Source organism: Nomascus leucogenys, chromosome 3 (genome assembly GCF_006542625.1).
Source record: "Nomascus leucogenys isolate Asia chromosome 3, Asia_NLE_v1, whole genome shotgun sequence".
Taxonomy (NCBI): Eukaryota; Metazoa; Chordata; class Mammalia; order Primates; family Hylobatidae; genus Nomascus; species Nomascus leucogenys.
The window spans coordinates 73,815,462-73,937,357 of NC_044383.1; the positions used below are offsets into that span (position 1 = coordinate 73,815,462).

Genomic DNA, 121,896 nt, shown 5'->3' on the forward strand with positions numbered 1-121,896 from the left:
GCTGGGATTACAGGCGTGAGTCACTGTGCCCGGCCGTAAATTAGCATTCTTACACAGTAGGTGCAAGATGATAGCACATAGGTTAGACATAGGTTAGAATCTGTGGAACCTTAGGCAAGTTACTTCACTTCTCTGTGTTTAGCGTTCACATCTATAAGATATATATAATAGTACTTCTCTGAAAAGGCTTATTGTAAGAATTAAATAATATATAAAAATGCTTAGCACAGTGCCAGCCTTATAATACATGGTTAACACAAGTTCCCTATTATTGCTGCAGTATCTTGCCAAACTTGTTTTTTATCAGCCTGATTAATGGGGGGAAAACTGCCTTCTTCCTTGGGTCTTCTGATTTCCTGGAAAATTAGTAAACTGTAGTAAAACTACGAACATCAGTCCCTAAGATCAGAGCACTAGGCTAGGCAATGTAGGAACTTCAAAAGAATTTTAGAACATAGTTCTTGTCCACCAAGTGCTTGCAAATAAGCTGGAAATGCAGATAGGTGGGTTTAAATCTTGACACTACTGCTTAATAACCTTAAGGACCTTGGGCAAGTTTTTTTAAACCTCTCTAGGCCTCAGTTTCTTCTTTTAAAAAGGGGATTATAACAGTAATCATCTCATCGAGTTAATATGGGAATTAAATGAGTTAATAGAAGGAAAGTGGTCCAACAGTGCTGACATATGGTAAACGCTAGCTATTGCTATCTATCACCACGAAGCAGTGTGTGTATGAGGAAGTACCCACAGGAGTGTGCCTCTGGGATGAAGCAGAGCAACAGAGATCCAAGCAGGAGAGACTGCAACAGGCTGGAGATATGCAGAGTCTTCATGGGGGATGTAAGACTTAGCTGAGTTTGCAGGCCAGGTAAGCTAGAGACAGGCAAAGACATGTTCAGGAAGAAATAGCATTATCAAAAATACTAAGAAGGAAATTGGCAGGGGCATTTGTTACTACAAACTGCCTTACTAATTCCAGCATACCAGGATTCTCTTTGAGACTTGCAGTGCGTAACAGGTAAGTGCTGAATGAGTATTTTCCAACTTGTAAAGGACACAGGGCAGTGTGGATTCTTCCTTCCCACCCCCAAAATTATTTTATGTCAGTTTCTTGAATTCTGCAAAATTCTCATCTAAATTATTGCAGCTAAGTTTATGCAGTTGTATAGTTGGGGGGTGGGGCAATGGGAGAATTTGTAGCTGTAAGATCCTATTTTGACAGTAGGTGGCTCCCTTACATATACGTAAGAAAAGTGGCACTGTGGTCTGTATAGGAAATCATTTAAGTCACTTGAGTAATTGTCACATACTGTGTGTCACTGAGGCTGAACATGGAGGCAATTCTTCGTATTGATTTTTGTATGAAAGATGACATTAATGCAGCAGAAGGAACTTTCTTCCTTCTTAGGAACTATGCTTACCTCTTGAGGATGACAATCTGATTATTATTCTGGGAGTGAAGGTCAGATCCTTGGCAGTACACGTTCCCTCAACTTCTCTCATAAAGATTGGCATTCAGCTTTAACAGTACCTCGTTCATACATTCTATGGACATCACAATCTGGACTTCTAACTACTACAAAATTATGCTACAACTTTAGTAATGGCATGGATAACCCACCAGGAACCTTTTCATTTTACCATTCCTTGATATTTAGACTCCACAGACGTCAGCTTCATTTCACTCAGTATCAGAAATAAGTAGTAGTACCAGTTAGTCTCTCTCTTTCCGTCAAGTGGACCTGGTGAAATTCTACAGCTGGTAATCTCAGCTCCATTCTGGCCAGTTCGACCCATTGTCCCATCCTGTTACTCCTTATCGATCTGAGGTTTGCTAGAATCCTCCATTCTGGGGTACTGTTAGAGAAAGTCTACAAATGGAGCAAATCTGGGCCACTGCAGATTTCAATCACATGTGACTAAATTACAATCAGATCATAAAAATTAGTCTGCAACACTGATATTGATTACAAATTTTATAAGTATCAATAAACTATGCTCTCATTTTTGCTACTTCAAGTCATTTTTATTACTAAGTTGCTGACAGGGATAACCTATTTTTTTAAATGCCTAATGCACACATGTATCATTGTCAATGAGAATCAAAGACAGAATTTGTATATAATATTGAAAAATGGAAAAGTGCTTGCTGCACATGATATTTTAGATTAGCTACTTTTGCAAAGAGTGTACCCCTGGGCCACCTGAACTAGAATAACCTGGAATGCCTGTTAAAATGAAAATTTTTGGCTGGGCGTGGTACCTCATGCCTGTAATCCCAGCACTTTGGGAGGCTGAGGTGGGCGGATCACGAGGTCAGGAGATGAGACCATCCTGGCTAACACGATGAAACCCCATCTCTACTAAAAATACAAAAAATTAGTCAGGTGTGGTGGCACACGCCTTTAGTCCCAGCTACTTGGGAGGCTGAGGCAGGAGAATCGCTTGAACCCAGGAGGCAGAGGTTGCAGTGAGCCGAGATTGTGCCACTGCACTCCAGCCTGGTGACAAAGTGAGATTCTGTCTCAAAAAAAAAAAAAAAAAGAAAGAAAGAAAGAAAAAAAAAGAAAGAAAGAAAGAGCAAGGGATGTCCTTAACCAGAAAAATGATATTTATTTTTTCATTTTCAGCAAATATCATACTTAAAGGGGTAATGCAAGCATTTATTTTAAGCTAGTGGAACTAAGTATTACTACTGCTACTATTCAAAATTGAACTGGAAGTTTTAATTAGAACAGTAAGAGAGGGAAAAGACATGAAAAGTAAATGTACCTACTGATACTACCTGACTTCAAGGCTTACTAAAAAGCTACCAGACAGTGTGGTATAAGCCAAAGAATAAATAAATAGATCAGTAGAACAGAATAAGGATTCCAGAAATAGACCCACACAGACATAGGCAATTATTTTGAAAAAGGTGCAAAGGCACTCCAAAGGAGAAACGATAATATTTTCAACAAAAGGGGATGGCACAACAGGACATCCAGAAGCAAAAAAGAAAAAAAGAAAAAAAATGTAGACACAAACTCTATACCCTTCACAAAAATTAACTCAAAATGATAACAGACCTAAATGTAAAACACAAAATTATAAAACCTATAGGATACAACAGAAAAAAACTACATGATCTTGAATTTGATGATGACTTTTTAATAGAATACCAAAAGCATCATCCATAAAAGAAAAAATGGATAGATTGGGCTTCATGAAAATTGAAAACTTCTGCACTGCAAAATACCTTGTTAAGAGAATGAAAATACAAGCCACAGACTTGGATAACATTTTTGCAAAACACAAGGGGATAAAGGACTGTTAACCAAATCATACAAAGAACCTTTAAAACTAAACAATATGAAACAAACAACCCAACTTTTGAAATGAGCAAAAAATTTCAACAGATATCTCACTAAAGGAGATATATAGATGGCAATTAAGCATATGAAAAGGTGTTCAACATCATATGTCATTAGGGAATTGCAAATTAAAATAACAATAACATACCACTACACACCTATTAGGATGGACAAAACAATACATTTACAACAACAAATGCTGCCAAGGATGTGAAGAAACTGGAATTCTTTTTCTCTGCTGACATATGGGAATGCAGAATGGTATAGCCACTTTGGAAAGCAGTTTGGCAGTTTCTTACAAAACTAAACATAGTCTTACCATGTGGTTCAACAATTGTACTCCAGTAAAAAGATAGTGATTGCCAGGGATTGGGGGAAGGGAGGGATGATAGAGCACAGAGGATTTTTATAATAGTAAAACTATTCTGTATGATACTGTAATGGTGGATACCTGTCATTATACATTTGTCCCAACCCATAGATTCCACAGCACCAAGAGTGAATCCTAAACTATAGACTTCAGGTGATAATGATAGGTTCATCAATTATAACATATGTGCCACCGTGGTGCAGGATGTCAGTAGCCGGGGAGGTTAGGTGTGTGGGGATAGGGATAGATGGGAACTTTGTACTTTCTACTCAATACTGCTGTGAACCTAAAATTGCTCTAAAAAATAAAATTTATTAATTTTTTTAAAAGTAAGGACAAAGTCTTCCCTGGAACCTGTCACAAGACATGCCTATGACATGCTTTTGGTGTCTACATATCAAGCCAGCTTTTTTCCAGTTAATTAACATCTCATATTCATTCAACAATTATTAACAAAATACCTACCATGGGATAGGCATTGGTCTAGGTACTAGGAATAAAGTAGCAAATGAAGTAGATATTTAAAAACTCAGATATTTCACATCTGGGAATCTCTGAATAAATTACATGCAATACAAAAAATTCTTATACTCAAATAACTCCAGTGTTATTTATAATGGTGAAAACTTGAAAATATACTACATAATAGTGGGAATACTTCAGTAAATTATGACACATCCACTCAATTGCATATTATACAGCTATTAAAAATACAGCCCATAATAAGATATAAAAATGCCTGTGTTGTAATGTTGACTGTAAAGGAGTAACATAAGATATGGTAAGAATGTAGATAAGGTGAGTCATTACATGAACATGTTAACAATATTAATCCTTTGTTAATGAACCTATGGGTGGCAGATTTGTACTCCCAAATTTTCATAAAGAGCATGTGTTATTTTAATAATGGAAAATGTCCCAGTAAACTATTTTTAAGCCTAGACACTTAATATTTGAATTGACTAGCCAAATCTTCATGCTTTTAATGTCGTAGGTGTGTATCTAATAATTGCTGAAGCCAGAATTTCCTTCGTGTGCAGTCAGCCACACCTCGCTATACCTGTCAAACCATCTCAATTTTCCACTCCAATTGTCATGCCTCTCGTGGGTTAGTTGTAAATGGAACACAACTCTAGCATGAGATTGCGACTTAAAAGAGCATATCCAGTATTTTGATGATAATTCTGAAAATATATTTCCTCTTCAAAGTTTTTACCTGTCAGTGAGGCATTTAAATTGGGGCATTCTCTTGTTTCTGAAGTCTGATAAAATCTTGACCTTAGAATATTTATTGGTAATATTTATTCATTCACAAAATTAGTTCTTAGCATATCCTGTATGTCAGGCGTTAGTCTAGAGCTGGGGCTAGAAAAATGAATAAGATTGGGTTCCTGCCCCCAGCCCAGGCTCACACTGTAGTAAAGGGAAACAGACATGAACACTACGTGACATGGAGTGTTAGGGGCGTTATGGTAGAAGTCTGCAGAGAGTGCAATGGGCATCCAAATGAGGAAGTGATCACTTGCACAAGAGTGGGAGGCTTGGTTGGAAAGGCTTCTCTGAATAGGATGACATTTGATCTGTGTTTTGAAGGGCATAGTCGGCAAGGTAAGTAATCCAATTAAAGTAGGTTGTCTCAGCTAAAGCACAGTATGCTCAAAGGTGTGGATCATTTGAAAATTTGAGTTCAGGTGCAGTAAGGGTAAGGTAAGTATCCAACAGAATTTTCTACAATGATGGAAATATTCTATATTGTCACTGTCCAATACAGTAGCCTCTAGCCACATTTGGCTAGTACAACTGAAGAATTGAATATTAACTTTCATTTAATTCTAGCTAATTTAAATTTAAATAGCTTCATCAGTTAGTGGCTACCATATTGAACAGTGCAGGTTTACAGATAAATAGAGCCCAGTTGCAGGAGGGTCTTGCATCCCATTGAGGAGGACTGAATTTTCTTCTGCAGGGCCTTCTGTGGTCTGCAGAAAGGGCTGTACACAGGCAATAATATTATCAGCTTTGCCTGTGGAAGTGCCCCAGCCTGGAAGCAGATAATACAGTTAGGAGATTCCCATAACCTGCCTGAGTGACAGCATTAGTAATTAGGGAAGGAAATGGATGTGAGACTTGCTGAGAAGGGCTGGACAGGCTTAGTGACAGGTCTGAGTGTGAGGGGAGAGGGAGTGGGGGAAATGGGATCAGCTTTGAGCCAGCTATTAAATCAATGCCAATTCATCCCATAAAGAATGCAGAGAGTGGGACAGGTTTGGAAGGTGTAAGGAACATGGCTGTGCTGTAGCCAAGCAGGCATAGGGCAGCAGGAATAGGCCGAGGTAAACAGCCTAGATGACTCAGCGGGATTGGGGTGCAAGCGCACAGTCCCGTGTCTTATATAATCACAGCCATGTAGACACAACATAGAGAAGCTCCCTACCTGGCTCTCAGCCACTAGTGTTTGTGTAGTGTATAAATGTAACACTGACTCTGCGAAGGGGCTGCTGAATAAAGCCATGTCTCATTTACCTGCTGTCGCTCCAGTGTTCTTCCAGCTCCGCGCCCCACATCCACCCACTGTCCTCAGACCTCAGCTGGGGCTGCACCCCAACCGTGAGTGTGACAGAGAGAAGATGAGTGTTAGAGATCATGATCCTGAAGTGCTGATGAGAAATTCAGGTGAGTTATTACTGTCTTTCTTTCTTTTTCTTTTCTTTTTTTTTTTTGAGATGGAGTCTCGTGCTCTGTCTCCCAGGCTGGAGTGCAGTGGTGTGATCTCGGCTCACCCCAACCTCCGCCTCCCAGGTTCAAGTGATTCTCCTGCCTCAGCCTCCCGAGTAGCTGGGATTACAGGCATGTGCCACCACGCCTGGCTAGTTTTTGTATTTTTAGTAGAGATGGGGTTTCTGTATGTTGGCTGGGTTGGTCTCGAACTCCTGACCTCAGGTGATCCACCCACCTAGGCCTCCCAAAGTGCTGGGATTACAGGCATGAGCCACTGCACCTGGTCACTTTTTACTATCTTTCTACTTGCATTGTGCCAAGAGGAAACTGACAGTTCAGCCCTTCTCGACTGAGAGACAACTGAATTAAAATAATCTGATGGCGTCTCTGGCATTTATTCAGCCATAAGAAAACAGCTGCTAAAAGTGGAATGCAGCTTTTTTAGAATTTCAGCAAAGGTGGAAGGAGATCCAAAAACTTCCTTCTTAGCTGTGCACGGTGGCTCATGCCTGTAATCTCAGCACTTTGGGAGGGCGAGGCAGGGGATCACTTGAGGCCAGGAGTTTGAGACCAGCCTGGGCAATATGGTGAAACCCTGTCTGTACTGAAAATACGAAAATTAGCCGGGCATGGTGGCATGTGCCTGTAATCCCAGCTACTTGGGAGGCTGAGACACGAGAATCACTGGAACCTGGGAGATGGAGGTTGCAGTGAGATTGTACCACTGCACTCCAGCCTGGGCAACAGAGTGAGACTCTGTCTCAAAAAAAAAAAAAAATTCCTCCTCACAAAATTGAGGACTTATGGACTATAGAAAAAGACAGTTTTCTTGATGATTGAGAAAATAGTATGACTTTAATAAGGATTTAGGCTGTCCCAAATTAAAATTTGTCCTTGAGATTCATGCTGTAATGCTTCCCATAGTGGGAGGGAATCATAAAGATGAAATTCAAACTGGAGCCCAGTCACCACTCCCCATACCCACCTCCATTTTCTGCTCTGCCAGAAAGCCTGCAAGCCTAGAGGTCAGCTCAGTGACCATCTTCTGAAGCCCAAGGCACCATTGGAAGCTGCCTAGTTTGAGGCACAGAGGGAAGAGGAAAAGACTGAGAACAACATCCCTCTTCCTGAGGAATGCATACAAGGGTGCTTGGGGGTAGGTTGGGGATCCTAAGGCAGGAAAGCCAAAGCTGGAGTCAGAGGAAGCTCTTCTTCTGAAACCTGTAATTTCAATGTCTTTTCCTTTCCCTTCAAAATCGTAATTTCCCTCTGAAATCATTCTAACCCTTTAGTAAAGACATTAATTTAAAGATGTTTAAAAATCTCCCCCCGCCCCCTTTTTTAACCCACTCACTTCTATACTCACCTCTTTAACCCAAATGGTCAACTGTGTCTATTACATCCCAGGCTCTCTTCTTAGGTGTCGGGAACTCAACAGGGTATGTTCCCTATCTTCAAAGAGCTATGGTCTAGTGGGAGAGACAGACAGGAAAATAGACTTCCATAGAGTATTGAGAGCTTTGTCAGGTGTAAGCAGTGGGGGAATGGAGAAATGGGGAGTTACTGCTTAATAAGTATGAAGTTTCTTTTTGGGGTGGTGAAAATGTTTTGGAACTAGTTAGAGGTGAAAGTTTAGGACCCTAAACCCAATATCGCAGGTCAGAGAAAGTTTCATAGGACAGATGGCTTATGAAGACATGGAGGAATTAATCAGATGAGGAGGAAAGGGGACATTCAGAGATAGAGGGAGTAACCTCTAGGCAAAGGTCTGGAGGCCAGAAAAAACTGGAAGTTAATGCAACATGGCCAGAGAATGGCAACAGTGCATTCTGTCGGGAGAGGAGAGGCAGTTGTGAGAGCTGAGATTGACATTAAGGGCTTCGTATACCATGCCAGGAAGTCCAGAGTTACCCAAAGACCATTGAGAAACCTTTACAAGGTGTCGAGCAGGGAATGACACGATCAGATTTCTATTTTTGCAAGATGAGTATAGGCAAATAATTGGGGAGTACAACACTGGAGGCAGGGAGCTCAGTTAGTTGTTTATTGCAGTCATCTAAGCAAGAAAAGACAGTTGCTTTAATGAAGGCGGGCAAAGTGGGAATGGAGAAAGCAAGTTGGCTCAAGAGAAGTTAATAAAGACTTGGTAATCAGTTAAGGATTGGGTAGATGGGTGCGAGGGTGGGTGAGCAAAAGACAGGGAGATATTCACCTTTAAAAAAGCTACACAGTGACATTTTCCACACATACAAAATAGATCAGTAGTATATATCAGAGTTGCTCATGGTGGGCTGCCAATGCATTGCTGATATGCTGTCTTTCACTCTCCAGAGTTGAGAATCATTGCCACACATGCTACAGTAGCAAAGATTTTGATGCTTTCAATCCTGCTTTCCTAATTAGGACCATGTGGTATGCGTCTGAAGTTGCACCTGGTTTATAATTCTAAGAAAGAAGAACCACTATTGCCACCACTTTTTATAGAAGCTTAATGATTATAATAGAATTCACTGAATTTTTTTCATTTTTGTGCTCTTATAATTTTGATTTCTTTTGTAATATATAAAAAAGTCCTATGCTTTTTTATCTTCCTTAAGTGCTTCAATTACCCTCCCTGATTTAGATTGTGAAAATGTGATGTTAGGGTCCCTTATTTCTCCAGCGACTGATTCATGCGATGGAGAAAGAGATGGAAAATGAAGAATTAAGGCACTCTTTCATCATTCATCTTACCTTTAAAGATTCTTGGCCAGGTGCTGTGGCTCATGCCTATAATCCCCAGCACTTTGGGAGGCCAAGGTGGGAGGACCATTTGAGCCGAGGAGTTGGAGATCAGCCTGAGCAATGTAGCAAGACTTTGTCTCTACAAAAAATTTAAAAATTCACCAGGTGTGGTGGTGCATACATGTAGTCTCAGCTACTCAGGAGGCTGAGGCAGGGGGATCCCTTGAGCCCAGGAGTGCAAGGCTGCAGTGAGCTATGATCACACCACTGCACTCCAGCCTGGGCAACAGAGAAAGAATCTGTCTCTTAAAAAAGAGAAGAAAAAAAGAAAAAGATTCTTGATAATACAAAGAAAAGTAGATTTTTAAGGGTTAGACAGGACCCTTGAACTCAGGAAGTTATGCTATGTTTGTATCGGGAAACGAAACTATCTGCTTTTTTTTTCTGCCTTTTTGTATCTATGCCCATGTAAGTAACATCTGAAAAAGAATCTCTATGAAGAAGATGGTTAAGGAATAATCTTGTGATCCTCCTGACTAAAAGGATATGGGAAAGTACATGAAAATAGCTCATGCTTATCCTAAGAGAAACAGAAATAAGGGTGACTTGCATTGTCTTGCTTGTTCCATAATTTCTCTGTCATTATTGACCTGAAAACTCAACTTCCCTCTCCATTATCAAGCCTTTTTGTGGAGATGGAAAGATAAACTGGAAAAGGAGATTGTCAGCTAATTCCAGGACTCTGACTTTCAGAGTTTCAAAATCGATGCGCTACATGTAATATACAGATTGTGTTTTTTTAAAAAAGGAGAGCTGTTGTGAAGCATATGGATAGTAATGGAGAAAGACAATGAAAACGAAGTGAATAACGCAATTTTTTTTAACTTTTGAGGATTTTTTTAGAAATACAGCTCTGTTTTAATGCTTAACATCGACAAAGCACAACTAAAAGTAGAGGAGTTTTATATTATTGAGCCTTTATATTTTATTATAAAACATATACAGAAAAGTCAATGTAACATCTATTTATATATACATATATACATATGTGTATATATGTACATATATGTATGTGTATATGTGTATATATGTACATATACCTATGTGTATATGTGTATATATGTACATATACGTATATGTGTATATATGTATATATGTATGTGTATGTGTATATATGTATATATATGTATGTGTATATGTGTATATATGTGTATATCTATACAGTTGAAAAAAATTATAAAGTGAATACCCATATAACTACCATCTAGTTGCAAGTTAAAAACTAGAAATTTTTTCTTTTTTTTCCCACCCTGTCTTACAGTGCTGAAAAAATTAGAAATTTTAAACCAAGAGTACACTGCCACTTGCATGAACTTCAGGGAATCTGTGAATTATCTGAAATTATATATAAAATTAGGGGCTCTATGAATTTTTTGGGAAAAAGAGTCTAGAACTTTTCAGAAGTTTAAAAGAGTTCCCCTCATTTTAAGTACTTAAAAGAGCAATAAGACTTAAGATGGCTCCGTAACTTAGTAGCTTTGCAGTCTTGGGCAAGTCTCTTGCTCTCTGAATATTGATTTCTATATCTGTAAAATGAAATAATAATGTTCATTCTCATGAGGCTGTTTTAAGGAACAGATGAGTTATCTATCTGTGAAATAGCTTTGTAAGCTCCAAAGTACTCTTTCAAATGTTAATTATCTATCTTTGTTAGCAATTGAAAAATTTAGCTCAGGTCTTCACAATATCTAAAGAACTGCTGGCTGGGCCGGTGGCTCATGCCTGTAATCCCAGCACTTTGGGAGGCCAAGGCGGGCAGATCACTTGATGTTAGGAGTTCAAGACCAGCCTGGCCAACATGGTGAAACCCTGTCTCTACTAAAAATACAAAAATTAGCTGGGCGTGGTGGCACATGCCTGTAGTCCCAGCTACTCGGGAGGCTGAGGCAAGAGAATCACTTGAACCTAGGAGGCGGAGGTTGCAGTGAGCTGAGATTGTGCCACTGCACGCTAGCCTGGGTGACAGAGTGAGACTGTCTCACAACAAACAAAGAAACAAAAAAACTGGTAAATTGCTTTTGTTGCACTCCACTGGTTTAAATTCATGGTCTCGCATGATAATGCTAGTCTGGCAATACACTAGTTCCTGGTCAAGCCAATCATTTATTCTTCAAGATCATGCTTGCTCCTGAGCTGCTGAATAATTTCCAGAGAAAAGCACTTAACATGGCAAATGCTTTCACTTTAAATTCATGATCCTGACACTCAGATGCACATTCATTACTTCCCAGTAATTACTGAAAGTTACTGAAATTTTCTAGTAAGCCCACTCTTCTACCCTCCCAGATGATTATTTCCTATTAGCCTCTCTCCAAGGTTACCCAAGGTTCCACTTCTGACCATGGGAATAACAAGGACTGGACTTAACTTCCTGCCACAACTAGAAAACTGGGCAAAATATATAAAACAACTGTTTGCTATTATTGCCCCCAAATTTCTGCCTAGAGGCAGTTTCCAGATCCTGGGCATAGAAAGGTAAACCCACTGTCTAGGGACTTTATTGAATTGAGGAGACAGAGATCAGAGTTCACAGATGTGGAAATTGAAGGGCGGAGTTTTGGAAAGAATGAAGCCATATGAATAAATAAATAAATAAATAGAATTTAAAAACTCATAAATCTGAGACTTTGCTAAGTACTTGGCTGTTCATGTATGAATTGATAATCCACGCAGTCAAGTATAGAATGACCAGGGAGTATAAGCTAAATAATTCTTAGAGCTCACAGAGGATGAGACGACATTTGAGCTCTGACTAGCCAGAGTGGAGAGTCCTCAGTGAAAACCAAGGAATTCATTGAAGACCTCTGAGCAGTTATTAATTAGTAGTAGGGCCAAATTATTCCTGGAATGAAGACTACTCTAGACCTACCCTAATGAAGCTTAAAAACAGTCCTCAAATGAATCAAACTCATTCACAAATAACTGGCTGAAAAAAAAAGCACAACCCTTCCCAAAGGGGGACAATTCAGACACTCAACAAGGATGCAATTTCAACGTCCAGTAGTCAATAAAAAATAATTATTTTTTGTTGTTGTTTTTGAGATGGAGTTTCGCTCTTGTTGTCCAAGCTGGTGTGCAATGGTGCGATCTCTCGGCTCACTGCAACCTCCACCTCCCGGGTTCAAGCAATTCTCCTGCCTCAGCCTCCCAAGCAGCTGGGATAACAGGTGCCTGCCACCACGCCCAGCTAATTTTTTGAATTTTTAGTGGAGATGGTGTTTCACTATGTTGGCCAGGCTAGTCTCAAACTCCTGACCTCAGGCGATCCACTCACCTCGGCCTCCCAAAGTGCTGGGATTACAGGCGTGAGCCACCATGCCCGGCTCAATAAAAAATTATTAAACATGCTAAGAACTCAACCCATTTGAGCTTAAAACTTCTTAAAGCCTTAGGAAAAGGAAAAATATTTAACTCTCTCTTTAAAAGTTGAACAGTTTGTGACATATTAAAGCCACTTAATCAGAAGAAATTAATTCTACAATATTCTTAAAGGCAATCTTTTAGCTTTTAGATAAAAAACATTTGATAAAACGAGGTTCACTTCTTCTAGGATGACTTCCATCACAATTCTATTTTAAGACTGTTTTATGTAGATTTGTAATCTCGTGTTCTGAAACAACATAAAGCTTGGTTTCTCTTTTAACAAAACTGAGAAGAGTTCTCATACCTTCTTTTTCTTAAGGTAAATATATCCAATTCTCTCTATCTTATTCTGACAAAATTTTTCTTATCATTCTCTGGATGCACTCTGTCTGGTTCCTCCATGTTCTTTAATTAAATGCCATTGCTGCCATGCTAAAACTAGGAACAATTAGTTCTACAAAGACTAGAAGTCCAATAAACCATGGGAGTATAAAATATATTGTCATAGTTGATGTTGTTAATAATAACCATGATAAAGGTCATAAAATACTAGTATCTAAAATTTATGAATCCTTTTATCTATGTCAGATGCTGTGCTAAGTGCTTCATGAGGGCTATCTCATTTTACTCTCACAACTCCATGAGATAGATACCATTGTTTTCTCTGTTTTATAAATGAGAAATTTAGATCACTGAAAGGTTTATAAATGAACTCTTTCCACACTTACACTGTATAATAAGCCACTCCAAAACTCAGGGGTTTAAAACAATACTCATTCATTATCACACGTCTACAGGTTGACTGGAGTTTGGCTGATCTAGGCTGGGCCCCAGGTGGGCATCTCTGCATCTTACTAAAAGATCGGTTCAGGCAATTCTGTGCCATATGCGTGTCATTCTGGGACCAAAGAGCTTGCTAGGGTATGTACTTCTCATGGCAATGATACAGGCACAAGAAAGAAAGCAGAAATATGGGGTCTCTTAAGACCTTGGATCTGATTTGGCACACTGTTCCTTCACCACAACACTTTGGCCAAAGCAAGTCACATAGCTAAATTCAAAATCAAGGATTGGGGAAGTATACTCCACCAAAGTCCATGACAAAGGTATGGATGCTAAGAGGCATGAAGGATTAGGGAGAATAATTCAATGTAGCACAAAACGCTAAATAATACTCCCAAAGTCATACCCATTGTTGCAGTCAGGGATTCAGTTTGGTTGAATGTAGCGGAAAACCCAAATAACAGTAGCTTAATAAAATAGGGGTTTATCTTCTCTCATGCAAAGTCTGGAGATAGCCAGTCAAGAAGCTGATGGGGCTGTTCCACGATATTACCGGGAACTCAGGTTCCTTTTTCATTTTTCTTCCACCGTCCTTAAGATGTGACCCTCATGTTTATGTTCACAACAAGGCTGCTGGAGCTTCAGCCAGCGTATTCTCCTTTCAAATAGAAAAAAGGACAGGCAATAGACATAAAATGGAAGTGCTTTCCCTGACACCTCATCCAGTGATTATACTTACATCTCATTGGCCAGACCATGTCACAGGCCACTCTCACTGAGGAAGAGGTTGAGAGATTTTTTTTTTAAAGAGAACACTGTCATTCCCAACACAGGGTTAAATTAGTAATAAAAAGAGAAGAAAACATTGACATTAAGTAGGAATTATCAAACATACTCAGGGAGTATTTGTGCCAGGATTTGCCCATTAGTTTAAAACTATACTTAATATGATGGTATTATTCTTACCATCTTAAAAAATATTTAATATTCTAATATATAATATATGCTCATGGAAGACGTTTTGGTAGCTATCTTAAAGTATAAAGAAGACAAATCAGCCATAAGCCATTACAAAGTTACAACCACTGTTAAAATTTTGCTATCTCACCTTCCTTTGGTTGCTTTACCTTGTATACTTACAGTATATTTGTATATCTAAATTGGGCTCATTCTCTACAAATAGCCAGTCTCATCTCCCTGGTATTTTTAAATTTTGTTTTATAGATCATAAGAATATATATTCATTATGGAAAAATCTAGAAAAAACAGAAAAGTATAAAGAAATAAAAGTAATTTACCTATAATTCCATCCTTAGATCTAATTGCTTGCTGTGATTTTGAAAAATTGACATACACTTTTTGTGCATTATATGTATGTCAATATAGTTTAAGTCATATTAGATAAAAATTTTGCATTTGACTTTTAAAAAATATAAGACAAACATAAGGTTTTTGTTAACATAATTTTAAATACCTGCCTGAGATTTTACTTAAATATCGTGTTTAGATTTCTAAGGTTGTGCTATTATAAATCTTGTTACTCTGAATATCTATTTTTACACAAGCTTCATCCACATTCCGGGAACATTTTCTAGAAGGCGGAAATAAAACTGTGTTATCTTATGATGTGTATTCTTGAGTTTTTGTGTTGATTCATTTCCTAGTAATCAGGGAATGTCCTTAAGCAAAGCATATTCTGCATATTTGTTTGCAGTTTGAGAAAAATTACTGTTTAAAAATAAAACCTTGTTGTTTGATGTTCTCCTTCTAATGAATATTTAATCCTTTCTCACACTTTCACGTCTGAAGGTGGGCCTAACGATATTATCGTTAAGGGATAAAACCTCATTATTTTGACTCGGACACTAATGTGTTCTTACCATGTGCTTCTTGAATGAGCAGTTTTCTCTTTGGGCATCTTGGAGCGTTCTGTTACAGACTTCCTTTGAACAACGGGACATGAAATAAAACCTCGATACTTTTTACTTTTGTTTTTTAAAACTAGATACTTTTACAAGAACTCTATTTGCCCAGGATACAGCCCTTCCGTTTTCCCAGAATCTCCAACTGGCTCCTCCCTCTCCCCCACCCCGTTTTCAAAGCCGCCTCATCGTTCCCACGCTAGCAAATTAATATCCTTATTTACGAGAACTTATGTTTCACAGTCCTAACCACGGAGGTTGAGATGTCTCTGCCTGAAATTCCTTTGTTTTTAAAGTTTTTCCAGCCCATCTTTTGGGGGAAAGACCCTCAAAGTGGGACCCCGCCCCACCCCCACTTGGCCCCGCCCCCTCTGGTTCGGAGCCTTCCGTCTCCATGGTTACGCAGCGGTTGCTACGAGCGCCCAACTGCCCGACTGTCGCGGTGAGGGCGCCAAGACAGAAGCAGACAGACACGGCTCTTGCTGTCGATTCCGATCCAGGTCAGCCTACTCGGGGCTCCGCGCCCTTGACCCGGAGGCGTACCCCGCCAGGCGGCGGGCGTGGGGCGCCTCGCGGAGCCCGGGCAGCTGAAGGACCGCGTCCTGCCTCGTCGAGACTTAGCTCTCAGTCTCGATCCTTTAGGCTGCGCCGCCGCAGAGCTGGAACAGCGGTCCGTTCCTGCCGGAGGCGCCACCCCAGGGCTGCAGGGCTGCCCTCTAGCCATTGCGCGGGTGCCTGAGGCCTCCCGCTTCTGTTCCGCTCCACTGGCTACCCCAGAAGCCGGACCCCGGGAGACTTAGTAATTGGAGGGTGGGTGCGGGGAAGGTGCTGAGCCGCGTCCCTAGCGACCCAGCAGCGGCGCGCATGCGCACACAGATCCGGAGCGGGACGGACTCTCCCACTGACTGGCACTTGTGTATGCGCTGCCTGCGATCTTGGAGTACTGATTCTAACCTGTTTTAAGCGATTCCCTTAAGCCGCGCACTATTGTAACCACTAAATACATAGGACTAATTTAGTCCTCACACCTCTGGAAAGAAGTGAAGCAAGTGCCCAAGGTCTCACAGCTAGACAGTGGTCGGGTCACGATGGAATCCAGTCAATCTGGTTTCACTGGACAAAATGCCTAGTGCTTCGTACCCATCCATCGGAAAGCTAATAATGCTGAGGAGTTGGCTTTATCTACCTGATATTGCCTTTGTTGTACTCTACATGCCAACTTCCATTGTGCTTAGTTACCAATATTCAGGAAAATCAGAAAACTCGATCAAAACCTACCACTTTTTCCTTATAGTAAATGGAATTAATAACCAGAAGTTCATTTTTTTCCACGATGCATAACTCTTATGTTTTGGTTTTTGCTTTTATCTCTTTTATCGAGAGTCTGAACTCTATTTTAGATGTGCGGAAAAGATCATTTTAATGATCTGAGCAAGAATTGTTTTCCAAGATTCTAGTACAGTTACGAAGGGTCATTTAATGAATGTGGTGGAATAAGCATTTCCTCTTTCAAGCTGTACTCTTGGGTTTCTCATTGATTTTACCTCCCTCCCCTACAAATACTGCTTAGCCTTTTTTTGTTTTTTTTTTTGAGACGCTATTTCGCTCTTGTTGCCCAGGCTGGAGTGCAGTGGCACCGCAACCTCCGCCTCCTGGGTTCAAACGATTCTCCTGCCTCAGCCTCCCAAGTAGTTGGGATTACAGGCGTGTGCCACCGCTCCCGGCTAATTTGGTATTTTTAGTAGAGACGAGGTTTCTCCAAGTTGGTCAGGCTGGTCTCGAACTCCCGATCTCAGGTGATCTGCCTGCCTTGGCCTCCCAAAGTGCTGGGATTACAGGCGTGAGCCATCGCGCCCAGCCTGCTTAGCCTTTTTTTTTTTAAATTAAGAATATCATGATAGGAATATATGTTTAGTGACCATAATTTAAATAATTGAAAATGTTATTTATCAAATGTTTCAATTATTTGAAATCCCAATCGCTGTCTGTCTTCAATAAAGTCCTTCATTTTTAAAAATAATGAAAAACAGGAGAGGCCTAGATATTAATAAAAATGCTAATAAGCTAATAGATGATATTATGACTCTTTACAAATAGAATATTGCAGAAATCAAAAGAGGAAAAAAAAAATTTGCATAAAACCAAGTTTTTAAAAAAAAAAATTGTTGTTTTATTTAGCCAGAATGCCTCCAACTCAGGCCGAAAGTGTTATAAGGAGTATTATACGAGAAATAGGACAAGAATGTGCAGCCCATGGAGAGATTGTTTCTGAAACTCTGATTGCTTTTATGGTAAGAAGAAATATTTTTGTGATTACTACTTTATTAAGAGGTTTTTTAAGATGTGGTGTCCATTTTCCCCTTTAAATTCTGTGAGGATTTCATAAATGTTTTTCAGTTGAAACGTAACGAGATAATTGGACAAGTTAGTGAAAACATTTTTAAAAAGTTTATAGAGCATGTGAGTTCTAGATTTATAGAGACATTTAGAAGACCTTGATGAGTTTTGGAAACATCAGTAATGTTCTCCTGTGTGGGAATTTTTTGACATGTATTTTTGTTTGCCGTTGTTAAAAATTACTCATTGCTGTGGTTTCTCTGTTCTTGCTTTTGGTTAACAATACACAATAAAAACACAATAAAATATACCGTAGTTTCCCAGTTGAAAACCTAGCCATTGCTTTCAACTTATTTCCCCATATAACTTTTCTAGCACCATATTCAAGTTTGATGTTTGTCGCTTCCTTTCTTCAACCTCTAACAAGGGTACTGGGCGACAGAGCGAGACTTCATCTCAAAAAAAAAAAAAAAGAAAAATAGTTGAAAAACCAACCCCAACGTAATCAAGAGGTAGTTGTTTAAAAAATGGAAATATATTAAACTAATAATGTGAAATAAAATTGCTTAATGGATTCTTTCCTACTTAATGGACTCGTTTCTACTTTTTTCCAGGTGAAAGCTGTTGTCCTGAATCCAAGTAATGGCTTTAACATGGATAGAACCCTCATGAAAAGTGATGTGCAGAATCTTGTTAAGGTGATTACCCAACAGTCCTCAAATTTGCAATTACTTATTCTCAGTTGTAAATACAATATTTGTATTAGTCATTATTGCCTTCAGCTGCATGAAACAAAAGCCCACAAAATAATAGTACACACGAGGTATTTTTCTCATAACACAAAGTCTGGAGAGACATAGACCATTCTTCCTGGCTTCCTGGGGCACATCATCCTTGCAATATGGTCATCTGGTGGTCAAAAGATAGCTACCCTACCTCTAGGCAGAAAGAAGGGGGAAAGACAAAGGGTAAAAAATGTGTGCCAATTGGGTCTATCACCTTCTATCCAGAAAATAATAATTTTCCCAGAATCCCTCCCATCTACTTACATTTATTGACCAGAATGATATTGTAAGTGACCCAGGGACATTCACTTCTTTTTTCTTTCTTAGATGAATAAATCCTTGCCCCAGTCCAAATTGAGGCTCTGTTAGTAAGGAAGGAAGGGCAGGGAAATTGGGCAGGTAGCAGCATCTGCTACAGTATTTTGGTGAAACCTTGTTATTAATCTCTTACATTGCAAACATTAACTGGTTTGTCATATACTGTGAAGTTAAATAGAACTAAATTAATTTGCATTTCTCTAATGCTGAGTGATGTTGAGCATTTTTTTCATGCTTTTTGGCGATTTGTATGTCTTCTTTTGAAAAATGTCTATTCATGGCCTTTGCCCACTTTATAATGGGGTTCTTTGTTGTTGTCGAATTGTTTGAGTTCCTCGTAGATCCTGAATATTAGTCCTTTGTCAGATGCATAGTTTGTACATATTTTCTCCCATTCTGCAGGTTGTCTTTTCACTCTGTTGATTATTCATTTTGATGTGTAGAATCTTTTTAGTTTATTTAAATCCAATTTGTCTATTTCTGTTGCATTTACTTTTAAGTCATGAATTCTTTGCGTAGGCCAATGTCCAGCCCTAGGTTTTTTTCTGTTATTTTTATAGTTTCAGTCTTACATTTAAGTCTTTAATCAATCTTGAGTTGTTAATTTTTGTATATGGTGAGACATTGGGATCGGTTTCATTCTTCGGCATGTAGTAATCCAATTTTCCCAGCACCATTTATTGAATAGGATGTCATTTCTCCAGTGTATGTTTCTATTGACTTTGTCAAAGATCACCTGACTGCAGGTATGTGGCTTTATGTCTGGATTTTCTATTCTGACAATGAGATACAATCTTACACCAGTTAGAATGTCTTTAAAAAGTAAAAACATAACAGATATTGGTGAGGATGCAGAGAAAAGATGGTATAAAGCTTGTTCTTAGCAATAGGGGAAGTGATTGTGACAGTCAGAAATTTTATTGGAAAGCCGTGGAAGAGAATCAAGGAGGGGCAGAAAATAAGTTGTTCTCCTTGTCATGACCCAAGAAGAGTTTTCCATTCCCCCCAATCCCCCAACTCAACTAAGTTGGAAAGAATCAAGTCAATATACTTTTAATATGACAGGTACATAAACTAACAACGTATGTTATATCCAAGTGACAATTTTTTTCTCAACTAAAAATCACGTGGATGAGCTATTTTTTTAAGTGTGCATTTTAGAACAGTACTTCTCTATGTGGAGGGATCCAGGTGCACAGGCTTCTGCAAAGACACAGTGTACAATCCTCAGTCTTGCATTCTCCCCTCCCTCCTCCCAGGAAAGCAGGGCTGGTGCTCAGGGAGATGGGTTGAGAGTGATGCTGCCAAGTGCCTGCCAGCTGCAGTATATTCAGCCTACAGGGTGAGCAGTGAAGGAAGTGGGGGAGGGAGGTGACGAGTAGAGATGAGAGAAGGAAAGAAAAACTGAGGTTGATAATTCAGTCTAAAGAGGCAAGGCAGAGAAGGGAATGAGCCATCTATGTGGGGGCTCATAGGAGAAAACAGACCAGGAAAAGAAATATCAAGGGTAGAACCAGAGAAATTTTGTGAAGAGAGGGGGGTAGTTGCAGCAGCTTTTTAATTTTAATTTAATTTAATTTAATTCTATTTTATTTTTTGAGACAGAGTCTTGCTCTGTCCCTCAAGCTGGAGTGCGGCGGCATGATCTTGGCTCATTGCCATGTCCACCTCCCAGGTTCTCAAGCGATTCTCCTGTCTCAGCCTCCCGAGTAGCTGGGACTACAGGTGTGTGCCACCACGCCTGGCTAATTGTTGTATTTTTAGTAGAGGCGGGTTTCACCATGTTGACCAGGCTAGTCTCGAACTCCTGATTTCGGGTGATCTGCCCACCTCCGCCTCCCAAAGTTCTGGGATTACGGGTGTGAGCCACCGCACCAGCTGCAGCAGCTTTTTATAAAATAAAATGAGGAGTGTTGTTCAAGGCACAAATAAATAGTAATGAGGAACTCTAGAAGAGTTTTAGACTGGAATATAAGCTTTGTGGAACATTTACCCACATTAAGACTAGAAACTAACCAAAACATCAGGTTTCTTGCCTTCAACTAGACTACTAGGCACCTGGGCATGATGATTATTGGTTAACTCAAGGGAAATAACTTATTACTTAACAAATGTTATTGGTAGTAAAGATATGGAATCAACATAAGTGTCCATCAACAGATGATTGGATAAAGAAAATGTATTCACACATACACACAATGGAGTTCTATTGAGCCATAAAAAATAATGAAATCATGTCTTGTGGCAACATGGATGGAACTGGAGGCTACTATCTTAAGTGAAATAACTCAGAAAGTAAAATACCACATGGTCTCACTTATAAGTGGGAGCTCAATAATATGTACCCAGGGATGTAGAGGGTGGAACAGTAGATACTGGAGACTTGGGAGGGTGAGAGGGGAGTGAGGGATGAGAAATCACTTAATGGGTACAATGTCCACTATTCAGGTGTTAGCTGCCCTAAAAGCCCAGGCTTCACCACTACACGCAATATATCCATGTAACAAAATGACACTTGTACCCCCTAAATCTATAAAAATAAAAAAAAGTTATTGGTTAAATAAACTATAAAGCCTGAAGTCCTCAAGGAGAAAAAAAAATAATAAAAGGGTTTACTGGTGAATCAATATCAGGAACCACTGCTTTTCCCTTTATTTTTGAAAATAACTTTAGGAAATACTTGACTGTCTCAAAAACTATAACTAGAAGTATTCATGGGACATTCTTTTCTAGCTTTGTATGACTCGGCTCTTGGATACTAAAAATCCATCCCTGGACACTATTAAGATGCAAGTCTACTTTGATATGAATTATACAAATCGAGGTAATGTATACTACCTATTTTTATACTTAAAAAATTTCATACTGTATTTCAGCTAAGAAGGGCTTCATTTGGTTGACAATGAATTTAATAGTTTAATCAATTTAACAACTTAATTTTTGGCAATCAACTTTGAGAAATATAACAATGTTAGAAATGCTAAATGAAAAAAAAAACCATTGGCCTTTGTGAGTGTTAAAAGTGAATTCCAATTATTATGCTCATAATTATTGTTTCCAAGTCTATTGTCTTTTAACCTTTATGGCACTAATACATAATAATTAGGAATTCAAACAACCAGCCCATTGAAGTTAAAAGTTTTTAATTTGTAGATTTTCTTGTTCCTGGTTTATGTTATTATCTCATTATAATTACCTACATTATGTAACTATTCAAAAATGAATGATGGGGAGTGTAAGTTTAGAAAGCTTTTCAATACGTAAATTTTTTTTTCTTTTGAGACAGAGTCTTGCTCTGTCACCCAGGCGGGAGTGCAGTGGCACGATCCACACATCACTGCAATCTCTGACTCCCAGGCTGAAGCAATTCTCCCACCTCAGCCTCCCGAGTAGCTGGGACTATAGGTGTGTGCCACTATGCCCAGCTAATTTTTGTATTCTTAGTAGAGACAGGATTTCGCCATGTTGCCCAGGCTGGTGTTGAAATCCAGGCCTCAAGTGATCTGTCTGCGCCTTGGACTCCCAAAGTGCTGGGATTATCAGTGTGAGCCACCACGCCTGGCTCATTATGTAAATAATTTAATGCATACATCAAAGACAAGTTGGAAACAAAAGAAAAAGGAAAATGTAATTCTCTATGGACTGCCCCTGCCCCTGCTATATAAAACAAGTCTATTTCTCTGTGGACTACCTCTACCTCTACTATATAGTGCAATCATTATTAACAATTTGGTGATTTTTCTCTTTATTAGTTTCAGTTATGCTACCTATGTAAAAGTATGTATCTTGCGTTTTTGCTTAATAGTGAAATTTTAAAGCAAAAAAAGTCATATAATAAAATTTAACCTATAGATTTTTAAATTTGTTATTTAAATATATTTTTAATTTGCAAAAAGTTCTCAGTTGGTTTTGTGGCAAGAATATAGGTATAAACTGTGCGTGGTGGATATGTTAATTATTGCCCTTGTAATAGTAAAATGGGTTGTCTTATAGAGTCATTGCAGAATTGTACTTGCAACAACTCAGTGAACATAGTGTCCTGCCAAAGTGAAGCCTATCCCTCAGCATATCACAGGAGGAATGAGGAGGGATACAGTTCTCCATGCAACATCATATTATCAATAATGCTTTTCAGAGGAAATTTATCTAGAACTGAAATAAAAATACACATAACTGAAAGGAACATATATACTACGTATATATTTCTGCTACTATATATGCATATGTATAGTATACTACATGTGCTTACATATAGCATAAATATATAATATGTATATATTTATTTTTCATATAGTATTAAAATTAAAATATATAATACATATGTTGTAGAAATGGTCTTTTTTATTTTCTGCTTAATTGGGAGGTTTTAGCCTTTTCTGATATCTCCTGTTTAGTTTGGCTGTTTAAAGTCTTAGGTGTTTTGACAAAGTATTCCATTTAAGTCACTGTAATAAATCTTCCCTACTGGATTTTTGTCTTGAGGCTACATGCTGGCCACTGTTTTTTATTTCATTATTACAGCTTAAGAAATTACTTGTTTTCCTGAAGTAGAATTGCCATATCCAATCTGGTTTTTCTCTAGTTCTTATGTGAGAAGAATTCTAAAAATTAAATATATAGAACATTGTTATTTGGCAATTTTAGTGGAATTTCTCGAAGAACATCACCGGGTCCTAGAGTCTAGATTAGGCTCTGTTACCAGAGAAATTACAGATAACAGAGCATGTGCTAAAGAAGAATTGGAAAGCCTCTACCGGAAGATTATTAGTTATGTGTTACTCCGCTCTGGCCTTGGATCCCCTACAGACATCAAGACTGTCAGAGAGGTAACAGGTAAAAAGTATAACCAATTTCCATTTCATAAGTGAAAATATATGATTATTGTATTTTATAAAATATGTTAAATTGGAAGTGACAAAGATTGAAGTTCCCTTTTTATCTGAAAAAAAAAAAAAATCAGCACAAATGAGTTAAAATGTACCCAGTCTCTTTTTACACTGTGTATCTGTTCTAAAACTCAAGTAGCACTCTAGAAGGTGAAATATTGCTAATTTTCCTAGAGCTGCACATATCTAGGCACCTATTACACCTCATTAGAGAAACATTGATAGTAGGATTGAGGGTACCAGGTTGATTGAGTAAATGGAAAAGCTGGAAAGGGATATTTCATATTGATGAAAGAAATTGACTCTGTCATTTAAAATGGATGGAAAGGGGCACCATTTTATCCTTAGGAAATCTTTGCCCTCTTTCATCCTTTAAAATGAGGAATAGGAAAAATGTCTAGCTCTCCTATGGCTTTCTTCCATAATTATTTTAAAGCATCCATTTTTTGGCTCAGATCCCTAATTAGAAAGTTTGTTTTCATGCCCATTGCCAAAAAGTTACTGCTGGATGCTTAATTATTAAAAATGGACATGAGGCAATGGCATAACTCTCAGTAATCCAGCTTTGATGTGTGATAAATTTTATTATGTATTCTATAATCAGGTATCAGTAATTTAAAGAATCATATAAGTAACTCAGACCCTTAATTTGCTGCTAAAGAAAAACCTTATTTAACTTCTGATATCTTTATTCTATCATTTTGTTTTCCTTTTTTTTTCTGGTTTATTTTAGCTGCTCTACAAAGTGTTTTCCCTCAGGCAGAGCTTGGGACATTTCTAACTCTTTCTAAGAAGGACAAAGAACGCCAGCTGAAAGAACTCACCATGATTGTTACTGGAATTCGTTTATTTAACAGAGACTGTGGAAAAGGAGGAGAAGGCATTGATGATTGTAGGTATCTCATTAGGTTAATTCTAAAGGTTATGTATGTTTAAAATTTAACTTGCACAGTGAGGAAAATAATAACACACCACTGGCATTCTTAAATTTACGATTTGCATTTTTTACTGTTTCCTTAAGAATAACTACTGTTTATAATGTGTAGTGATTTTTACTTTTGCTGGGGCAAGACTTTACATTTTATGTACCATGAAGCTAGTAGGAGAAAGTGAATCAGTGAAAGCAATGAAGGGTCCTGCTCAAAGCTAACCTCCCAGTTCAGCAGGGCTTTGTGTTCATTACTGCAAGTCAGTAATCAAAAGGGAGTACAATTTAGTTATTTAAAAAATAAAAATCTTCCTGAAAACAGTTCTTGGTGCAGTTAATGGAATGAAAAGAACCACAAGGAGATATTTCAGATCTCTAAATTCGGGGGCATCTACTTTGTGGTTATATACTTAATGCATTCTTTATAAGTTTGAAAGTACTTATGAAATATTTAATAAAGTACCTACCAGTAGAAGTAACTTCCTTATGAAATTTAGTACTCCCGTAGGCCCACTGATAAGGTGTTATTGTCTTTCACCAAATCACTAATCTAGTATAAAAGGGTAATTTTTTCTCTTTTAAAAACTTCTAAAAAGTCAAATTTCCATTTTCATAAATGGCCCTTCCTTGCTAGACTATTCTGTCATTTTTCACCATCCAGATGAGTTTCTTAACAAACATTCCTTTTTGTTGTTGTTGTTTAAATAACTAGAAAAGAAGATATACAAAAGGAAGGGTCAGTGGCTTTTCTGGAAGCACGTGGTTAACAACACATAATACCAAACTCTGCCGATTCTCTAAACTCTTCTATATTTAGTGGCAAAAGCTGACCTACTATAACTGGGTTATCATTCTGATAATATCTTTTGTTTGAACTTGTTTTAGATTCTTTTTTTTTTTTTTTTTTTGAGATGGAGTTTCGCTCTTGTCGCCCAGATTGGAGTGCAGTGGCGTGATCTCAGCTCACTGCAACCTCTGCCTCCCGGGTTCAAGTAATTCTCCTGTGCTGGGATTACAGGCGCGTGCCACCACGCTCAGCTAATTTTTATGTTTTTAGTAGAGACAGGGTTTCACCATGTTGGCCAGGATGGTCTCGATCTCTTGACCTCGTGATCTGCCCGCCTCGGCCTCCCAAAGTGCTAGGATTACAGGCGTGAGCCACCGCCCCCCGCCTAGATTCTTTTCTTTATGTTGTGGGACCCAAGTAACACATGCCTCTTTATTACTAATTTGATTGGGGAAAAAATCCCTAACTTAATGCTTAAAATGTAACTACTTTCTAGGCTTCTTCTCCTTAATTGTTTTCAGTCTCCTTTATGGCTGCCTTTTTATACGCTTACAAACAGTGCCAGCTGTTCTCCACGTAGCAATCCCAGCCACCATGCAGCATATTGATTCCCAGCTTGAGACTGCCCGGAGCCAGGTATACCGCTACACAGCCATCCTTGAGAAGGCAGCCAACGACCCACTCATGAGGGCCAAACTTCAGCCATATATGTTAAAAGAAGCGCTATATAATATACGACAATATGAGGTCTTCCTTCAAATCATTTTGGTGAGTTAAGTTCATAAGATCTGACCTTTTCCATATAACACAGTCTCTTTATATAAGGCCACATCAGGTAGAACCAGGTCACTAATTAAGAAGACAACCTTAATAACTGCTCGGTTTATATTGCTTTGGTAGGGTTAGGAATCAAAATAGAAACAGAAAAGTTGGGTTTTGATTTTAATGAAAATATTTTGGTAGAAATTGAATTTGTATTTTTTCTTTGGTACTTGATAATATGATTGTTAGCATGCTGTAGTTAAACAGTGGTGTGTATGTAAGTAATACTATGTTTATTTTAGTTCAGAGCAAGTATCTAACATTTTTTGGCAGGTAGTTGCCTTTCAAATAATTTTTGTGTAATTATTTGTTCTCACTGTAACAACTGGTAGAAAAGATTTTTTTAAAGGTTTTTTGTAGGCCAGGCAGAGTGGCTCATGTCTGTAATCCTAGCACTTTGGGAGGCAAAGGTGGGCAGATCGCTTGAGCCCAAGAATTCAAAACCCAAGGTTCAAGAGTTGAGCCTGGCCAACATGGCAAAACCCCGTCTCTACAAAAAGTACAAAACTTAGCAGGGCACAGTGACATGTGCCTGTATTCCCAGCTACTCAAGAGGCTGAGGTTGGGAGGATCACTTGAGCCTGGGAGGCAGAGGTTGCAGTGAGCCAAGATCACACCACTGCACTCTGACATGGGTGACAGAAAGAGACCCTGACCCTGACTCAAAAAAATGTTTTTCGTTTTTTTTTTTTAATATAGATTGGAGTCTTGCTATGTTGTCCAGGCTGGTCTTGCACATCTGGCCTCAAGCAATCCTCCTACCTCAGCTTCCCAAAGTGCTGGGGTAACAGGCATAAGCCACCACACCTAGCCAGATAACATTTTTATATCTGGTGTTTTTAGATCTAATGAACAAGCCAAACAGTATCCCTAGAGAGTTGGAAAATATGGTAAAGTGGTGGTTATAACCTTTTTAAAAAGTACCAGTGCCCTTTCTGTCAGATAAACTTACTCAGAATCTTACAAATATAAAACAGATATCTACATAAAGGGACTGGAGAACCATTTTCACTAAGGGATATCCCCGTGACACTCTAGGGTTGTAAGGAACACAGTCTGTTAATTACTGCATGATGGCAAGTTATGTTCCCACTCGTCACCATTTACTTTTACACAACCTCTGTTTTCCAGTAACTTTGAGACTCTCGGTTAGTGGAACTGTCTTTTGTATGAGTGAATGCTAATTTCCTGAGGGATAGAATAGGATGTATTCTGACCACCTCTTCTTTTTAACTTGTATTTTAATGACTTGGTACTACTATTGGATGCACTTGGTCTGTCCACTCTCCTTACCTAGCTGTCCTGATGACATGACTTCATTCAAACTAGGGGTTGTCCTCACAACCAGCCTATCTAATTGTCTTCAGAAGGAAGGGTCCTAGCCGGGAGGCTGAGATTAGAGAACTGCTTCAGTCCAGGAATTCAAGACCAGCCTGGGCAACATTATGAGACCCTGTCTCTACAAAAAATAAAATTAGCCAAGCATGGTGGTACTAACCTATAATCCCAGCTACTTGGGAGGCTGAGGTAGGAGAATTGCTTGAGCCCAGGAGCTTGAGGATACAGTAAGCTTTGGCTATGCCACTGCACTCCAGCTTGGGTAGCCAAGGAAGAACCCATCTCTAAAAAGAATAAATAAATAATAATAAAAACCAAGTCACTCACTTGGGGTAGATATTTCCCTTTACATTACCTTGTGGCCATCAGCCTTATGTTAACTAGTCAGCTACTACGGGGATTTTGTAATCAATTTATTTTGAAGTGCATGTGAGTGTGAGTCCACAGGAGTAGGACTTCACATTCACATTTGTCACCTGCATTCAGAGGCGATATTATAAGAAAGAACCTTGAGAAACTGTCACACAACTGTAAGGATGTTGCGGAAGATGTCATTCATTATATAGAATCTTCTCATAGCTTTCAATCATGAATCCACCAACTAAGTCTTAAATTCTCATTGGGGTTCTACTTCTCACAGCTGGAGAGGACAGTGAATAAAGTGTAGAAATGATGAGTGTGGCCTTTGCAACCAGACTACATGAATTCTAATTATGACTTTGCCACTTACTAAATCTGTGTGCCTAAAGAAGCTGCTTAACTTCCCTGTGCCTTGGTTTCCATATCTGTAAAATGGGGTTATTCATAGTCTTCACCATGTAGATAAGGCAGCATAGTGCCTGGTGCAACGGCTCAATAAAGTGATGCTGATGTTGTTTATGATTATCATCATCATCATTGTTAGGGCCTTAGCTGAACAGCTGTGATTTCATTTGTCTAGTGGAGCAAGCTGAAGAGCTTTTATTTTTCCATACAGTATCTCATTTCCAAGCTCCTTGCTGCTCGTGTTGTTGAGAAAGTTAATTTTCTTATCCAAGTGCTCTTTATGGCCATTTTGTACTGACTTTAGTCAGGATCAGGATGAGTTTTCTTAACTTTCTGATTCTCTGCTCAGAGTCTTTTCTTGTTTTGTTTTGTTTTATTTTTAAACTATTCAATCCTTCCACATCAGTCTTAGTGACAATTAAGGTTGGTTATTATGAAATGGATATTTGTTTAATCAGTATTATCTCTAGATTATAAACTGTATCAATTTAAAATTAGCCAAGATTTTTCCTATATTAAAATCTATGAATATTCTTTTTAAAGTCACATTATTTGAACAGATACTACTTAAAAATTTTAAAGTAGCAATTTTGATTTTTAAAAATTCTCTGGTCAAAGTTTCAGTTTATGTGAACATTTAAAAAATCCAATATAGGCTGAGCGCGGTGGCTCACGCCTGTCATCCCAGCACTCTGGGAGGCCGAGGCAGGCGGATCACCTGAGGTCAGAAGTTCAAGACCAGCCTGGCCAACATGGTGAAACCCCGTCTCTACTAAAAATACAAAAATTAGCCAGGCATGGTGGTGGGTGCCTGTAATCCCAGCTATTCAGGAGGCTGAGGCAGGAGAATCGCTTGAACCCAGGAGACAGAGGTTGCAGTGAGCCGAGATTGTGCCACTGCATTCCAGCCTGGGTGACAGAGTGAGACACTGTCTCAAAAAAAAAAAAAAAAAAAAAATCCAATATATAGCCTGGGTAAGATAGTGAATAATTTTTTTTTTTGAGATGGAGTCTTGCTCTGTCGCCCAGGCTGGAGTGCAGTGGCGCGTTATCTGCTCACTGCAAGCTCCGCCTCCCGGGTTCACGCCATTCTCCTGGCTCAGCCTCCCGAGTAGCTGGGACTACAGGCGCCTGCCACTACGCCCGGCTAATTTTTTTTTTGTATTTTTAGTAGAGACGGGGTTTCACTGCGTTAGCCAGGATGGTCTCAATCTCCTGACCTTGTGATCCGCCCGCCTCGGCCTCCCAAAGTGCTGGGATTACAGGCGTGAGCCACCGCGCCTGGCCAGTAGTGAATTATTTTATTTTAGTCAGGCCTTTATCTGCTGCAGTGAACACATTGAAATATTCTAGAAAAGAAAAGGGAGCGATGATCATAGTTTTGTTGACTCTTAACTGAGAGAATAAAATTCCATCCTCCATGGGCTTTTAAAGTGCAAGGCAGACACCAAAGAGAGAAAGCTGCATGTTATTGTGCAAGTAAGAGTTGCGTTTGACAGCACATTTGTTAAAACCTGTAAGTCAAGATTTTTGTAGAGTTACTTCCCCCCAAGCTATTTTTGCAGGGCCCACTCACAGACAGGCAACACAGGGCTTCTTGATTTTTCTTGATAAGGCAAGTAAAAAAATCAGTTAGGTGGAATTTGTGCTTGTTTTGTTATATTTTATTTCTGTTGTAATAAGAACATTAAATATCAGAGATTCCATTCTAATTTCTGCTTCTATAAGTTTGACTAGACTTGTTGAAAATTGTCCATGGAAGAAAGTATGAGGAACTTATAAAAAGTGTTTAAAAGGTAGGGGGAAGGGGAAGAAGACAAAGAAATATGCTGGGATCACATGCTTTTGCCAAACATTTGAATGTTATGATAAATTTTTTTTAAGTGATAGCATTTTTAGATAACTAATATTATAATAAAAAACTCTAGATGGGCCAGGCGTGGTGGCTCATGCCTGTAATCCCAGCACTTTGGGAGGCTGAGGCGGGCGGATCACCTGAGGTCAGGTGAAACCCCATTTCTACTAAAAATACAAAAAATTAGCCAGGCATGGTGGTGCAAGCCTGTAATCCCAGCTACTTGGGAGGCTGAGGCAGGAGAATTGCTTGAACCAGGGAGGCAGTGAGCTGAGATTGCACCATTGCACTCCAGCTTGGAAAACAAGAGCGAAATTCCATCTCAAAAAAAAAAAGACTGGGTGCAGTGGCTCACGCCTGTAATCCCAGCACTTTGGGAGGCTGAGGCGGGTTGATCATGAGGTCAGGAGTTCAAGACCAGCCTGACCAAGATGGTGAAACCCCGTCTCTACTAAAAATACAAAAAATTAGCCGGGTGCAGTGGCAGGCGCCTGTAATCCCAGCTACTCGGGAGGCTGAGGGAGGAGAATCGCTTGAACTCGGAGGGTAGAGGCTGCAGTGGGCCGAGATTGTGCCACTACACTCTAGCCTGGGCCACAGAATGAGACTCTGTCTCAAAAAAAAAAAACAAAAAAACAACTCTAGATGATTGTGAATAAATTCTTTTTAGTGAAATGTAAATAGAGTAATTTCTAGGACATTATTAGAAAAAAAGCAAGCAGCTCTGTGTGCCTACTCTGAATCGATCCTGCAAATACAGCTTGGGGGAGGGGTCTAGAGGATTTTTTTTTTTTTATTTTTCAGACAGGGTCTCGCTCTGTCACCCAGGCTGGAGTGCAGTGGTGCAATCTCGGTTTACCTCTGTCTCCGGGGTTCAAGCGATTCTTCTACCTCAGCCTTCTTAGTAGCTGGGACTACAGACACGCGCCACCACGCCTGGCTAATTTTTTTGTATTTTTAGTAGAGACGGGGTTTCACCATCTTGGCCAGGCTAGTCTGGAATTCCTGGCCTCAAGTGATCCGCCTGCCTCGGCCTCCCAAAGTGCTGGGATTACAGGCGTGAGCCACTGCGCCCAGCCTTAGAATATTTTTTTTTATTATTTTTTCTTTTTCTTTTTTTTTTTTTGAGACGGAGTCTCGCTCTGTCACCTAGGCTGGAGTGCAGTGGCATGATCTCCGCTCACTGCAAGCTCCGCCTCCCGGGTTCATGCCACCCTCCTGCCTCAGCCTCCCGAGTAGCTGGGACTACAGGTGCCCGCCACCACGCCCGGCTAATTTTTTGTATTTTTAGTAGAGACGGGGTTTCACCGTGTTAGCCAGGAAGGTCTCTTATCCCTTGACCTCGTGATCCATCCGCCTCGGCCTCCCAAAGTACTGGGATTACAGGCGTGAGCCACCGCGCCCAGCCCAGCCTTAGGATATTTTTAATTGTAGGTTTTAATAAGTATTGCATGTCAAATGCAACTTTTATTTTGGAGAACATATGCAAATGTATTCCTGTTTCTTGTTGCTGTTGTACAAATCTTAAAAGACTTTAAAGACTGCATTTTCATATTGATTCCTAAAACAAAACTTAACAAGCAAGGGGGAAAAAACTCTATGAGGGTAGACAAGAGACCTATTTGATATAATAGATAATAGTGTATGGAAGAATAAAGCAGGAGGAGGAGTAATGCTTAAACAGCAGTATGGGTAAAATTAAAACAGGATACATGTTACATTTATGAATAAAAATTTGTTAGTTGTAATACAATGATAGTAGTTGATAGTACTCGTGAAGTAATTATTTTTGTCATTTAAAAGAGTCTAGAAAGCATATAATTAGGCTACCTACAAATGTCTGAGAATTCAGATGCACCTTTTTCTCTTCAGATAGATGTCGTTCTTTTATGCTATACTGATAAACCCACACCACAACCATTTCTGGTGACATCTTGGGCAACACGGTATAATGGTTAAGAGCTGGGCTGTGGGCTCAGATGGTTTGGGATCCACCATGATGCTACCCCTTATTAGCTGCATATACTTAGACAATTTACTTACCTTACTATTCTTTGATTTTCTCATTTGTACTTATCCCTTTTTGTATTTGTAAGTATTTAATGTGGTGCTTAGCCCATAGTAAGAATAAATATAATTATTTCTTTTTTTTTTTTTTTGAGATGGAGTCTTGCTCTGTTGCCCAAGCTGGAGTGCAGTGGCTCGATCTTGGCCCACTGTAACCTCCGCTCCCGAGTTCAAGTGATTCTCCTGCCTCAGCCTCCCGAGTAGCTGGGACTACAGGCGTGTGCCACCACGCCTGGCTAATTTTTTGTATTTTTAGTAGAGATGGGGTTTCACCATGTTAGCCAGGATGGTGTTGATCTCCTGACGTCATGATCCACCTGCCTCAGCCTCCCAAAGTGCTGGGATTACAGGCGTGAGCCACCGTGCTTGGCCAAATATAATTATTTGAAATTCAGTGTTTAGAAACTTATTTTCAGACCATGATTGTTGTAGCAGATATATTGTTTTTCTTTCAATGCTGTGACTTTTAAGATTTTCTGCATTCTTCAATGTGTTTTTTTATTTTTTCATACTTTATTCCTTGTATCAATAGATTAAGAAAGTAAAAGTTTCCCAAGTGTTGATTTATAATGTTTGTGTCACACGAAAAGTTCAGTTTCACAAAGAATAACATTCAGTGATCTATTTAAATGTAATTTTAATCCTTATTTTAAGCTAAGGGCTTTACAATAAGCTAAATACACACAAACCTGCATATCCTGAGCTACAAAAGCAGTTTCCATAGCCATGTATGTTTTAATCAAGTACACATTTCCACAATGAACAAATACTTACAAATATGTTAATAGAATACTATCCCAAGTGCTTATCCTGTCATCAACTTTTAAAACTATTCTTGCTACCGAAAGCATTTATTCTGAGAAGATTTAATCTGATATGGGAAAATGAGTTCTCCTAAAACTTAACAGATAGTATTTTATAAGCCTCAGAAGGTTTTAAATCAAAAATGCCTTCCAACAAGCATTCACATGAAATTTTTAGTTTCTTGAAAAATAATCACTCTTGTTATATGAAGAAGAGAATATTAAGACAAATTATCTTTTAAGACAGATGAAAATTCTTACAAAGAACCGTATTTTTCTATATCATCTCCTTAGAAGGATCACAAACCAGTTCACTACCTTTAATAACCTTTCAGTTTACTGTTGTCTAAAAACTTTAGGATACATGAAGCATGTCTTAGTTATCATAAAGTCAAAGATGTCTTTTAGATCTTGCATAATAAATAGCTACAGTATAGCTTACAATGGCACAAATATAGCTAACATATAAATACTACTTCATCCTTTAGATAGTCAAAAGTCAGAAAGAAATAAATGGTCAGAAAGAAATAAAGTACAAGGTACCTTAACTTATTATGTGTGATCGTTGAAACCCAAGAAGTATTTCAAGTATGCTTATTATGTAAAGACAGGCGATTAAAGGCTCAAAGATCACCGTAAAATTGAAGGCATGAAAATAAAAGCTGAAAACTTTGTGTTTCTCCATCTTTCATTTACATGGCTTGATATCTATCAGGACTTTACTATAGAAAATATACAGTTAATATATGTACTTCCCCCAGACGATAATGAAGTTTCAGAAAGTAAAAAAGGTGTCAAGATCCATAGTTTACTTTGTCAAATGGTTTCCAGTTCATTTCAGTTCTGCATTCATAGTAATCAAGTCTTCAACCCTAGCAAACTTCCTTGGGTCCCTTCAAATCAAGAAAACAATATTGTAAACTTGTACTCAACCTTGTCTTCCAATTCACGTTGCCTTGTGAGTCATTTCAGTGATGAACTCTATGACAGGGTCTTCAAGAATATCCCCTAAACCATATGGCATACATCACAGGTGAGATCTCACTAGCTTGCCAACCTGCAGTGCCCTGCTGGCTCACTCCTAACAGGTTTTTCTCTATGTGATTTTATTAAATCTTGTTAACATAATTTTCAGAGGAACCCCTAATTAATTTTATCATTGAGGAATAGGAAAATAACAGCTATACAAAAACAGATTCTTGAGGATCCATTTCTAAAGAATGCAGTTATATTTAAATCTAAGAATACCTGTATACATTTAAGAAAAATTATATCTATTGTATTTCAAAATATTCATCCATTTCACAAATATCTTGGGAGCCCCATACATATGCTGGTACTGTTCTAGGTGTTGAGGATCTTGCGGAGAACAGACTGCTTGCTGTCATTGAGCCTACTTTCAGAGGATGTGGGGAGCAGGTATGGTCTGAAACACATATGATTTTTATAGTATAATTACAAAAATATTAATGCAAATTATGTTGTTTTCACAGTCAGATATAATTACTGGTGCTCAAGAAGTGGAAATGATGACAAAACAGTTAGGAGCCCATCTGGAACAACTAAAAATGACCATAAAATCAAAGATAGCGGTCCCAACATCACAAGTCTTTGTAAGTATTTGTCATAAACTTTGACCTTAAGGTGAATTCCCTTTTGAGCCCTGTAATATTGGATCATAAGTCGTTATAATTATATTTAATTTCTAAAAATATAATGTTTTGTATAAGTTGATCCTGTTCTTTATGGTTACTTTGCCGTAATAGTATGCTGTAAGTTGGATGAGAGAATTCCCCTACAGAAGCAACTGCTACTGAAGGAACTGCAACTGTGTAGTATGATAACCATATCAGTATTGGCTGTGACAACAGAAATAATCATTGTACTGTGGTTGAAAATGTGTTCATAGTAGCTGGTCAGAAATTGCCTCCAGTACAGAGATTATGTAACTTGTGACCTTTCTGAAAAGACAGATAATAATCACTTTGTTTACCAGGCCTTCACTTATATTGATTTTCAGATTATCTGCACCATTTTATGGACAAACCTGGCAAACCTTATCTGGATAAGGAGGTATAAAATATATATGCAGTATTTTATTTATTTATTTATTTATTTATTTATTTATTTATTTATGTTTTTGAGACGGAGTCTCGCTTTGTCGCCCAGGCTGGAGTGCAGTGGCGCAATCTCGGCTTACTGCAAGCTCCGCCTCCTGGGTTCATGCCGTTCTCCTAGCTCAGCCTCCCAAGTAGCTGGGACTACAGGCGCCCACCACCATGCCCAGCTAATTTTTTTTTGTATTTTTAGTAGGGACGGGATTTCACTGTGTTAGCCAGGATGGTCTTGATCTCCTGACCTGGTGATCTGCCCGCCTCGACCGCCCAAAGTGCTCGGATTACAGGCATGAGCCACTGCGCCCGGCCTATATGAAGTATTATTATAGAGGATATGAGGCTGTAATAACTTACTGAAGTCATCCCCAGTATTTGGTTTAAAAACCAAGAAACAAAAGGCTAAATTGTTTAACTTAGATGTGGGGCCTTATTGATTTTTTCATTTGTTCTGTAAGTCAGTGACCTTTAATATGAATAAGAAACATATCTCACTGGCCTAAAATCTTTAACTTGCAGCTCCCAAAACATGGCCCAAGATATATCTCTATACTTTCCAGGTTCTTTTGAGCAATGATTGGGCCAGAAAAAAATCTAATTATAGTGAGTCATATTTAGCTTTTTAATTTATTTTTTACTTTCTTAATATTGTTATATTTTATTAGATGATCAGTCAGGAAAACAAACAAAAAAATGGTCTTCAGTGACACTTTTGTGTTCATTCTCCTCTAAACACATCTTCAGCATCTGATTTTGGTGTCCTTGCAGGGTGCATGGGAGGAACTTTCTATTTTGCCATCTTGCTCCACCTTGCTATTTTTTTTTTTTTTTAGTTTTGCTCTTGTTTTTTTTAGTTTTACTCTTGTTGCCCAGGCTGGAGTGCAATGGCCTGATCTCAACTCACTGCAACCTCCGCCTCCCGGGTTCAAGCGATTCTCCTGCCTCAGCCTCCCGAGTAGCTGGGATTATAGGTGCCCACCACCACGCCCGGCTAATTTTTGTATTTTTAGTGGAGACGGGGTTTCACCATGTTGGCCAGGCTGGTCTTGAACTTCTGACCTCAGGTGATCTGCCCACCTTAGCCTCCCAAAATGCTGGGATTACAAGCATGAGCTTCTGTGCCTGGCCCTATTTTTTTTTTTCTTAAGACATTTTTCCCTTGGTTTTTTGAGATGAAGAGTCCATAAATCTTTCTTAGGTGATCACATGTGTTTGGTTTTTTAAAGTAAACTAACTTTATAATAATCATACTAAAATAAAATGCTTTGAAATAAAATGCAAGTTTATTTTCTCATAATTTATGAGTCAAATTTCTATCTAAAATCTACTGTCTAAGTTCATAGGACTTTTGCTTAGGGAGAATTAACTTCTTTACAAATGACAATTGTATTTATCTTAAAGAGTACAGTGATTTATAATTTTATTACACAGTTGCATTTTGAATATATTTTTTTCTCTTCCTCAGCCTATCTTCATTGCACTTTCTACTCTGTGGACCAGCTTGCAAGACGAAACTATTGTGATTGGTGTCCTCAGTAATTTATTCACTCACATTCAGCCATTCTTGGGTGCTCACGAACTATACTTCCCTGAGAGAGTGATGCAGTGTCATCTTAATGAAGTGACTGTGAAAACTGATGTGTGTAGAATGAAAGAACACATGGGTAATGAAAATCATCCATTATTTCCTCTTCTTTTTAAAATTACCTCTAGAATAAAGTCACTCTTTTGTTCTAAAAATTTCATATCTTTCTGATACAGCATTAAATATTTTTCTTGATTATAAAGTACTAATGAGGGCCGGGTATGGTGGCTCACGCCTGTAATCCCAGCACTTTGGGGGGCCGAGGTGGGTGGATCACCTGAGGCCAGGAGTTCGAAACCAACCTGGCCAACATGGCAAAACTCTGTCTCTACTAAAAATACAAAAATTAGCCGGGCATGGTGGCGGGCGCCTGTAATCCCAGCCACCGGGGAGGCTAAGGCAGGAGAATCACTTGAACCCAGAGGGGCAGAGGTTGCAGTGAGCCAAGATTGTGCCATTGCACTCTAGCTTGGGTGACAGAGTGAGACTCCATATCAAAAAAAAAAAAAAAAAAAAGCACTAATGTTCATGAGAGGAGATGTGGAAAACAGAAAAAATGTAAACTGAATAACTTACTATCCAGCAATAACCATTCCTAGCGTTACTGTTCATGTTTTGGTTAACAATCATTTTTTGTGCAGATGTGTTTCTATTGCAGTCCTAGTAATTTTATTACTATTTGTTGGAGAAAAGAATATTAATCCTTGCTATTTTGTTGCAAATAAAGCTCCATTTCGTTAGAATGTTATTTGTTATATATCTACCTCAGATTCAAGTTGGGAATTTACAAACCAATAAATGTTATCCCTGTAAAATTAATTGAGCTTATTTAAGTCCTTTAGAACATGCATTGATTCTTACAGAAAAACAATCTTTATCGATAAACTTTTAACCATTTTAGACCCTTCTATCTTCGCTAAAGACACTTTAACATTTATGAGGAATGCCAAAAAAAAGCCTGGGACTTGAGATGTTGATGTTGCATAAAAAGAGAGTTTTTTCAGAAAATGAAATTAATAATTTACTCTATGAATTTTCTTTTCAAATTCTATTTTTTAAGATGAAAAATAAAAATATAGCAGTGATTTCCTAAACTATTAGAATACATAAAAACTGAAAACTAAATCAGAAGCTAAAATATATCCTTTCAGTTCAAGTTTTTTATTACTCATTTCATTTCATTAAAGCAGCATATGTAAGCAAACATTAAATGAAATTGAAAAGTTAAAGTAGCTCCAGCAGTGTATATTAAGCTAACCATATTGGCAAGACTGTTTACCTGCAACTTCTTAGATTTAGGTGGGTCATTTTCTACCATACGTCAGAACTTTTTATTCACTAGAACACTATTAAATTACTGCTCCAGTGAATTGGTCAAGCCAGTGTTCTTCTAAAAGAATTTCATTTACACCTGCCACATATTGTCATTATTAGAGGCTTTCAGGCATATCAGGAAAAAAGAGAGATAATTTATTTTCTCTAAATTATGCATTTACTTTTAGTGGTAGCCACAAGATCATTTGTGATGCCTGCTTTTTGGGTTTAGAACCAGGCACAGAAGTGTACGTGGGATTGTGAAAGCTAAGAAACTTCAGGAACAATGTTTTAAAATACATGGCATTATTTGTGTAAAAATTTATTCAGTTTGCTTATCAAATGTAAATAGGTAAGCTAACCAACAGTAGGAAGAATTTTAAAAAATATAAAGAACAAAGATTACACACCTTGTTATCAAAATCAGGTAACATTTTCTTGACTGTCTGCTCAGAACCTTCTCTGTTGTTTCAAGAAGCAATAGTCCTAGTTTATAAGCATCATATTAATGCCACCTAGCATATTATTAAGAACAACACTATATTGAATGAGGTCAATCTATCTCTTTCTGGGTCACATAGCAGCCAGTCTATTCTGCTCACCTCCTTGGGTTATTTACTCTGCAGCAGGAAGCACCACACACTTTCGGAAGTGCCCCAGTCAGCTTTTCTCTCAGCAGCAGAGCATGCTTGTCAGAAATGGCCTCTCCTTTCTGTTCTTCATTCTGGAGCAAAGTCCTACCTCCAAGTTTGCCCCAAAAACTTATGTGACATTATATGTCACTGAAGTCATTTGTACTTCTTTGCTTGAATAGACTTCCTCATAAATCTGGTTTTGTGAATATCAAGTTTTTGCCCATCGGGAAAAGTACAAAGCAATAAAAAGGTAATGTTTAGAATGAGCTACTGCTGATTTATTTTGGAAATTTAACCTTCTCACTGAATTAAAGCTTTTCTTCTTCTCCTTCATTTTAGAAGATAGAGTAAATGTGGCAGATTTCAGAAAACTAGAATGGCTTTTCCCAGAAACAACAGCAAATTTTGATAAACTGTTAATTCAATATCGGGGATTTTGTGCTTACACGTTTGCTGCAACAGATGGTCTTCTCCTTCCAGGTATATCACTGGAAATGAGACTGCTCTCCTTTCCCCAATTTTTTCTTTATATGGAGTTCTGTCATTGTCACTTGAATATTCACTTTAAAAACTTTATGGAATCTAATGGTGAACTAACAAAGGATCTACAAAGATGATCCAGACAAAGTCTTTATTTTGGAGGTGCTCTGGTAGATTGATATAAGCAAGAAATTATAAGTGATTAGTAATGGAAAGTGTATATGTGTTATGAAATATGGATGCTGCAGTACCATTGAAAGGGGATGACTCATATGGCCAGTGAAGAATTCTAGAAATGTTACACGACATTGGCTGCATGCAGTGGCTCATGCCTGTAATCCCAGCACTTTGGGAGGCCAAGGCGGGTGGATCACTTGAGGTCAGGAGTTGGAGATCAGCCTGGCCAACATGGTGAAACCCTGTCTTTAGTAAAAATACAAAAATTAGCCAGGCATGGTGGCACATGCCTGTAGTCCCAGCTACTTGGGAGGCTGAGGCAGGAGAATCACTTGAACCCGGGAGGCAGAGATTGCAGTGAGCTTAGATCACTCCACTACACTTCAGCTGGGCAACAAAGTGAGATTTTGTCTCAAAACAAATGTTACACAACATTACTAAAAATATATCATCTTCCAAAGTAATTACTGAAAGAGCAACACTTATTGGACATGTTTGTTAAAAAATATTCTTTGTTACTTTGCAGTTATATTTCACTGGCATAGATAGGATTTCTCTGTTAGATGCCTATAAGGAAATGGCTAATATTAAGTAAAATTTCTCTATGATGTATATATTATTATAGCTTCTCCAAAATAAAGAATAAATCAGAGATAGAGATGAAAGAAATTATCATCCAAAAAGTGCTGTGTGAATTGTGAATAAGAAAAAGCCTGCCAGGGCTAGAATGAAAACAGTGTGACAAGATTGTGTTTTAATTTACTTTACACCATTAACCTTATTTTTCTTCTTTCTTCATTATTTTTTTCTTTATTTCTTTTGTTATGTTTCACAATTGGGTATTTTTTCATTAAAAATAACTATTGGGATTGTGTGTATACAGGCTAGAGAGAACACAAAATTGGCTCATTTAAAAAGTGTTATTACATTTTTGATAATGGGAATAACAAAATGTTTACTGTGGGAAATTGAGAGTAATATTCTGAGGCCCAGTGAGGGTCACTTATACTGGGGAGAAAACAATCAAGAGCCATGCAGAAGTAAAATGCAGTGGATTGTAGACAGTTTCCTTTTCTTTCTCCTCCCTCCCTCTCTCCCTCCGCTCCTGCCTCCCCCTCTCCATTCCTTCCTTCCTTCCCTGTTTCACACAAATAAGAAGGGAAAGGAAAAACACGGATGTGGGGTGATGGCAGAGGAAGCACGATGTGGTTGGAAAAGCTATGGGCTAGGGTTCAGAAGAGCCTGTCCTGTGTTCTTAGTGAACTAGGTAACCTTTATGAAATCTCACACCTTCTGTGGACCTCAGTTTCTCCTCAGGAAAATGAAAAGGATCAACCAGGAGGTCTGTATGGTCCCTTCCAGGGTCTCCCAACTCTGGGTCTAAGAAGAAAGAGGGCAAAGTAGAAAAGTAGAAGAGCTTGTGGGGCCATGAGTTTCATATTCCTCTCCGAATAAGTGAATTCTGACGATTTCTGCTTACTACATTATTTCTACTTCATTATTTTCTGGGCAGCAGCAACCTGCATTACCTCAGATGTATTCTGTAGAACTTCCCTTCTTCCATTGAGAAGTGGAGACCACATGCCTTAAATCCCAGGGTAACACTGGCACTTACCAGTCAGGATCCTTTTCCGATGACTTCACTGACTTCATTGCCTACCACGCTTTCCCTCGTTTGCTCCACTCCAGTGGCACTTGCTTTCTTGCTGTTGTTGAACAGTTGAAGCCCACTTTCACCTCAGAGCCTTTGCACTCTACTTGGAAAACTCTGCCTCCTAGGTTGCTAATCGCCTTGCTGCCTCATTTTATTCAGCCTTCCCTAATCACTCAATTTAAAATATCAATTGCACACTTCTTCCTTTTACTATGTATTTAACGTGCTTTATTATTTTTTTCATGTAGCACTTGTCACTCTGTGGCCTATGATATATTTGTGATTTTTTGAGAGCAGGGAATTTGTTATCTTCTATAGCCTTAGCACCAAGAACATGGTCAGTAACTATTTGTTGGATAAATGAAAGAATAAATGGATAAGATAGTGTTACTCTTTCTAATACAACTTCCACAAACTATGTGGATATTTAATTATCTATAGTCTATGTAGTATCTTTTTACAGTGAAAAATATTTGCTAATATGCAAATTTGCATTTTGGAAAAGATGTCCCATTTTTGTAGTTCTTACTGGGTTATTTTAAACATAGTCCTTGCAATAGTTAGTTGAAGTAGCTTTGAAAAATCTGCCAGATGAGTAAGTGGCTTTTCATAAAAGATTTTTTAAATTATTATATCTGAATAGTGGAAGGTATTTTTACATAAAATACAGTTTAAAATCATACTTTAACATAAAAATATAATTAGTATGGATTTCACATATCATTTAAAAAATGTATAAATTAAAATGCTAATTATAACATTTTAGCAAAATAAAAGCATAAGTGATATGTTAAAAATGGAGTGGAAGGGGCTGGGCATGGTGGCTCATGCCTGTAATCTCAGCACTTTGGGAAGCCAAGGTGGGTGGATCACCTGAGGTCAGGAGTTCAAGACCAGCCTGACCAATTTGGTGAAACCCCGTCTCTATTAAAAATACAAAAATTAGCCGGGTGTGGTGGTGCACATCTGTAATCCCAGCTACTCAGGAGGCTGAGACAGGAGAATTGCTTGAACCCGGGAGGCAGAGGTTGCAGTGAGCTGAGATCACGCCACTGGACTCCAGCCTGAGTGACAGAGCAAGACTTTGTCTCAAAAAAAAAAAAAAAAAAAAAAAAGGAAGTAGAAGGGCCAGGAACAGTGGCTCATGCCTGTAATCCCAGCACTTTGGGAGGCCAAGGTGAGCAGATCGCTTGAGTCCAGGAGTTCGAGACCAGCCTGGGTGACGTGGTGAAACCCCATCTCTACAAAAAAGGTTAGCTAGGTTGGGGGACACATGCCTGTAGTCCCAGCTACCTGGGAGGGTAAGGCAGGAGGATCCCTTGAGCCTGCGATGTTGATGCTGCAGTGAGCTGAGACTGCGCCACTGCATTCCAGCCAGGTTGATAAGAGTGGGACACAGTCTCAAAAAAAAAAAATGGAGTGGATGAGGAATGGCTCTATGGTATGTTACAAACACAGAGTAACAATTTTTCTTTTTCTTTTTGAGACAGTCTTGCTCTGTCACTCAGGCTAGAGTGCAATGGCACGATCTCAGCTCACTGCAACCTCTGCCTCCCAGGTTCAAGTTATTCTCCTACCTCAGCCCCCTGAGTAGCCGGGATTACAGGCGCACACCACCATGCCCATCTAATTTTAGTATTTTTAGTAGAGACGGGGTTTCACCTTGTTGGTCAGGCTGCTCTTGAACTCCTGACCTCAGGTGGTCTGCCTGCTTTGGCCTCCCAAAGTACTGGAATTACAGGCATGAGCCACCGTGCCTGGCCAGAATAGCAATATTTCATAAGTGATCAAGACATTTCATATCTAATTCTTTTTTTATTTTCAGGAAATCCAGCAATTGGAATTTTAAAATATAAAGAAAAATATTACACATTCAATAGTAAAGATGCTGCATATTCATTTGCAGAAAATACTGAACATTATATTGATACAGTTAGAGAAAAGGCCAAAAAAAATACAGAGTTAATTCAGCTATTGGAACTTCATCAACAGTTTGAAACACTTATTCCATATTCTCAGGTAAGCAGGGTCAATATTTTATGAATTTATGACATTTAAAAATATAGTTAATTTAAAAGTTATATTTTGTTGTAGAATGCTTCCCAAGTCCAGGCAGAGAGAGTCAGATGAGGGTCTTTACAGGATGTCTGAAAGGGATTCACATCTGAAGACGAAAACTAATTGAATCAATAAAGAATAATGAAAACAGGATATGGAGTGAAATTGATGAATTAGGAAATGGGGAAAATCTGAATCAGAAAGACTTCATTGACTTATAAATAATTGAAGCTGCAGTATATTTCTGTATCTAAAATTGGAGGATCTCAACACAGATAACACAGATAGTAACTTATAATCAGCTGCAAAACTATTTAACAGGTTTAAATTGTAGTAGTCTGAAGGGCCACAGAATGGATCTCAAGGTGGATTTCTTGTATGTCTGTGCCTATCAATTAATTCATTCATCTTATTTAGTAAGCCACTTATTGTGTGTCAGTAATTATTCTTGGCATAAGGGATTTCTTGAAACAAAACAGATAAAAATCTCTACCGGTTTGGAACTCACATTTGAATGCTGTATATTCACACGTTCTTCCTCTTTGTCTCTCATTTTCATTGTTCATCTCTTTTTTTGTTCTTTTTAGAGGCAAGGTCTCACACTGTCACCCAGGATGGAGAGCAGTGGCACAATCATAGCTCACTGTAGCTTCCAACTCCTGGGTTCAAGGGATCGTCTTGCCTCAGTCTCTCAAGTAGCTGGGACTACAGGCAAGTGCCACCATGCCTGGCTAATTTTTTTAAAAAACTTCTTTTTTATAGGGATGGGGTCTCGCCATGTTGCCCGGGCTGGTCTCAAACTTGTGGCTTCAAGTTATCCTCCTGCCTTGGCATCCGAAAGTTTTGGGATTATAGGCATGAGCCACCATGCCCAGCCTGTTGTTCATCTCTTAAGTGGTCTTTCTGTCTCTCCTGTCTCTTGTTGAATTCCTCTCTTTTAAACTCACTAAAATGAAAACATTTTGAAATACATGGTTTAAAATGTCTATTGTTTCCTTTTTTTTTTTTTTCCAAGTCTTGCTCTGTTGCCCAGGCTGGAGTGCAGTGGTGCGATCTCGGCTCACTGCAACTTCCACCTCCCAGGTTCAAGCAATTCTCCTGTCTCAACCTTCTGAGTAGCTGGAACTACAGGCACGCCTGGCTAATTTTTGTAGTTTTAGTAGAGATAGGGTTTCACCATGTTGGCAAGGCTGGTCTCAAACTCCTGACCTCAGGTGATCCACCCACCTTGGCCTCCCAAAGTGCTGGGATTACAGGCGTGAGCCATCACACCCGGACTTGTTTGCTATTTTTATCAACATTTTAACTATAAAACAGGTGGGCTTTGTGCCACTGAACTGGCTAGCAGAGATCCAAGCCATAATTAGTGAGAGGACTGTTGGGCTGGTGACAGTGGAGCACAGAGGATGGTCTGAACACATGGGCAGGAAGACCAGAAACAAGCTAAGGATTAAGTCATCTGAGGAGGGTGGGGGAAGTATGGCAGTCAGGACCATGGACAGCTCAGTTGGTGCTGTTATTCTGACGTCGTGACGTGCGTGCTGTGTTCTGACATTGTGTTATTCTGACATCGTGATGACATCGTTGATGTAGCACTCCAGCTCCCCTTTCCAATGAAGCTATTCTGCAGAGCCTTCTAGGTTCCTACTGTTGTGATGAGAGATTGGTCTCTTCTACAGTGCCTTTCTGTATGTGAGCCAAATAGTAGGTAGGCCTACAATTTTTGTTTCCACTAAAAAGTTACTCTGAAAATGTACCAATTTAACTTCATTATAAGGCTTGTCAGTTACCCATAATCCTGCGAGGACTTGTTAATACCTCAGTTTGTAATATTTGCCAATTTGATGAATTTAAAATGGTACTTATTATTGTTTTTTTTTTTTTTTTTTTTTTTTTCTGAGACAGAGTCTTGCTCTGTTGCCCAGGCTGGAGTGCAGTGGTGCGGTATCAGCTCACTGCAACCTCCACCTCCCGGGTTCAAGCAGTTCTCTGCCTCAGCCTCCTGAGTAGCTGGGATTACAGGCGTCCGCCAACACGCCTGGATAATTTTTGTATTTTTAGTAGAGATGGGGTTTCACCATCTTGGTCAGGCTGGTCTTGAACTCCTGACCTTGTGATCCACCTGCCTCGGCCTCCTAAAGTGCTGGGATTACAGGCGTGAGCCACCGCACTGGGCTGTTATTACTGTTTTATTGTGCATTTTTCTGATAGTGAAGTTTAACATTTCTTCTTATGTATCTGTTCAGGTTTCCCCTTCTGTACATTGCATATTTATAACTTTTGCCAGTTTTTTTTTCCATTTCTGTTTCTGTTTTTAAGTTGTTGATTGGCAGTTCCTTGTCTATTCTAAATATTAATCCTTTATAAGTTATAAAAGTTGCAAATGTCTTTTCCCAGCCTGACACCTCCGTTAACTTTATAAGTCGAATCCTTCATTGAAGACACATCTTTAATTTTAATGTAGTCATATCTATTAATTTTTTCCTTTAAAGATTGTGCTTTTTTGAAATCTTATTTTAGAAATTCTCCTCTGTCCTAAGATGATTCTTTTACATTTTATTTTTATTTTTTTGAGACAGAGGCTCACTCTGTAGCCCAGGCTGGAGTGCAATGACATGAACATGACTCACTACAGCATTGACCTCCTGGGTTCAAGCAATCCTCTTGCCTTGGGCTTTTGTGTAGCTGAGACCACAGGCATGCACCAACCATGCCTGGCTAATTTTTTTTTTTTTTTTTTAGTTTTTCTAGAGACGGTGCCTCACTTTGTTGCTCAGGCTGGTCTTGAACTCCTAGGCTCAAGCAATCCTCTTGCCTCAACCTCCCAAAGTGCCTGGATTAAACGTGTGAGCCACCACATCCAGCCCATTTTCTTCTTTTTAAATTGTCTATCTAAATAACAGATACTCTCTAAAAGGAAATGATATTGGTTCAGGACCAGGCACTGCAATGGGAATACACTTGTCATAGTAAACCATGTGTGTATTAAGAGAGGTAAAGAAAGACAAAGTCTGTTAAGGGAAAAAGTAGGAGGATTACATAATTGTTTAAGATAATTATCCTGGCTGGGTGTGGTGGCTCACGCCTGTAATCCCAGCACTTTGGGAGGCTGAGGCGAGTGGATCACAAGGTCAGGAGTTTGAGACCATCCTGGCCAACATGGTGAAAACCTGTCTCTGCTAAAAATACAAAAATTAGCTGGGTGTCATGGCGCGTGCCTGTATTCCCAGCTACTCAGGAGGCTGAGGCAGGAGAATTGCTTGAACCAGGGAGTCAGAGGTTGCAGTGAGCCGAGATCACACCACTCCAGCCTGGCCTGGCAACAGAGCGAGACTCTGTCTCAAAAAAAAAAAAAAAAAAAAGGATCATTATCCTTGGCTTCGTTGGACAGGCAGTTGCTGGGCAGATGTCATCACAGAAACATTTTTTCTGTGTAAGGTTGTGGTGGCCTTTGTGCAGGATTGTGTTTTTTGGAGAGTCTTTTGTGATTATTTTTATCAGGGATTTGCCACGAGAGCCCTTCCTTCATGGCCGATTTGCCACAAGAGCCCTTCTTTCATGGCCGTCCCTGGCTCTATTTGTCAGAGTTTTTAACACAAGTGACACCATTTTGATTCTGACAACTTTCACACAATTTATTTTTTAAATTGAGATCTTTAGTCTATTTGGAGATAATAAAGGATTCTAATTTTATTTTTCTTCCTGTAGTAAGCCAGTTTTCCTAACACGATTTACTAAATAATGTAAATGTATTTCCCACAAAATACAATGCACCTCTATTTTATTAACAACTTTCATATGAAATAGGTTTGTTTCTAGGCTTTCTATTATGTTGCATTGGTCTATTTATCATCTCTATCCTAATACCACGCTGCTTTAATTACTATTGCTTTGTAATATATTTTATCATCTGATAAGGAAGCTCTCTTCTTTGCCTTTTAGTTTTCAAAATTTTCCATGTAAGTTTCTTAATGAATTTGCTGTTTCCCCAAAAAATCTTACTGGAATTTTAACTGGAATTGCATTAAACTAATGAAATAATTTGTGGGGGAATTTATATATTTATTATATTGGATTGTCCCATCAATAAAAATACCATTTGCATAGTGTTTTTTCCTATAGTAGTTTCATTAATTATGCCTTCATAAAACTTGATGGATTTAGTTATATTTTATTCTCTACCTGTTTCTAAAATAGTAGTTGAGTTTTTGCCATTCATATATGTATTCCTAAATAATATATTTCTGTAAAATGACCTCATTTTGCCCAATTTTCTGTTCGTTGATTTCTCTTTATCTTAGTGATTTGCAGGAAGTGTTTTTTCAAAATTATATTTTGGATATGAATTCTTTGTTAAATATATGTTTTGAAGATATGTTTTCTCAGTTTGTAGCTTATGTTTTCATTCTTTTTGTGGTGTCTCTTGATGAACAAGTCTTTCATTTTAATGTGTAATTTGTCATTATTTTTTCTTCATGTCTTAAGAAGTTCTTATGTATTCTGAGATCACAAAAATATTCTTACATTTTTTTAAAAGAAATATATTTTGTCTATTATGTAGAGCCTTTAGTCCACTTGGATTTTATTTTTGTTTGTGGTGGGAGGTAAAGATCCAATTTTATTTTTTTCCCCATTTGTAGTGAAATTGTCGTAGACCATTTGTTTAATAGTCTCTCCTTTCCTCACTGATCTACAGTGTCTTATCAATAACCACAGGCTTATTTTTGCACTCTCTATTATGTTCAGTTATTCAATTTTTAAAAAATTCCTGTACTGATATCTTCAATAGCTTTATAAGTCTTGATATCTGGTAGAGTAAGTTTTCACATTCTTTCTTCTCTGAAAAGTCTGTAGACTCTTTACTTGTATAAATTTGAGAAGTACATAATGAAGTTCCATTAAAAACCCTTGAAGGAATTCTGATTGAAATTGCCTTGTATATGTAGGTTAGTGTGAGAAGGATGGACATTTTTACAACATTGAGTCTCCATATCCAAAGCATCAATGTAGTTTTATAATATTTCCTATCAAGGAATTGCACATTTTTTTGGTTGGATTTATTTGTAGGGACTTTATATTTTTTGTTGCTATTTTAAATGCTGTTGATGCTTAGGATTGAATTTTAGTTCATTATTGCTTCTATTATGGAAATGCAGTTTAATTTCTGCATATTGATTGTATATTCAGCAACCTTAATAAACTCCCTTACTAATTCTAATAATTGATATTTGAGAGTCTATTGATATTTAGAGTCTGTTAGGTTTTTTTTCTTAATGTGGGTCATCACAATATATGCAAATAATAATTCTTTCCCCTAGACTTTGTATTTTTTTTAACGCTATATTGCTTTATTACACGAAGTGAGTGTCGTTGTGGGGAGCAGGGGCATCATGGTGAAGAAATAAATCAGAGGACTGCAAATGCAGGGAGCAATAATGTTAAAATCGTAATATGCAAAATGAATAATTGCAATCATTTTCTTAAGACTCAACTAATAGATGGAAAATTTTAATTGCTATTGCAGAAAGCATCTGTATGAAGTAGAAACTGGTTTTGATAACATAAGTAGAGAATATCTAGAAAATGGAGGTTAATTGGATGTAAAATTCTGGCAGCAATGTAATGTGTCCAGTGGTAAGGCTGAGGCCAGCACCTAATGAGGATGAAAGTTCTGTAGGGAATTTTGGGTGGTACTTGGAGAAATATTACACTATGCCTAAACCAAGCTGAATTGCTTTCACAAGTGTTACAAAGTTTCATATAGTAAAAGGTTTGTTTGTTTTTTCTACAAGCACTCCATTTTCACAGCAAGAGTGGTACAGAATACTTAAACAAGGAAGAGAGTATTCATGGAAGATATAGTATGTAGCTCTTTGATATACTAATGCATAAAATTCAAAATGATTAAACTATAGTACATGTGGGGCTTTTTACAATGACGAGGTGGCGGTTACAGAAAGCATGGCCCTGGTGTATCGATCGCTAGAAAGCAACCACCACCCTTCTATGTGTGTTCTTATTTTTCATTTTTCTTCATTTTTCTTAATCAGCTCTGCTGTTGGCCGCTTCTTAGCAAAACTGGTAAAAACAAAATTTTAATCATTGAACATAGTACTCTGGCAATCAGGACATTTAAAACCTTCCATATTCTAGGGGCAAAGATAGTAGTGTGTGACATTTAAAACTGATTTACCAGCAAAGTGGTAAAAACTTTTCCTGCATGAAAGACGTCCACAACTTTCCCAATCAGGTCATCATAGAAGGTTTGACTTAAGGTGGTTTTGAAGCTAACGTAAAAAATTCTGTTTCTGGAGTGATGTGAATAGTGTGGTAAATTCCATCCGATTTCATTCCATTGATTAAATACCCACAAGGATTTAACAGTGTGGCAGAACCTAGTATTAGGTCACTATTTCCACTCTCATGAGTGACATCCTTTGTAGTGATGCCATCTTTCATGTAGGACTGATTCATAACTGCTTGGTCAAGCTCACTATCAGAATTTCCAGGGTTTAATCTGTTTGCTTGCCAGATTCTCTGGGAAATCCAAAGTATATACAAGTACCAACAGTCAGAATTCACACATTCCATACAATATGCTGTTCCACTTGGAAAATTACATTAAGAAACGGTTTCTTCCTGGAAATTCTGGTGTGGGCACACTTGGTGAGAAGTCTTCATGAAATTTCAGGCGAATAAGAGAAGCTTTTCATTGAGCCAAATCCGGTGTCATCCCCAGCAAGCTTCAACAGGGGAACCAGTGCTTTCAGCAAGAGTTGGTCCCATATGTCTTCCAAATAAAACGTCTCTTGGAGATAAACGTGCTACTGTCACTGAGTACATAAGCTTCCTGTTTGTCAGTTTTTGTCACACTTACGATGGAACATTGCAGATCCTTCCAAAATATGTCACCCTCAGATCTTGGAGTAGTGAAAAGATTTCCAGATTTTTGGTTTGCATTGGGTTGCTGCCAGGAGGACCTCCAGCAGCTTCTAGGTCCCATTGAAAAACCGTGCAACTTCCATCATTGTGAGACTAGAGAACAATCAACAACCACAGTAAATCAACTAAATGAAATACCTTTTTCTGCTGCTGCTGCTGCTGCTGCAACTTGTTCAGGATGTGTTACATTCCGGTTCCTTTTTTTGCTATAATTTTATATTGATATTTTTTAAGGATTAAAAACTCTTCCTGGCTTTTTCTTTCTTTCTTTTTTTGGTAAGTAAAAGTTGAACTTGAGACTGGAAATAGAGGCAGATACAGTTCAGTCTCCTGTAGTCTGTTGTTTCACCATTAGAGAGTAGAGTGAGCACTAGCTAATGTTGCAGTACATACTGTGGAGGACTGTTGATGTCATTATACTCTTTACTTTTGTCTTATCTTACTACATTGACAAGCAACTCTAGTATAGTATCAAATAGAGGTAGCGAAATTGGGCAACTTTGTCTTCTTATCCCCCCAAATAATATTTCTGATATTTCATAATTGCAGTGTTCATTATAGCTTTTTGTGGATTTTGTTTTATTAGGTTAAGGGTTTCCTCTCTAATCTCATTTGCTGAGAGTTTTTTATATGAATAGTTATTGAATCGTATCAAATACTGTTTCTGCATTTTTTGAGATGATCGTTTGGCCTTTATCCTTCAATCTGCTAATGTGGTGAATTGTATTATTTCTACAATTATGCCAACTTTGCATTCCTGGGATCAATCCAACCTGGTATGTTTTATTTTATTTATTTAAAAAACACATTCTTGAATTCATCTTTTTAATTTCTCTTTAGAAGTTTTACATTTATATTCCTCAATGCAATTAACCTATGCATTTCCTTTCTTTTGCTGTCCGTTGTTTTGATGTGAAAGTTATACATGTCTTATAAATGAGTATGAATGTTTTATATTTTCTTTTCTCTGAAAGAATTTATGCATAATTGGAATTATCTGGTAAGGTATGCTGATAAAGCTCTCTGGGTTTCTTTGGTTGGAAACATTGTAACTATGCTAAATTAAACTATAAGTTTAACTACTTTTGTGATTACAGGAATTTTTTCCAGGTAGTTTATTTCTTTTGTATCAGATTCAATAAGTTGTATTTTTCTAGGAATTTATTCAAATCATCTAAGTTTTTAAACTTATTCTCATGAAGATTTCACAATATCCTTTTACTATTTGTTTAATCTCTACTTTATCTTATGCTGTCTTAAACTCCGGATATTGTTTGAGTCTTCTCTCTTTTTATTTTGATTAATCTTGCCAGAGCACTAGTTTCTCAGTCTTTTTAAAGAATCAGCATTTGACTTTATTGACCCTATTTCATGAGTGCTTTCATTTTATATTTTCTTCTCTGATCTTTATTATTTTCCTTTGTCTAGTTCCTTCATTTTATTCTGTTTTCTAACTTTTAAAGATAGATGCTTAGCTCATTAGTTTTTAGCCTTTCTTTTTAACTTAATGCAATAAATTTCCTTTTTACTATACTATGAGAGTTGTACGTCACATAAGTTTTTAAAAAATAATTACAACCTTTATTTTAGATTCAGGTTACAAATGTGTAGGTTTGTTACATGGGTATATCGCATGAAGCCGAGGTTTGGGGTATGACTGATCTTGTCACCCAGATAGTGAGCATAGTACCCAACAGTTTTTCAGCCCTTGCCCTCCTCTCTCTCTCCCCACTCTAGTAGCCCCCAGTATCTGTTGTTGCCATCTTGATGTCCATGAGTACCCAGTGTTTAGCTCCTACTTATGAGTGAGAACATGTGGTATTTGGTTTTCTGTTCCTGCATTAATTTGCTCAGGATAATGGCCTCCAGCTGCATCCATGTTTCTGCAGCATACTTTTAAACATAGTTATTTTCATCATAGTTCGGTTCTGAATATTTTCTAATTCTCTTTAGCATTTCTTCTTTAGATTATAGGTTATTTATGTTTGTTAGTTTACTCACAAAGAGTTTTCATTTTGCAATGCAAAGCTATTATCGATATCTAATTTTTAAAAAGAATCAAGAGACTTTTAAAATTTGTTTTAAATATTTTTAAGGTTTAAAAACTGTTTAAAATTTGTAATTCCTAGTAGGAAAACATTATCTGAATGTATACCCTAATGGCAAACCACTATAAAATGCTTCAGCTGCATTTGGGGTGGAGGGGTAGGGATTATCCTCAAAGCACCCCAGTTCTCTTGATGACAAGGTCAGAGGTACACTGGTTTGTATTGTTGCGACATCCATTAGGTGGTCCAGGTTGCGTTTCCTTCACCAAGGGCTTTATTTATCAGAAGGGCATTACGCTTGACCTCCAAATTTGGCTGACAATTTACTAATGAGATTCGTAACCTTTCCATTGTACTGGTATTTTGACATACTTGCTGGGTTCTAGGCCACATCCTAGAAGGCCACCATAACATCTGGACCCTGCATGGCTGCAAGAACCTCTGGATGACTAAGAATGTCATTGAGTTCAGGCATTCGTGCCATTCCAGGCATTCCTCCGTGAACATTAACAGGCCTTCCCACAGGAAAGCCAGCTGGAAAAGAGAGCCTACTGAGTTCCTGATCCCTCTGGGCTCTCTCATGCTCTTTTTGAGCCTTTTTAACTATTTTTTCTTTGATCGCTCACTCTTCATGTTTTTGCTCATACTTCCTCTGATGTTCTGCAATTTTCTAGGCCCTAGGTTGAACTTCTTTCAGCATTGTGCTAGCATCTTCATAATCCAATTTACAGACAAGGGGCAAGATCATGGGCTGCTTCTTCCCAATGGCCCAGAAGTCTGTGTGTGAAAACCACTTGTAAGGCTCACCACTTGTAAGGCTGGGCTGAATCAGGATTTATTTCAATGGCTCTGTTACAACATCAGATGGCAGCATTTGGCTTCTGTCATTTGTTGAAGACACTGGCTCTCTTTGGCATACAGAATGGTCAAGAGAGGATTCAGCTTGAAGGCAACAGTGGCTTTCTGAGGTTCACCATCATTTAGGGCTTCAATGGCAGCCACTTTCTTATCATTTGCCTGATCCATCATCTGTTATCTCTGCATTTTCATCTCCCCTTTCTTTTTTATTTTTAAAATTTATTTTATTATTACTTTTTAAATTTTAAGTTCCAGGATACATGTGCAGGACATGCAGGTTTATTACACAGGTAAATGTGTGCTGTGGTGGTTTGCTGCCCCTATCAACCCATCACCTAAGTATTAAGCGCAACATGCATTAGCTATTTTTCCTGATGCTCTCCTTCTCCCTGTCCCTCCTTGTTGAACAAGCCCCACTGTGTGTTGTTCCCCTCTTTGTGTCCATGTTTTCTCATTGTTCAGCTCCCACTTACAAGTGAGAACACATGGTGTTTGGTTTTCTGTTCCTGCGTTAGTTTGTTGAGGATAATGTCTTCCAGCTCCATCCATGTCCCCGCAAAGGACATGATCTCATTCCTTTTTATAGCTGCATATTATTCCATGGTGTATATGTACCACATTTTCTTTATCCAGTTAACCATTGATGGGCACTTAGGTTGATTCCATGTCTTTGCTATTGTGAATAGTGCTGCAGTGAACATACACATGCATGTATCTTTATAACAGAATAATTTATATTCCTTTGGGTATATACCCAGTAATGGGATTGCTGGGTCAAATAGTATTTCTGGTTCTAAGTCTTTGAGGAATCACCACACTGTCTTCCACAATGGTTGAACTAATTTACACTCCCACTAACAGTATAAAAGCATTGCTGTTTCTTCACAGCCTCACCAGCATCTGTTGTTTCACTTTTTAATAATTGCCATTCTGACAGACATGAGATGATATCTCATTGTGGTTTTGATTTGCATTTCTCTAATGATCAGTGATGTTGAGCTTTTTTTCATACGTTTGTTGGTTGCATGAATGTCTTCTTTTGATAAGTGTCTGTTCATGTCCTTTGCCCACTTTTTAATGGGGTTGTTTGTTTTTTTCTTGCAAATTTGTTTAAGTTCTTATAGATTCTGGATATCAGACCTTTATCAGATGGATAGATTATAAAAATTTTCTCCCATTCTGTAGGCTCTCTGTTCACTCTGATGAGTTTCTTTTGCTGTGCAGAAGCTCTTTAATTAGGTCCCATTCATCAGTTTTTGCTTTTGTTGCTGTTGCTTTTGACATTTTTGTCATGAAATCTTTCCCATGTGTATGTCCTGAATGGTATTGCCTAGATTTTCCTTTAGGGTTTTTATAGTTTTATAGTTTTGGGTTTTACATTTAAGTCTTTAATCCATCTTAAGTTAATTTTTGTATAAGGAAGGGGTCCAGTTTCAATTTTCTGCATATGGCTAGCCAGTTCTTCCAGCACCATTTATTAAAAAGGCCATCCTTTCCCCATTGGTTGTCAAAGATCATATGGTTGTAGATGTGCAGTTTTATTTCTGAGTTCTCTATTCTGTTTCATTGGTCTATGTGTCTGTTTTTGTACCAGTACCATGCTGTTTTGGTTACTGTAGGTTGCGGTATAGTTTGAAGTTGGGTAGCATGATGCCTCCAGCTCTGTTCTTTTTGCTTAGGATTGTCTTGACTATGTGGGCTCTTTTTTGGCTCCATATGAATTTTAAAGTAGTTTTTCTAATCTGTGAAGTACATCAATGGTAGTTTAATGGGAATACCATTGAAGGTATAAGTTACTTTGGGCAGTATGGCCATTTTCACAATATTGATTCTTCCTATTCATGAGAATGGAATGTTTTTCCATTTGTTTGTGTCTTCTCTGATTTCCTTGAGCAGTGGTTTATAGTTCTCCTTGAAGAGGTCCTTCACTTCCTTTGTTAGCTGTATTTCTAGGTATTTTATTCTCTTTGTGGTAATTGTGAATGGAAGTTCATATCATGATTTGGCTCTCTGCTTGCCTGTTGTTGGTGTAGAGGAATGCTTGTGATTTTTGCACATTGATTTTGTATCCTGAGACTTTGCTGAAGTTGCTTATTACCTTAAGAAGCTTTTGGGCTAAGACAGTGGGGTTTTCTAGATAGAGGATCATGTCATCTGGAAACAGACAGTTTTACTTCCTCTCTTCCTATTTGAATATCCTTTATTTCTTTCTCTTGCCTGTCTGCCCTGTCCAGAACTACCAGTACTGTGTTGAATAGGAGTGGTGAGAGAGGGCATCCTTGTCTTGTGCCGGTTTTCAAGGGGAATGCTTCTAGCTTTTGCCCATTCAGTGTATTGGCTGTGTGTTTGTCATAAATGGCTCTTATTATTTTGAGGTATGTTCCATCAATACCTAGTTTATTGAGAGTTTTTAACATGAAGAGATGTTGAATTCTACGGAATGCCTTTTCTGTGTCTATTGAAATAATCATGTGGTTTTTGTCTTTTGTTCTGTTTATGTGATGAATTATGTTTATCGATTTGCGTATACTGAACCAGCCTTGAATCCTGGGGATGAAGCCAACTTGATCATGGTGGATAAGCTTTTTGATGAGCTGCTGGATTCAGTTTGCATCAGGATTGCACTGAGGATTTTTACATCAATGTTCATCAGGGATATTGGCCTGTAGTATTTTATTTTTGTTGTATCTCTGCCAGGTTTTGGCATCAGGATGATACTGCCTCAAAAAATGAGTTAGGGAGCAGTCCTTCCTTTTCCATTGTTCGGAAGAATATCAGAAGAAATGGTACCAGTTTCTCCTTGTACCTCTGGTAGAATTCAGCTGGAAATCTGTCTGGTCCTGGGTTTTGGTTGGTAGGTTATTTATAACTGCCACAATTTCAGAACTTGTTATTAGTCTATTCAGGATCCAACTTCTTCCTGGTTCAGTCTTGGGAGGGTGTACGTGTCCAGGAATTTATCCATTTCTTCTAGATTTTCATTATTATTATTATTATTATTATTATTATACTTTAAGTTCTGGGATACATGTGCAGAACGTGCAGGTTTGTTAAATAGGAATACATGTGCCATGGTGGTTTGCTGCACCTATGAACCTGTTATATACATTATGTGTTTCTCTTAATGCTATCCCTCCCCTAGTCCCCCAACCCTCAACAGGCACCAGCATGTGGTGTTCCCCTCCCTGTGTCCATGTGTTCTCATTGTTCAACTCCCACTTATGAGTGAGAACATGCGATGTTTGGTTTTGTGTGATCATAGCCCACTGCAGCCTCAAACTCCTGCTTCAAGCAATCCTCCTGCCTTGGCCTCCCACTTAGCTGGGACTATAGCCACACGCCACTGTGCCTGGCTTTAGAATCTCTTTTTAACTTGAGTTTTCATGTGCCCTTAATTTTTAAAAATTTTTATTGATACATAATAAATGTATGTATTTGTGGGGTACATGTAATATTTTGATACATGTATATAATGTATTATGATCAAATCAGGGTAATTAGCATATCCATCACCTCAAATGTTTACTACTTCTTTGTGTTGGGAACATTCAGAATCCTCTCCTCTGGCTACTTTGAAATATAAAATAAATTTTTGTTAACTATAGTTGCCCTACTGTGCCCTAGAACACTAGAACTTATTCCTCCTATCTAACTGTAATTTTGTCCCCATTAGCTAACCTCTCCCCATCCACTCCCCTTCCCAGCCTCTGGTAACCACTATTCTACTCCCTACTTATATGGGCATGATCTATGGGATCAACTTTTTTAGCTCCTACATGAGTGAAACGTGGTATTTGTCTTTCTGTGCCTTGCTTATTTCATTTAACGTAATGTCCTCTAGTTCAATCCATGTTGCTGTAAATGACAGGATTTCATTCATTTTTATGGTTGAATGATATTCTATTGTGTAAATATACCACATTTTCTTTATTCTCCTATTGGTGGACACTTAGGTCGTTTCCATATCTTGACTATTGTGAGTAGTACTGTGATAAACATAGGAGTGCAGATATCTCTTTGACATACTAATTTCCTTTCCTTTGGATATATGCCCAGCAGTGGGATTACTGGATCATATGGTATTTCTATTTTTAGTCTTTTTGAGGAGCCTTCATACTATTTTCCATAATGGCTTGCATTCCCATCAAACTTGCATTTCCATAAAAAGTGTATGAGTCCCCTTTCCCGGGCCGGGTGCGGTGGCTCACGCCTGTAATCCCAGCACTTTGGGAGGCCGAGGTAGGAAGATTATGAGGTCAGGACATTGAGACCATCCTGGCTAACATGGTGAAACCCCGTCTCTACTAAAAAATACAAAAAATTAGCCAGGTGTGGTGGCAGGTGCCTGTAGTCCCAGCTACTTGGGAGGCTGAGGCAGGAGAATGGCGTGAACCCAGGAGGCAGAGCTTGCAGTGAGCCGAGATCACGCCACTGCACTCCAGCCTGGGTGACAGAGACTCCATCTCAAAAAAAAAAAAAAAAAAAAAGTGAGTTCCCTTTCTCTACGTCCTCACCAGCATTTGTTGTTTTCTTTTTTATAATAGGCATTTTAACTGGAATGATATGATAGCTGATTGTGCATTTCCCTGATGATTAGTGACATTGAGCATTTTCTTACACACCTGTTGGCCATTTGTATGTTTTATTCTAAGAAATGTCTCTTCAGATCATTTGCCCATTTTAAAATTGGATTATTTGTTGTTTTTGTTGTGTTTTTGCTGAGCTGAGTTCCTTGTAAGTTCTGGATATTCATCCCTTAATGGATAGTTTGCAAATATTTTCTCCCATTCTGTAGGTTGTCTCTTTTCTCTGTTGATTGTTTCTTTTGCTGTGCAGAAGCTTTTTAGTTTGATATAATCCCATTTGTCTATTTTTGCTTTTGTTGCCTGGGCTTTTGAGATCTTATCCAAAAGATCTTTGCCCAGACCAGTGCCCTGAAGCATTCTCCTGTTTTCTTCCAATAGTTTCATAATTTTGGTTCTTATATTTAAGTCTTCATTTTGAGTCAATTTTTACATATGGTGAGAGATAGAGGTCTAGTTTCATTCTTCTGCATATGGATATCCAATTTTCCAAGTACCATTTATTGAGGAGACTGTCCTATCTCCAGTGTGTGCTTTTGGCACCTTTGTTGAAAATCAGTTGGCTGTAAATGTGTGGATTTATTTCAGGGTTCTGTATTCTATTCTATTAGTCTCTGTGTTTTTATACCAATATCATGCTCTTTTGGTTACTATAGCTTTGTAGCATATTTTGAAGTCAGGTAGTGTGATGCCTCCAGGTTTGTTCTCTTTGCTCAGGATTGCTTGGCTAGTCTGGGTCTTTTGTGGTTCCATATGAATTTTAGGATTGTTTTTCTATTTCTTGAAGAATGTCATTGGTATTATGATAGGGATTGCGTTGAATTTGTGGATCACTTCGGGTAGTATCATGTGACTTTTTAATGTACCATTTCTTTATAAATGTGTGTATATATTTCCTTTGAATAAATGAAAATGTGTGTGTGTGTGTGTGTGTGTGTGTGTAATTCTGGAGCTATGATATAGCCACTTACTACAAAAAGTCTCAAAGCTACTTATGGCAAAAAAAAAAAAAAAAAAAAAAGGTATGTTTCACCCTTCAAATTACCACCAGATTGAGAGGCAGAGCAAGATGGCAGAATAGAACCCTCCAGTGATCATCCCCCCGCAGGAACATCAAATCGAACAAGTATCTACACAAGAAAGCACCTTCATAAAAGAACTAAAAATCGGGAGAGCAATCACAGTACCTTTTTTAAACGTCATATCAAGGAAAGAGGTACTGAAGAGGGTAGGAAAGACAGTCTTTAATTGCCTATACTACCCCTCCCCGCATGCCCCAGTAGCGGCCACGTGACACAGATAGAGAATCTGTGTACTTGGTGGAGGGAGAGCAAAGTGATTGTTAGGACCTTGCATTGGAATTCAGTGCTGCCCTGTCATAGCATAAAGCAGTACAGGGCAGAATTCGGCCAGTGCCCATGGCGGGAGCATTTAGACCAGCCCTAGCCAGAAAGGAAATGTCTATCTCAGCAGTTGGAACCTGAGTTCTGGCTAGCCCCAGTATCATGGGCTATAGTGTACTAGGGTCCTGATAAACTTGAAAGGCAGTCTAGGCCACACAGACTACAGTTTCTGGGCAAGTCCTGGTGCCATGCTGTGCTCACAGCCAGTGGACTTGGGTGCATGTGACCCAGTGAGACACCAGCTATGGGAGACAAGGGAGTGCTTGCATTACCCCTTTCCCAACTCCAGGCAGTGCAGCTTGGAGTTCTGGGAGGAAAGGGAAGAGTACAGAGGACTTTGTCTTGCAATTTGGATACCAGCTCAGCTACAGTAAAATAAAGCTCCAAGCAGAGTCCTGAAGCCCCAATTCCAGGCCATAGTTTGTGGATGACATTTCTAGACCCACCCTGGGCCAGAAGGGAACCCATTGCCCTGAAGGCAAGGACCCGGTTTTGGCAGAATTCACCACCTGCTGACCAAAGAGCCCTTGGGTTTTGAATAATTATCAATGGTAGCCAGGCAGCAGTCACCATGGGCTTTGGGTAAGACCCAGTACATGCTGGCTTCAGGTGTGATCCAGCACATTCATAGCTATGGTGGCCACAAGGAGAGACTCTTTCTGCTTGAGGAAAGGAGAGGGATAGTAAAAACGGCTTTATCTTGCAACTTGGGTACCAGCTCAGTCACAGTATAATAAAGCACAAAGCAAACTCCTACAGTTCCTGATTCTGGGCCTTAGCTCCTGAAGGGCATTTCTAGATCTGTCCTGGGCCAGTAAGAAATCCGCTTCCCTGGCGGAGCTTGCAGTGAGCCGAGATAGCGCCACTGCACTCCAGCCTGGGCGACAAAGCCAGACTCCATCTCAAAAAAAAAAATCCGCTTCCCTGAAACGGGAGGCCCAGTCCTGGCAGGATTTATCACTTGCTGACTAAAGAGCCCTTGAGCCTTGAATAAACAACAGCAGTAGCCAGAAAATAGTTGCCACAGTACCAAAACCCAGTACTCTGCTGGCTTCAGGTGTGACCCAGCGCAGCCCAAGTGGTGGTGTCCAAGGGGGTGCTTGCAGCACCTCTCCTCCCACTCCAGTTGGCACAACATGGAGAGATTTTGTTTGCTTGGGAGAAAGTAAGGGAGGAGAACAAGAGCCTCTGCCTAGTATTCCACGGAATTCTCCCACATCTTATCCAAGACCACCAAGGCAGTAGTACCTCTATGAGTCTGCAACAGTCACAGTGTTACTGGGCTTGGGGTGCCCCCGATACACATATGGCTGCAATGACCAAAGTCATAGATCACAGCACTCAATTGCCTTTGAATACCTGGAAAGCCTTCTCAAGAAGGACAGGTACAAACAAACCCAGATTGCTAAGATTAGAATAAATACCTAACTTGTCAATGCCCAGACATTGACAAACATCCAGAAGCATCAAGACCATCCAGGAAAACATGACCTCACCAAACAAACTAAATAAGGCACCAGGGACCAATTCTGGAGTGACAGAGATATGTGGCCTGCCCTTTCAGACAGAGAATTCAAAATAGCTGTTTTGAGGAAGCTCAATGAAATCCAAGATAATGCAGAGAAGGAACTGAGAATCCCATCAGATAAATTTAACAAAGAGATTGAAATAATTAAAAACAAGAAATTCTGGATCTGAAAAATCTGACAAATCAAAGAATGTATCAACATCTCTCAATAAATACTTGACCAAGCAGAAGAAACAGTTGGTGAGCCTGAAGACAGGCTATTTGAAAATACATAGTCAGAGGAGTCAAAAGAAGAAAGAATAAAAAATAATGAGGCACATTTACAGGATCTAAAAAATAGCCTCAAAAGGACAAATCTAAGAGTTATTGACCTTGAGAAGGTAGAGAAGAGATAGGAGTAGAAAGTTTATTCAAAGAAATATTAACAAAGAATTTCCCAAACCTGGAGAAAAATATCAAAATTCAAGTATAAGAAGGTTATAAAACACCAAGCAGATTTAACCCAAATACTACCTCAAGAAATTTAATAATCAAACTCCTAAAGGTCAAGGATAATGGATCCTAAAAGCAGCAAGAGAAAAGAAAGAAATAACATATAAAGGAGCTCCAATACATCTGGCAGCAGATTTATCTGTGGAAACTTTACAGGCCAGGAGAGAATGGCATGACATACTTGAAGTGCTGAAGGAAAAAAAAAAAATTTTATCCTAGAATAGTATATATCTGATGAAAATATCCTTCAAACATGAAGAAGAAATAAAGACTTTCCCAGACAAACAAAAGCTGAGGGATTTCATCACCAGATCTGTTCTATAAGAAAAGTTAAAGGAAGTTCTTCAATCTGAAAGAAAATGATATTAACAAGCAATAACAAATCATCTGAAGGCACAAAACTCATAAATAGTAACTACACAGACAAATACAAAATGTTATAACACTGTAATTGTGGTGTGTAAACTATTCATATCTCGAGTAGGAAGACTAAAAGAATAACCTATCAAAAATAGTAACTACAACAACTTTTAAAGACATAGTATAATAAGATTTAAATAGAAACAACAAAAAGTTAAGAAGCGGCAGTGGCAGAGTGGGGGATGAAAAAGTGTAGAGTTTTTATCAGTTTTTTCTTTGCTTGTTTTTGCAATCAGAGTTAAGTTGTTATCAGTTTAAAATAATGGGTTATAAGATGTTACTTGCAATCCTCTTGGTAACCTCAAATTTAAAAATCTACAATAGATAGACAAAAATATGAAGTAAGAAATTGAAACATACCACCAAAGAAAATCACTTTCACAAAAAGGAAGACAGGAAGGAAGGAAGAAAGAGAAGACCACAAAACAACGAGAAAGCAAATCACAAAATGGCAATAATAAACCCTTACTTAGCCATAACACTGAATTAAATGGACTAAACAATTCTCCAATCAAAAGACAGAGTAGCTGAATGCATTTAAAAAAACAAGACCCAATGATCTGCTGCCTACAAGAAATGCACTTCACCTATAAAGACAAACATAGACTGAAAATGAAGGGATGAAAAAAGTTATTCCATGCAAATGAAAACCAAAAAAGAGCAGGAGTGGCCATACTTGTATCAGATAAAATAGATTTTAAGATAAAAACTATAAAAAGACACAGAGAAGATCATTATATGATAAATGTATCAATTCAGCAAGAGGATGTAATAGTTATTAATATATATGCACCCAACACTGGAGTATCCAGACATATAAAACAAATATTAGAGCTAAAGAGCAAAATAGACCCCAAAACAATAATAGCTGGAAACTTCAACATCCCACTTTCAGCATTGGATATATCTTCCGGACAGAAAACCAGCAAAGAAACATCAGACTTAATCTGCACTGTAGGCCAAATTGACCAAATACTTACAGAACATTTTGTCCAAAGGCAACAGAATACATATTCTTCTCCTTAGCACATGGATCAGTCTCAAGGATAAGACCATATGTTAGGCCACAAAAGAAATCTTAAAAATATCAAAAAATTGAAATCATATCAGTAGCTTCTCTAATCATAATGGAATAAAACTAGAAATTGGCTGGGTGTGGTGGCTCATGCTGTAATCCCAGCACTTTAGGAGGCCGAGGCAGGCAGATCATGAGGTCAGGAATTTGAGACCAGCCTGGCCAACATGGTGAAACCCTGTCTCTACTAAAAAAATATAAAAATAGCCAGGTGTGGTGGTGCATGCCTGTAATCCTAGCTACTCAGGAGGCTGAGGCAGGAGAATTGCTTGAACCTGGGAGGCAGAGGCTGCAGTGAGCTGAGATTGTGCCACTGCACACCAGCCTGGGTGACAGAATGAGACTCTGTCTCAAAAACAAAAAACAAAAACAAAAACAAAAACAAAAAAACCCTAAAAATCAATAACAAGAGGAACTTTTTTATTTTATTTATTTATTTATTCATTTATTTATTTATTTTTTATGGAGTCTCCCTCTGTCGCCCAGCCTGGACTTTAGTGGCATGATCCCTGCTCACTGTAACCTCCGCTTCCCGGGTTCAAGTGATTCTCCTGCCTCAGCCTCCCAAGTAGCTGGGATTACAGGCATGCACCACCATGCTCGGCTAATTTTTGTATTTTTGTAGAGACTGGGTTTTGCCATGTTGGCCAGGCTGGACTTGAGCTCCTGACCTCAAGTGATCCACCCGCTTCAACCTTGCAAAGTGCTGGGATTACAGGTGTGAGCCACCGCACCCAGACTGGAACTTTGGAAACCATATAAACACATGGAAATTAAACAATACACTCCTTAATGACCAGTAGGTCAACGGAGGAATTAAGAAGGAAATTAAAAAATTTCTTGAAACAATAAAAGTGGAAACACAAAAGCAGTACTGAGAGAGAAGCTTATAGCAATAACCATCTACATGAAAACAGTAGAAAGACATCAAATAAAAAACCCAAGCATGCATCTTAAAAAACTAGAAAAGCAAGAGCAAACCACACCCAAAATTAGTAGATGAAAAGAAATAATAAAGATCAGAGCAGAAATAAATGTAATTGAAATGAAAAAATATAAAAGATCAATAAAATGAAAAGGTACTTTTTTTAAGAAAAGATAAACAAAATAGACAAATTGTTAGTCAATAGTTTAGCCAGGCTAGGAAAACATGAGAGAAGACCCAAAGAAAATCAAAGATAAAAAAGGAGACATTACAACTGATATCACAATAATTCAAAAGACCATTAGAGGCTACTATTAGCAACTACATGCCAATAAATTGGAAAACCCAGAAGAAGTAAATTCATAGACATATCAAACCTACCAAGATTGAACCATGAAGAAACACAAAACCTGAATAGATCAATAGCAAATAAGGAGATGAAACCCTTAATAAAAGGTCTCCCAGCAAAGAAAAGCCAGAGACCCAGTGGCTTCACTGCTGAATTCTACCAAACATTTAAAGAAGAATGAATATCAGTCCTACTCAAACTCTTTCAAAAAGTAGAGGAAGAGGGAATACTTCCAAACTCATTCTACAAGGCAAGTATTATGCTGATACCAAAACCAGACAAAGACACATCAAAAAAAGAAAACTAGAAGTCAGTATTGCTGGTGAACATTGATGTGAAATCCTTAACAAAATACTAACAAACTGAATTCAACAACACATTAAAAAGGTCTTTCATTATGACCAAGTGGGATTCATCCCATGGATGCAAGGATAGTTCAACATATGCAAATCAATGTGATACATCATGTCAGCAGAATGAAGGACAAAAACCATATGACCATTTTAATTTATGCTGAAAAAGCATTGGATAAAATTCAGCATCATTCTATGATTAAAAAACCTCAAAAAAACTGGGTATAGAAGGAATATACCTCAACACAATAAAAGCCATATACAGCAGACACAGAGGTAGTATCATACCGAATGGGAAAAATGAAAGCCTTTCCTCTGAGATCTGGAACAAGACAAATATGCCCACTTTTAACACTGTTATTTAACATAGTACTGGAATTCCTAGCTAGAGCAATCAGACAATAGAAATGAAGGCAGCCACCTTGGAAAGGAAGAAGTTAAATTATGCTTGTTTGCAGATGATATGATCTTACATTTGGAAAAACCTTAAGACTCCACCAAAAAACTAATACAACTGATAAACAAATACAGTAAAGTTGCAGAATACAAAATCAACATACAAAAATCCGTAGCATTTCTGTATGCCAAAAGCAAAGAATCTGAAAAAATCAAGAAAGTAATCCCATTTTCAATAGCTACAAATAAAATTAAATACCTAGGAATAAACTTAACCAAAGAAGTGAAAGATCTCTATGAAGATAACTATAAAACATTGATGAAAGAAATTGAAGTTGGCTGAACGCAGTGGCTCACACCTGTAATCCCAGCACTTTGGGAGGCTGAGGCAGATGGATCACGAGGTCAGGAGATCGAAACCATCCTGGCTAACACAGTGAAAACCCATCTCTACTAAAAATACAAAAAAATTAGCCAGGCGTGGTGGCAGGTGCCTGTTGTCCCAGCTACTCATGAGGCTGAGGCAGGAGAATGGCGTGAACCCAGGAGGCGGAGCTTGCAGTGAGCTGAGATTGTGCCACTGCACTCCAGCCTGGGCAACAGAGTGAGACAATGTCTCAAAAAAAAAAAAAAAAAAAAAAAAGAAATTGAAGAGGACACAAAGCAACATATTAATGGATTGGAAAAATTAATATTGTTAAAATGTGCATACTACTCAAGCATCTACAGATTCAATGCAATCCCTATCAAAATACCAATGACATTCTGTAAGAAATAGAAAAAATAACCTTACAACTTATATGGAACCACAAAAGACCTTGAATAGCCAAAGCCATCCTAAGCAAAAAGAACAAAACTGGAGGAATCACATTACCTAACTTCAAATTATACTACAGAGCTATAGTAAGCAAAATAGCATGGTACTGGCATAAAAACGAGACACATAGACCAATGGAACAGAATAGATAACCCAGAAATAAATCCATACATCTACTGTGAACTCATTTTAAACAAAGGTGCCAAGAATATACATTGGGGAAATGACAGTCTCTTCAATAAATGGTGCGGGGAAAACTGGATACCCATGTGCAGAAGAATGAAACTAGACCCTATCTCTCACCATATACAAGAATCAAATCAAAGTGGATTAAAGACTTAAATCTGAGACCTCAAACTATGAAACTATTAATACTACAGGAAAACACTGGGGAAACTCCAGGAGATTGGACTGGGCAAAGATTTCTTTGGTCATTTCCTACCAGCACAGACAACCAAAGCAAAAATGGACAAATGTGATCACATCAAGTTAAAAAGCTTCTGCACAGCAAAGGAAACAACAAAGTGAAGAGACAACTCACAGAATGGGAGAAAATATTTGCAAACTATCCATCTGATAAGGGACTAATAACCAGAATATATAAGGAGCTCAAACAACTCAATTGGGAAAGAATCTAGTAATCCAACTGAAAAATGGGCAAAAGATCTGGATAGACATTTCTCAAAAGAAGATATACAAATGGCAAATAGATATATGAAAAGGTGCTCAACATCACTGATCATCAGGGAAATGCAAATCAAAACTATAATGAGATATTATCCCACCCCAGTTAAAATGGCTTATATCAAAAAGGCGGACAATAACGAATGCTGGTGAGGATATGGAGAAAGGGAACCCTAGTACACTGTTGGTGGGAATGTAAATTAGTAAGCCACTATGGAGAACAGTATAGAACTTCCTAAAAAAACTATACAGAAATACCATGTGATCCTGCAATCCCACTGCTAGGTATCTACCCAAAAGAAAGGAAATCAGTATATCAAAGAGATATCTGCACTCCCATATTTATTACAGCACTATCCACAGTAGCCAAGATTTGGAAGCAACCCATGTATCTATCAAAGACAACTGGATAAAGAAAATGTGGTACATAATACATAATAGAGTACTATTCAGCTATAAAAAAGGAGATCTTGTCATTTGCAAAAACATGGATGGAACTGGAGAATATTATTTTCAGTGAAATAAGCCAGGCACAGAAAGACAAACTTCATATGTCCTCACTCCTTTGTGGGAGCTAAAAACTAAACTAATTGAAATGGAGATAGCAGAATGATGGTTACCAGAGGGCTGGGAAAGGTAGTTGTGGGGAGTGAAAAATGGGGATGGTTAATGGGTACAAAAATATAGTTAAATAAAAGGAGTAAGATCTAGTATTTGATAGCACAACAGGGTGAGTACAGTCAGCAGTAATTTGTTGTACATTTCAGAATAACTGAAAGAGTACAATTGGAATATTCATAACATGAAGACATGATGACTGAGGTGATGGACACCCCATTTACCCGATGTGATTATTACACATTGTACGCCTGTATCAAAATATCTCATCTAACCTGATAATTATGTACACCTACTATGTACCCATAAAAATTAAAAAATACCACCAAATTAAGTTTACCAAGTCAGTAGTTCTCAAATTTGTTCAAATTGTAGAGTTCCTGGAGCTGATAATTCATTTTGATGAGTATTATAAATGTTGCTATCTTAAGTTTAATACATGTAATTTTTTGCTTAATTAGATGTTATACAAAATTCTAATTTAGAACGAACGATTGCAGGAGTCAATTACTTTGAAAAATTATGAGGGGAAAATTTACAATAGAAAATTCTAATAATTTTTCTGCAAATTAGAAAATGCCATTCATTTTACTCTGAATTCAAAACTCTTCTGTTTTTTGTCTGTAAGATGAAATTCAATTTTGGGGACTGGTGTTCAAGGCATACATGTCATTTTATCCTTCTATTTCTACTAATTCCCTCCATGACCTCTCTGTCAGAAAAATTGTGAGTTATATACTGGTCTTAAAAAATTCGTTCTATATGACCTAGTCTTCTATTTGTTAAAAGATGGTTTTCAAAAATGGGTAAAATTATTGTCATGCAGATATGCAGATGTAAAAGTGAACATGTGTTGAGTAATCTATTCATTAGTCAATGAGGGGACCAGGTAGATGTTATAACCAGTTCAAAAGAGAACTCTAAGAACAGACACATTTATAGATCAGGAATATTCAAATGAATGTGTAAATGGAGGCAACACTGATTTTTCCACATGGGGAAAGGGAAGTCAGTTGAACTTCTACAGACAGGATAGACTGTGCATGTCTACAGACAGAAATTATTTGGTCTTGCTATCACTTATTTATAACTTACAGAGTTGTAAGATAGCCCAAGGACAGTGAAAGGCTAGAATCAGACGACTGGAAAGGTTTGTTGTATGTGGATAATGCCTAGTTTTCCACTAAAGCGTAATTTTTTCCTATACACCTGGTCTTGTTTTTTTCCTATACACCTGGTCTTGTTTTTTTCCTGTCTTTCTGGATATTTAATTCCCATCTGTCCTTCAGTGACCTTTAATATCTGCAGAAATGATTTTATCCCTGTCTTTTTCATGTAGTCCTTACTGTCTAATTATTTACTTGCCATTTACTTGTATGGTACAGTATTGTTAACTATCTTTTTAGCATTTTTAAAATCTACCTAACTATATCATAGACAATTTTATAGTCAGAAATTATATCATATCAAATGTTAGACACTCAGTGATTATCTGTTGTTTGGAAAGAATATCTTCTCCCTCCTTTTTACTGTGACCTAAGTTCCTTAAACCTCTACCACTCCCTCCAACAATGTCAACAATGTCATGTCCAGCACCATCATGTCTTGTTTAGCCTGGAATTAGTGAATTCTTAATATTGGGTTCCCCCAAAAGAAAATCAGTATATTCAACTAAAAACAAAGCAAAAACCTTGGATAATAACCTGCTATGTATGCATAGCTTGAGTTCAACATATGTCTTAAAGAGGTTTTGATAGTTCAAATAGATGTGATTTTTACCTAATAAAGCTATTTTTAATTTCTATCCATTTTCAACAGGTATTTACTTATATTATCAGTTGTGCAAAGTGGGGAGGGATATTTGACTTGGGAATGAGGGATGTTTTCTCCTTCCAAAATACACGTCCTACAGAAAACCAAGCACTGCATGTTATCATTTATAAGTGGGAGCTAAAAATTGGGTACACATGGACATAAAGATGGGACCAGTAGACACTGGAGACTGCAACAGTGGAAAGAGTGGGAGGGGGGCATAGGCTGAAAAATGAACTATTGGGTACTGTGGTCACTACTTGGGTGATGGGTTCAATCCTACCTCAAATCTCAGCATTGTGCAATATACCCTTGTAACAAACCTGCACATGTGTCCCCTTGAATCTAAAATAAAAATTAAAAGAAAACACCCCCTACATTAACAAAATCTCGAAGCCATAATTCCCAGAAAAACAATTATATTCAGCTCATTAATTATGTGTTTTCTTTATTGGTATTTACAAGTATATTCCATGTCCAAAAATTATTGTTTTTTAAGTGTTTTGTCAGTTTTAGCTAAATATTTTAGTTATCAGTAAATAATGTTTACTTTTTACAAGCACTAATTACAAAACTCCACCTCTTTAGATGAGAGATGCTGACAAACATTATATAAAACCAATTACAAAATGTGAAAGTAGCACACAGACGGATACACACATACTGCCACCAACAACTGTGAGATCATATGAGTGGAATGAATGGGAATTAAGAAGAAAAGCTATAAAATTGGTCTGTAACAATACTTTCTAAAATTATTTATATGTTGGGGAATTTTAATCTGTGGTTGGTAAATTAAGTTATTGATATAAAATAATGAGTTTTATACAGAGTTCTTTGCTAACAAAAATATAATTTATAACTTGCTAGGTTTACATTATAAGATTGTTTTCTAATTGTAAGCATATATAGAACAATGATGATATCTATCTGTCTATTTGTCTATCATCCATTTTAAAGCTTGATGCTAGTATTTAAAGCACTCCCAACTTCCTTTAATGACTTAAGGTATACCATTCTTTTTCTTTTTGATTTTTTGGACCTTTTCTATTAAAGCATAGATATTTTCCCCTTAACAACATATTATCTCCAGACCCTGGGCACTCTCATCCTTCTGATTCTCAGTCACCTTAATTACAATATAGATACCTACCCTTAAAGCCTGTCTTTGAAACTCTCATCCCTGTCCAACTCAGTGAAATTCCCCCCACCATCCCCTTTATGGTATCTTGTCATTTTAAACAATAAATATTTATAGTGTGGAAAAAATAAAATCTTTTATGTCTGTAGCCCGTTTTTAGTATATTTTATCCATCTCTTTAACTGAAATCAGGTGTGGAAATAAACAATGCCTACCCAAATGAGAACAAAGGGAGGCTATTTATTTAGAGCTTGCTATAGCAAGGGAGTCAGACACTGTCACTTGTGTTTGGTAGATTCAAAGCATGCAGGGGAGTGGGAAAGCCTCATAGTCAGAAAAGGGGGAAGCCTTCAGATGTTCTGACTGTAGTTTGTTAATATGAGAAAGCTGGAAGCAGGCTAACTAGAAGCAGGGCATTTTATGCAATTGGTTTGGTGAGCATATCTAGCTTTCTCTGGTTGGTCCTGAGCTGGGGGAGAAGGGGCCAAAAAATGGAGAAGTTGGCTAAGTCCTCAACATTCTGGGTCAATTGCTACAGCTACAGAGGTTGAGACTGGCTTCCCTGACGGGTTGATGTAGAAGCTGCAAGTCAAAGAGTTCTATTGTCATATATGGTCTAGCCTTTGTCCATTTGTATATTCAGTCCATTTGTGTATTCAGTCCCACTGACCACATTATTTCCTTTGCTGCTCACTCTGGTGGCAGCTTTTCAGTTCCCTGGCATGAGGAAGGATCAGTTTTCCCATGTATCTTCCAGATCATTGTTCCATTAGCATTCCTTCCTATCAGTTACTCTTCTGTAGTTCATGAAATGCCCAACTCCCATATTATTTTCTATTATCTACTAAACTCACTTGAGTTCATCAGACTTATTGGGTAACATATATATCCCACTACTTTGTTCTAGCAAGTGATATTGTTACATTAAAAATATTTCTTTTTTTTTTTTTTTTTTTTTGAGACGGAGTCTCGCTCTGTCGCCCAGGCTGGAGTGCAGTGGCGCAATCTCGGCTCACTGCAAGCTCCGCCTCCCGGGTTCACGCCATTCTCCTGCCTCAGCCTCTCCGAGTAGCTGGGACTACAGGCGCCTGCCACCACGCCCGGCTAATTTTTTTGTATTTTTAGTAGAGACGGGGTTTCACCGTGGTCTTGATCTCCTGACCTCGTGATCCGCCCGCTCGGCCTCCCAAAGTGCTGGGATTACAAGCGTGAGCCACGGCGCCCGGCCTAAAATTATTTCAGTACCTCCTTGTAAGTGGTGCCTCCTTGTAAGTGGTGTAACAGAAGTGAAATGAAAATTCTACTAAATTAACATAGGTGATATTTTAGGTTGCTTTTGAGATACAAATAGGCAAAGAGGAGGAGGGAAGTGATGGCTGGATAGGATAGGAGGGATAGAGGTGGCAGCGTAGGTATGGACTGGAAATGTTAAGAGAATGGGGTATTCAGGGGTCTGAACTTCATACTGACTGAGCCCTCTCTTCCCATTCCTCAATCTCCACTTAATTCTGACTCTCACCTTAGGCCTTATTATTCCCTAGAACTGTATTATATTGAATGCCAGCTCCCCAAGTGCCACCTACCCAACCTGTGGATAAGACAAAGCTGAGTTTATTGCTTACAGCCATAAGGGAAAACACCACCTCAACAGTGCTTTGGCAGTGTCTCAGAAGAGGAACTGCAAAGTCAGAATTGATTGAGAATTTGAAGTTTGCTAAGGCAGGTCTTCCAATGACTGAGGTGGACTTGGGGTAGGATGGAGGGTTTGAATCGGATTGGGTAAGGATCATGAAAAAGCAGTCCAGCATTGGTGGGAATAGCAAGAAGATTTTTTGAGGCAAGGGATGCAGACTCTTAGGACTGAAACTGTTTTGATGCTTACTACTGAAGAGTTGACACATCTTTCAGGTAGTACTGAAATAAGCAATCAAGTTATTTGCTTAGGCAAGAGTCTCTAGGAATGGTAAAATTATGCTAATGAAGACAATGGAATAGTAAAGTCATATTAATGTGGACAATAACCTGGGTGTTGGGAAGTAGTTTCGGTTCTCAGTCACCTGCAGTATCTCAAACTCTGAAATGTTCCCTCTAATTCCAGGTGTCGCCTTCTTCACTCACATGCTATAATGCCTTTTAAGTTTTTTCTTGGTCTTTACTATAACCGCAGCAACCTTATTCTTCTTTTTATAAGCTCCTCCTTGCTTCCCAGCCTGCGTAATCTGTTTAACTTCATGTTTACTAGTAATCTATAAAGGGAGTAAGCAAAATGTAGAATACTGTAAAATACAGATGGAAAGCATCAGACCCTTTTATGTTAAAAATCTAGGGTGAAGTCCATTTTTAAAAGATAATACTGTATAAATCTTAAATTTTTGTCAAAAAAAAAACAAGTATAGTGGAAAAATCCAAGTTATATGAATCTCAAAGTATAATAATGAAGGAATTAGATTATGTTAACAAATAACTGGTTGAGTTCACTGTAATTTTGAATCTGTATGTTTTTTGAGGTCAATTTTCAACATTTTACATATTTTTCTACATCTTGGTATGGGATATTTAATTTTCTATTATGTTCTAAATTTTCCAATGTTTTATAGAAAAAATGCTAGTTATGGAATTAATTTCTTGTGGATTGAAGACAAAAATAGGCAGATATTAACTGGTATCTGATAATATTTTATGTTATTTGTTCTTTAGAGAAATGTTAATTCCTGTATTCTCTTTCTCTTTAGGCTAATTTGCGCCAGAAAGTTACTCACTCAGTACAAACTGATCTTAGTCACTTGAGAAGAGAAAATTGTTCCCAGGTGTACCCTCCAAAGGACACTGGCACCCAGTCCATGAGGGAAGACAGCACTGGGGTGCCCAGGCCTCAGATTTACTTGGCTGGTCTTCGTGGAGGAAAGAGCGAAATCACCGATGAGGTCAAGGTGAACTTAACTAGAGATGTGGATGAAACCTAATTACAGACAACGTTTTTAAATAGGTGCTACTCAGTTATGAACAATAGCAAGTGCTTAAAGGTATATTAACATCTATACAAATTAATTTTGTAGGGGTGGCACATTCATTGGTTGTGTGACTGTTTATTGGGTTCCCATATTTTATCAAACTGTTTTCTGTAACACATTTTTCATTCTGTTAAAATTGAAAAATAAAACTGTCCATTTATCTTTTATTTGTTAGAAAAATTTGTCGGCATTAACATTGAAATTATGATAACATGTAGATATAAATATGATTATTACTGGAATAGAAGTCTATTTCTAAACCATATTTAATGTTAAACATTACAAACTTAAAACCTAATCAATATTTTCAGCTTTGTTAGCTATTAAATGTTAACATAGATTAAATTGATATGTAACAAAACCTTACTAATTTGGAACAATTGGAGCAAAGGTCCACATGATGTTTTTTTCTTTCCTTCTTTTCTTTTTTTGAGACAGGGTCTTGCTCTGTCACCTAGGCTGGAATGCAGTGGTACAATCACAGCTCACTGCAGCCTCGACCTCCTGGGCTAAAGCAATCCTACCTCAGCCTCCTGAGTAGCTGGGACCACAGGCGTGTGTTACCACACCTGACTAATTTTTAAAACAATTTTCTGTAGAGACAGAGTTTCACCATGTTGCCCTGGCAGGTCTCAAACTCCTGGACTCAATCGATCCTTTTGCCTCGGCCTCCCAAAGGGATGGGATTATAGGCATGAGCCACCATGCCCACCTCACATGATGTTTTTCAAAATGTAGAAATTTGACATAAAATCTGTATTTCTGGCCCTTCAAAAAAAGAAGAAATCAGAATATCTGCTAACACTTGGCCAGCATTCCTGCAAGTAGTAGCTTTGCCCATTCATAACGCAGGCACTTTCAATCCTCCATTGTCTAATCTAGTTCCTGCTGCCTTATGGGCCTCCCACGTCACTGCTTTGCCTTATTTGCCTGACTGCATAGGCAGTTGTGTTTAAAGCTCCCATGAATTACTGATAGCTATATTTTAGAACTGTGGTTTTATTACTCTCTTACATACTTCCAACATTATTCACGGATAATAAAGCTTCTAGGAAGGGCTGTTTATCTTGCTTTAGTAGCTAGGAGGTCATTTGTATTTGGCATATTTTTTCTGCTCAGGTGACTTTTTACTAAGGCATTTGTATAATTTGCTTTCTGTGTAGCTTAAATGTTTTTGTTTGTTTGTTTTTGAGATGGAGTCTTGCTCTGTTGCCCAGGCTGGAGTGCAGTGGTGCAATCTCGGCTCACTGCAATCTCTGCCTCTTGGGTTCAAGCGATTCTCCTGCCTCAGCCTCCCAAGTAGCTGGGATTACAGGCGTGCACTATCACGCCTGGCCAATTTTTGTATTTTTAGTAGAGATGGGGTTTTGCCATGTTGGCCAGGCTTGTCTTGAACTCCTGACCTCAAGTGATCTGCCCACCTTGGCCTCCCAAAGTGCTGGGATTACAGGTGTGAGCCACCACACCTGGCTGCTTAAATGTGATTTATACTATGAATATGCTTTGAAACCCATTTTCTGCATGTAAACTTCAAACAAACCTACTTCTAAGATTTTGTGATTTTCATACCTGTAGTTTACAAATGATGTTTAAGATAGACTGGCTAGCTGTTAAGGCAGGGCCTGGAGGAGTGGGGTGATACTAAAATTTACAAATTCAGGAACGTCATTTTATCTGTTCAATTCACCCTTATTTGATTCTGCAAGATTCCTAAACACAGAAAAGAATGGCTGTAACCTGCAATTTGGGCTTATCAAGTTAAGGCTTAGAAGTAGAATGGCCAAGTGAATAAAAATACCAAATCCAATTTGAAAAGCCAATCTTAATATCAGACAGTCACCTGGTAAGTACAACTGAATAAAGGGAGCTACATCCAATGGAAAACTCATCCTCTCCCTGGACCTCCACCATCTATTCAAGCCCTGTCCTTCTGAAGATTTCCAACCATATGCTGAATTTAATGTCTGATGGTCACCCCCATTTCGGCAGGTCACAGATCAAAATAACTTTCTCTGCCAAACTTGTTTCTTTCTCTTTATTTTCTTCTATTTTCAAAGGCATCACTGCCTTACTCAGTAGCATAAGTTAAAAAACATCCTGTCTTTCTCCCCCTACACTTTACTAGCCTTCAAGCCCTGTTCATTTGACCTGAATTGTCATTGAGATTCATGTCTTCCTATTCTCACCTCCCCTGCAGGACTTTGTCTTACTGCCTGGGTCACTGCTGTCTCCATTTTTTTATATGGTTCATCAGGATGTTTTCTCATGCATAAATCTGATCCTGTCATCTGGCCTCCTCTTCCCCCCAGCCTTTGCCTCAGTTGCTTAAAGGTTACCAAGACTCTTGTCCACTTCCTAGGGAATGAACTAAATAAAACCTCCTTCATGTATTATGTAAAACTTTTCAAAATATGATCTCCATTTATCCTCCCGTTTCCTCTTCTACCCTTCCCATACTCTGTCCACACACCACACACTGTAGCCAGATTGAACCAAAACTCTTCAAACAGGTCGTGGTCTTTATTTTTTTTATTTTTTGAGATAGAGTCTTGCTCTGTTGCCCAGGCTAGAGTGCAGTGGTGTGATCTTGGTTCACTGTAACCTCTGCCTCCCTGGTTCAAGTGATTCTTGTGCCCCAGCCTCCTGAGTAGCTGGGACTACAGGCATGTGCCACCACGCCCATCTAATTTTTGTATTTTTAATACAGATGGGGTTTTGCCATGTTGGCCAGGCTGGTCTCGAACTACTGACCTCAAGTGATCTGCCCACCTCGGCCTCCCAAAGTGCTGGGATTACAGGCATGAGCCACTGTGCCCAGCCCAAATAGGTCATGGTCTTTTATACCCCTACTCTTAACTTGTGCTTTTCACACTCTGCCCTGGAATGTAGTCCACAGGTACAGTCCTCGAAGAGTGTGATCAGACTTTATCTTTTCCATGAAAGTTTTCCCCATTTCTTTTAAGCAAGTTAATTGCTTCCTTCTTTGAATTTTCATTTGATTTTATTATTACTTTTATTATAGCACTTAAAATAAATTGATGTATAGATAGCAGTGCATCTGTATTCTTCCTGTTAGATTTGAATTTCTTGAGATTTGAATTATGCATTAGTGATTTTTCTATCCCCTGGCATTTGTATCTTGTTGGATAAATGAATGAATTAAAAAAAGAAGGACTGAAAGGGCAAACTGGAAGCAGGGTATTGGTTGAGTGATTATTTGAATAGTCAAGGTGGGAGCTAATAGAATTCAGCAATAAAGTAGTTATTGCAAAAGAAGAGGGAGAAAAATGGTAAAGAGGGAAGGGGAGATTACTTTTGAGGAAGTACTGGCAAATAAAGTTGAATAAACAGAGTTGGTTGGTGTACTTTCTGGAGGACTTTGAAAGCCAAGCAGAGAAACATTTTGCCTTCCTGAGGTAGGACATTAGAAAATCATGGCAGATTCTTGAGTAGAATATCGATTGTGGGAGAGGGATACTCGCTTTTTGAGTAGAATATCTGTTGAGTAGAATATCTATTTTTGAGTAGAATATCTATTGTGGGAGAGGGATACATGTTCAGCCCTAGAAAATTTGAGTTTAAGAGATGACAAGCATAGTAAAGCAGAGGTGATAGAAATTTGGGCTGCACAAAGATAATTTGGGAGGTCATCCCCATGAGAATGGGGGTTACATGAGGAGGAAGAGAAGACAAAATAAGACAAGAGTAGTAGTCAGAAGAGTAGAAAAAAGATGTAAAGTAAGCTCTGTGATCATGGAAGAAAAGTCTAGCTCTTCTGCTTACCAGCTGTACCACTTAACACCTCTCTGCTGCAGTTTCTGTATCATAAAAATGAGATAATAATAGTTCTGAACTCATTGATTGGGTTGTCATAAGGATTAAATAAGTTAACACATAAAAAGCACTTACCTGGTAAGTGCCTTGTCAATATTAGCTAAGAGAATAGAGATTCTCCAATGTTTCAGGTCTATTGTACCCCCTTGCTCATTTTTCTTTACTTTTTGTTTTCTAGCCCTCAGTTAATGCCTAGAATAATGCTTGGCACATTATGACTTTCAAAAAATGGTGAATAATAAAAGAAGATGATGGATTAGAGTCATCAATGGAGTAGGCAATTGTCAAACTCTCTTTTCATAGAGTTGGCTTGAGTGGAAACACCATTGACGCAAAGCAAGCATAAAATGGTAGAAATAGGTACAAACCATCAGTGACTGGCAGGAAAAGGAAAGAGGGATTATGGTAACGAAAAAAGAAAACAGAGGCATGGGATAGTTAAGCTCAAACATGAAATGTCTGGATACAGATGATTATTACTCATGTTTAATTCCTAGTCCAGACATTGAATTTTATATTATCTCCCTGTATCCTTTTATCAATTATAAAATGTGACAATTATTGGCTTTTTAGTCATATTATACCATAGGAAATAATTGCTTTAAAATAACAATAACTTGGGAGGCCGAGGTGGCAGATCAGGAAATCAGGAGTTCGAGACCAGTTTGGCCAACACAGTGAAACCCCGTCCATACTAAAAATACAAAAAATTAGCTGGGTGTGGTGGTGTGTACCTGTAATCCCAGCTACTCAGGAAGCTGAGGCAGGAGAACTGCGTGAACCCTTGGAGGCAGAGGTTGCAGTGAGCCAAGATTGTGCCATTAGACTCCAGCCCAGGCAACAGTGCAAGACTCTGTCTCAAAAAATAAAAATAAATAAATAAAAAAACAATAACTTAGCAAATAGGTTTTGGATGCTTAATAGCACAATAAAAGTAATATGCTTAAACTATCAGGGAAACAATTTTCTTTTGGTATCTATATCTTATCTATATGTTCTTTATGGTTAACTGTTTACTATTCTTTAAACATTACCACATTTAATAATCTATTATATAGCTACCATATTTGAATTCAATTATAACCTCCTTAAGCCTTTTGGTATTTGCTTCCTCACAGCCTTTTTATTTAATTAAGTTCATACTTTTACTTTATTACCAATGGATACAGTACTGGGCTTCTTTTTATACACATCACTGAGACTGGGGTAGCTCTGGATACATGAGCGGGAAATGGAAGAGAGGCAAATACTGTAGTTTTCTAGTGACAATCAGAAATCATTAGGGACTCAAGTGGCAATAGCAATGGCTGCTTGAAGCACTGTAAGGTTACCTTATCAGGCACAGGGCCTTGTATCTCACATGTTAAGGACTGCTGCTTCTTTCTCTAACCAGAGTTGTAAGGAAAACTAGGCACACATGAAAGAAAGACATTAAATCAATATTTTTTTCCTCCAAGACTGAGGATACTTCAGAGTGAGAAAGTAAAAATTAGCTCAGAGTAAGACTGTAAATAGCTGCTTGGTCATTAATTGAGCTGGGATAACAAACCCAGGTAAATCCAGCTGCAAAGTTAATGGGAAATAACTAAGGATATGCTGACACTATAAAGTATAATAGCAAGGCCCTTCTTTGAGTGTTTGCTTTCTAATTCACTGAAAAACTTTGTTCTCAAAAATCATATACTCTAGGAAAACTTGCTGCTTGAAATTACATCAGTAAGAATGAAACACCCTACTTTTGCTTGGGGGGATCTACGTCATTTTCATACAAAGAAGCAGCCTCAATTAAGGGGCTCCTGAATACAACATTCCACATCTATGGTAACTTTGTAGTTTTCAAGAAACAGGATCCTGAGACTGTTCTACAGTCCCTATTGGATACTTATAGTCCTGCTTTGAGTTTATCAAACACTGCTTTCTTTAAATTTCACCTAATCCCATCTTTCCCTAAAATTCTATAAATTTATCTTTTTCTTTGTTTCCTGAGATACCTCTGGTGTTCAGTTTCCCTCATTGGAATGTGTTTTAGGTGGTTCTTGCAGTGCTATAAAGAAATACCTGAACCTGAGTAATGTAGAAGAAAATAGGTTTAATTGGCTCATGATTCTGCAGGCTGTACAGGAAACACAGTGCTGGCATATGCTTCTAGGTAGGCCTCAGGTAGCTTTTACTCATGGCAGAAGGCGAAGTGGGAGCAGGCGCATCACAGGGCCAGAGCAGGAGAGAGAGAGAGAAAGAGAGAGAGAGACTTTTAAAACACCAGATCACCTGTGAACTCAGAGTGAGAGCTCACTTATCACCAAGGGGATGGCCCAAGCTATTCGTGAGAGTTCTGTCCTCATAATTCAGAACTCCCACCAGGTCCCACCTCCAACATTGAGGATTACAATTCAGCATGAGATCTAGGAAGGGATAAATATCCACTTTATATCAGAAGGCATCAGTAAGCTCAACTTTGTCAGACTATAGTTTGACAGGTTTGTCCCTGTTGGTCTTGGGCTAACTGGGTTAGGACAAAGAGGCATCAAAATCTAGTTAAGGTTGATGCCAATGAAGTATAATAGTCTTTTGAGGTAATGAAAATGGATAAGAAAATTAGGATTCAACAGCATGATGTTATGTGAACCAGAAATGCCACAAAAATGGCTCAGCAGCATTTGACCCACCTTAATTGGGATCTCTCTGTGTGTGTGTGTGTATGTGTGTATGTGTGTGTGTAAAATGCTCTTCCTCACCAGAAGGAATGATAGTTCCTAGTTGATTCTACCACCTAGGACAGGAAAAAACAAAACCTCTTGTTGTTGCCAGAAATTAAAACATGCTTCAAAAAGCTAGTGCAGGCCAGGTGTGGTGGTTCACACCTGTAATCCCAGAATTTTGGGGGGCTGAGGTGGGAGGATTGTTTTAGGTGGGGAGTTCGAGAACTAGCGTAGGCAACAAAGTGAGACGCCCCCACAATCTCTACAAGAAGAAAAAAAGACAAAAATATAAAAAGTACAAACAGCTGGTGCAGACTTAAAAACAGAGGCAGGCTTACAAGGGCCTTTTGGAACAAATTGAGCATTTAGAAATTATACTTAATTGAGGTAAGTTGACACTATAATGATAGTCCAAAATGGGAAGAGATAAACCACACAAAGCAGTAGCTGTAAAACAAAGGAAGGACTATATGATAGAATATTTTTAATTTTTAAAATTAATTTCAAGTACATATATGAATATTCTGTTTAAATGTATGCATAAGTACATACACAGTAGAGAACTGAATAATTCTACAAGTGGAAACTGTACCAATTACAGTAAGGGAAGATTAGCACCAGTGAGCACACTTACTACCAGGTAGAGGAAAAGTCCAACACTATTACAAAATGAGATTAATCAAATGTCTGCCTCTACAAAGTCAACTCTGGTCTCCCGGGAGTGCCTCCCAATATTAATATGATGCTATTAAGGCATGCAAAATGTTCCAATAATGTTAACAGACCAGATGTATCTATATGTATATTTAACAAGACAATGGTATATAACTAACCCTCTAAAAGGACAATTTTGTAGAAAGAACATGCTGCAGAAGGTGTGGGCTGCTGGGCAGCTCAGAATCTTGCATCCCTATTCCTGTAAGTGCTGAGGTATTTTCATATTATTTAAAACCAATCCACATATCGTGAACATCATTTATTTCACCAATGAATTATTTCTAATATCAATTATGATAGCTAATTAACATCCCCTAGTGAAAGTGGAGATTATAGTGTTTAAAATGCCTGTTGATACATCTAATTTTTTTTTTTTTTTTTTTTTTTTGAGATGAAGTGTCGCTGTGTCGCCCAGGCTGGAGTGCAGGGGCGCGATCTCGGCTCACTCTAATCTCCCGGGTTCAAGTGATTCTACCGCTTCGGCCTCCTGAGTAGCTGGGATTACCAGTGCGCGCCACCATGCCCGGCTAATTTTTTGTCTTTTTAGTAAAGACGGGGTTTCGCCATATTGGCCAGGTTGGTCTCGAACCTCCTGACCTTAGGTGATTCATCTGCCTCGACTTCCCAAAGTGCTGGGATTACAGGCGTGAGCCACTAAGCCCGGCCGATACATCTGATTTTTTAAAGGCCGTTTTGTTGTGCGAAGATCATTAGTTAGAATGTCTGGGTGGGTAAACATAACCGATGACAATGCTGACGATATGGAACAGGCACAAGACTTCTGAACAATATGTAGCATAAATTATAACTTATCTAGAACACAAGGTAACAGTGGAAGATAATGAGCTAGGTGGAAGTTACAAATGTTGCCGCAAGTAGTTTCTGTTACTTCACGAGTTCTGGGAGCTTCTCTAACAGCTTTGACAGGAGTGAATCCCTAAGGCTAAACCCAAATCCTTATTTGCCGCCTACTCACACCTTTGTGAGGACTACGATTCCCAGAAGGCAACGCTCCCTTCACTCAACTTCCTTAGCCGGCGGGGAGCCGCCGTTTACAGAACCACCTCCCCAACCGAATTTCACACACCTGTCACCTAGGACGTGGCCGGGAAGGCTTCCCTTCGATCCGCGTTCTCCCATTTTGGGGCGTAGCTTGGATTCCTGAGCCCAGTTTTAGTGCTTGGCCGACCGGGAGGCCGGCGAGGCGCTCTAGGCCGAGCGGCTTCGTCTCTATGACCACAAGGGGCGGTCCCCGGTGTCCTGCGCGGAGGCGCGGAGGGGGTGGGCGTCAGTTCCGCACGGGGCTGTCGGGGAACCATGGCTGCCCCGAGAGGTGAGGACTGGGGCTACTGGGAGTGGGGAGTCCGCGGGGGGCGGCGGCGGGCGAGCATCTGCGCTGGTCAGCCCCTGTCGGGCAGCGGAGCACCCTGGTTGCCTACTGCCTCTGGGGCCGGGCTGAGGCGTCAGGAGTTTGCGTGGAGCCTCTCCCGGCAGTCAGGGCAGCCGGCTTCCCGCTGCGGCTGCAGTCTCCGCGGCTGACTCCGCGCTGGGCAGGTCGGCAGTCAGAGACCGCACTGACCTCCACTAGCTGGGAGTGGGTGGGAACCGAATTCTGACAGGCCGGGGCTGCGGCGGACCCGGAGAGGGGCCAGGTCGTGGGTCCGGGGCTGGACCGCATTACCCAGCGAGGCAGGACAGTTCTTGGCCCTGGCCCCGCGGCTCCGGTCTCCTTTGCGCCTCCTGCCCTGTGAATGCTCAGAGGCTTAAAGGCAGGCTCCGGGCGCAGATCCCACGCGGCGGCTGGGCCATGCAACAACCACTAAAGACATCACTGGGGCGTCAAAACAGCACTGAAATCGTAACGAAAGGAAGGTAACAGTCGTTAACAGTTCCCACCTGTATGCTGTATGTAATTATGAGAATGCTGTATGCAGTCAGAAGGAACACTGATGTTTGGGGTGGAAGCTGAGATCCACCTCCCTCCTCGCAAGGGAAGGCACATTCGGGTGAAGGAGTATTTGTTGACTAATTGACATTTAAGGCGGGCGAGTCTAATTGACTCCGCACCACTTTTTGCTGAGCAGTGTGTGTAAGTTGGGACCAGAGGTGGATTCTTTGACTGTGGTGCATTAATTAGGAGAAGTTGGGCAACACCCGGATTCTTGCTCCACCCTTCCTCCATAGAGCACTTGGCTTCACCCTTGAATAAATATTGAACGAATACCTAAGGAATATCTTCTTGCGTGGGTGTCAAGTTATTTTCCCTGTTGCGGGGTCCATGTTTATCATCAGGCCCTGCCCAGGGGCATTGTCTTTAGTTGCATATGCTTCTCTTATGTCTTCTTTCTGTTTCATTTCAAATAAGTCCAATCTTAAAAGCCTTTTTTTGTAGCAACACACGAAATAAAGCAAAAAGAAATAGAATTGTTTTGACAACTAAAATGGAATGGGGATAGCAAAATTGATCCGAACGAAAACTTATAAATTACAGAAGTCCAATCATTACTTGAAATAGCTGCAACAATGTAAAGGTTTAGGCTTATTGCCAATACATATTTGTTGAGCTTTGATTGTAATCCTAACAAAATTACAGTTTCCATAGTTTCCGAATATCCACAAAAGATTGATCTGGGACTTCCTGAATTTCTAAGTTCTTAGGTATTACAAATAATGTCCCCATAAACTATAGTAAAACATAACTGAAAAAAACATTTTAAACTGTAATTTCTTTTGGGGGACATTTCCACCCAGACACTATGTGGGAGCTAACAGAACTTCGTGAGAAGCAGGGAACAATGCAGGGTTAAGATGTGGCTGCCAGTTGAGTTGTGGGCTAGGTTTATAGTTACTGGCATTGGGTGTGATTTGAATTATTTGCCCAATTTGAAGTGATTACATATAGACTTTTGATATTACCCTGAAATAATTCAAATTGCTAATAACTGAAATTTTATACTGGAGAATTTGTGAACGGAGTGAACAAGAAATAGTTTGGTCTGATGTTAAACTGCCAGAGAAAATCGTACTTAAAAACATTTAGTATTTAAAAGTTGAAATACGTTTAAAACTGGTATTCCATGTCAAAGCCCAATCTGTTTTGCACATACCTAAACTTATTTGATTACTCTTCCACTTAGATCAGTAGTTATTTTCAAGAATATAATATATATTCCCATATAATCACTATGCAAAAAGGTATTTTTTCAAGTTAATGACAATATTATAAGTCAGAATATGTAGGCTATCAGATATATTTGGTTTAGTGTTTAAATATTCACTATGTTGTTTTTGGAATCAGGAACCTATACAATAGCTAAAATAAAGTACTTTTTAGTTTATCAGCCCTAACTTCTCTTATTTATGAAAGTGTTGATAATCTAGCACATGAGTTGGCAAACTTTTCCTGTGAAGGGCTGGATAGTCTCTTGTCATAACTAGTCAGATCTGCTGTTGTAGGGAAAAAAAAAGTAGCCTGGATAATTTAGAAACGAATGAACATGGCTATGTTCTAATAAAACTATTCATGGACACTAAAATTTGAATTTCATGCAATTTTCATGTATCACAAGATGTTATTACATTTTTTATCAACCATTTAAAAATGTAAAACCATCGTGAGTTCACAGGCCTCATGTAAACTAGCGACATATATAGTTTGTTCACCCTTTATCTAGAAGATGGGAAGTGCCTTCTCTTCTACTGATTAAAGGTTATTGCTGTTTATTTTTGAAGTCATATTTTTTCCCTTGTGTAGGAAAGCTTTAGAACAAAGGAAGTATTATAGTGATCTCCTTCACTTCCTTTTATATAAACACTGACTTTTGGCTCCTCAGATCTTTTGGAAAGAAGGTTTAAGCAGTTAAAAACTATTTCTTCTGTTTTACTTTTTATTTAAAACCTGATATGATTTTTTTAAATCGCCTACAATTCAGAAAATATTCTTTAATTCACTGGGGAAAATATTTATATGGAAGAACTTCTTTCCTTGTAAGTTCCAACCACATTGTATCTAAAGATAATCTGTTTGAAACTCCTGTTTTATTTCCCTATGAAAACAGTCTTTGAATTGTGATTAGGCTCGCAAAGCAGTGAACAAAATCGTACTTAGCATATAATGTAGTTAAAGTAGCAGGCTGGAGTCACCCGGTGTCCTTCTGGTTCTTAACCTGGAGTTGTCAAAGTATGGCTCTGGAAAGCTTAAAATAAAATATTTGTTTCTGGCCCTTTACAGAAACATTTGCTGATCCCTGTTTAACCTTGAGCCTAAAGATTTGAATGGAAATTAAGGGGAACTGGGGGACAATAGGTGGGAGGTGGGTAAGGAAAGTAGAAATAGTTGGATCCTTGGGTGACGGCAGTACCCGAGCAGGTCTGGGAATAAGGAAGTATGAGGGAGACTTGGTACCCACTGCTTATGGTTTTACCAAAGGTCTTGGACAGGCTCTGGTGCCTGAGAGATGGCTGCTGCTCAGATATACTTGCAGGCAATTCTTAAATTGAGTGTTTATATGTTTCCTGCATTTCTAGTTTTATAGAGCTGTGTTCTTAATATTCTTTTCCTGTGTTAGGAATTATTGTTTTGTATAATGCAATGAAATGAGTGGCTAGATGTAAGTTCTTATTGTGATAAAGTTTTATATTAAGCCCCACTCATTTCTCAATTATTATTTTCTTTCTGCTGCCTCTAAATCTAGAATATACATTGCTGCAGTTGGTTTCATGCTTTGCATCCACAAGTTTGTAATCATAAAAATATTTAAAATATGTGCTGGTGCCAGGCGTGGTGGCTAATGCCTGTAATCCCAGCACTTTGGGAGGCCGAGGTGGGCGGATCACCTGAGGTCAGGGGTTCGAGACCAGCCTGGCCAACATGGTGAAACCTCTTCCCTACTAAAAATACAAAAATTAGCTGGGCGTAGTGGCGGGTGCCTGTAATCCCAGCTGCTCAAGAGCTAAGGCGGGAGAATTGCTTGAACCCGGGAGGCGGAGTTTGCAGTGAGCCGAGATCATGTCAAGATCATGCCACTGCACTCCAGCCTGGGTGACAGAGTGAGTCCCTGTCCTAAAATATATGTCTGGCGCGGTGGGTCACACCTGTAATTCCAGCACTTCAGGAGGCGGAGGCGGGCGGATCACTTGAGGTCAGGAGTTAGAGACCAGCCTGGCCAACATGGGGAAACCCCATCTCTACTAAAAATGCAAAAAATTACCTGGCCGTGGTAGTGCACACCTGTAGTCCCGGGAGGCTGAGGCACGAGAATCGCTTGAACCTGGGAGGCGGAGGTTGCAGTGAGCTGAGATTGTGCCAGTGTTCTCCAGCCTGGGGGACAGAGTGAGACCCTGTCTCCAAAAAAAAGCCACCACCAACAACAGTATATATATATATAAAATGTAATTTATAACATCCTGAACTAGAATCAGTATGCTACATAGTCTTGCAATTGGGGCACTCCCCAGGAACAAAACTTATGCCTAATTGGCTGATGTTTAAAGTCAGCTGTGGGGTGTGTGGGTGTGTGTGTGTGTGTGTGTGTGTGTGTGTGTGTGTACATGCTCATGTAATTGGCAAGCATTGTTTTGAAAAAAATTTTTAAACATGAGTTTTAGAAAATATTTTGTGCTTGGAATTGGAAAGTATTTTTGGGCTATAACTAGTTTATTAGCTTATATATACACATATATTGTCTACTAAGTAATGTCTTTGTTGCACGTATTTTCCAGACAATGTCACTTTATTATTCAAGTTATACTGCTTGGCAGTGATGACCCTGATGGCTGCAGCCTATACCATAGCTTTAAGATACACAAGGACATCAGACAAAGAACTCTACTTTTCAACCACAGCCGTGTGTATCACAGAAGTTATAAAGTTATTGCTAAGTGTGGGAATTTTAGCTAAGTGAGTATAAATACTTACAGTGCGTTAAATTATTTTTCTACCTGGTGAGGGTATTTGTTAGAAAATTCAAGCTACATCTTTATATGTTTAATTGCTCTGAGCCAGTGTTTCTCAACTAGCGGTGATGTTGCCCCCCAGAAGATTTTTTAGTTCTCACAACTTGAGAGATGCTACTGGCATCTAGTGGGTGGAGACCAAGGATGCTGCTAAACATCCTGCAGTCCCCACGACAGCCTCACAACAAAGATTTATCCAGCCCCAAATGTCAGTATTGCTGAGGCTGAAGAATGCTGCTGTAGAGTAGGAGTTGGCAAACTATGTCCCATGGGCCAAATCCAGCTTGCTCCCTGGTTTTGGTGTAATGGAGATTGACTGGATTGCAAAGCCTAAAATATTTACTGTTTGGCCCTTACAGAAAACAATTATTGACTTGTGTTTTGGATGAATATAATAATAATAACATTTCTTGAGTGTTTCCTATGTTAAGTGCTGGACACTGTGCTATGTGTTTTTTTTGTCTTCTCATTTACTCCTTCCACATTTTCAAGGTAAGTACTTTACCCCTGTTTTATTGACGTAGCATCTGAGGTTCCTTAAGATTACACTGTTAATATGTGGCAGCACCGGGCTTTGAATCAGAAACATCATGCAAGAATTGTTTAGCTAAGGATGTGGTATAAGAGAGGGTTAAGAATTAGGGGCATTGGAGGAGATAGACCTAATTTTAATCCTAGACTGAGATTGTGGCTGCATACACACTTGTAACCTCTTTAAGCTTCAGTTTGTTCATTTTTTTAATTTGAGAAAATAATATGAGGTGCTGAAAATTAAATGAAATCTAATAGGTAAATTACCAGGGGAAAGATTTATGAGATGGGGACCTATCTGAGTCATTAGGACAGTTAAGAAGTCATACAGGTTTCAAGATGTGTGTTGGTGAGTGAAGGGAAGCAGGGAGGACTAGTGTTGTATGTAGGCTTTTATGTAGAAACAGACATTACATTTAAATATTGAAATGTTACAAGACATTGTGATTGCTTCAGCTTCAGCAATGTGTGATGAGACAGTTGATAATGCAACTGCAAGCATGGCTATCATTTTGGGAAAGATACCCAGTGAAAGTGTTGAAAATTGGTTCTAGATCTTAAAAAGGCTTATACTAATCCACTTGAAGTAGTTCAAATATGAAAAAGATGTGTTATAAATAAAGTTTCAGTGCCACAAAAAAAAAAACAGCACTTGAATACAAAATTTTCTTTTTTTTCTTCTCAGCAAGGCAGTTTTCCTTCTATAGAAGGATGTGCCCTCACAGATGGAGCAATGGTGAGCGCACACCTGGACAAGGGAGGAAAAGGGGACTTATTCCTGACGCACGTGGCCTCTGCAGCTGTGTCATTCCCCTATTGGCTAGGGTTAGACCGCACAGGCTAAACTAATTCCAATTGGCTAATTTAAAGAGAGTGATGGGATGAGTGGTTTGGCAGGAAAAATGGTTATGGCAGAGCAGGAAATCGGAATGAGTCAGGGTGGAGAATGAGCAGGTAATCAGAATGAGTCAGGGTGGAGAGGGTAATCAGAAAAGGTTGCTTTACGAGGAAGTTAAGTTTAAAAGTAGAAGTCAAAGGATTTAACATACTGACATATTGATTCTTTGAAGAGAAATTTAGAACTTGTATCTAACAATCCCCTCCTCTTGCATTTTCCTTATAGCTCTTTCTCTTCAAACTTCTTTAACATGCCTTGGCTTAGTTCTGCTTGATTTTCCAAAAGAAGAAGCTTCTCTGGATAAGGTGGAGAATAGTTAATGGAGGTTTTAGTAAGTGCCATTTCTATGAGTGCTTACTCTGCACCAACCCACAGATGCATGGTATGACACAGCACCCGACAAGATTAAGTACACCCATTACAGCTGTGAGGGAAGTAAGAATTGAGGCTGTTATTCCTTTGCATTTACCGAACCACTTTTCTAGTCATCCTGTAAAGGAGTCATTTACCCCTGAGTTGCTGGCTAACTCATTGGACAGAGCAGTCAGACCTTGCAATGCCTTTGTTATACTTCCATTAGGGGCAGTGTTGTTTAGGATGAAGGTACAACATTCACTTTTAATCATGATGCAAACTCCTCCTCTTTCTGCTAATATCATGTCTAAGGCTATCCTATTTTCCCAAGCCATCTGGCAGTTAGTCCCTAATTGCTCAGCTATTCCTTTAACAGCATCTCTAGTGTAGTTAATAAATTGCCATTGGTTGTAATAGATGTAGTTTATCCAATCTATGTTTTTATTAATTGTCACCCACCAAAATATTGACTCAAATCCTGCAGCTATTTGATTTTGGGCTTTAAATTGATCTGGTATTCCCCGTGGGACTCCAATTGCATCTAAATACTGAGAGTTGAAAGACCCATAAGGAGCTTCTCTCGCTTTACGATGTCTTATTTTTCCTTCCTCTGGTTGATGAAATGCCAGAGTAAAAGGGATAGCCAATTGAACTAGAGCATAAGTACTACTCTAATTATTTGGCAGAGTGTCCAGTAAAGGTCCTCCATAATACCACCATACATCCGCTCAGGGATGAATAAGGGCAGAGTGACGGGTCACCTCTTGGAAGTGCCTGACTTCACTGCATCCTGTTAAGTCTCCAAGGAATGCCAAATTTTTCCCCTTGTCGTTGGAGACAGGAGGTAAAATTGGTTTTGGAAGATGGAGGCTGGATGGCCCTTGGGGGCTGACCTGCAGGGTGTTGGACTTCAGGAAGTAGCAGAGAAATTGCTTAGCACAATTTGTTATTCCAGGCAGTAGAATCTTGAAAAAGCTACCACGCACTCCATGTCCACTTGATTTGAGGACCATCCCAGTGGAAAGGGAACAACCTGGGCCTCTGGCCTACCTTGCTCACAAGCGTAACAGTTACTTTTGTTTGAAGTGTGAATGGAATATTTAATCCATTTGAACCAGGCATTTACATCCTTATACCCTGTTTCAATGGCTATGGTTTGCCTTAGGTCTCCTATTTCTACTGAGACCTTGCTTTTGTCATTTGGCATGAGGCGAGGCATAGTTTTATTTCGTAGGTTTGCGAAAGGGGCAGTTGTAGGAGGTGGAGCGGGGAGAACAAAGCGCATCTTAAAGAAGCCTATAGGATCCTTTCCAGTGACCTCTGCTCCTAAACCATAGAAATGCTCTAAAGTGGGGTTAGAGTTGCTAGTGGTAGGAATAGTAATGGATATAGGCACTGTGTTAGGAAAGGAAAAGATAGATAGACTAAGCTTTTCTTAGCTTTAATTTGGTAGGGCTTGATCTGGGAACCATGGTCCATGATTCTGTTGATAATGGTGCTTGCTTGACTCGGGTGTGATGTGTCCATCCCCCTTCTGTGGTACGAACCATAGTCTCGGTGGTCAGCAGCACAAGGTAGGATCCTTCCCAGGCTGGCTCGAGTTTTCCTTCTTTCCACCCTTTGATGAGAGTGTGATCCCCAGGCTGGTGCCCGTTTACCAGAAATTCTAGGGGCGGTACCTGTGCTAAAAGACTTCTAGTTTTGAGGGAAAGGAAAGTGGAAGATAAACCAAGTATATACTTTATGAGAAACTGATCTTTTGTTTTAAATTTGGGGACACCAGGCTGGGTGCGGTGGCTCATGCCTGTAATCCCAGCACTTTGGGAGACAGAGGCGGGCGGATCACCTGAGGTCGGGAGTTTTGAGACCAGCCTGGCCAACATGGAGAAACCTTGTCTCTACTAAAAAATACAGAATTAGCCAGGCTTGGTGGCACATGCCTGTAATCCCAGCTACTCGGGAGACTGAGGCAGGAGAATCGCTTGAACCTGGGAGGCGGAGGTTGTGGTGAGCCGAGATCGTGCCATTGCACTCTAGCCTGTGCAACAAGAGTGAAACTCCGACTCAGAAAAAAAAAAAAAATTGGGGGACACCAGCAGTGGACTTTATAGTCCTTAGTGTCTTCTTCCTGAGAAATTTCCTTTAGCACCTATTTTTATTAGTTTTTAGACCAAAGAAAGCCAAACACCATTTTATATTTGACAATGCTTCCTGTATGATTATACCAGATAAGCTAAATTTCACCTTTATATTAGTGTATTATTAATATTAAACTCAATTTTAATAAAACCCTGTAGACATATTTATCCAATTTTAATGTCTGACCATAAGGTAAGATTTCCATAGACTCTTTTTAACCTTCTATAAAATTTTGTTAAAGAGCAGGCTAGTGTTTTTTAGTGTTTTAAGAAAAACCCATTGTGCTTTTATTTTAATGTCCAGTTCACAGAAAAACTGGATTATACCCCTTTAACTTTAGCCAGTATGGTTACACACAGAATTTCCTTTACAATTAACATTTTAAAACTTGTTTAAACCCTCAAAACAAAATTTTTTTTAACCTTTTAATGCAGGTAAAAATCCACATTCTATGCCTCCTTATTATCCTTTTACCAAAAGTATATTTTACTTTCCTTATACACCTTGCACATAAACTGTTTCTTCAATAGTTTTACATTCAGGAGGCCTAATTACTTTTAAATTATACATTTCTTGCATAAATTCCCTTTTATAGCATTTTTCACGACTTTCATAATCTTTGACAGGCCTCAGTTTTCTGACTTCCTGCAAACATCCCTTTCTTTAAACAACCAGTTAATTTAGGATAATAATGTACTATATAACATTCTTTTTATATAAATTCTCACCCCCCTTCCTTTTTTTTCCGCCAAGATGATAACCATTCTTTTCCAAAGCAAACTTCCTTCAGGTCTGTGGACTAGACTGCCTAAGGCCAGAAGATTAGAAGTTAGGATAATACATATTACACTGCTAACTTTTAGCAAACTTTACCTTTGTTGAAAACCTTGTAAGTTTGGGATGTCAATTATCCTTTGCTATTAATAAGACTTTGTTTAGTTTAAATTAACTTAGAATTGGTATAGACCACTCATTCCTGATTCTGTAAGTACTTTAAGGCTTAGCTGAGTGCAAACAGCTTACCAACTATTAGGCAATTTTCCTAACTCTACTTCTATAAGAGTTTCCCTATCACTTACTGAATACCCATTGTGGCTTTTTCCCTCAGTCACGCGGGAAGAGCCATCTATCGCCCTGTCCTGAAGGGAGTTCCTTCTAGGTCTGGTTGGACCTTTGTATGGTAATTAATTAAGATTTAGATCCCCTGTTAGGAAACCTGCTGGGTTAAGGGAATTATCAGTGGTTAATGTTAAATCATCTTTTTCTAACAGAATAGCCCTATACTTTAAGATTTTTGAGTTAGTAAACTACCTTTTTGCCTTAGGATAGTTCTGAATTGGTGAGGTGTGCTCACAATGAGGTTTCCTCTAAAGGTTATTTTTTCTACTTTCTTCTGTTAGCAAAGCGGTTGCCGGTACAGATTGAATGCATTTGGGTCGTCCGCGGGTTACTGAGTTAAGGATTTTTGATAGGAAGGCTACGGGTCGTTAGTGATCTCAGTGCTTTCAGGCTATGCCTTTGTTTACACTGACAACAAGGTGGTATTGGAGTGTTATAGAGTCATGGAGAAGACCTTCAATTATCAATTATAGGTTTTAAATTTACCCTAGCTTGTAAAGGAATAGGGTACACTGTTTTTATTACTTCTCTCTGTCTCTCTCTCTCACTCTCTGACTCTCTGTCTCTTTCTCTTTCTCTCTCTCTAACTTCCTCTCCCAGTTTCTCTTTCCTCTCTGCTGGTCTTTCCCTGCCTCTGCCAGCCGCTTATGCTGCTGTTCTTCCCTCTCCTCCTTCCCCTAGGGGAGCGACCAGTGGGAGTGGAGTTTAGCCTTTCTTTCCCCCGAGAAGAAGGGAAGGGGAGTTCTGAATATTTTTCTTACTACTGGAGGTTTGTGTAAGGTTCAGCCCCCCCACAATGGGGATTTCTCATCTCTTTGAGGTTCAGTGTACCCCCCATGGGGATTTTTCACCTTTTTGAGGTTCAACCCCCTGTAATGGGGATTTCTCAGTTCTTTGAGGTTCAGTCCCTGAAATTAGCGGAAGCCTCAACCCATCAAACCAGGGGTGTCTTCCCTTGCCTGTCCTGGAAGACTCAACCCCTCAAACCAGGGATGTCTTGCCTTGCCTGCTCTGGAAGGCTCAACCCCTCAAACCAGGGTGTCTTGCCTTGCCTGCCCTGGGAGGTTGACCTGTTTCCTCCCTTTCCCCCTCCGAAGGTCTCTTGCACACTTCCTACTCATGTTGTCCTCTCTGGCTGCTCCCCCAAGGGAGAATTAGGCCCTTCTTAGTGTTGGCGTGCTGGTATAAATCCCACAGCAGGATCTGCCCTAAGCCATATGAGGTAGCTACGGAACCGCAGAGAGGACCTACTCACTCCGTCCAGCAGTAGGACTTGTCACTATCCACACAACACCACAAGCAGGGTTGTCTGTGATCGTTCACGCACACACACATTCATCCCTCCAGAATTTGACCACCAAGAAAGTACTTTACTGGTTCCCGTGGTTTCTCCTTCATTGGTCTGTGCACAGTCATCGCCGTGGTATGTGAGGATCCTTTACCCCAGGTTGCTGGCCGGTTTGGTTTCCGTGTTGCTGAGAGCTCGGGTTATCCTTTGCACTGAGTGGGTCCTGATTTCTCACCCCCGAGGCCGCCACAAGGGGGCGGGGTGCATCTCCTCACAAGAGAGAACCGGAGACCGCCTCTGGAGGGGAATGTAATCCCAGACGAGTCCCCAAATTGTTATAAAGTTTTGGTGCCGCAAAAGAAATAGCACTCAAATATAAAATTTTCTTTTTTTTCTTCCCAGCAAGGCAGTTTCCTTCTATAGAAGGGTACACCCTCACAGCTGGAGCAGTGTGAGCACACACTTGGACAAGGGAGGAAAAGGGGGTCTTATTCCTGATGGACATGGCCCCTGCTGCTGTGTCATTCCCCTATTGGCTAGGGTTAGACCGCACAGGCTAAACTAATTCCGATTGGCTAATTTAAAGAGAGTGATGGGGTGAGTGGTTTGGCAGGAAAAATGGTTATGGCAGAGCAGGAAATTGGAATGAGTCAGGGTGGAGAATGAGCAGGTAATCTGAATGAATCAGGGTGGAGCAGGTAATTGGAATTAGGGTGGAGCAGGTAATCGGAATGAGTCAGGGTGGAGAGGGTAATTGGAAAAGGTGCCTTACGAAGAAGTTAAGTTTAAAAGTAGAAGGCAAAGAATTGAACGTACTGACATATTGATTCTTTGAAGAGAAATGTAGAACTCGTATCTAACAGATGAATAAAATACATGGCCAGTCTATGGGCCATTAAGAGTGATATGAACAGTTAAGAGGAGCAGCAAATGAAAGGGCCTAGAGCTTTATAATGGTCTTTTAGATTTAGTGTTTGCAAAAAAGTAAAATATTTTCCAGGTACTCTGAGTGTTGTCATTTCTTTGTACACATATTAAAATTGGTAATTCAAAAAGAGTAAGTAGATGAAGGGCAAACAGGATGTTATGTAGTCTGTTAAAACACAGGTTGGATGTCAGTGCTTTATTTGCTGTGATGGAGAGGCTTCTAAATATTAGAAAATAATTTTTACAAAAAATGTTATGAGATGATTTGTTATATGCACAGGAAACCAAAGTTGATTCATGTTTGAATTTATATTTGCTTGAAAATTCTTTCCCATATAATGTTAAAATAATTGTGTAAAGCTAAAAAAATGAAATTAGACTTTTTTCTTTGCTTTCAAATTAGAGAAGACTTTATCATCTCACAGAAAGGATGACAATTTCAGGATATTATGGGAGGCTGTGGAAGAATTATATTAGAAATAACTAAAGGTTTAGAACTTGAACTTCTCTTCAGAGGAGAAAAATTAAGAGGAACTTAGATCTTGGCCAGGTGTGGTGGCTCACACCTGTAATTCCAGCAGTTTGGAGGCCAAGGTGGGAGGATTTCTTGAGCTCAGGAGTTGGAGACCAGCCTGTCAACATGGTGAGACTCCATCTCTACAAAAATAAAAAAATTAGCTGGGTGTAGTGGTGTGTGGCTGTAGTCACAGCTACCTGGGAGGCTGAGGTGGGAGGATTGCTTGAGCCTGCGAGGACCTGCAGTGAGCCATGATTGTACCACTGTACCCTATCCTAGCCTGGGCAACAGAGCAAAACTCTGTCTCAGAAAAAGAAAAAAAAAAACATTAGAAGAACTTAGATCTTGATTATTAAAATAGTGTATTTCCCCATATTTCCAGAAAAATACTGCAGAGTTAATGTAAAAATTAGTAACATTTGCTCAATGTTGATTTGAGTTTTCTGGAGAATGAATACAGGGAAAGGAAAAGAAATTACTATTTAAATGGAAAAAAAATTAAACTTCATTTAAAACTATGATTAAATGAAGTAAAAGCTTCTTCCTTTTTGCCCATTCTTTACACTGTAATAAAGTACAATAACTATGTCATAGGGTTGATACAAAGTAGTATACTAGAACTTCAATTTTTTTGGAACTGTGCAAAGCTTAACCTCATTATACAGCAGTCCATTTGGTGGTTTGTTTATTTAGTATGGTCTCTGATGCTGTTTACTCAGTAATGTTCTTTGCTTAGTGAATAGTCTTGGCTAATTGTTAAAGTAAGTACATATATTATACGGGGGTGGGAGGTGGGGGCAGAAACTTATCGAAGTAGCACCTGAAACCATCCTTTGGTTATAATTAAGGTTCACTTATATAATAACATATCACTGTCATATTCAAATCTGTGTTTCATTCCTTCCAAACATTGGAAGCAAATAGTCATTCTAAGTCATTTCAAGGTATTGTTAATAAGATATAATGGGACAGTCGGGTTCATGCATTCATTTATTTAGTTAGAAAATACCTATCAAGCCTCAATTATATACTCAACACTATTCTAGTGTTTTCACTAGAACACTGCAAATTAAAAAGGTGTAGTTCTGCCCTCATGGACTTATAGCCTATTGGAGAACCAAATATTATAATAAATAATAAATAGGTGATGTTATGAGGGAAAAGTAGAGGGTGCTACAAACACGCATAATAGAGGGCCTGCATTTGGATTAAAGGGTTTCGTCTCTGAGGAAGTTACATTGAAACCTAAACCTGTCAGTTGAGTAGACTTTAGGCAAGAAAAGAGCAGAGTGGAGGCAGAGAACTGTGTGTTTGAAATCCCTGAGGCAGAAAAGTCCTTGACTTTGGTGCTGAGATGAAGCAGGAGAGGTCATCAGGGTATCACAGTAGTAGTATGGGCCTGTTAAGGATTTTAGATTTAATCTGAAGTGCATTAGAAAAATCATTGAGTGGAGCCAGGTGCGGTGGCTCACACGTATAATCTCAGCACTTTGGGAGGCTGAGGCAGGTGGATCACTTGAGGTCAGGAGTTCAAGACCAGCCTGGCCAACATGGTGAAACCCCATCTCTACTAAAAATACAAAAATTAGCCGGGTGTGGTGGCACATGCCTGTATTCCAGCTACTTGGGAGGCTGAGGCAGGAGAATTGCTTGAACCTGGGAGGCGGAGGTTGCAGTGAGCTGAGATCACATGACTGCACTCCAGCCTGGGTGACAGAGCAAGACTCCATCTCAAAAGAAAAAAAAGAAAAAGAAAAGAAAGTCATTAAATGGTTTAAGTGAGGGACTAACATAGAACCCATGTTGAGACTCACTTTGACCTCTTTGAGAATGAATTGGAAGTAGGGAAACTTAATAGAGGCGAGATAATCACGTAGGATGACAGCACAGGTCACGAAGAGAAGTTAATGGATTTGAGTTATGCTCTGGCAGTAGAATCTGTAGGACTTGGTGATGGGTTTGGATAATCACAGTAGTTATGTTCTATAAAGTCACCACCAACACTAAACTAGTGAATACTAAACCCCTGCTCCTAGGGGATATACAGGGTAGGTTCCTGTGAGCAACTGATCACATTTTTGTCAATTAATCAATACAATAACCTTGTTTTATGTGTGCTTCAATCTAAAGACACTTTATTTAATGTATATTATTGATTAATTAGCATTGAACTCATGGCCAACAGCACTATAACATGCCTGAACAAAGCTTATCTATCACATGTATTTTCTCCATAATATATAGCATATCCTTCTTATACTTAGGAACATCAGACAGTGTGTCAGCCCTACAGTGCTTGGGAGCCATTTAAACAAAATCACCAACACAAAGCACAAAAATGCAAAAAATGTGGCACTGAATAGATTGCACTTGTTTATGATCTGAAAGTGGAAACAAGGAAGAATGTTAACTTGTTCAGCGTCAGCCAGGAGTGTGCATGCTTGGTGAATCAAATTTTTTGCCACTCTGTATATGTCTGCCAATGACTGCAAGTGTTACCAGCATTGATTTGGGGATTACAGATACATTTTAATGAGTGGAGAATTCACACATACAGTCCATGAATAATAATAATCAACTATAGTAGGTGAAGGAAAGGGAGGTATCAGGAAGCACATCTGTGTTTCCTAGTATAAACAATTGGGTAGAGTTATTTTTTTTTTTTTTCTGAAACAGGAAAAACAGATTTGGGGGAAAAAGATGTCAACAGTTTGATTTTGGGTAGGTATAATATAAAGTTTTTAATGTCTTGAGACATCCGAATGGGCAGTTGGATTAAATGGGTCTGGAACTCAGAAGAGAGGTCTGGGCTAGAGATGTAAATTTGGGAGCTCTTATCACATAAAAGTATTTAATCTCATGGAATTGGAAGACATTGTTAAAAAACAATGATCTTGTAAAAACAGTCTTATTTGTAATGTCATTTGACTCCATGCACCTTAAAGATTGCTGTTTTCTGGACAGGATAACCAGAAACCCCAGGACTAATACAAAGAGGAACACATGATAGGTGTGCTCTGTTTAGAGAAATGGAAGGCAGCTTGTTTAAGAAACAACAAAGGAATGCTCGCTTTGGCAGCACATAATACTAAAAATTTGGACAGTACAGAGAAGATAGCATGGCCCCTGTACAAGGATGACATGCAGATTTGTAAAGCATTCCATATTCAAAGAACAAAGGAGTCAGTCTGGTACTGAGGCAGTGCCCTAGAACTTTGTAAGAGTTAAATTAAGCAGGCCAGGGTGTATAACTCAATCAAGTGTGCAAGTTAGAATCTTCAGGTCCCAAGAATTTAAGCAGAGGCAATTGTAGCTCCATGGATTGTTCTTGGTGAGGTTTTGGAGATCTGAAGTCTAGTCAAACTCATTTCATGTGTAAGAACTTTGAGCCTGGAAAGAGACTAATTCATGCAATCTCCGATTAAAAGTTTTGTGTGACCAAATGGATCAGCAAGGTTCCAGATCCATGTTTTAAATGAAATGTCAGTCTCTTTTTCAGAATTTGAGGTGGTAGAGAGGTTCTGTAACCAGGTAGTCCTTTTTAGACAGAACCCATGATGGCAATCTAGGTCAAATGGCTGAGACCCCATTGTCTTTGGTTCTTTCTCTTGCCTTTAATGCCTTCCTTAGGGTAACTGTAGATGGGTTGCATGCCATGAGGCATGGATATCCTAACATTCACATTAGTATGGTAAAAGTTTTGTAGGCTGAAGGGTATAACTGGTTTGCTAAAACATTGGAAGACAATAGCTTAGTTAATTCCAAGTATTTTCTTTGTCCTGGTTATATGCTGTGGTTTGGATGTGGTTTATCTCCATCAAAACTTACATTGAAATTCTATCCCCAGTGTGGTGATGTTGGGAGGCAGGGTCTAGTGGGAGGTGTTTAGGTTGTGGGGGCAAATTCCTCATGAGTGGTTTGATGCTGTTTTCCTGGTAGTGAGCTGTGGCTCTCAAGAGACAGGATTAGTTCTTGCAGGAATTGATTATTTCTCGAGAGTGAGTTATAAAGCCAGGATGCTCCTCACGTTTTGCTCTCTTCACACGTGTCCGCCTCCCCTTAGACCTTCTCTGCCATGTGATGCAGCAGGAAAGCCCTTGAAGAAGCCAGGGCCATGCCCTTGAACTTCTCAGCCTGCTCAACTGTGAGCTAATTTTTTTTTTTTTTTTTTTAGATGGAGTCTTGCTCTGTCATCCAGGCTGGAGTGCTGTGGTGCAATCTCGGCTTACTGCAACCTCCGCCTCCAAGGTTCAAGCGATTCTCCTGCCTTAGTCTCCCAAGTAGCTGGGACTACAGACATGTGCCACCACCCCTGGCTAATTTTTATATTTCTAGTAGAGACAGGGTTTCACCATATTGGTCAGACTGGTCTTGAACTCCTGACCTTGTGATCTGCCCGCCTCGGCTTCCCAAAGTGCTGGTGAGCCACCACGCCTGGCCAAATTTTTTTTTTTTTTTTTTTTTAATACCCAGTCTCAGGTATTCTTTCACAGCAACACAAAGCAGACAAAGACAGTATTTAAAATATTTAAAAGAGAACTCTATTAAACATTACAAATGCACACTGGGTGTAGTGGCTCACACCTGTAATCACAGCACTTTGGGAGGCCAAGGCAGGTGGATTGCTTGAGGCCAGGGGTTCAAGACCAGCCTGGGCAACATGGCAAAACCTCATCTCTACAGAAAATACAAAAATTAGCTGGGTGTGGTGGTGTGCACCTTTAGTCCCAGCTACTTCAGGGGCTGAGGCAGGAGGATCGCTTGAACCTGGGAGGTGGAGGCTGCAGTGAGCTGAGATTGCACCGCTGTACTCTAGCTTGGGGGATAAAGTGAGATCCTGTCTCAAAAAAAAAAATTATAAATGCAATTTACTTGAAAATTTTAGGATATTTAACTTCTTAGAAGAAATACAGACTTGCTTCAGTGAAGGGTGCCTGATATATATTGTCATCATTTTTTTATTTTTGAGATGGAGTTTTGCTCTGTTGCCCAGGCTGGTGTGCAGTGGTGCAATTTCAGCTCACTGCAGCCTCCGTCTCCTGGGTGCAAGTGATTCTCCTGCCTCAGCCTCCCGAGCAGCTGGGACTACAGGTACACACCACCATGCCCAGCTAATTTTTGTATTTTTTGTAGAGACAGGGTTTCACCATGTTGGCCAGGCTGGTCTCGAACTCCTGACCTCATGATCCACCTGCCTCGGCCTCCCAATGTAATTTTTATTTGAAAAAAAGGAAAAGATATTTGTTTCACGTTGGGGTAAAAGAACAGAAGGCAAAGGTGCATATGTTGCTGTGGTCTCCAAGAAAACTAGGCAGAAAATATGAGGAAAGCACTGAAAGTGTATTATTGCTATAAATTTAAAATGCCCTAGAAAAGCCAAAGAAAAGAATAATGCCCCCTTTTGGGACTTTGAAAAGTATTTTTAAAAACCTCATGAGTAGATGTCTTCTTTAGAGAGCAGGTAGCTATACTCTGTAGAATACCAACTAGTAATCATTGTCAAAATGTGTTATGTAAAATGCCACACATCCTCCTTTAAGATTATATTTGCTGCCTTCAGTTATTCAGAATTGTTGCTATTGAGAATGGCAGGCTGCCAGAGAGTGAAAGTGTTAAGGAAACACTCTTTGATGTCCAGCCTTAGAAACAGGTGAGGGGAACAAGCTGGTAAATATGGCTTATTTTCATTTCATTCTTGTACATGTTGACTAACCCTTATCCAAAATGCTTGGGACCAGAAGTGTTTCAGATTTCAGAATTTTTAGGATTCTGAAATATTTGCATTATATTAATTTGATATGAGCATCCCAAATCTGAAAACCTGAACTCCAAAGGGCTCTAATGAGCATTTCCTTTCAATGTCATGTTGGCACTCAAAAAGTTTTAGGTTTTGGAACATTTCAGATTTTGAATTTTCAGATTTGGGCTACTCAACCTTTATCTTCATTTTGGCTGACACTATTTCCTCTTCTTTGACGAGAAATCTTAGGCTGAGGGAAATTTTAATTTGCCAAAGGAACCTAGAAAGTAATTGACAATGATAGGATTAGAAGACAAGTTTCTTGAACTCTGATTTTCAAATTATGAGTCTTTCAGAACAATGAAGTAATTAAGTATTTTTGATTAAGACAAAGATAAGCACAGTGGCATTGTTAGACATTTCAGTAGTTTACAATAATTTTTTCTCTTTTTATTTCCAAATGTTAACACTTTGCCATGTGTCTTCTTCATTCAGGTGGCTCTAATAAAATATCATAGACCAGTTGGCTTAAGCAACATTTATTTCTTACAGTTCTGGAGGCTGGAAAGTCCAAGATCAAGATGCTGGCAGATTAGGTGTCTGGTGAGGGCCCTCTTCCTAGTTTGCCGACTGCTGCCTTTTTGCTGTATCTTCGTGTGATGGAGAGAGAGATGGCTCTGGCCTCTTCCTCTTCTTACAAGGCACTAATTCCATCATGAGGACTCTACCCTCATCACCTCACTAAACCTAAGACCCTTCTCCAAATACTAATCACATTTGGGGATTAGGGCTTCAACATAGGAATTTTAAGGGGTAACACATTTAGCCCATAGCACATTACACATACGATAAAACATTTTTGTTTTATGATATTCTTCTATCCTATTTGTGTGAACATGTATATAATTTTTTTCTGATTTTAGAGTAAGATTTAGACAAGATGCTTCTTTGTCCTAACATTCTTCAGTGCATGTTTCCTAAAAACAAGGACATTCTCTTATATATAATCAATAAAATTATCGAAATTGAGACATCAGTACTGATATAGTACTATTACCTAATTCATGGACCTTATATAAATTTTTCCAGTTGCCCCACCAATGTCCTTTATAGCAAAATAATTATTTTTCTTGGACTTCAGTCCTCTCCAGGATTACAGTTTGCATTTAATTGTCATGTCTCTAGTTTCCTTTAATCTAGAGAGTTCCTCCATGTTTTTTCATGTCATTGATATTAACACAGGCCATTTAATTTAGAATATCTCTCAAGTTATGTTTATTGAGTTTTATGATTAGATTTAGGGGTTTTTTTGGGTCAGGGATATCATAGAAATGATGCGTCCCTTTTAGTGCAGTATATAAAGATGTACGTGGTATCTATTTGTTCCATTACTGGTGATTTATCTTGATTTTTTTTTTTTTTTTTTTTTTTTTTTTTGAGATGGAGTTTCACTCTTGTCGCCCAGGCTGGAGTGCAATGGCATGATCTCAGCTGACTGCAACCTCTGCCTCCTGGGTTCAAGCAATTCTCCTGCGTCAGCCTCCCAAGTAGGATTGGGATTACAGGCACGTGCCACCACACCCGGCTAATTTTTGTATTTTTAGTAGAGATGGGGTTTCACCGTGTTCGCTAGGCTAGTCTTGAACTCCTGACCTCAGGCGATGCACCCAGCTTGGCCTCCCAACGTGCTGATTACAGGTGCGAGCCACCGCACCTGGCCTAATCCTGGTTTCTTGATTAAGGTAATGCCTGCTAGGTTTCTCCACATAAAGTTACCAGTTTCCTCTTTGTTCTTAATAAGTGTCTTTTTGGAGAGAGACTTTGAGACTAGATAAATAATTCTCTTTCTCATCAAACTTTCACCTATTGGTTTTGTGGTCTGCTACTGTTGTCAAATGATAACTTCCTAATACTTCATCATTACCTATACATTTATTGGCATTCTACTCTAGAAATTTCCCTTCTTCCCCCCTTTCTCTCCCTCTTTGTATTTATATGAACATGGACTCAAGGATTATTTTATTGTGCAGGTTAGAATTCATTATTATTATTTTGATGCTCAAAATGTCCCAGATTTGCACAGTGGGATTAAACAGTTTCTTTTTAGCATATCAAGATGTTCCAGGCTTTTCTTGTACTTTCCCTGCCCCAACCCTGCAATCATACATTTCTTCAAGGATCCTTTATTCCCTTTTTTTCCAGAATGGTATTTAGAAACCAGAACCTAGGCATTTGGTATACACATTGATACTGGAGTATCATTACTTTAGACTTTTTTAGCAGACAGAGCTATGAAATATATATGCATGTGTATGCATACACACCTATCTAAATCTAGTTCTGTGTGTGTGTGTATAACAGAGTTCTACATTGATTGATACCTACAATTTTGATCTAACATCACTGTGTTCATTCTAAACTTCCCCTTACCCATGTTTGTTCCATTATCTAATGGTGAGGATTCTAGCTCCCATTATGCTCAAGATATTTACTTATTTGCTCAATCCTAGAATAGATAATGAGTAGTTTCAGAATTTCTAATATTTACCTGAGAAAAAAACAAACCTACTAACTGAAGTATGTATTTGTATGTAGTTCTCTTTGCTTTTAGTTTTACAGCATACAGTAAAATACTATGTTTTAGAATATTTGAGTTCTCTTTTTCTCCAAGTATAATTTTGTAGACAATCGGTTTTGGTTTCTATTTGTATTTAACTTGAGATTCCCCCCATCCTTGTTGATTATACTTACAATGCCCTGGAAGTTTTGGCATGTGAAATTATACCTATTTCAATAAGAAGTTAGAACTGGAAGAAAAAAAGGGAGTGTGGGAAGGAATTAATGGATGGCTGCTTTGATAGATAAGGTTGACGTGGTCAAAGTAGCAAATGTTACATGCAAGAGATTGCTGGGCATTGTGTGTGATGCACACTGTACCCCACTTTCCTTTTTTTTTTTAACACAAGTATTTTACCTTAGAGGTGGTTTTATGTCAGTACATAGAAATCTATCTCATTCTTTTTAAAAGCTGCATGGTATTCCATTATATATAGATACCATATATACCAGTCTGTACTGATGGGCATTTGGGTTGTTTCCAGTCTTCTACTCCAACACAAAGATGTAATAATTATCTTTGTACATATACTGTTGTGCATATGAATGATTATATCAGATAACTTAAAAGAGAAATTAGTAAATTCTGTTTTGAGGGAGGGGCAGATTAGCAGTTGGATATTGCGAAAGCTGCATATGTAAATAAGATGATTTTTTTTTAATATTTGAATTTTTTTTTTTTTTTTTTTTTTTTTTTTTTGAGACGGAGTCTCACTCTGTTGCCCAGGCTGGAGTGCAGTGGTGCGATCTCAGCTCATTGCAAGCTCCGCCTCCTGGGTTCATGCCATTCTTCTGCCTCAGCCTCCCGAGTAGCTGGGACTACAGGTGCCTGCCACCACACCCAGCTAATTTTTTTTGTATTTTTTAGTAGAGACGGGGTTTCACTGTGTTAGCCAGAATGGTCTCGATCTCCTGACCTCGTGATCCACCCGCCTCAGCCTCCCAAAGTGCTGGGATTACAGGCATGAGCCACCGTGCCCGGCCAAATATTTGAATTTTAAGTTATCAATTTCTAAGCTATAAGTTGGTTGAAAGATAAACAATACAACATTTAAAAGTACTTTTTCATAAAATTAATTGCTGCAATTCATGGGAAAATTGTTAGTTACTAAACTCTATCACAGCTGTTAACACTAACAGTTTAGATTTAAATCTGTCATTGTTAGTATAAAGAAAAGGAAGTGAAAACACTTTCATATTGCCTTGGAACAAAAGAAAAAAGTCAACTTTTTTTTTTTTTTTTTTTTTTTTTTTTTTTTTTTTTTTGAGACAGGGTATCACTCTGTCACCCAGGCTGAAGTGCAGTAGCATGATCTTGACTTACTGCAACCATCGCTTCCTGGGCTCAAGCAATCCTTCTGCCTCAGCCTGCCCAGTAGCTGGGATTATAGGTGCGCACCACCACACCCAGCTAATTTTGTAGACATGGGGTTTTGCCATGTTGTCCAGGCTGGTCTCAAATTCCTGGACTCAAGCAATCCACCTGCCATGGCCTCCCAGCATGCTGTGATTATAGGTGTGAGCCGCTGTGCCAGCTCAAACAACTTTTTATTGTTTGCTATTCACCATAGTTTATAAAGACTATCCCTAGCAGGATGTGTAAATGTTAATGTACATATACTTTGGGTGTGTTTAGTAACAAACCAAATAAATATATCTTAACTTTGAACTACATATCCATATTAAGACCAGAGAAAATTATTTTACTGTTTCATAGTATTACCTAGAAAAATTGATGTATCTGTCAAATACTTACAGATTATCCGGCTTTGTTTATTTCTCCTTCTGGGTTTACATTTTCAGTACCCTTTTGTACCCATGCTATAATGGGTTCAGGGTGTTGGGGAGGAAGTAAAAATCATGTCCCTCATATGAAGGGCATTTTTGTCCTCAAGTTGACCTCATTATTGGTTTTTTAACCTAGCCTCTCAAAGTCTTTTTTTTTTTTTTTTTTTTTTTTTTGAGACAGAGTCTAGCTCTGTTGCCCAGGCTGGAGTGCAGTGGCGCGATCTCGGCTCACTGCAAGCTCCGCCTCCCGGGTTCATGCCATCCTCCTGCCTCAGTCTCCCGAGTAGCTGGGACTACAGGTGCATGCCAGCACACCTGGCTAATTTTTTGTATTTTTAGTAGAGACAGGGTTTCACTGTGCTAGTCAGGATGGTCTCAATCTCCTGACCTCGTGATCTGCCCGCCTCGGCCTCCCAAAGTGCTGGGATTACAGGCGAGAGCCACCGTGCCCAGCCAATCAAAGTCTTTTAAGTGAGTTAATTATACTTAACTTTGTAGATGATAAGAAATTTATAAACAAAATTTAACTTTCTTAAGCTCATGAGTAACTTCTGCTGTGTTCCATTTTGCACAGTGACTTGGTAACCTAGCCAAGGATTTTATGCCTCCTAGTAGTTCTTGTTAGATCAGTAGCTGGAAGAATGAGGCCTACTTTTGACCAAACATATGTCAGAAAGAATGGTTTCAGCTGGTTGATAGGAAATTTAGGGGGAGAGGCAGCAGCAGAATCTCTCTGCAGTCAACATGGAGCTTCAGAATTTCTTCAGGTAACCAAAGGTTGCACAGGGTCTACTCCAATGATAAAAATAAAAAGAATTGTTCAAATAGAAAATTTAACAAGGAAGACTATATCTAAAAAGAAATTTATATATGTTTTTTATTATATATGCTCTTTTGTCCTAGCTAGCAATGTCATTTATATAATTAATAAATTTGTTTTTAACAGAGGTGCTCATTAAGGTGCTTGTGATTTGATTTCTAAGAAAGTAAGTTGAGGGCCAGGCACGGTGGCTCACGCCTGTAATCCAGCACTTTGGGAGACCAAGGTGGGTGGATCACTTGGTCAGGAGTTAAAGACCAGCCTGGCCAAAATGATGAAAAACCCCATCTCTACTAAAAATCCAAAAAATTAGCCAGACGTGGTGGTGTGCACCTATAGTCCCAGTTACTTGGGAGGCTGAGGCAGGAGAATCGCTTGAACCTAGGAGGTGGAGGTTGCAGTGAGCCGAGATCACACCACTGCACTCCAGCCTGGGTGACACGGCTAGACTCCATCTCAAAAAAAAAAAAAAAAAAAAAACAACCAAAACAGAAAATATAAGTTCAGGAAAATAGAAGAAAAAGTAACCTTTTTACAATATATTACAGTATATTTAGGACTCATCATTTGTTTCTGTCTCTTTCATAGTAAAAAGATGATTACTAGTGTTTTCTAGCAGATATATTGCTCTTGTTACTTTTATATAACTTCAGTGAGTAAAGCTAAATATAAGATTAAGAGCTGTATTCTTAATAAATACATTAACTTAAGCAGGATTTAACCTGATTAATACTGAAATTATTTACCCTCTTCTTTAAAACTTTCTGTGTGGTGAGATTCCCACATATTCTTTACAATACCTCCTAAATCTCTGTCTACTTTCTGATACTTTTCTGTTATTCTCTTTTACTAGTTCTTTTAGCATCCTCTGCTGTTTTTTTTGTAACTTATTTCAAAATATGTAACATTGCTATAATCTTTGGTACTACAGTGATATTTGCACTTTCCAGCAATTAACATTCTGGTATACCTTGTTTTCTTTAATGTCTACATTAGAGAATGAACCAGAAAAAGACACCTTGGCCAACCTGACAGTGAAAAAATAGCTCCTAAGCATCCAACAAAAAGGATATGGCCAAAAGAGACAGATCTGAAGGTTAATGCTGACACACTGTACTTTACTTTTTGCTCCACTGAAGGAAAGGAGTACTTAGATTGGCTGCTAATTTGTTTCCTAAGCCCTTCTTTTTATGTGAAAGCCGAAAAGTGAGGGAGAAGTGATAAGAAAGAAAAGAGGGGGGAGAAAAGGGGCCACAGCAGCTTTATTGGTGCAGGTATGGTGATGATTTGGAGTAGCAGTTGGATCCTTAAGTAGCCCATATTCTGACAGGACAAAGAGATCAACCCTGTTTTTCGGAGAGTCAAAAGGTTGTTTATTTCCATTGAAGGCTTCTAATGTCTTTTTTTTTCTTTTTTTTTAAAGAGATGGTGTCTTACTCTTTCACCCAGGCTGGAGTGCGGTGGTGGCATCATAGCTCACTGTAGCTTCAAACTCCTGGGCTCAAGCGATGCTCCCACCTCAGCCTCCTGCGTAGCTGGGATGATAGGCATGTGCCACCACTCCTGGCAATTTTTTTTTTAAGAGAAGGGATTTTCCTCTGTTACTTGGGCTGGTCTCCAATTCCTGGCCTCAAGTGATCCTTTTGCCTCAGCCTCCTGAGTAGCTGGGATACAGGTGTGAGCCACCACACCCACCAAGGCTATAATATCTTTTCACAGGTGGAGGTAAAATGGCATTGCCCATAGCTGGGGATTAGGGAAAGGATAAATAGCCATTATATTGTAGCTTTTGAGGGTTTAGCGTGAAGAATCTTACACCAGGAGATAAATGAATATGGGAGGAGGAGGAGTGTGAAGCATGGGCACAAACAGCCACCTCTCAGCAGTTCCTTTTGGGTATCACCTTAAAGACACATCATCCGTGTATGAGTCAGCATTTTAGAAGGGCACTAAAACTTGCACTTCACACAGTCTGTAAAATTTATATCTATGCTATCATGATACTAGAGATAATTATAATGTTCAGTTATCTTCTCTGATATATCACCTTATTAAGGTTATTATTTTACATTTTAATCTCTTTTTCTCTAATTTTTTCATCAGTTTTATAATTGAGGAGAAAACATTTTGAAAATTATTCTTTATACTCTATTTAAGATGTTGGCCAGGTGCAGTGGCTCATGCCTGTAATTCCAGCACTTTGGGAGGCTGAGGCGGGAGGATCACTTAAGGTCAGGAGTTTGAGACCAGCCTGGCCAACATGGTGAAACCCTGTCTCTACCAAAAATACAAAAATAAGCCAGGCGTAGGGGCCTGTGCATGTAGTCGCAGCTACTCAGAAGGCTGAGGTAGGAGAATCCATGAACCTGGGAGATGGAGGTTGCAGTGAGCCGAGATCGCACCATTGCGCTCCAGGTTGGGTGACAGAGAAAGACTCTGTCTCAAAAAACAAAACAACAAAGATGTAAGGAAAGTATATGGGGCATCTTAGATTTGCATTAAGCAGTTAAAAAAAAAGCCAAACATTAGTTTAAAGAGCCAATCTTCAGACGCCTGGAAAACTCTCCTACATAATTTTTTGGTGGAAAATCTGTGGTATTTTTGGTATTATGCTTTTCGAATAGAGTTTGTAGTCCACCACCAGGCTGTGTGCATCGCTTTTCAGCATATAGACTTAACACTGTGGTGTGGGTTTGGATTTGGTAACACAAAGAGATCTGTAACTAAGGAGGATGTCTTTTGTTTCTGTGGCTTAGGTCAAAGTTCCTGTCTTATTAATTAAGCATTTCCTTGGAGGTAGAATGTTCTACAGCAAATAAATAGGCACAGGTTAGTCAATTTAATATAATGAACTTTTTGCTTTCTCTCAGAACTTGGGTAATTATATTTGCAGCATTTAAAAATGAAAAACTTCAACTCACAACTGTTGATTCTAATATATTAACCAAAAATACAGAATCTCATTGTGATTATCAAACTTTGAGTTGGAATAGAGCTATTTCACCAACAAAGTATTATGGTTTTCTTAAGGATATCGTGAGCTGCAGTTAGGACCATTATTATAAAGCACTTTTTTGGGGTATTGGTGCTTATTATAAAACATTGCTTTATTTTTATTTTCAGGAAATCAATGAGCTGATTTATGATACAGGAAATATAAGCCAGATTAGCCACGTCCTTCTGAAATAATAATAGCAAAAATAATAGTTAAGAGCATGCATAATCAATATGCAAATAGTAAACTTTATGTACATTAGAGATACAGTTTACTTTTGTTGGAGTTAGTAAATTATTCAGATCTGCTACAGAATTATACAGATATAAAGTACGATGAGAATATTCTTACATAAGGATTTATTATCTACTATATTTCATAAGGACTAAATTCATTTATAAATAATACTGACCTGACTCTTCCTAACCCACTTAACGAACTACCAAAGCCTTTTTATTTGCAATTAAATCTATTATAATTTAAAAAAAAACTTTAAAAATAGGCCAGGTGCAGTGGCTCACGCCTGTAATCCCAGCACTTTGGGAGGCTGAGGTGGGCAGATCACTTGAGGTCAGGAGTTTGAAACCAGCCTGGCCAACAATACTAAAAATACAAAAAATTTAGCTTGGTGTGGTGGTGGGTGCCTGTAATCCCAGGTACTCAGGAGGCTGAGGCAGGAGAATCACTTGAACACGGGAGGCGGAGTGAGCTGAGATAGTGCCACTGCACTCCAGCCAGGGCGACACAGCAAGACTCCATCTCAAAAATAAATATAAAAATAAAAATGAATATGCAAACTGATCAGTTAAAAAGTAATCAGGGTGAACTTGATGAAATACAGTTAAAGTAGCAGGGGATGAATTTTTTTATAGGTAATATCAACAATTTTGTTTTCCTAATCTCATTATTTAATATACTCAAAATCTCTCAGAGCTTTGACTAGAGATTGATAGTGGTAAATCTAGATGTTGTCATATTTTCCCAAACAGAACTATAATTTTTTAAAGAGGATACATTATTGGTATGTTTCTTTTAATCTAAAACTAGTTAGAAATTATTAGTTTGCTAAATTACAGCAAACATAGTATGCCTGTCCTGTGTTTGAAGAAGTCTTATTAAAATAATGCTCTTTAATTTTCTTCCTTACCACCCTCTCATCTCCCCCTTTTGTTTTCAAAGAGAAACTGGTAGTCTGGGTAGATTCAAAGCATCTTTAAGAGAAAATGTCTTGGGGAGCCCCAAGGAGCTGTTGAAGTTAAGTGTGCCATCGTTAGTGTATGCTGTTCAGAACAACATGGCTTTCCTAGCTCTTAGCAATCTGGATGCAGCAGTGTACCAGGTAAGTGGAGTTAATGATAATGAAAAGCACAGAATCTTTTATGGTAAAAAGAGTTTTTATTAACTCTTTATCATATTATCAATTTTTTTTTTTTTTTTGAGATGGAGTCTCGCTCTTTCGCCCAGGCTGGAGTACAGTGACGTGATCTCAGCTCACTGCAATCTCCGTTGCCCAGATTCAAGCGATTCTCCTGCCTCAGCCTCCTGAGTAGCTGGGACTATAGGCCCATGCCACCACACCCAGCTAATTTTTTGTATTTTTAGTAGAGACGAAGTTTCATTATGTTGGCCAGGATGGTCTCGATCTCCAGACCTCGTGATCCACCACCCGCCTCGGCCTCCCAAAGTTCTGGGATTACAAGTGTGAGCCACCATGCCCAGCCATTATCAAATATTTTTTATTGATAATTGTATCAATGATAGCAGAAATATTTGTATCAGAGACTAACATTAACTGAATTTATTAATTTATTCTTTTTTTTTAGGTGACCTACCAGTTAAAGATTCCGTGTACTGCTTTGTGCACTGTTTTAATGTTAAACCGGACACTCAGCAAATTACAGTGGGTTTCAGTTTTTATGCTGTGTGCTGGAGTCACGCTTGTACAGTGGAAACCAGCCCAAGCTACAAAAGTTGTGGTAAGAAACAAAATGCACACCGTAACTTCCCATAAATAGAAAACTTCCTTAAGTCTTATACTGTTCAGTTACATTGATGCATGCAGCATGACTACATTTCTTTGATTTAAAATAACTTTTGCCTTATAGATAGGCCTTTTTTCTTTAGCATATTATTAGGGATAATAATACTTATTGGTTGTTTCTCAGAAGAGAAGATGCAAAAATATGTTAGAGATGGAAGGTACCTTAGAAATAATGTATTCCGTCCCTTCCATTTTATGGATGACAGTCCCCAAAGAGGTGAAGGAACTTGTCCTAAATTAGTTAATAGCTAACTTGTGACCACAACTGTGCCAGTTTCCATACTGTATATGTTTAGAACTTCTAGACCTCAAACATCTCAGAAACACGGGGCAAGGTTTTTCTGCATCTAGTTTTCATCTTCTCTCTCAACTGTCAGTCTCTGGCACATCTCCCTACTGTCAGCGATCGGGATGACAAGGGGAGTGTTCTTACTGATAATTGATAATTATCTTTAGTTTTTAAGAGTTAATGTGAAGGTACATAACTGATTTTTAAAGAGTTAATGCTAAGATACATACGTGATTTTTTTTCTTATATTGTATGCCTCAATCAGTTATTTCCCCAAAGAGAAACAGGAAATGGGATGCCAGTGAATAGTTTTGTGAAGGTCAGAAGTTTCCTACAGTTGAATATTTAACTTTTAGCAAACGGACTATGGTTCTCTTAGGAATGGAAGGCGGCTGGGATGTACAGTGCTTGTGAACAGTATCATATCCCCACCCTCCAGGTTTCCTCCTTCCCCAATTAAAACCCTACTGTTTCTTTCTATAATATGGTTTCTAGACAGAGACTTCCTGATCCCTGCCTTCTGCCCCTACACTTTTCCTTATATTTTTCTCCTAGGTGCATTCATCTGTCATTGTTTCTCAATATATCCTAAAATTCCACTGTCTCCCAATGTTGTCTAAGTAATATGAGGCACAGCTTGGTAATTACACCTTTGTTCTGAATACTGGAGACTTGTTATACAGTCATGCATCGCTTAACAAAGAATATAAGTTCAGGGTTCTGAGAGATGGCATCATTAGGTGATTTCACTGTTGTGCAAACATCATGGAGTATACTTACACAAATCTAGGTGGTATAGACTACTTACTACACATCTAGGCTGTACAGTATAGCCTATTGTTCCTAGGCTACAAACTTCTGCAGCATGTTACTGTGCTGAATACTGTAGCCAGTTGTAACACAGTGGTAAGTTTGGTGTACATAAACATAGAAAAGGTACAAATATAGTTTTATCTTACAGGACCGCTGTTTTATATGTGGTTCATCATGGACTGAAATGTCATTATGTGGTACATGACTGTTAATTTCTGGGGGGCAGGCAAAGTATTTTACAATTGATCATAAACCACTACATGTAACTGTGTCACCCAAATAGTTTGTCTCGAATGTATCTTGTATCCCTCTCACCCCACTGTTCCCTCAATCTGTCTGCACTGCCATGCACTCCTCCAATACTGGTTAAGTGGGTTCCAAGTGTCAGGACTGGAATAGACTCTCCTTGACACTAGAACTCAAACTCTGGCTCATTCTAAACCAGAATGCAGGTTGAGTTTGTATTTATTAAGCTCTTGTTAGCTTTGGGTCATTGCTCAGCCCCTTGAGTTCTTTCCAGTTCTTACCCATTATTAGCTTCTCCTTTGGGTACTACGCTTTCCAGAGTCAAAAAAATATGCCTTCTGGGTCTTTAATGAAAATTTTAGATAGAACAGGACTAGAGTTCTGTGGCTGTACTTTTAGAATTCTCTCTAGCTTGATCTTTTTCTTGCTTACTGAACATACCATCTCTCATAGTTTTTATGGGTCAGGAATTTGAGGGTGCCTTAGCTAGCTGGTTCTGGCTTGAGGTTGCAGTCAAGATATTGGCTAGGGCTGCAGTCAGCTGAAGGCTTGACTACGGCTGGAGGATCTGTTTCTAACGTGGCTTATCTGTATGCCTGGCAAGTTGGTATTGGTTGATGGTCTAGCTTGATTTTGTTCAATTAACTAGCATTTTTCTGTATGAGCATTCACGCACTTACGGATCGTACCTTTATCCTCACTACATTTCTGTGTTGTCTATAAAAATACTATGCAGCTGGGCGCAGTGGCTCACACCTGTAATCCCAGCACTTTGGGAGGCTGAGGCGGGCAGATCATCAGGTCGGGAGTTCGAGACCAGCCTGGCCAACCTGGTGAAACCCTGTCTGTACTAAAAATACAAAAACTTAGCTGGGCGTGGTGGCGGGTGCCTGTAATCCTAGCTACTCAGGAGGCTGAGGCAAGGGAATCGCTTGAACCTGGGAGGCAGAGGTTGCAGTGAAAGCCAAGATCGCGCCACTGCACACCAGCTCGAGTGACAGTGCGAGACTCCGTCTCAATAATAATAATAATGATGATAATATGCAAGTCTGTCACATTTCTTGCCAAACATTATCTCTATGGAATTCCCCTCATCACTTAACATTAGGAGTCCTTTCAGTAAGGAAATCTGGTATGTTTCACACTTAGTGAAGTCACACTGTTATCCACTGATGACCATTAAACTTTTTAAGTACAAGTCATCTCTAAATCTGTTCTAACATTTTGCTGGTAATCAATGTAACAATAATAGCTGCAATCATTTATATTGCACTAAATACTAGCATTATCTAGTGCTTTATATCTAAATGCTTTATATACACTAACTCACCTACTTTTCTTGATAGTCTTTTAAATTTATTTAGCTAGGTAGTCTAGGTGGGTCGAGAATTGCTTGAGCCCAGGAGTTCAAGACCAGCCTGGGTAATATAGTGAGACCATGTCTCTACAAAAAAATTTAAAAGTTAGCTAGATGTGGTGATGCATGCCTGTAGTCCCAGCTACTTGGGAAGCTGAGGTGGGAGGATCACTTGAGCCGAGGAGGTTGAGGCTGCAGTGAACCATGATTATACCACAAGATCCTGTCTCAAAAAAAAAAAAAAAAAAAAAAAAAAAAAAAAAAAAAAAAAACTTTCTTTAATGCCTTACAGTATTTTTGCAAGCCTCCACTTATTCTGAGTTTTCGATTCCTTGATACTATTCTTAAATTCCTGGTTAGATTCCTCTTGGTGATCTATACTTCGGTTTTGTTCTTGTAAAATCAGAATTCAGTGAAGATGCCCTTATTTAGACATGTTGATTTCCTTATGTATTCTTTTTTTTACTCTTCACCAGAATCTCCTTCTTCAGTAACTCTTAATCTCTCTTGAATGGTCTTCTCACGAGCCATGGAATTCTAACTTGAAGTTTTACATTTTTGAATTTTGATTTATTCAGGACTGGAGCACATGTCTCTTAACTGTGCTGTGTTTGGCTCATGCTCAGATCACATGGTTGCTTTCTTCCAAAGTTTCCATCACATCTGCTTCATCACCCAGCAGTTTCTTGTCAGAATCAAGTCCAGATAAGCCGTTTCCATCACTATTTTTCCTAACTGTAGAGAGATTAAACTGGCAGGAAAGTTAAGTCAAGAATTTATCAGGCACTCTATTTTTAGCAGTTTGAGCTTCCCAGCAGATGTTGGGATAGGTGGTATCTCACACTATGATTTTATTCTATCTATGCCAGTCTTGAAATTTGTATTAGGAAAGTATCCTTGTTAATAATGCATAGTCTATAGCAGTGGTTCTCAAACTTTAGCGTACATCAGAATCAACTGGAAGGCTGGTTGAAACGGATTGCTAGGCCCATTCCCATAGTTTATGGTTCAGTAGGTCTGGGGTAGAGCCTGACAGTTTTTATTTCTAACAAACCCCCAGTGGTGCCACTGCTGCTGATCTGGGGTCCATACTTTGAGAACCACTGGTCTACAGTATCTTCTGTTTCTCCCTTTATCTTCATGCAAACATTTTAGACCAAGCTTGCTCTCTCAGGTACCATAAAGTGGCACTTTTCTTATATCAGGCTTATTTATTCTGAACAACGTATATACTTCCTTGTCATATTACAGTCATGAATCTCAACCCTCTAATTTCAATGATACTATTGAGATAGTATTTATCTTTCAGGAAAGACTGATGAAAGCTCCTGACAGTTTAGAAAAGAAAGAAAATAAAGTGAAACAGAGGGTTAGGACCCATATACTTAGATCTGTGAGCACTGGTCTCACACTATTTTGGTTATATCTACTTGTCAATTTTGCCTATACATAACAGAGCTGTGTATTATAATCTTCTTTATTCATTTAGTATGTGTCTTAGTCCATTTTCTGCTGCTATAACAGAATACACAGAGTGGGCAACTCATAACAGAAGTTTATTTGGCCCATGGTTCTGGAGGCTGGGAAGTCCAGAACGCGCTGCTGGCATCTGGTGAGGGTCATTCTATGGCAGAAGGCAGAAGCGATCCCATGTGACAAAGAGGGAAGCGGGCTGAACTCATCCTTTTTATCAGAAACTTGCTCCCTCAATAACTAACTCATTCACTCAGTAATGGCATCAATCCCTTCTTGAGGACAGAGCCTTCATGATCTAATCATCTCTTAAATGCCCACCTCTTAATACTGTTAAAACAGCAATTAAATCTCAACATGCGTTTTGAAGTAGACATTCAAACCATAGCAGTATGTATAGACAATGTATGTGGTACACAGAAGGTATACTAAAAATTCAATAAATTGGGGAGTCTTAAGAGGCAGCACTTTATCCTGTAGGTGATGAGGAATAAATAAGTTAAATTGTTATCATTTTCAGGATTGATGCTATAAGCTCTTACATTAGAGTGATAATAGAAATTAAAATTAAGTAGCATGCTGACTTGGCCTGTTCAAAAGTTCATGCTAGAGTGCTTATTGGTATTAGGAAACAGTGGGCACACATTGTATTAAGCATATACTATGGCTGTGATTTGAGGGACACATTTTTCACTTAAGCCAAGTGCCCTGGTTAATTTCTGGAATGGTCTTTTTGTTTGTCTTATTCTGTAGAATAGCTGTGTCTGATGTGGAATATACTTTTAGTAAGACTGTAACACAGATTTTTGTATTTATTTGTTTGGACTCTTGGATGAACTCTATTAGTCACTAAAAATAACTTAATTAATATTGCAGGTGGAACAAAATCCATTATTAGGGTTTGGCGCTATAGCTATTGCTGTATTGTGCTCAGGATTTGCAGGTAAATCATGAAAGCATTGTTTTATTCTTTTGTCATATTTTTCGAAAACATCAAACTTTAGACACCAGTCTAGTTTATCTTGCTTTCTCAGTTTTATTCCCATTAAACTTTATCTTCTTGCTTATATTTAGTTTTATGTCAGCTGTTTTTCCAGTAAATGTATAGCATTGTTCAACTAAGTTCAGACTCAGTCCCTTATTCATACTTGCAGTTAACTACTTCTGTTATCCTTGACCATCTCAGTCTGGCCAAAAACCCAAAAGTAAATGAAAAAACATCTCTGAAAATGGAGGAAATTAGCCTTCAGAAAGCCCTTTCCTTTTTTCTGGAACTACCACTATCCTCAAGTCAGATCCCGCTGCTTTAGGTTGTTAATGTTACCAGCTAAGTATCTTTTTTTTCCCCTATAACCTCAAGTTCTTTCTCTGCTTTAACAGGTTAGGAGCTATGGAGTAGGATCATGAGGTGGGTCGAGAGTACCTTAGAAAACATAATATATAAAACTAACAACCAAACAGGGAGGAAAGACAACACAAAATCACTAACATCAACAATCCATGGAAGTCTGGCGTTGTATGTGTAGGGACAAGCACTCCTCCAATGCATCAAGATAAGAAAGTATGAATATTAAGTGTAACATAAAAAAAGTTTTAGAAATAGTTACAGCAGAGATGAAAGTTTAGTTTTTAATATATTCTGCTTAAAGCTTTTAGTAGAATATATTAGTTACAGCTATACATCTTTATTATTTATCTTTATTTGTACCTATTTCAAGTCAGAACTCTATTTTTGACTAGGAAAGCAGGCTGAATACAGAAGTGAAATACTGCTTGTAAATAAGATGTTTTATAGGAGGGGAAAATATAAATTCAGGAATATACTTACTGATAGCATTGTGTTCTAGAAACCAACAAATTGGGAACAAAAATTGAGTTACCTAAAAAATATACTATTTGATTTTTTGCAATATTTTGAACAGTTAAATGATTATGTCCAACATTTTATTAGTTCACTCTCTTAATACACAGTTGAGGAAATGGAGGGTGGTTTAATATCTCTCTGTGTTTAGGGTAACTGATCAGAGGTGAAAATAAGAATAGCTATTTTATGTTCCCATTCCAACACAGACTCATCAAAAATAATCTTGTTTTTCATTAGACTTTTTAGTTGATAAGTAACTGGCAGTTCCTAAGTCTCTAACATGATGTTTATAACTAAAATCTTTAATGGCTTTGTAAAATATACATTCATTTTAAGCATAAATCCAGAGAGATAGGGGACTTTTGTGGGGGAGGGGTATCATGTACTCCTTTGAAGTATCTGAAAAAATCTATGGACCTTCAACTCCAGAAAAATGCACATATACACAAAATTTATTATCCAGTTGGGGAGTTCATGATCCTTCTGACCTTGTGTATGAACTTGGCTTGTGGAACCCTGCTTTAAGGGAAAATGGCTTTACACAGCAAATTCTACTTAAATTTTGGTTGTTACTCTGAAAAGATTCCTAGTGGTGATTATAGATTATATTGCAGAATTAGGAGTATTCATTAGTAGGCAGATATTACAGGGATGTGATTAAGATAATTCACTCTTAATGTAGTTTTTCAGCTGACCAAAGCAAATAATATACTGGCATTAAGTAGTACAGAGAGCTTTTGTGGTCTTCCTGCTATAATAAAGGCAGAAACTGTCTTAATTTAACAGCCTTCTGTTAAATGTAGCTTATAATAACTTATAATTAGTTATTATTCTATATAGTCTGTAAAAACATAAATTTATAATGTACAGTATGCCATGTGTCACACAACCTACATAATAAATGCACATTTAAGTAAAGTATGTTTTGTTCCCCAAATCATATACTTTATGTATCTCTAGGGTATTGTTCTAAATGAAAGACATTTTAAGTTAATTTATAGTAATCTTTAATATTTGCATGTCTAATTTTCTTCTTTCAGGAGTATATTTTGAAAAAGTTTTAAAGAGTTCAGATACTTCTCTTTGGGTGAGAAACATTCAAATGTATCTATCAGGGATTATTGTGACATTAGTTGGCGTCTACTTGTCAGATGGAGCTGAAATTAAAGAAAAAGGATTTTTCTATGGTTACACATATTATGTCTGGTTTGTCATCTGTAAGTATCCAGGAATTAAAGGTTCTTAGTAGATCCTTTATTTTTTTTTAAGTTAGATGTCCATTTTAAGCTGTTATAACATTTTGAAATTAATCCTTTGATACTGTAAATACCAGTTTGAATATAATTTTCATTTTATTGACTTAGTTTTGATTGTGAAGGCAAAATTGCTTTGGGATAGCAGTGCCCCCAAATATCTAACATATTAGCAAAAAATGTGTAAAATTTAGTAGACCACATAGCCCTCTGGGCATTGTTTTGGAAAAACAGTGTTATATAGGAACTACCACTCAATTTTAGTACAAACCCTCAGATGGCTCCTTCTAGGGAAACAGTATTTTCCTTTTCCTAGGTAAATTAGTATGGCATCTCTGGGGATGAAAATTGCCTCACCATTATGTAATGTTTCATTTATTTGAGTGATAAGATTTTCTTTCTTTCTGTATACAAGTTCTTGCAAGTGTTGGTGGCCTCTACACTTCCGTTGTGGTTAAGTACACAGACAACATCATGAAAGGCTTTTCTGCAGCAGCGGCCATTGTCCTTTCCACCATTGCTTCAGTAATGCTGTTTGGATTACAGATAAGTATGTCTTAGGTTGTGTTGAGTTTCTAACATGGAAGAGCCTCCCATTTCCTTTAATCCCTTATTTAAAAGTGGCAGTTGGCCATACTGTTTACAGAAATTCCTAGCTTTTGTTACTACAGTTTATTCCACCAGTACAGCTGTTCATAGTTGTGTGGGATGTGGCTAAGCAGTACTTTGGTTGTTTGTCTTAGAGGTTAAGATGAGGGGTGGTGGTTCTATGTGAAAGTGGGGGACTTTTTTTTGCAGTCAAGGCCTCTCTGTATTTTTAGATATTATACATAGGACAACTTGAGTGTCTGAATGTGAGAAGGTACTCAAGGAAATACATATAAAGACTTTAGGAAATTATTTTCAGCAGTCAGTTTAAACTATATTGGCTTATTATTTAGAAGAATGTAGAAAACATCTTCTAGTCCTCCCTCAGCTTGTACTTTCCAACTGCTTTGGATTTGGGTGTGAGACGGTTTTGAAAAGAATCAAAGTCTAGATTTTGTCTTTTATATCTTTGTTTCATTCAATATGTAATTAATACAAAACTCGTTAATATAGGTGGCATTCCAGTACCACTGCTTTGTTAGTCCTAAGATAATTTTCCCAACTCTCACACCCAGCATTAATTTGGCTTCTAAATTATTTAAGCAATGATATTGACTTAACATTTCAGGGTGCTTTTATAGTGTAATAATTTTCTTTACTGATCAATTATTATAATGTAAACCAATGTATGAAGAATATCTGTTAAATATATTAAGTAAAAGAGACCTGGCTTATGTTTACATTTCATTTTTAAATTGACCCCTGTCTAGTCTATAAATGGAAATGGGGAAACACCAGTGTTGTAGAAATTTTAGACCATGTATAGTGTGTGGCAAATCTTGCCTGTACCATTTCTTAACTCTGCAACCTTGGGGAAGTTATATTCCCTGGGTGACACTTTCTTCATCTGTAAAATGGGAATAATATCACCTATTGCCTAGGGGTGTTTTCAGGTGAAGTGCTTGGAGTAGTGCTTGGCACTACTTACCAACCACTTACCAGTTCAGTATCAGGTACTTATAGGCTTTCCCTTAGATGTTTTTCTACCTGATTTGGGTGAACTTTTAGCTGTAATTCTGATCTATCTTTATGTTCAACAAAATCCTTATACCATTGCTCATAAGAAATATATAGGAACAGTATAAAATGCTTTTGTTTAATGTTCTTACTGATGGTCAACTAGCATGTCTTAGCAATCAGTTAACTGTTTAGATGCAAGTTTTTATCCTACCTTCCCCTTTTTTGAAGGCAAAGCTGGTCTTTTTTAGTTAGGAATGAACTAAAATAAAGCTTGATGTCATATATATTTATTTGTCAAGTTAGGACAAGTTATAATTCGGTTTCTTGCATCCTGATTTTTAAGATTAAGATGAAAAGAGGCGCCGGGCATGGTGGCTCATGTCTGTAATCCCAGCACTTTGGGAGGCCGAGGCGGGCCATAACCTGAGGTTGGGGGTTCGAGACCAGCCTGACCAACGTGGAGAAATCCTGTCTCTACTAAAAATACAAAATTGGCTGGGCATGGTGGCGCATGCTCCTCCCAGCTACTCGAGAGGCTGAGGCAGGAGAACTGCTTGAACCCGGGAGGCAGAGGTTGCAGTGAGCCGAGATTGCACCATTGCACTCCAGCCTGGGCAACAAAAGCGAAACTCCATCTCAAGAAAAAAAAAAAAAAAAAGATGAAAAAAGGGTTAAGACTAGTAAGTAGGAAATGTAGTTTATTCAGTAAATTATCGCCTCATCTCCTATGAAGAAATTATCAATGGTTTGAATGATTGGTCACCTGTCTTTTACGCTAAACTTTCACAGGTTCCTGGTATCACGGAAAAGCCAATCCTACCACATTTTCTTTTGTACTTACATATATTTATACTTACATTTAAAAAAAATTATATTATTTTATAGGGAAATTAGTATGTTCTTTGTCAGAGTGGTCAGATAGTGTCAGTTAGGCATACTCATGTTCTAAAAAGTCTGTAATCAGTGCTCAACACTGCCTTGATTTTACCCGCCCTGCCTCCCCCTCTCCTTTTTTTTTTTTAGCTGTAATGGAAGACCTTTCTAAACCTTGCCATCATAAAAATATGATCTGATAGCATAAACCCACAATTAAGAGTTTCCAAAATTTTAAACTGATCATTAGGCGTTTTAAAGACACACATACAGATAAAGCTGTTTTTTTTTTTTTTTTCTTTTCAGCACTCACCTTTGCCCTGGGTACTCTTCTTGTATGTGTTTCCATATATCTCTATGGATTACCCAGACAAGACACTACATCCATCCAACAAGGAGAAACAGCTTCAAAGGAGAGAGTTATTGGTGTGTGATTTTAGCCTCACGTGAGACTCCTTTTAAGACTAAACCATTTGAATTAAACTAGAGCCTTAAGTCAATCTCAGAAGGTAGCATAAACAAATAAAAAATTAACTATGGCATAAGAATGAAGATCAGTGCTGTTATGTGGAAACAACAACAAACAAAGCTATCTGAGTGAACTGCTAATATAGAAACTTAACATAGACCTGTTTGGGGTCTAACTGTTGTTTTAGAATGAAGGAATTTTATTATGTGTGTATATATATAATTTGTAAATAAAAAGTATGGAGATGATACGGTGTTAAAAAAAAATCATGGTGAGGCTACAATACTCAAGTAACAAGGTTTGGGACAATGTCTAAGGGTTAAAGTGCCAAAGCCATTTCTGTACTAACTGTTCTCTTGTTCAGGTACGGGGGAGAAGGATGACCCCTCCTTATTCTCCAATTCATGTATAGTATTTTGTTCTAGCAGCATAAAGACCTAGCTCTTTTCTTACAAGAGGCAGAAACAAGACAGGCTAGTTCATAAACAAACTGAATGTGTAACTTCTCAAAATGAATCTATTTCATAACTCGGACAATAATTTCTAGGTGGTGACCGAGTACCCCTTTAGTGCTATATTTGTGCCATTCATTATCTGGTTCATTTTTCTTTGCTGTTAGATGATACACGTTTCTTCAAAAAAATTTCTAATGTCACTTTTGTACTTTTTTAAATAAAGTATGTTTTAACTGTTGGGCTCTCAATAATTTGTGAAATTTCAGTGTTTTCTATAATGTTAATGGGGAAATTCAGCAATAAACTTTATTTGTATGAATTCTGTTTAATCGCTTTATATTATAGATATCACCATTAAGATAATGCACTTTTATTTTCTATATGTAGAATTGTATCGGTTAGGGTTCTCTGGCTGCAAATCAACTCTGGCAAGCCTTAAGCAAAAAAGAATTTTTAAGAAGGTCCACAATCAGGGCTACAGGCGTCTAGGTTCTAAGAATTAATGAACAGTCTTTTCAGCTTTTGTAAAGATTTGGCTTTACCCATTACTGTTCCTGTATGGTTTCACTCACGATTCAAATACTCAGGAAGACACTACTGATCTTGGAAGGGGAAGGTTTCTTCAAACAAGTAGAGAGGGATATGGGATGTGTAAAACATGTCCCTACTTTACATTTTTATCCCATGGCTGGTTTATGCTAAGAAAAATTCAACACTACTTTGAAGTCGAAAATTAGCTATCTGGGAGCTAATTCACTTAAATTGGAACTGCAAGGCTGAATCTTTCCTAGGACTAAGAAGGTAAGCCATAATTGCTAATACGAAACAATTTCCACTCTAACTAGAGAAGCTTCAGTTGTGCTAACTTGCTAAATAGACCGTCACTGGTATTCAAAAGACTACTATTAGCAACATTTAGAATAAATTATAGCAGACCTGAATGGAAATGCTGGCTGATGAGAATGGCCGTACTGATCAAACACATCACATCCTACTCTTGTTTCCTAAGCCATGCTCATGTTATCTAATGAAGCCACACAAAAATATGAAGATACATGAAGGAAACTATAAGAAACTCCATTTCAAATTACGGTTGAATTAATGGACATTTTACAAAAAGATCCTAATATAATGTCTTTACAAGTAATTAATTTCTTCCTATTAAAATGTATTTAGTTCCTAAATTCACACACAAAGAGTTACCTGTGTGTGTCTGTGTGTGTGTGTGTGTGTGTGTGTGTATATATATATATATATATATATTTATTTTTTACTTATTTTTCTGAGACAGAGTCTCACCCTGTCACTCAGGCTGGAGTGCGGTGGCGCAATCTTGACTCACTGCAAGCTCCGCCTCCCGGGTTCATGCCATTCTCCTGCCTTAGCCTCCCAAGTACCTGGGACTACAGGTGCCCGCCACCACGCCTGGCTACTTTTTTTGTATTTTTAATAGAGACGGGGTTTCACCGTGTTAGCCAGGATGGTCTCGATCTCCTGACCTCGTGATCTGCCCGCCGCAGCCTCCCAAAGTGCTGGGATTATAGGCGTGAGCCACCACGCCCGGCCCTGTATATATTAACTCAAAGGGAAGCACAAGGTCTATTGTCTCTAGGAGTAGCTGTCAGCTATATTGACAGAATGATGCTTATTTTTGATCTCCCTATGTTTATTCCAAACTAGCCACAATTAACAAGAAAATTGATAACGTTTTCCCCCCACCAATTCTTTTATTTCATGAAAACATTAAATCATTTCAGTTATA

The 121,896-nt window shown here is 38.6% G+C and overlaps 2 protein-coding genes, 1 non-coding gene and 2 pseudogenes across 6 annotated transcripts; 3 read left to right on the top strand and 2 right to left on the bottom strand.

The window, feature by feature from the left end:
- Nucleotides 1-6,189: 6,189 nt before the first annotated feature.
- On the top strand, nucleotides 6,190-72,630 carry CFAP206 (cilia and flagella associated protein 206). Of its 2 annotated transcripts, none has more exons than XM_030809454.1 (13): nucleotides 6,190-6,396; nucleotides 17,472-17,584; nucleotides 18,245-18,328; nucleotides 21,467-21,557; nucleotides 23,378-23,566; nucleotides 24,353-24,511; nucleotides 25,894-26,102; nucleotides 34,478-34,597; nucleotides 36,564-36,762; nucleotides 38,972-39,112; nucleotides 42,769-42,962; nucleotides 68,893-69,036; nucleotides 72,178-72,630. In XM_030809454.1, exons 1-13 carry the CDS (start codon nucleotides 6,234-6,236, stop codon nucleotides 72,406-72,408), a joined length of 2,037 nt encoding a protein of 678 aa, XP_030665314.1. In that variant the 5' UTR covers nucleotides 6,190-6,233; the 3' UTR covers nucleotides 72,409-72,630. The 2 variants fall into 2 exon arrangements, with proteins under 2 accessions (XP_030665314.1, XP_003258364.2); XM_003258316.3 differs by lacking the exon at nucleotides 6,190-6,396 and adding an exon at nucleotides 15,683-15,793.
- LOC105739542 lies at nucleotides 49,025-50,026 on the bottom strand (annotated as a pseudogene).
- Nucleotides 52,284-68,421, bottom strand: LOC105739543 (annotated as a pseudogene).
- Nucleotides 72,631-80,944: 8,314 nt separating the features above from the next.
- Nucleotides 80,945-120,453, top strand: SLC35A1 (solute carrier family 35 member A1). Of its 3 annotated transcripts, none has more exons than XM_003258317.3 (8): nucleotides 80,945-81,039; nucleotides 85,428-85,605; nucleotides 108,573-108,732; nucleotides 109,217-109,369; nucleotides 114,489-114,555; nucleotides 116,517-116,693; nucleotides 117,145-117,279; nucleotides 119,517-120,453. In XM_003258317.3, the coding sequence occupies exons 1-8, from the start codon at nucleotides 81,024-81,026 to the stop codon at nucleotides 119,642-119,644; spliced, it is 1,014 nt and encodes a 337-aa protein (XP_003258365.1). In that variant the 5' UTR covers nucleotides 80,945-81,023; the 3' UTR covers nucleotides 119,645-120,453. The 3 variants fall into 3 exon arrangements, with proteins under 3 accessions (XP_003258365.1, XP_003258366.1, XP_030665322.1); XM_030809462.1 differs by lacking the exon at nucleotides 80,945-81,039 and adding an exon at nucleotides 81,509-81,578; XM_003258318.3 differs by lacking the exon at nucleotides 116,517-116,693.
- Nucleotides 96,498-96,605, top strand: LOC115834532. Its single transcript, XR_004029478.1, has one exon. It is a non-coding gene; the product is annotated as a U6 spliceosomal RNA (small nuclear RNA).
- Nucleotides 120,454-121,896: the final 1,443 nt, after the last annotated feature.

Coding starts and splice junctions, on each gene's coding strand:
- CFAP206 (XM_030809454.1), top strand. CDS start 6,234: ATGTCTCATTTACCTGCTGTCGCTCCAGTGTTCTTCCAGCTCCGCGCC. Junction 24,512..25,893: donor AGGAGAAGGCATTGATGATT/GTAGGTATCTCA, acceptor GCTTACAAACAG/TGCCAGCTGTTCTCCACGTA. Junction 36,763..38,971: donor TAGAATGAAAGAACACATGG/GTAATGAAAATC, acceptor CCTTCATTTTAG/AAGATAGAGTAAATGTGGCA.
- SLC35A1 (XM_003258317.3), top strand. Junction 109,370..114,488: donor CCCAAGCTACAAAAGTTGTG/GTAAGAAACAAA, acceptor TTAATATTGCAG/GTGGAACAAAATCCATTATT. Junction 117,280..119,516: donor GCTGTTTGGATTACAGATAA/GTATGTCTTAGG, acceptor TTTTCTTTTCAG/CACTCACCTTTGCCCTGGGT.